Here is a 130,244-nt window from a genome sequence, read left to right as displayed (position 1 = left end):
CTGGCTTTTGGATTGGACATACACACTCATCATTGCAAATTCTGAGGAATTAAAACTAAATTCTAGATTGGCCAAGACACATTACCTTTTGTGTACCACATATATTTGTAAATTATGACTCAAGAACAGTCAGGTTATATTCCCTAGTGTCTGTCTCAAGAATTAATCCACAAAAACATTCCATTACTGGATCTGTATTCAATAAATATACTGTAGAAAAATGCACACTTTTTGATAAATTTATTTTGTGGGCAATAAAAACAGGTTGTTTGCACTTGCTATGAGCAAAATGCCATGACAAGATTATATTTTATTTGCTATTTTTTTTTATTTCTGATACTTTGACCTTCACAAAACTATTATATTTATGAACCTGAGATGAAATTTTAAAATTGGCCTCTTATCCCTAATGTATGTGCCTTGGAACAATGGATAAGGTAAATTCCATAACTGATATGTCTTAATCACCAGCAGAGAGAGAGAGAGAGAGAGAGAGAGAGTGAGAGAGAGAGAGAGAGAAATTCATAAGTTAATTTCCTCACAGAATAATAGAAACCATGGGCCATTTTCTGACTGCAGATTTGTAAGATATCTGAGCAGAAAGTAACAGCTACTTTATAAGCATGCAAGCCATTTTAATGAGTTATAGGCCCCCAAGTGCTATTATTCCTCAGAGAAGACACAAGACTGGGTTTTAAAAATTAAAGCCACACAAGTACCAGTTTGTTACTTTGTGAAAAATGGGTTAATTATGAGAAAATGTAGACACCTCTTGTACCTGCAGGTGATGAGTGGTCAGTGAGCAATCAAATTGTTGTTCCCAAGTCATATAGACAGGAAATGCATAGTCTAACCCATAAAACTCCTTAAGCTGGTCATTTTGGTGTCAATAAGACTTATCACAAGATCTTGAATCATTTTTTATTTACCAAAAATTAAAAGTGACGTTTATAAGTACTATAGATCTTCACACTTGTCATATGGTATGAAATCCCAAAAAGAATATATCTAAGGCACATCTGCAACTTATTCCTGCATTTGACCATTTGACAAGCTATTTAGCAGAAAAATGGCAGACTGTTGGTTATTTACTTAATACCAGGTCAAGCAACTTTTTGACCATAATGTGTGCATCCTCAAGATTTCCAAAGCCTATTCCTTTGAAGAATATTAAAGCAAAAACTGTTCTAAAAGTTTAGGCAATGTTTTAACACTTGTTTGCCACCCCAAATCAGTCCTGCAAATTTTATGTTTGATTATTTCCAACAACTTATGTGTGATGGGGCAAATTTCTGGCAATCTAACAAGAATACATTAGTTGAGAACCATTAATTAGATCTATGGAGGCATGCGCGTATCATATCGCCATACGACCATGTTTGGTGATGTCCTTTAGAGGGAGAATTTGGTTCCTAATTAAGCATTTGTTTATACAGCAGCAAAACAGACTATTAGGGACACTGTAAACTTCATTTTCATGGTAAAGTTGTCAAAATTGAGAAATCGCAGAAACACTGTTACTCAAACTAACAGGTCAAGCTGACCCCGAATTTGGCATCTCTGAAGAAAAGGGTGGCAGTGATATTTGATTATGATTGGTTATGTTAAATAAGGTGGCGTGTTTCCCACACAAAATTTCATAGGTTTCAATATCACCTACATCGAAATTTTAATCAGTCTAAGCTTTTCTGGAAGAGAAATTAGAGTAGGCTCTGGGGGATTTGCAAGAAATTCCTCGTAAAATGGGACTGTTGTCGAAAGGGACCGACAAAATAATTTTGGCTATTAGAAGGAGGAACGCTGAAAGCAAAGGTGGTGTGACAATTCCATATAATTTGTTGATGCCTTATATACTGCTTTGATGAATTTATTTACTTGTATTAACATGAATCCTTTTTCCTACATTTGTATAATAATTTGCTTTATGAAATATAACTGTTGAGTTTATGCATAGAAAGTCATATATTAATGTTCACCGAATTTAGAAGATTTCACGTATGATTAAGAATTAGGTTCTAAGAATTTAATGCATTACATTAGTTAATATGATTATGAGAATCCATGTGAATTCACTAAATTTAGAAGATTTCACATATGATTAAGAGTAAGTGTGATTGACTGAAATGATATAGTAATTGATGTAATAATGTATTCCATTTATTTGCTGTGTAAATTGAGGCTGGCTCAGAACGCCAAGCCTTGCGTAGGGTGCATTAAGGTCAAGGCGTAATGAATTAGCCATTTGACTAACTAGGGTCATTATACAACATATGCAGTCAATTGACAGCCTTAGCATCTGTCTAGCACTGATAGAAAAATCTGATAATGAGGGAGAATAATTTAAAATCCCCTGTATCATAAATAACAGGAAATTAAGGTTGTCTCTATTTGTATTTATTTAAAAGGGAGAAAATAGCTCCTGGGACGAATGATGTGATGTTACCCTGAGACGTATACTGAGAAGGATAGAGAGAAGTGCAGTGAGACATATAATCCTGTGATGCAATCCTGCCTGGTATTAATTTCTAAACGTATTCTGAGAGTATCCAGAGATGGATGGTAGAAAGTATCATCCTGAGATCCAAGGTTCTGAACAACTACAGTCGAAGCAGAAGAAGCTGGGGACTAGCAGGTTATCCAATTGTACAAGCCGTTGACTTCAATTGTTCACTTGACCCTATGATGAACTAAATCTGTCAGTGAACAGATCAGCTATTTTTGTTCTATATATCTGCTCAGATCTCTATCTATTTCACCTATAAGTTTCACCACTTCATATTTACTCGAACAGGGTAATAACATCGAGGATGGTCAACCCGTAGATAACGAAAAGCCAAAATTAAGTGGGACACAGCAAAAGTCACCACCAGAAAACATTCATACCCTCCCCGCTTTACATTATGCATGAATTAGACAACCAAAAGTTTAATTTTTCGGTCACCCTGAAAGTAATGGGGCTAGCTCAAGACTGTGTGAAAACACACTCACCTACCCAGGATACATGTATACAATTATATTGAATCAGACCTTAAAAAGGATAGTGATCAGTAAATTCCTGCATTGTTTTTTTCTCCCATATTGATATTTATCACCAAATCAAAGACCCTATGATTACCCTAAAACAAAAAAAGGCTGTCCCAAAACACCCTCAACTACCCAGGATACGTGTGGGCAATAAAATAGAATAAAACCAAATAAAAAGACAGAGATATGCAAAATTCTACGCTGTATAAATATCAAGTATGATCAGTAGAATTTATTCTTTTGTTGATACTTGCTGAAGACTATCCCAAAACACACTCATCAACCCAAGATACGTCTATACAATTGCAATGACTTAATAAAATATACAGTTTTGGTGCATTTTCTCTCTCTGTCTCTTTCTTTGCTCATGGATAGTTCACTAAACTACATTCATATTGCAAAAAGCAGCACAATTAATAAGTCAGAAGCATGCATCACTACATTCATATTTCAAATATTTTTTAAAGCATTTTTTTTATTTTTAATATGACAATGAGCAGCTGAATAATTAGAACCCAAGAGTGCTATATTTATATTTTTAAAATTCTTGAACCAAATTAAGAATTACAATAAATAAAATTAGTCTCCTGTAAAATCTTTTGCCTCTGATTATTTCCACTTTTAGAGACAAAAGTTTTAATGGATGCAAACCAGTCTTAAAGCTGATTTTGGGGGTTCTGTATATTACCAATGCAAATTAAGTATTGGAAAACAATTGTACACTAAATCTAATCTTTCTAATTGCAAATAAGCATTTTTATCATGATACGATCAAGATTTTCCAGTTTGATTTTTTCAGATTTTGTAGCAAATTATGTCCCAAAATGAAGATCATGATAACAATAAGAACACCTTTAAGGATTGCTTAATTTTTGTACTGTCAATTTTACCTATAAACTTTTTTTAATGTGCTATTGATGTTGCTCTGAAATATTTTATTTTCATAGGAGCTTATGTACAGTAGTATCACAGGAAAGACAGACGTCTGTGAGGTGAGTCAAAATGGGTGATATACAATAAAATCCTTACAGCCAGGGTTTGTCTGATGAAAACTCATTAAGAAGAGTACGAATATATCATTGTCATTTCTGATCCTTAGTAAAATAACTAATGTTTCCAAAGTAATGAAAGATATCACTAAGAAATAGATTTTTTAAACGGTGAAGGTAAATATTTAAATGCGTCAAAACTGCGGTTGAAAGTAAAGGACCACCCTGCTGTACTGCACAGGGGCTTGTTACAAAGAAAATTTGGAGTATCCGTCCTCGAATCAAGGGATGGGGGTTCTAACCACGTTTTACCACAAATTTTTCATTTGGATGGTTTATCTCCAGTATGTATCCTCATGTGTGTCTTCAAACTAGAACTCTGTCTGAACATTTTATCACACACTTCACATTTGAATGATTTATCTCCTGTATGTATCCTCATGTGTTTCTTCAAATAACTACTTAGTGCAAACATTTTGTCACAAACTTCACATTTGAATGGTTTGTCTCCAGTATGAATCAACAAGTGAGTCTTCAAATGTTCAAGGCGCCTAAACATTTGATCACAAACTTCACATTTGAAAGGCTGATCTCCAGTATGTATTCTCATGTGGACCTTCAAAGAACTACTTAGTCCAAACATTTTGTCACAAACTTCACATTTGAATGGTTTGTCTCCAGTATGAATCAACATGTGAGTCTTCAAATGTTCAAGGCGCCTAAACCTTTTATCACAAACTTCACATTTGAATGGCTTATCTCCAGTATGTATCATCATGTGCCACTTCAAATGGCTAAGGCAACTGAACATTTTATTACAAACTTCACATTTGACTGTTTTACCTCCAGTATGCATCCTCATGTGGGACTTCAAATAACTATTGATTGGAAACATTTTGTCACAAATTTCACATTTGAATGGCTTATCTCCAGTATGAATCACCATGTGGACCTTCAATTCGTTACGGTTCCTGAACATTTTATCACAAACTTCACATTTGAATGGTTTAACTCCAGTATGAATCATCATGTGGTCCTTCAAATGATCAAGGCGCGAAAACATTTTATCACAAACTTCACATTTGAATGGCTTATCTCCCGTATGAGTTATCACATGGACCTTCAAATGGCTAAGCCTTTTGAACATTTTATCGCAAACTTCACATTTGAATGGTTTATCTACAGCATGTATCATCGTGTGACGCTTCAAAATCCAACTACTACTAAATGTTTTCTCACAAACTTCACATTTGAATGGTTTATCCCCACTATACGTCTTCAAATGAATACTTCGTCCAGTCATAGTATCAAAATTAGGCCGGCACTAGAGGACCTGGAGTGGCGGTAGGTCTACAGGGACAGGGAGATGGAGTACGTATTAATATTTATGAGTTTGGGCTGGGCGATCTTGACTGTAACACTAACGTTTTACTGGCCGATTGTCAGAACCTAAACTTCATCCCGCAAACCGCATTCGATGTCTGGTTCAAATATTTTGTTAATGTGGTTACGGGTCAAAACGGACATGTACCAAACAGTCCCACGATCAGTGCTTAAAAGGACCGGTCCGAAAAGGCCCGATCCAAAAAGGTCCATTTATATATTAATTACCAGCTACTAGTATCGTATCTAATAAAAGTAACTAAAACATAAAATATAAAATCCTTGTTTTACTGGTAAATGTCTATAAATATGTGCAGTAGAGAAACATTGTGCCGTATGTCACAATTGTACGTCCAGTGATCATGAAAATAATTGCGACACGCTACTACATGTGCTATGTAAAATGAACAAATAAGGCAAATAATAATTGTCTTAGAAAACATTGTATGTAAAGCGAATCAATAATATCATTGTCATATCATATGAAGACTGAATACGAGTTAGTGGTACCCACGTGTTGTTTGTGCATGTCAACTTTGTCATGCTAATGCCGTAACTAAGTAATGGCGATTTCGTTTATGATGGATGGATGAATATTTTAATTTGCGAAGACTATTGACTGTTCCTGTTTCATATACATTCAATATCGCTAATACGTGTATGCGTATTTTATCTGCGTTGATTATAATTTATGCTTTCAATAGACATTTGTTATATTCTGTGCCTAGTAGGCACCGTTTTTGCGTTGTGGTTGCAATCAAAGTCAAGTCACAATTGGAAAAGATTTAAGAGGTTATTTATATATAAAAATATTTACAACATAATTTTGATGATAGGTTAGAAAGAGACAAAGAAGAAAAGATATCATATCTAACTAGTACAAGTACAAAAAAGACAAACGCTAATGCCATTTCAGATTTATTAATATGTCAATAATAACAATCATTATCGATAATACATGAATATTAATATCTAATATCAAATGCTACAACAATATTGCTCATAATGGCTGTCAAATAAATTTAACAGCAACATATATTAAATAATTCTACAATAACAGCAATAAATAATCATCGAACTATAAAAACATGCATACGTAGATAATCACTTAAAAACTTAACAAATTTGCACTACAGTGGCTGCCGACGTTAATATGACAATATAGGATTCAATTCTAGAATAACAGAGGGATATAGTAATGTTGTTCACGGTTATTCAGCTTTTCTAAAGATAAATTTCCATGTCATTTCCCGGGTTTTTCCAGGATCAAATTACTTTCTCAACGTTCACATATGACCATTACTGAATAGAATTAAAGAACATTTTAGATTATAAAACATGCATTTTCTAAATCTAAAAATGTTCTCTTGCTAGTCTCTCGAAAAACATCAAAGTCAGAAACGATGATCATGCACAAAACCACAAAATGTATCACACGAAGCAAGTTTGATTATATTCCTAATTGGCATATAAAGTCATTTTAATGTACAAAATAAAAATTCAAACTTCCTATTACAGTATGAAAGAAATAAACGCAAATAATATGAATCTTGTCTTGTAACAAAAGAGTTTTACCATGAATATATGTGGAATGGTAGTCGCTTACCAGTGGGCCTAGAAATTTAAACTTTGTTATATCGACTCATATCGGCATGAAATCGATAGGAAAATTATTTATTTCCTCAGAAATGGCAAGTATTATAATCATTATGTCGTTAATCGGGTGACACTATGGCGTAGATGAAACGTGACCCAGTACTCGTCATTTGTATTAATAGTCACATGACTTCACAAATCTCAAATGACGACATTTGCATTTACTTTTTTTAATTTTTTCTCAATATCATTTAAAAGTGTGGGTTGTTAGATTTTTATCCTCATGCGACTAGCATTGCAAATCGCAATTATCAGGTCACATTTCATCAACGACGTAGTTTAATCATGTCTTTTGGCAGAATAAAGACTTAACGATTTTAATACTCACAACTCGATAAATTTAACTCAAGGTCAGTTTAATTGCGACTCAATTATGTGATTATTTATACTTACACTCTGAGACCATACAGCTCGCCGACGGAGCTCAAAAACTTAGAGGTTTTTATCTTGTGCTGCATGTACTGGTTCCAAAGTGTATTTAATGATTTTTCAAATCTGTAGCTTCGTCTCTCACGTCCTAGGTAGTTACACTGGACGGCCAAGCGCATGAGATCGGCCTCCCTCCGCAGTAGTGGCACTAACTGGGAGAAGCCTAGTAACATGTGTACTGCCCTTGAATTTATACGATGGTGCATGCCTGAAAATGTAAAACAGATAACGAACAATTGAATTGTATACGTAATACGTTTTTATATATCAACATGTATACATATTAATATGATACGGATAATTATGTCATGCATATTAACACACTAATGTCTTTATACTGATATGCTTTATTTTTGCTGTGCTTACCTTCAACGTCGTTGTTTGTTCGTACTTTCTGGCGGTATACAAACCAGGCCTCAACTGGAAACACTGGATTATCCATCCACTGCCTGCGAAGGTACCCGATAAGGGTCCGTGTAGCATTTGTTGTATCCTTCATTTGCAGCATCTGCACAGCTTGATGTATGTGCGCGCTGGGCAGGAACTGAAGGGCCAGCACTTGACGAACGAAGGAGTGAAGGCCTTCTCGTCGCATTGTACGTTTCAGCCAATCCAACAGACTGCACGTATCGCCACACGGCCTGGGACCAGTGGAAGGCACAGCCCTTAAGTTCGACGCTGGGAAAGGCCTCTCTGATGGTGAGCAATGCAGCTGAAAATATGCATATGCAAATAAAATTCCCGATATGATATTGTTTGTGTATGAAGCAATTCCATGTGAAAGGTAATACGGTGTCCTCATGATATTGCACGATGTCATTAATTTTTCCAGACATGCACTGTTAGCGTTGTTGAGTAATGTTCAATTTCAAATATACATTAATGTTATTAGTAAACAGCTTACCTTTTTCGAAGTCCAGTACGAATCCTTCTAATGATACATGTCCCAACCTTGACTGCAGAGAACGAAACACCTGTAATCCAAAGAATCGAAATGAGGTCAGTATTCGTAGTGCTGTTACCATAATCAATTCCACAGCGATTACATAACGTCATTTACCTAACATTCAAAAATGACTCATCATTTAATTCTTGGAAAGAAATACAAATGCTGGAAACACTGTACAACATTCAAGAGACATATGTTTCATTTTTGAGATATCACGACATAGTCTCATCACATGGTGTATTCATTTTGTTACTGTTTCTTCTATCTATCCTATATCTATCCAATAAACATGCTGGAAATGTCAGTAATTTTTGTAACAGGCAGGGAGAAAGAAAGCTTTAACATAATGGCTTACAGCCTGATAGTCTGACTTCGTCTTCCGGCTCATTAAACCGAACACATGCTGTGCGCCATTTCTTTCGATGAAAGCATGGATGGACATGAGTTGACCCTGTTGTCGGAAAGGCTCACCAACGACCTGGAAGTTATAATCACATTTATTAAACAATTGGACATGAAGGCTATTATTGCGTGCTATTATAAATTAAAAACAGACAATATCTGCAGCTCAGCAATAACTGGCAGTCGAACAGCATACAATAATGAATGCAACATAATGATTTACCTTAAATGTTCCATCCATATACCACCGTTTTGCTTCTCGCAAAACTCCTAACAGATATTCAGTTGCCAGCAAGAAGTGTCGTTATCTATCCATTCTGATGTCTGCCACCAAGAAGTCAGGAGCGTTGATGAAGTCCTCATTCAACTGTAAAATTCAGAACAAATATACAATTGTTGTCAATATCATTCATGTCTTAAAATATTCACACTTTAAACTATCAATATTTAACTACAAACTATATATAATATATTTTAACTTCAAAGTATAATTGAGAGCAGATATTAAGAATAATGAGCAAACATTATAAAAAAGAAAAAATAAATTAGTTTAAATTTTATAGTCAATTAATATCGAACTGTAGATTTGTCTGATTTCTATATAAACTACAAAGTCCAACGTTCTTGGCTTTTCTGGACGTAGTTTCGCTCTGGTTTTATTGGCAACTCTTTTCAAAAGCGTCTTCTTTAGGAGAGAGACTGTATCTGGTCCAGAACTCTCCAGAATAGCGTCTTCTGCAATCTTCAACGTCTAGTGTGAATATCTGCTCTCTAGCAGCACGTCTCGCCTTTGATAAGGAGAAAATCTTGTTATGTCAAAGGAGGTAATCATAAGCGTATAATTAAGCACTAAACATGTATGAAAATTTATTGCCTTTACCACGGAATCCACTAAAATTATGAAAAGCATACTAAAAAAACATTTAACGAATATTGCCTTTAGTATCACCACTGTGTTAGGATTGAATATTTAAATAATTATAGTTACATGTAATTTTTGTTCTTATAATTATAATTTTTATTTCTTTATGTACAAATTGTACAATTAGCTGACAATGTAACATGCTATGCTGACAAAAAATTACCTTGGCGTACACCTGTGCCTTTAGCTGACGGTCAGGGACAGCGGTGTGTGTGTGCTGAGCATAGCTTTGAACAAACAAGTTCCCTTGCTGGTGTATTGTCGCTTTGCACTTCACGTTGACACTTCTAAAAGTGCAGCGCCACAAAGTAGAATTTACGTTATCTCGCTGCAAGGACAAAAATGCATTATGTATGTCCTTGAACAGTCTTGGCCAATGAGGAAATTTAATACAATTAAAAATTTTATATCAAACACACACACACACACACACACACACAGCAATTTTATTTTTTACAAATTAAGGTCGAGAAAGATGTATTTTACTACTCATTTAATATATACATGTCATTTGTAATTGATATGTGATTAATTTCCTAGAAACAACAGTAGTCAGTGTTATAAATTATACAATCAATTAGGGGACATTCGAGAAGTATGTATTTTGATTCTAAATAAGGATAAATTCAATCTAAATACTGCAGTAATCTAACCTGATGTACACAAGTTCACATCCATATTAATAAACTAAATCGAAATTATCATGTGGAATTTGTTTGTCGATATAAGTAAACATGTTTGTCCAGGATTTTGAAGAAATTGAATTGTCAGAATTGAAAATAAATCATATGTATTTGTCTACGTTTACAATAAATGATGGAAATACTGTTAATATCCACACATTTTCACACACCTTTACCCCATATAAATATCCAAGTCTGGACACCAATAGTCTGGTCTGGTATGTTTCTGTGAAGATCCCTCTAGGATTGAATACGTTATACCACGGTATTCGACTATCGTCTTAGTCAAAACATCGTGCACTGACCTGAAATAAACAATGTTATGCAAGCAATCATACAAATTTTAAGCATTTATGATCAACGGAAGTATTGCGGTTGCACATGTTTTATGTTTGTATATGATTACCAAGGAGTTCAAAATCATGTTTATAATAACGTGTCTCAGACTCTTTGCAAATATTACTATTATTACTTGCGTATACGTACTCTTCTTCAATAATATTCACTGGATCAATGTTTCTGTCACTTATATCGAAAGAAGTGTCTGAGTCGGTGATGTCGGGAATCGTAATCGCCCCATATGGATCCACTTCAATTTCCGTCAACTCGGCCACCGGAATATCAGTCGACAAATTGCCTAAACTATGGATCTATGAAATAAATGAAACAATAAAAAACATTACATTTTCAATTTTTCTTCGCACCAGATAATGATTTTTCATTTAGTTTCATCATATGTAAAACGGCAAATTGTGACTTATGGAAATATAAATATTAAGGCAGTCGAAAACCGACTGGTTTAATTCATTGCCTTACAAACAAAAATCCTCGTATCGCCTTATGAATTTTAAACACTTACACTTAACTTCAAAAAGGCGGGTCTTCTGGCTCATCTTGGTCTTGATCGGATATACCTATGGTCACTGGAACCTGTTGTAAACGATTAAGGATTTATTTAATTAATACAAAATTTGCCTCGATAAACGCTCATCATGAACAAAATAGTGTTACTAATTGTCAGCAGCATCTCTTGAATAACCACCCTGAATTGTATGAGAAATTAATCAACTATAGATTTACTTGTTTATATATACAACATAAATATTTAAATATCTTTTAAATATCTTAAATATCTTTTATTATTATTATTATTATTATTATTATCATTATTATTAATCATTCTTGTAAACGGTCCTTGTTAACCCGGGCCTTTTCCGTCTAGGTCCTTTCTGACCCGTTATTGGCCTTTCTGGACCGGGCCTTTTTAACCCGGATCGTTTTGGTACTGGGCCTTTCTGGCCCGTTACTGGCCCGTCTGGACTGAGTCTTTTTAACCCAGGCCGTTTTGGTACTGGACCTTTCTGACCCGTTACCGTTAATATTGGTACTACCCTAATTCGTGGACGTGGATACTAAAATGAGTCTTTGTGCATCAACGGACCAGCCAAGCGTGCTTCACACCCGGCAGATTTTCAGCGCACTGTGCAAACATTTGAACATTATTAGGTCTTTAAGTTTGTTCTTGTTCTATTATTTTAAAATATATGCGTAATATTATATCGTCCCTATTTTAGATCTATATAAACTTGACAATAAAGCAATTTTTAAATGCTTTTATTACTTTCCAAAGCACAAGATTAATTAATAATAAATATAACGATACCATTATATACACGCGATATTCAATGTATAGCATATGAAAAACAAGAATGAATAAGAAACTTTCTTTATAACTTGTAATACAAGGTACTGCTTAGTCTTTGTGAAGAATGTCACTGAAGCTTCATCAGTATCGGCCACATTTTTTCCCCAGACAATTTCTTAAATGCCTTCCTGAAATCAAAATTCTCAACATTGGACCCATCAAGTGACATTCTCAATAAATGTTTCAGAGTAGATATGAAATTTGACTATATTCTGGCGGCTGTTCCACCTCACAGTCTGCAGTAGAAACAATGCAACAAGACACGTGTTAGCTGTCTCAGATACTGCTAGATATAATTCTTTGTATTTCAGAGCTAGATCAACCATATTTGTTGTGCATGATACAGTCCTGTTGTATAAGTAAATTTTAAATTTTTTCACTGATGTCACTTAAGTGACCCAACCTTTAACAGTCGACGGCTGGCATCCTTGTATCGGCATCAATTGTTACTCAGTTAAGTTCAGACCACACAATCGTGTTATCTCAGCAAATGATCCCTAAAACACTAAGCAGCCTCAAGTGCGTATCATGCTCAGGATTCAAATAACATGTTAGCAACACGTGCAAATGACGCTAAATCTGGGGTCAATTTGAGCTTCTACGTTGTAACTACTGGGTAATGGAAATTCTCAGTTTGTGACAGTTTTACTATGAAATCAGAGTTTACCATGCCCCTAATAGTCTGTCTGGCTGCTGTATAAACAAATGCCTAATTAGGAATAAAATTCTCCCCTCGAAAAGTATGGAGGGGGATTACCGCCATAATTCTATGCATGTATTTTCTAATCTTCCTTGATGATCCATTGTAAATGGCTCTTTGCAATTGCTACTTTCATAATTCTATAAATGTATATTGCATTCTTCATTGATGCAGATTGTACGTGGCACTTTGAAAGTGCTACTTTCCTTCTGCAATATTGTCAATAGCTGCTAGCAAGTGCTACATTCATAATTCTAGTCATGAATTTTCTATTCTTCATTGATGCAAGCTGTAAATGGCTGCTTGAAAGTACCTAGATCTACTTTCACTCTGCGTCCTTGTATCTTGCAATTTAAAAACAACTGAATTAATTCTATAGTTTGTCAGTTATTACAAGTTTTAACATTACATTTATAAACTTGCTGTATCACAAGTTTCACAAATTGCACCTTCCAAAATCATGCCTATAATGTAGTTTCAAGCACATTGCAAGTTAGAATCATATTTTTGCCTGTAACCTGAGTCAGCCTTAATAGAAGTTGACTTGGGAGTATTGAATAAAAAATACTTACTAGACAAGTGTAATGGCTGAAAACTATAGGGATGGTGTAAGATTTATATGACTAAGACATGCCATGTTAATGACCGTAATCTTAGGACACTGTAAGTCTAGTGACACCCTTAATTATTTTCATGACAGTCTGAACATTCAATATCAAAACTGTCTTCAATGACAACACTCTTCATTCACATGCTTAGTACACCTTTTTCGTAAGGTAACTCAGAAATCTTTTCAATATGAGAGAGGATGGATTTTATATTTCTTTTCCCACACTTAATTGGTCGGTCTTCAGCATAATAATTAAATATAAGATAAAGCAGCTTTGTGAATGAAATAACTTTTCATTTCTTTTCAGCTCAACATCTAATCATGAGAAGATTGTTCTTTCCTGTTGAAATTTGCTTCATATGTCATTTGCCAGAAGTCGTTGCAGAGCAAATAAATTGTAAACATATATTAAAGTATTATTGTTGTTTACCAGACTTTTTTGATATTTACTATAATCCATGGGCAGTGTCCATTGGGAAGAATATCTGTAATTCGATGTTAAAAGGGATAATTCCATTGTAATCAGGGCCTCCCTTGGAAATCTTTTTCTTTGCGCTATGAAATTAACCAAATTCAAAGACTTGGAAGCACTTTTCACCCAAAAGGAGCCATTTTATGCCATAATGTAGGGACTTAAAAATAATAATAAAAATAATAATAATAGCAATAATAATAATAATGAGGATTTTGTATAGCGCCTAATCTTTAGAAGCTCTAAGTGCTTTACAACATTAGACAACACTGACAAGATAAAAAAACATATATAATGATATGATTACAAAAACAAACACCATGAAATTAAAAAACATAAAAACATGTTGAGAATATTTAAGGTACGAAACATTATTAGGTCTTTAAGTTTGTTCTTGTTCTATTATTTTAAAATATATGCGTAATATTATATCGTCCCTATTTTAGATCTATATAAACTTGACAATAAAGCAATTTTTAAATGCTTTTATTACTTTCCAAAGCACAAGATTAATTAATAATAAATATAACAATACCATTATATACACGTGATGTTCAATGTATAGCATATGAAAAACAAGAATGAATAAGAAACTTTCTTTATAACTTGTAATACAAGGTACTGCTTAGTCTTTGTGAAGAATGTCACTGAAACTTCATCAGTATCGGCCACATTTTTTCCCCAGACAATTTCTTAAATGCCTTCCTGAAATCAAAATTCTCAACATTGGACCCATCAAGTGACATTCTCAATAAATGTTTCAGAGTAGATATGAAATTTGACTATATTCTGGCGGCTGTTCCACCTCACAGTCTGCAGTAGAAACAATGCAACAAGTCACGTATTAGCTGTCTCAGATACTGCTAGATATAATTCTTTGTATTTCAGAGCTAGATCAACCATATTTGTTGTGCACGATACAGTCCTGTTGTATAAGTAAATTTTAAATTTTATCACTGATGTCACTTAAGTGACCCAACCTTTAACAGTCGACGACTGGCATCCTTGTATCGGCATCAATTGTTACTCAGTTAAGTTCAGACAACACAATCGTGTTATCTCAGCAAATGATCCCTAAAACACTAAGCAGCCTCAAGTGCGTATCATGCTCAGGATTCAAATAACATGTTAGCAACACGTGCAAATGACGCTAAATCTGGGGTCAATTTGAGCTTCTACGTTGTAACTACTGGGTAATGGAAATTCTCAATTTGTGACAGTTTTACTATGAAATCAGAGTTTACCATGCCCCTAATAGTCTGTCTGGCTGCTGTATAAACCAATGCCTAATTAGGAATAAAATTCTCCCCTCGAAAAGTATGGAGGGGGATTACCGCCATAATTCTATGCATGTATTTTCTAATCTTCCTTGATGATCCATTGTAAATGGCTCTTTGCAATTGCTACTTTCATAATTCTATAAATGTATATTGCATTCTTCATTGATGCAGATTGTACGTGGCACTTTGCAAGTGCTACTTTCCTTCTGCAATATTGTCAATAGCTGCTAGCAAGTGCTACATTCATAATTCTAGTCATGAATTTTCTATTCTTCATTGATGCAAGCTGTAAATGGCTGCTTGAAAGTACCTAGATCTACTTTCACTCTGCGTCCTTGTATCTTGCAATTTAAAAACAACTGAATTAATTCTATAGTTTGTCAGTTATTACAAGTTTTAACATTACATTTATAAACTTGCTGTATCACAAGTTTCACAAATTGCACCTTCCAAAATCATGCCTATAATGTAGTTTCAAGCACATTGCAAGTTAGAATCATATTTTTGCCTGTAACCTGAGTCAGCCTTAATAGAAGTTGACTTGGGAGTATTGAATAAAAAATACTTACTAGACAAGTGTAATGGCTGAAAACTATAGGGATGGTGTAAGATTTACATGACTAAGACATGCCATGTTAATGACCGTAATCTTAGGACACTGTAAGTCTAGTGACACCCTTAATTATTTTCATGAGAGTCTGAACATTCAATATCAAAACTGTCTTCAATGACAACACTCTTCATTCACATGCTTAGTACACCTTTTCCGTAAGGTAACTCAGAAATCTTTTCAATATGAGAGAGGATGGATTTTATATTTCTTTTCCCACACTTAATTGGTCGGTCTTCAGCATAATAATTAAATATAAGATAAAGCAGCTTTGTGAATGAAATAACTTTTCATTTCTTTTCAGCTCATCATCTAATCATGAGAAGATTGTTCTTTCCTGTTGAAATTTGCTTCATATGTCATTTGCCAGAAGTCGTTGCAGAGCAAATAAATTGTAAACATATATTAAAGTATTATTGTTGTTTACCAGACTTTTGTGATATTTACTATAATCCATGGGCAGTGTCCATTGGGAAGAATATCTGTAATTCGATGCTAAAAGGGATAATTCCATTGTAATCAGGGCCTCCCTTGGAAATCTTTTTCTTTGCGCTATGAAATTAACCAAATTCAAAGACTTGGAAGAACTTTTCACCCAAAAGGAGCCATTTTATGCCATAATGTAGGGACTTAAAAATAATAATAATAATAATAATAATAATAATAATAATAATGAGGATTTTGTATAGCGCCTAATCTTTAGAAGCTCTAAGTGCTTTACAACATTAGACAACACTGACAAGATAAAAAAACATATATAATGATATGATTACAAAAACAAACACCATGAAATTGAAAAACATAAAAACACGTTGAGAATATTTAAGGTACGAAACATTATTAGGTATTTAAGTTTGTTCTTGTTCTCTTATTTTAAAATATATGCGTAATATTATATCGTCCCTATTTTAGATCTATATAAACTTGACAATAAAGCAATTTTTAAATGCTTTTATTACTTTCCAAAGCACAAGATTAATTAATAATAAATATAACAATACCATTATATACACATGAAGTTCAATGTATAGCATGTGAAAAACAAGAATGAATAAGAAACTTTCTTTATAACTTGTAATACAAGGTACTGCTTAGTCTTTGTGAACAATGTCACTGAAACTTCATCAGTATCGGCCACATTTTTTCCCCAGACAATTTCTTAAATGCCTTCCTGAAATCAAAATTCTCAACATTGGACCCATCAAGTGACATTCTCAATAAATGTTTCAGAGTAGATATGAAATTTGATTATATTCTGGCGGCTGTTCCACCTCTCAGTCTGCAGTAGAAACAATGCAACAAGTCACGTGTTAGCTGTCTCAGATACTGCTAGATATAATTCTTTGTATTTCAGAGCTAGATCAACCATATTTGTTGTGCATGATACAGTCCTGTTGTATAAGTAAATTTTAAATTTTTTCACTGATGTCACTTAAGTGACCCAACCTTTAACAGTCGACGACTGGCATCCTTGTATCGGCATCAATTGTTACTCAGTTAAGTTCAGACAACACAATCGTGTTATCTCAGCAAATGATCCCTAAAACACTAAGCAGCCTCAAGTGCGTATCATGCTCAGGATTCAAATAACATGTTAGCAACACGTGCAAATGACGCTAAATCTGGGGTCAATTTGAGCTTCTACGTTGTAACTACTCGTTAATGGAAATTCTCAGTTTGTGACAGTTTTACTATTTAATCAGAGTTTACCATGCCCCTAATAGTCTGTCTGGCTGCTGTATAAACAAATGCTTAATTAAGAATAAAATTCTCCCCTCGAAACGTATGGAAGGGGATCACCGCCATAATTCTATGCATGTATTTTCTAATCTTTCTTGATGATCCATTGTAAATGGCTCTTTGCAATTGCTACTTTCATAATTCTTTAAATGTATACTGCATTCTTCATTGATGCAGATTGTACGTGGCACTTTGCAAGTGCTACTTTCCTTCTGCAATATTGTCAATAGCTGCTAGCAAGTGCTACATTCATAATTCTAGTCATGAATTTTCTATTCTTCATTGATGCAAGCTGTAAATGGCTGCTTGAAAGTACCTAGATCTACTTTCACTCTGCGTCCTTGTATCTTGCAATTTAAAAACAACTGAATTAATTCTATAGTTTGTCAGTTATTACAAGTTTTAACATTACATTTATAAACTTGTTGTATACAAGTTTCACAAATTGCACCTTCCAAAATCATGCCTATAATGTAGCTTCAAGCACATTGCAAGTTAGAATCATATTTTTGCCTGTAACCTGAGTCAGCCTTAATAGAAGTTGACTTGGGAGTATTGAATAAAAAATACTTACTAGACAAGTGTAATGGCTGAAAACTATAGGGATGGTGTAAGATTTACATGACTAAGACATGCCATGTTAATGGCCGTAATCTTAGGACACTGTAAGTCTAGTGACACCCTTAATTATTTTCATGACAGTCTGAACATTCAATATCAAAACTGTCTTCAATGACAACACTCTTCATTCACATGCTTAGTACACCTTTTCCGTAAGGTAACTCAGAAATCTTTTCAATATGAGAGAGGATGGATTTTATATTTCTTTTCCCACACTTAATTGGTCGGTCTTCAGCATAATAATTAAATATAAGATAAAGCAGCTTTGTGAATGAAATAACTTTTCATTTCTTTTCAGCTCAACATCTAATCATGAGAAGATTGTTCTTTCCTGTTGAAATTTGCTTCATATGTCATTTGCCAGAAGTCGTTGCAGAGCAAATAAATTGTAAACATATATTAAAGTATTATTGATGTTTACCAGACTTTTGTGATATTTACTATAATCCATGGGAAGTGTCCATTGGGAAGAATATCTGTAATTCGATGTTAAAAGGGATAATTCCATTGTAATCAGGGCCTCCCTTGGAAATCTTTTTCTTTGCGCCATGAAATTAACCAAATTCAAAGAATTGGAAGCACTTTTCACCCAAAAGGAGCCATTTTATGCCATAATGTAGGGACTTAAAAATAATAATAATAATAATAATAATAATGAGAATTTTGTATAGCGCCTAATCTTTAGAAGCTCTAAGTGCTTTACAACATTAGACAACATCGACAAGATAAAAAAACATATATAATGATATGATTACAAAAACAAACACCATGAAATTAAAAAACATACAAAACATGCTGAGAATATTTAAGGTACGAAACATTATTAGGTCTTTAAGTTTGTTCTTGTTCTATTATTTTAAAATATATGCGTAATATTATATCGTCCCTATTTTAGATCTATATAAACTTGACAATAAAGCAATTTTTAAATGCTTTTATTACTTTCCAAAGCACAAGATTAATTAATAATAAATATAACAATACCATTATATACATGTGATGTTCAATGTATAGCATATGAAAAACAAGAATGAATAAGACACTTTCTTTATAACTTGTAATACAAGGTACTGCTTAGTCTTTGTGAACAATGTCACTGAAACTTCATCAGTATCGGCCACATTTTTTCCCCAGACCATGCCTTCCTGAAAATAAAATTCTCAACATTGGACCCATCAAATGACATTCTCATTAAATGTTTCAGAGTAGATATGATATTTGATTAGATTCTGGCGGCTGTTCCACCTCTCACAGTCTGCAGTAGAAACAATGCAACAAGTCACGTGTTAGCTGTCTCAGATACTGCTAGATATAATTCTTTGTATTTCAGAGCTAGATCAACCATATTTGTTGTGCATGATACAGTCCTGTTGTATAAGTAAATTTTAAATTTTTCACTGATGTCACTTAAGTGACCCAGCCTTTAACAGTCGACGACTTGCATCCTTGTATCGGCATCAGTTGTTACCCAGTTAAGTTAAGACCACACAATCGTGTTATCTCAGTAAATGATCCCTAAAACACTAAGCAGTCCCAAGTGCGTATCATGCTCAGGATTCAATTAACATGTTAGCAACACGTGCACATGACGCTAAATCTGGGGTTAATTTGAGCTTCTACGTTGTGACTACTGGTTAATGGAAATTCTCAGTTTGTGACAGTTTAACTATGAAATCAGAGTTTACCATGCCCCTAATAGTCTGTCTGGCTGCTGTATAAACAAATGCTTAATTAAGAATAAAATTCTCCCCTCGAAAAGTATGGAGGGGGATTACCGCCATAATTAGAATGCAGTGCAAATTCTGCTTTTTGTAGCAGTAAAGACCTCATCAGGTTTGAGCAAAGTGCAGATAATAGCTCCTACAGGCCACACTTTCATTTCTTTATTCAAGAGAGAGTACATTACAGAGATGAGGATTCTGTTTATTCACTCAACCCTATGTAATGAAACTTTACTGTTGATCTGCAGTTTATAGTGGCAGTTGAATTATATATATATATATATATATATATATATATATATATATATATATATATATATATATATATATATAATTATATATATATATATATATATATATATAACATGAAGTAAAGTAAATAGTCAAATTATACAGAATTCTTATATATATATGGCAGATATATATGGCATGGATGATTATGCAATAGCCAGCAAGTATTGTCACTAATTGCCTGTGACAAGTATGTCATTTCTCCAATTTCATTTTAAATCTCCAATTCCAATACAACAGCAAGAGGCAATGACATGAAACAAGGAAATCACAGGCAAAGCATACATGCTACAAAAATATGAACTTATTTCATTATATAAGAAAAGAAATTCTAAGAGTAGGAAATATATTTTCTATATGTAAATATAAGATCACTTCCATTCAATTATGAGATACTTTGTTTTGACATATATCAAACTGGAAACTACATTTTTTTATTATTTGAAACCATATTCATCCATATATAAAGCAATATATATATATATATATATATATATATATATATATATATATATATATATATATATATATATATATAGTACAGATAAGATTACTAATTGTATGGTACCTTACTCATAAAACATCAAACTCCTTTGGTAGCAATTATAAAAATATAATATATTGAATATAAATAGCATTGCTACTACTACCAGTAACGAGCTCAATTTGTTTGCATTATTACTGCTACAATACAGTACTAAAAGTGCTTGATACATTTGGATATGAAATTAATGTAGTAGTTAAAAAGATTAGTACAAATTTTTACATGTATCTTCTACAGAGGTGATTGTTTTCTGTTAGAAGAATAAGACACCCCCCCCCCACATACTTTTCTAAAACAACTTGTAAAGTTTTTAAGGCAAGTCACAGTTCTGGCCATTGTACCATCCATCACCCCTACCACCCCACATAAACATCTTCATTTGTCTCTAATTTTATCGTTATTTTATCCTGTTTAAAATATAAGCTAATATTGTCTTAACACAAAAAATATCAGGACAATACAACAAAGCAATAAGGCAAAATAAATAAAAACAATATACAGTCCTATGTTTAACTTTTCATAGAAAATGTAAGAGAAAAAAAAGTTTAATTGAAACCAGCATTCATAAAATCAATATTGTTAGAAGAATTAGTCTGAAACAAAAGTTATCATACAGGTAGGCAATTATAAGGAACAAATACTTGGATTGTCTTGTTACATGGTTCTTATAGATTTATTTGCCAATCCCTTTTCTTTTTCACTTTCACATGAACAAAACATGAAGGAAAACAAACTTTTCACACAATCTGGCTTTTGGATTGGACATACACTCATCATTACAAATTATGAGGAATTAAAACTAAATTCTAGATTGGCCAAGACACATTACCTTTTGTTTACCACATACATTTGCAAATTATGACTCAAGAACAGTCAGGTTATATTCCCTAGTGTCTGTTTCAAGAATTAATCCCCAAAAACATTCCATTACTGGATCTGTATTCAATAAATATACTGTACAAAAATGCTCACTTTTTGATGAATTTATTTTGTGGGCAATAAAAACAAGTTGTTTGCACTTGCTATGAGCAAAAACCCATGACAAGATTATATTTTATTTGCTAATGTTTTATTTCTGATACTTTGACCTTCACAAAACTATTATATTTATGAACCTGAGATGAAATTTTAAATTTGACCTCATATCCCTAATGTATGTGCCGTGGAACAATGGATAAGGTAAATTCCATAATTTATATGTCTTAATCACTCAGCAGAGAGAGAGAGAGATTCATAAGTTAATTTCCTCACAGAATAATAGAAACCATGAGCCAATTTCTGACTGCAGATTTGTAAGATATCTGAGCAGAAAGTAACAGCTACTTTATAAGCATGCAAGTCATTTTAATGTGAGTTATAGGCCCCCAAGTACTATTATTCCTCAGAGAAGACACAAGACTGGGTTTTAAAAATTAAAGCCACACAAGTACCAGTTTGTTACTTTGTGAAAAGTGCGGTCATTATGAGAAAATGTAGACACCTGATGTACCTGCTGGCGATGAGTGGTCAGTGTGCAATCAAATTGTTGTTCCTAAGTCATATAGGCAGGAAATGCATAGTCTAGCCCATAAAACTCCTTAAGCTGGTCATTTTGGTATCAATAAGACTTATCACATGATCTTGAATCATTTTTAGTTCCCAAAAATTAAAAGTGACGTTTATAAGTACTATAGATCTTGTCACACTTGTCAATTGGTAGGAAATCCCAATCAGAATATATCTAAGGCACATCTGCAACTTATTCCTGCATTTGACCATTTGACAAGCTATATAACAGAAAAATGGGCAGACTTTTGGTTATTTACTTAATACCAAGTCAAGCAACTTGCTGACCATAATGTGTGCATCCTCAAGATTTCCAAAGCCTATTCCTTTGAAGAATATTAAAGCAAAAACTGTTCTAAAGGTTTAGGCAATGTTTTAACACTTGTTTGCCACCCCAAATCTGTCCTGCAAATTTTATGTTTGATTATTTCCAACAACTTATGCGTGAAGGGGCAAATTTCTGGCAATCTAACAAGAATACGTTAGTTGAGAACCATTAATTAGATTTATGGAGACATGCGCGTATCATATCGCCATACTACCATGTTCGGTAATGTCCTTTACAGGGAGAATTTTGTTCCTAATTAAGCATTTGTTTATACAGCAGCCAAACGGACTATTAGGGACACTGTAAACTTCATTTTCATGGTAAAGTTGTCAAAATTGAGAAATTGCAGAAACACTGTTACTCAAACTACAAGGTCAAGCTGACCCCGAATTTGGCATCTCTGAAGAAAAGGGCAGCAGTGATATTTGATTATGATTGGTTATGTTAAATAAGGGGGCGTGTTTCCCACACAAAATTTCATAGGTTTTAATATCACCCTCATCGAAATTTTAATCAGTCTAAGCTTTTCTGGAAGAGAAATTAGAGCAGACTCTGGGGGATTTGCAAGAAATTCCTTGTAAAATGGGACTGTTGTCAAAAGGAACCGACAAAATAATTTTGGCGATTAGAAGGAGGAACGCTGAAAGCAAAGGTAGTGTGACAATTCCATGTAATTTGTTGATGCCTTATATACTGCTTTGATGAATTTATTTACTTGTACTAACACGATTCCTTTTTCCTACATTTGTATAATAATTTGTTTTATGAAATATAATTGTTGAGTTTATGCAGAGGAAGTCATACATTAAGTTCTTTAGATAAATTTGACGAATTGTTTGAATTTGTTGTCTTTGTTTGCATAAGAATTAGGTTCTAAGAATTTAATGCATTACATTAGTTAATATGATTACGAGAATCCATGTGAATTCACCAAATTTAAAAGATTTCACATATGATTAAGAGTAAGTGTGATTGACTGAAATGATACAGTAATTGATGTAATAATGTATTCCATTTATTCGCTGTGTAAATTGAGGTTGGCTCAGAATGCCAAGCCTTGCGTAGGGTGCATTAAGGTCAAGGCGTAACGAATTAGCCATTTGACTAACTAGGGTCCTTATACGACATGTGCAGTCGATTGATAGCCTTAGCATCTGTCTAGCACTGATAGAAAAATCTGTTAATGAGGGAGAATAATTTAAAATCTCCTATATCATAAATAACAGGAAATTTAGGTTGTCTCTATTTATATTTATTTAAAAGGGAGAAAATAGCTCATAGCATGTATGATGTGACGTTACCCTCAGACATATACTGAGAAGGATACAGAGCGCAGTGAGACGTATTATCCTGTGACGCAATCCTGCCTCGTGTTAATTTCTAAACGTATTCAGAGAGTATCCAGAGATGGATGGTGGAAAGTATCATCCTGAGACCCAAGGTTCTGAACAGCTACAGTGGAAGCAGAAGAAACTGGGGACTAGCAAGTTATGCAATCGTACAAGCCGTTGACTTCAATTGTTCACTTGATCCTATGATGAACTAAATCTATCAGTAAACAGATTGGCTATTTTTGTTCTATATATCTGCTCAGATCTATATCAATTTCACCTATAAGTTTCACCAGTTATATTTATATTTACTCGAACCGGGCAATAAGATCGAGGGTGGTCAACCCGTAGATAACGAAAAGCCAAAATTAAGTGGGACACCAAGCAAAACATTCATACCCTCCCCGCTTTACATTATGCATGAATTAGACATCCAAAAGTTTAATTTTTCTGTCACCCTGAATGTAATGGGGTAAGCTCAAGACTTTGTGAAAACACTCTCACCTACCCAGGATACACGTATACAATTATATTGAATCAAACCTTAAAAAGGACAGTGATCAGAAAATTCCTGCATTGTATGATTATCGAGTAAGATCAGGAGATTTTTTTCCCCCATATTGGTATTTATCACCAAATGAAAGACCCTACGATTACCCTAAAATAAAAGACTCTTAAAACACCCTCAACTACCCAGGATACATGTAGGCAATTAAATAGAATAAAAACAAATAAAAAGACAGTGATATGCAAAATTCTACCCTGTATAAATATCAAGTATGATCAGTAGAATTTATTCTTTTGTTGATACTTGCTGAAGACTATCCCAAAACACACTCATCAACCCAGGATACATGTATACAATTACAATGACTTAATGAAATATGCAGTTCTGGTGCATTTTCTCTCTCTCTCTCTCTCTCTCTCTCTCTGATCATGGATAGTTCACTAATCTACTTTCAAATTGCAAACAGCAGCACAATTAATAAGTCAGAAGCATGCATCACTACATTAATATATCAAATATTCTTTCAAGCGTTTCATTTAAATCATTAATGTGACAAAGAGCAGCTGAATAATTAGAACCCAAGGGTGCTATATTTATATTTTTAAAATTCTTGAACCAAATTAAGAATTACAATAAATAAAAGTAAAATCTCCTGTAACATCTTTTGTCTCTGATTATTTCCACTTTTAGAGACAAAAGTTTTAAAGGATGCAAACCAGTTTTAAAGCTGGTTTTGGGGGTTCTGTATACTACAAATGCAAATTAGGTATTGGAAAACAATTGTACACTAAATCGAATCTTTCGAATCGCAAATAAGCATGTTTATCATGATACGATCATGATTTTCCAGTTTGATTTTTCAAATTTTGCAGCAAAAAATGTTCAAAATGAAGATCGTGATGAGAATAAGAACACCTTCAAGGAATGCTTAAGTTTTGTAATGTCATTTTACCTATAAACTTTTTTAAATGTGCTGTTGATGTTGCTCTGAAATATTTTATTTTTGCAGGAGCTTATGTACAATAGTATCACAGGAAAGACAGACGTCTGTGAGGTGCTTCAAAATGGGTGACATACAATACAATCATTATAACCAGGGTTTGTCTGATGAAAACTCATCAAGAAGAGTACGAATATATCATTGTCATTTCTGATCCTTAGTAAAATAACTAATGTTTCCAAAGTAATGAAAGATATCACTAAGAAATAGATTTCTGAAACGGTGAAGGTAAATACTTAAATGCGTCAAAACTGGGGTTGAAAAAAAAAAGGACCACCCTGCTGTACTGCACGGGGGCTTGTTACAAAGAAAGTTTGGAGTATCCATCCTTGAATCAAGGGATGGGGGTTCTAACCTGAAACAAAATAATTCAATGCACAACTCTGCCTGAAAATTTTGTTGCAAACTTCACTTATCTCCAGAATGTATTCTCACGTGTCTCTTCAAATTCCTACTATCACTAAATGTTTTATGACAAATTTTACATTTGAATGGTTTATCTCCAGTATGTATTCTCGTGTGTGTCTTCAAATTAGGACTCTGTCTGAACATTTTATCACACACTTCACATTTGAATGGTTTATCTCCTGTATGTATCCTCATGTGACTATTCAAATGACTACTGCGTCCAAACATTTTGTCACAAACTTTACATTTGAATGGTTTATCTCCAGTATGTATCCTCATGTGGACCTTCAAATTATGTCTCTGGATAAACACTTTATCACATATTTCACATTTGAAAGGCTTATCTCCAGTATGTATCCTCATGTGGACCCTCAAATAACTACTACATCCAAACATTTTGTCACAACCTTCACATTTGAATGGTTTGTCTCCAGTATGAATCAACATGTGGGTCTTCAAATGATCAAGCTGCCTAAACATTTGATCACAAACTTCACATTTGAATGGCTTATCGCCGGTATGAATCATCATGTGGACCTTCAAATGGCTAAGTCTTTTGAACATTTTATCACAAACTTCACATTTGATTGTTTTACCTCCAGTATGCATCTTCATGTGGCACTTCAAATAACTACTGCTTGGAAACATTTTGTCACAAACCTCACATTTGAATGGCTTATCCCCGGTATGAATCATCATGTGGACCTTCAACTGGGTATGAAACCTAAACATTTTATCACAAACTTCACATTTCAATGGTTTAACTCCACTATGAATCATCATGTGGCCCTTCAAATGATCAAGGCGCGGAAACATGTTGTTACAAACTTCACATTTGAATGGCTTATCTCCCGTATGAATCATCATGTGATGCTTCAAATGGTTTAGGCTACTGAACATTTTATCACAAACTTCACATTTGAATGGTTTATCTACAGCATGTATCATCGTGTGACGCTTCTAAATCCAACTGCTACTAAAAGTTTTCTCACAAACTTCACATTTGAATGGTTTATCCCCACTATACGTCTTCAAATGAATACTTCGTCCAGTCATAGTATCAAAATTAGGTCGGCACTAGAGGACCTGGAGTGGCGGTAGGTCTACATGGATAGGGAGATGGATAGTCCTACATGTAAGACATAGCACATTTTGATTTTGTTAAGGTGACGCCAACAACATAAATATCAGCGTCAGGTCGTACAGGTAGGACTAGGAGATGGAGTACGTATTACTATTTATTTCTTTGGGGTTTTTTTTTTTGTTTTTTTTGGGGAGGCACCAGACAGATGCCCCTCCACCCCTACTTAATCAAAGAGAAAGTAGTTTTATGTGTTTATGTTTCCCCCAATGATTTGTTGTATCTGTTGTTTTTATTAAAAGAATTTTACAAAGCAAGTTTTATTTAGAATCTTGTCGGGGTATTCCAAATGACCCTAGTGTGTATAAAGGGTTGTTTTCCGAAATAGATTTCCATCACCTAATTTCGGTTTTGCTTCCCTTTGTTCTTTTGGTGACCTTGCTAGTGGTCTCTTACGTCCCGTGTGTGTTATATGTTGGTGCTATGTGTTGTGTTTGCTATATATTGTTTCTATGTAGGGACTTCAGCGGTGTTCAAATCTCAGCCCAGTTGTCTATCACCTCTCTCGGAGGCTATATAATTTTGATTTTGGACGAGATAGCGTTGCGTTGTTGTGAAATTAAAACCCTAGTGGTTTATATGTTTGCTATATGGTGTCAGTAGTAAATGGGGGCACCCTAGCGACAATGGGAATTAGCATTACAAGACCCCTTGGGCAACTCTAGCGACAATGGAAAATTAACATGGAGAAAAATCATGGGACAATCTGGCGACAAGGGAAATTAACATGGAGAAAAATCGTGGGTCACTCTAGCGACAAGGGGAATTTAACATGGAACTATAGTGTGGGTCTATCTAGCGACAAGGGGAAATTAACATGGGAATAGAGTTTGGGTTTGTCTAGGGACAAGGGGAATTGAATATGGGATTTTTTTTTTTCAAATTTAAATTTAAATTTAAAAGAAAGGGGTAGGCAATGGAAAAGCTATCTCTTTTCGAGAAATATGGCTGGCCCTGAAAAGGGCCTTTGGGTTTATGTTAATATTAATATTAACATAGATGGCATCTGTCACATCTTCTTCTTCTTCTTCTTAAACTCCTTCTAACTGCCGGTCCATACACAAGTACCCTCTTGAGACATCCTTGTCTTTCTATGTAAACTCTCCTCATCCATTGACTAGTATCTGTCCTATCAACAACAGTCCACTTGGACCTGACATACATGAGCATGTCCGTCCTAAACATCATGGAAGACACAAGGGTGGATGACTCAACTGTGGTCCACATCTTGAAGCGACGAGAATAGGTGAATCAATGCAGTGAAATGCGCTTATTTATAGGTACAGGAAGGATTGAAACGGATTGAATTCATTCACCAATCCGAACACGCGTTACAAAATTCAGTCAGCTCGCATCCAATCCGAAGAGAGCAGTCTGTGACGTCACGTGGTCTATATAGATTCGTTAGCGCTTGTGTGCAGTCAATCTATGCGACAGTGATTCAACATGACGGAAACTCAGAAAACGATCCATTGGGGTGCACCAGCAGGGGAGACTGCCCAAGGGAACCCGGACTTACTTTCAGAAGAGGTACATTGGGATTTTGTGGATTTTCTTACCTCGCAAGAATTTGTTCCGGAACCTTCGTTACCTTCTTCATTACCGCAAGTGGAGAATTTTAGACAGAGACAGAAAGAAGAATTGGAGAAATTTATGCAACGACAAAAGGAAGCGGAACAAGCTTTTCTCCTACAGCAACAGCAACAGCAACAAGAAGAGGTAAGAAAAAAACAACAGCAACAACAGCAAGAAGAAGTAGCAGCAAAGAAACAAGAGGGTGAAAATCAAACGGCTACGGTACTGTTGGACATTTTAGCGGAGTTAAGAAGTCTGAAACAAATGTATCAGACTTCTTTATCACGACCGAAGAGAATACGACCTTCCCGAACTAAACACGCCAACCCTGTGACTAAGCCTATCGTACCACCCTTAGTGATTTCAACCCAATCATCAGAAGTAGGCCTTGGCCGTGGCAAAGGCTTAAGGCAGTTAAAGTTGATTGGTTAAACTCACCCCTACACCAAAATAAAAAGGCCCTTTTCAGGGCCACCCACATTTCTCGAAAAGAAATACAATTTCAATTTGCCAATAACTCAAAAATAAACCCCACCCATTTTACCCTTATAGTACGTGTCTGTGTATGAGTGCGTGAGTGTAGCTTCTTATTTTAAAATCAAAAATCAAAGACACTTCCCTTATATCATTCATGTATTCTTTTATCCATTTTTTACAATCCAATTCACAGCACAACACTTTAATTAAAAGTTCATTGACTTCTTCTGTCTCCTTGTTTAGTCTTTCTGTTTTTTGAATTTCTTCACCGTTTTTTCCTCATTTTCTTCCCTTCTTCTTTTCTTCTCCTGTTTCTTTGCTTCTTTTAAATAGAATTGTCTTCTTTCTTCCTCTGAAGAATCCCTCTCTTCTTTCGAAGAATCCCTCTCTTCTTCCGAAGAATCCCTCTCTTCTTCTGAAGAATCCTTCTTTTTTTCTGACTCCTCTTGTTTCTTTTTTGGGCAATCTGGAGACCAATGTCCTTTTTCTTTACAATAATAACAGGTATCTTGACTTTTGTCTTTTTTAGCCCCTGTTTTTTTTTTCTTTTTTGACGGTCTGGACACTCTGAAGACCAATGCCCTTTCTTCTGACAGATATAGCAAGTATCCTGCCTCTTATCTCGAAAGGAAGGAGAGTAGTCTGTCGGCTGGTCTGAAGAGAATTTTCTAATGACCCCTCGCAAATCTCTGACGAAACGTTCGATTTGGCTAGTCTCTTCCATCGTTCTCCTCGGTTTGAGAGTGAAATGAATAGTGAAAGGACAAGACACACCCTTTTTATATACGCTGGTTTGCCATGACTATAAATTAGTCTATGGTGTTTGAACTTGAGTCATTTGACGTTTTGCACTCAAGATGAAACGATCCTATTCATTCGAGAAGAAAGAAGAAGAAGAAAGTAAGAGGCAGAAACGTGATCTATCGCCTCGTACCAGGGCTGAAATCTTGGCACAAATTCATGCCAGTGATTTTGAAGAGGACATGAGTGAATCAGAATCCGAACCCTCTAAACCAAGTTCACCACCCTTAGTCAACCCTGAAAAGTACTATTCCATTCGAGAGACGGAAAAGCGCTCCTCTAGAAAATTTAGAACCACGGCTTACACCTACACGGTGAAGTTTAAAGATTTCAAGGCCGACGTACCCTTGGAGAGAGCAGAAGGGTTTATCACCGAGATGTGGGATTCTTTGCTCACCGCACTCAAGCGACAATGTCAACCCAAAGAAGACGATCGCTTGACACTATCCATAGATCACGACGGTTTGAAATCCCCTGTTTGGATCGAGTTTAGCAGACCCGCAGAACTAACCCCTTCCAAAATCATGGACAAGATTCAACACGTACAACAATCTAATGACCAGTTTGACATCACCGATGGTAAAGCCACACTGAAAATGGCCCACGTCTCTCTTCCTCAAGGGACAGGACGCAAAAAGATGTTATTGGTGGACAACCTTCGCAACACCAAAACAAGTCTCGTCCGAATTCACAACCCTCAAGACCAGATGTGTTTAGCCCGTGCCATCGTGGTGGGACGAACCTATGCCAACAAGAACGACACGGTAGAATGGAAAAGAACCTGGAAAACTATTCAACGATCCGATCGAGCCAAACAAAGAAATGAAGCAGAACTCCTGTTACAACAAGCCGGACTGTCCAAAGACACACCCTGTGGCATTCCTGAGATGCAAAAATTGCAAGAAGCCCTAGCTCCACGCTACACCTTGAAAGTGCACCCTCAAGAAATGCGTGGAACTCTGTTGTTTCGAGGCCAAGATTTTAAGGACGGAAAATACATTCATGTCTATTATCACGATGAACATTTCGATACCATTACCAGTATCACTGGATTCCTGGGATACAGTTATTATTGTGAGAAATGTGATTATGGTTATAACAATCGAGAGCAACACAAGTCTTGTGGATGGAAATGCCCAGGATGTTTGGCCTCTCCACCCTGTCTGAGCGAAGAACCAGTGCCTTGTTCAACTTGTCTGCGCACGTTTGTCAGCCCTACCTGTTACCAGCAACATTTGAAAACACAAGGTTCACAGAAGAAATGTGCTTGTCAACTCCTGAGATTGTGCCCTACGTGTGGACAAGGCATACTTACCAATAGTACCAAGGCACACGTATGTCGAGGAAAGAAAAAATGTCACATTTGTCACCACATCGTGGACTTGCAACACGAATGTTACGTGCAAAAATACCAACCCCCACCAGAGGAAGAGGACGGTCACAAGAAGAAAGGCAATTTCATCTTTTTCGATTTCGAATGCATGCAAGAGACCGGCATTCACATTCCTAATTTCTGCGTGGCTCATCGAGCGTGCGAGAAGTGCATTCAAGAACCTATCTTCAGTCATTGCCCTCACTGCAGCAAGATTCCTGGAGGACGTGAAAAAATCTTTCGGGGACCAAACACGTTAGCCGATTTTGCCCAATGGGTCTTAGACCCCATCGACAAGACATGGAGCAAAGAGGACATCGAACGTTACGGAGATTGTCATCCTCATGCCACGGTGATGGCTCACAATTTCTCCGGATACGATAGACAGTTTCTTCTCAGATACTATACGGAACAAGGCACCGAACGTCCTAAAGTCACTTTGAACGGAGCCAAAATCATTTCATGCAAGTGGGACAAGTACAGTTTAAAGATTCGATGAGTTACTTGGCCATGCCTTTGAGTCGAATGCCTAAAACGTTTGGATTGACAGAAATGGCTAAAGGGTACTTTCCACACTTTTTCAATACGGAAGCCAATCAACATGCCGTTCTACCCCATTTACCTGAGGCTCACTATTACGACCCCGACAACATGCGTACCGAACAACGAGAAGCTTTCTACGCTTGGTACCAGGCTCATGCCTCTGACCCCTTCGACTTTCAGGAAGAAATGTTAAAGTATTTTCGTTCCGACGTGGACATTTTACGACGTTGCTGTGGAAAATTTCGAGAACTGTTCATGGAACACGGAGGGGTCGATCCTTTGAAAGAAGCTTGCACCATTGCCAAAGCGTGTTCCTTAGTGTACCGCCAACGATTCATGCCTGAAAACACCGTGGCTGTCATCAGTCCTCAAACGACCCACTATGTCAAGCGTCAATACTCAGTCAAAGCCCTACGTTGGTTACATTACTTGTGCGACAAGGAAGACAAATGGATTCAGCATGTCCGCAACGGAGGAGGCGAAAAGACCATCGGAACGTATTCGGTAGATGGCTGGGACTTAGAAAACCCCAAGATCGTGTACGAGTTTAACGGTTGCTTATTTCACGGATGTCCCATCTGTTACCCTGACCGTGACACTAAAAATCAGTTTTTGCAACGAACCATGGAAGACTTGTACCAGGACACTTGTCAGCGACGCCAAAAGTTAGAACAGCAAGGATACCAAGTGGTGGAAATGTGGGAACACGAGTACGATCACCGTTTGAAAACCGATCCCGAGTTTAAACGCCTCGTGGAAAGTTACCAGTTCATGGACCCGCTGAACTCGAGGGACAGTTTGTACGGAGGAAGGACCAATGCCACCTGTTTGCTGTACCAAGCCGACGAAGAGAAAGGAGAAGAAATCAAATACTTGGACGTGTGTTCGCTGTATCCCTACGTGTGCAAATATTGTCGCTTTCCTGTAGGGCACCCGCAATTGTTCACGGAACACATCGACCTGAAAAACATTCGACAATACGAAGGCTTGATCAAGTGTAAAGTTTTGCCTCCCACGAACCTATACCATCCCGTCTTACCTCACCATTGTCAAGGCAAACTGATGTTTCCCTTGTGCCGTACTTGTGCCGAAACGTGCAACCAGGACCAACCTTACCATCACAGCCATGAATAACGTGCCTTGACGGGAACCTGGGTCAGCATGGAATTGTTCAAAGCTCTGGACATGGGATACCAACTGTTAGAAGTGTACGAAATTTGCCACTTTCCCAAGACACAACAGTACCACAAGGGTGACCCTACTCAGAAAGGCATTTTCGCCGACTACGTGGATGCCTTTTTGAAACTGAAACAAGAAGCCAGCGGCTATCCTTCCTGGTGTCACACTCCCGAAGACCAAATACAATTCAAAGAGAAATACTACGCACAAGAAGGCATCTCTTTAGACCACATCGAAAAACCTTCCCGCTACTTCCAGATGATTCACGACAAAACCAAATACATGAAACACGTGGACGTGGTTCGAGAGGATTTGATCTTGGTCAATTACGAAGAAGATCTGGACTTTGTACAAGACGACCCTTTTGGAAATGTCATCATTGCGGCTTACGTGACAGCTCATGCTCGCTTAAAATTGTACGAAGCTTTAGAACTGTTAGAAGAACGCATCCTGTACTTTGACACGGACAGTTGCATTTACATCCATCACCCGATTCAACAGCACCCTGACATCGAAGGAGACCGTTTAGGAGCCTGGACAGACGAGCATCCCGACGACAAGATTCTAAGTTTCGTCAGTGGTGGTCCCAAAAATTACGGCTACGAATAACGGGACAAACAAGGAGAAGTGCACACGACGTGCAAAGTGAAAGGACTGACTCTGAATCATTGTACCAGTCGAGTGGTCAACTTTGGGGTATTGAAAGAAGCCTTGCAATCGGGAGAGGATGGAAACTTTAAAGTGACCACTTATCAACCGAACAAGATTGTACGTTTACCCACTCACCACATCGTCAGTCGGCCCCTGGAAAAAATCTATCAAATCGTGTACCAGAAGCGAGTGAGACTTCCCAATCACTTTACGTTGCCGTACGGTCACATCGATATTGGTCAGCATATAAAAAGGGACAACGTCCAAGACCAATAGTTCATTGTTCATTGAAGTAACTTACCATGTAGTTGACGAAGAAGAAACCAGATTGGTTAGGAGTCAAATGTTGGACATCACCGAGATCAGGGTTTTGAGGCTTGGACACAAGAGGTGGCCTAGCATGCACGAGAGTTATTCAAGGAAAAAAGTTACTTTTCAACCTGTGTTAGTGACGGTGCCAGAAGAACCCGTCACCCAGGACAGGACTGTCGTGGACAGGCCTGAAAGACCCTTTCGGGAGGACACTTGTGTGACCTTACCCCCTACTATAGAACTGGTTAGAACTTTACCCAAAACATGTGGTTGTTGTACAGACACTTGTTTTTTATTCCACGTTCATGTGCCTTTTATTCTTGTACTTAAGCCTTTGGCTTTTATGTATTTTTGTCTTTCGTATTCATGTTTGAAAAAAACATTCAACAAACGTGTTCTGAAAAAGTATATAAACTCTTGTCTTGTTTGTTTTTTCGTGTCACAAGTGACATTCCTCACACCATGGCTACCTCTACTGTCTCTGCTCCCTCTTCCTCTACTGTCAAAGTCATCGACGAACACTCAGATCGTGCCAGTTGGGAGGCTTTGTATCTTCGCCATCCCTTTAACATGCTCATTGCTGGACCTAGCGGTTCTGGCAAAACTGAATTCGTCAAACGTTTGATCGAACATAAACATCATTTGATCGATCGGCCCCTTCAACGGATCGTGTGGTGTTACAAAGAGTGGCAATCGGCGTACAGCCTCTTGCGAGAAAGTCAAGGCGATTCCATCGTGTTTGTGGCATTCCTAAAGAAGACGACGGCATCGTCTCTGACTCCCGTCAAACCCATTTGGTCATTTTCGACGACATGTTAGGAGAAGACGAAGAAGAAATTAAACTGTGGTTCACGCGCAAAGGGCATCACCGTAATGCCAGTGTCGTTTACATCACCCAAAATTTGTTTCAACAAAGTAAAGCTCATCGCACCATCAGTCTCAATGCGCATTACGTGGTCTTGTTTAAAAGCCCTCGAGATAAATCGCAAGTGCAAGTCTTAGCCAAACAGTTAGGAACGCCTTGGCTGACTCAGGCGTACGACGATGCCACTCAAACGCCACACGCCTATTTACTCGTCGATTTGAAACCTACGACTCCCGAGGATTTGCGATTTCGTACCCACTTGTTTCACCACTGGTGCCAAGACGGAGAACCTGTCCTGTACACGTCTCCGTCCTCGACTTCATTTCACTCCCCATAAAAAAAAATCTATAAAAACCTCAGACCCTTTTTCGTCTGTGTCACACAGTGCGAACATGACGTCCCTTCAGTCGCATCTTCCCGTCAAATTGATTCGTGCCTTGTATGGCATCAGTCGAGAAAAAAATCCACAAACACGAGCTCGTGTCTTAGAAGCTAGTCTCAAAGAAGTCTTACGATGGTTCACGGTGACGGCACGTCAATTACTCCAAGGAATCATTCAGATTCCTCATCAAACCAAACGCTTTTTTGATCGAAACAAAGTCGCTTTGGTCCAACTGGCCGATCCCCGCATCGACACTCAAACCAAAAAACAAATCTTTTTGAAACCTGGAGGGAGCGGTACTCTAGGAGGGGTCATCATTCGCTCACTCTTAAGATGGGATCCTAATGCCCCCAAAGTTATACCCAAGACAAAAGTCCAACGAAGCCCCAAGAAGAAAAAGACCAGGGCCCCAAGGAGAACTTCTCCAGTGGCAGGACCCTCCTCTGACCAGACACCACCACCACCCCGGAAAAAGAAAAGAAGCCCCCAGAAAAAGAAAAGTCCACAGAAAACTAGTCGCAAGAGAGGCACTTCGGCCAGGACGCAACCTTACACTCGCAAACCACGACCTGCCACGGCGGTGACTGCGTCTCCGGCAGCCTCACGTTTGTCCACTTCTCCGTTAATGACACCCAGAACTGAAGAGTACTTGGAGACGTTGATCACACCAAGAACTTCTCCGTTGATGACCCCCAAAAGAACTTCCCCAGTGGCAGGACCTTCCAATTTAGTGGCAGTGGCTGCTGCTCACAAAGTACCTTCTCCCAAAATCAAAGTTCAAGAAAGATCGGGCATGTTACAAAGTTTACTGGATTTCTCCAAGCAAGAACTGGCTCGATTTAGTCCGTTACGTACCCCTGCACGACGTGTCATGCCTGTCCTCAAACTAATACGACGTAAAGACAATCAGTGGCGACGCGTTCCAGTATAAAAAAGGCCTGTGACCAAGTCGGGTATCAGTGTTTTTTCGGTGCTCCTGAAGACTCAAAGATGTCACCCTCCAGAAAACCCCAAGGAAAGAAAAGGAAAGGACTGCCACCACGTTTAGCCAAACATGGGGACATGTTATCTGTCCTGTCCAAAGCTTCTCCACCCCTACGAAAAAAACTCATTCAAACAGCCTCCAAAGAGGTCATCGATACCGTGTGCGAATGTTGTTTGAACGTTTTGAAAGGCACGATCCCTTTGTCCAAACACCAGAAACAATGCTTAGGCAAACATCGTCACGTTCTTCGCCAAATGGTTCAAAAGAAAATTCCCATTCGTCAAAAAAAGAAGATGTTAGTGCAACGTGGAGGTATTTTACCTCTCTTGTTAGGCCCCATACTGAAAGGAGTCTTGGGAACCATGTTGGGAGGACTGGTGGGAGCAAGATAAAAAGGCCTCGGAAGTTCCAAGATCTCAGAATCGACCCCTGACAACCCCATGGAAGGACGAAAACTAGCTTTAGTGCCTTACAAACGATGGATGGAATACCATCGGTGGCAAGAACAACACACCCCGCATTTACCTCCCAATCCCCATTTGAGCGAGATGTCCCAGTTACAACACGAATTGCAGTCCTTGATGGATCGCCAAGATTTGTCCGAAACAGAAAAATCGCAAAAGTACGGTCAACTCTTGCAACGACTGCAACTCTTTCACCAGAAAGCTTTAGACGAAACAGCTCTACCCACTCTGAAAGATTTTAAGACCTTGATGAAAAGTCCAGCACCATCACCAGTACCAGTACCAGTACCACCAGTACCCGTGACCAAGACAGAAAAAGGAGAAGAAGAGGAAGGGTTTCAAACTCCACCAGAAAAAGTACGCAAGTTAACAACACCACCTACCTCCAGAATTGGATGGATTAAAAAGATGATGGCCACCCCTTCTTCCTCACAAGAGAAAAAGAAAGTGAAGACAGAAGTGAAGGCAGAAGTGAAACAAGAACCAATATCGGCCGCTCAGACATCCTTCTCCTCTTCGACACCTATTGCTGGCCGCACACGCAAAGCATTGCAATCCAAGAAAATACCCCAAGAGAAAAAGAGTAGCATCCTCCAAGAGTGGGTGTCTTATTAACACATCAACCAACACAAAAAAATGGAAAAAGTCTTAGCCAGCATTTACTACGATCCCTCCCATCCTGCAGGTTACGCAGGAGTTCAAAAATTGTATCGTGCTGCCAAAACGCGACTGAAAAGTCTCCGTTTACCTCAAGTGCAACGATGGTTACAAGAACAAGCTACCTACACTTTACACAAACCCATTCGAGGCAAGTTTGCCAGAAGTCGCACCCGAGTGGAAGGCATCGATCATCAATGGCAAGCCGATTTAGCCGATGTCTCTCATTTGGCCAACTACAATCGTGGCTACAAATATTTGTTTTGTGTCATCGACGTCTTTTCCAAATTTGCCTGGGTCGTGCCCTTGACTTCCAAATCGAGCAGCGAGTTAGTGCGAGCCCTGCAACGGGTGTTGAAACAAAGCGGTCGTCACCCTCTTCGATGGCAAACGGACAAAGGCACCGAATTTCTGAACCAAGCTTTCCAAAAAGAATTAAAGAAACGTGACATTCATTTTTTTACCACCGAGAATCCCGAAACCAAAGCCAGCATCGTGGAACGTTTTCAACGCACTTTGAAAGAACGCATGTGGAAATATTTTACGCATCACCACACTCTGAAGTACATCGACATCTTACCGCACCTGGTGCAAGCGTACAACCAATCTTACCATCGAAGCATCGGACGTGCCCCGCAAGACGTGACTCCCGACAACGAAGTGTTGGTGTTTGAGCGCCTGTTTGGTACGTCCCCGACGAGGGCTGTCCCCAAGAAAAGTGGAGAGTTGGCCGTAGGAGATTGGGTGCGCATTGGCAAAACCAAACGCACTTTCGACAAAGGTTACTTACCTAACTGGACGACCGAATTGTTTCGCGTCACTGGACGAGTGCATGGCCGTCATCCTGCCGTCTATAAATTGGAAGACATGAACGGAGAAGTGCTCAAAGGAACGTTTTATTTGCCCGAGTTACAACGTGTCACCAAAAAAGAAGACGACGTGTACGACATCGAAAGCATTCTCGAACGCAGAACCGTAAAGTGGGCAAACGACGTGTCAAAGAAGTCAAAGTACGTTGGAAAGGATATCCACCCAGTTTTGATTCTTGGATCGACGCTTCGCAAGTCATCGACTATAAAAAGAAGTGACCATCATGCCCTTTCACACAGCAGACGCAGCTACGTCGACCACTCCTCCTTCACCTAGTTCTTCTGTGCAAGATTTACAAAAACAACCCTTGTGGGTGTGGTGTGGAGAACGTGTGCCTAAAACGCAAATCGTCTTTTTCTGCCAAATCTTCGTGGTGTATTGTGTCATCGGGGCAGCCATCGCCAATTTGAGTTTGCAACAAGGAGACAAACAATTGTGGACCATTTTATTGAGCAGTTGCATCGGTTACCTGCTTCCTAATCCCTCCCTGAAATTCACCTCGAACGGGAACCCCGGGAACCTTGTGTCCAGTGCCAGTGCCAGTCACCACTTCAATCACAACCAGAACCCCATTTTAGACGGAGACACACCTCTGACGTCCAGTAACCCCTCGGACAGCCACAGAACTCTGGAATTATGAGTCACCAAAACCAATTTTACTTAACTTTACCCAGTGACAGTTCCATGGAGGTGTTTCCCAAGAACACGTTGTGCTGTTACACGGCCAAATTACCTCAGGCCATCCAGTTAGATCACGAAGCCCATTGGGAAGTGGCTTTAGTAAAAATGATTCACCCGACCCAAGTCCTCAATGTCCTTCCCAATCAAAATTTTTTTGATGTGGAAGTTCATGACGAGCAAATGCAACAGTGGATGGATAGCAATGTCAAATATGACAAGAAAACCCGTACACAAAAGTACACCACCTATCACTTGTTCATTCCCCCAGGCTATTATTTTAGTGGTCAACATTTGGTCAGCACCATAACCTCCAGGTTTAATGTCGTGTTTCTGAAAGCTTTGGAGCATGTCAACAAAAATGTCACCATGGAGTACCACAAAGCAGCTCGTCGCTTCTTGATGAAATTTGAACGGAGTAAAATCCTGTCCATTTTATTTTGTCCTGAATTGTATGACATGTTGGGCGGAGACATGGACATGAGAAAGACCATGATGAAGAAAAGCGAACTACCCATCGTTTACGACAACGAGTCTTTTAGCAAGTTATTTCGTGCCCCGGTAGAACTGAACCAAGGACTGAATTTGATGTTCGTGTATTCCGATGTGGTGGAGTACAACGTGGTGGGACACACCTCCGTACCGTCACTGCGTGTCATTCCTTTCAAAGTGGATTCTGCCACGAACACTGACGAGGAAGGTGGAAACACTTACCACGTCCACCGCGAATTTGTCCATCCTCACTATTTGCCTGTCAGTAAGTCGTATTTGGACACGGTCAACATTGCTATAAAAGGAGATCTGGGACAAAATATTCCATTCACCAAAGGAAAAGTCACGGTGAAACTCCATTTTCGAAAACGGTTCTCTCACGACTCTTAAGTCATGTATCCAGTGTACCGAGGGGTTGCTCAACAGCGAGGACACGGCTTAGGAGATATGTTAAAATCGGCCTTTCGTTCGGTGGCCCCGGTGTTGAAACCGATGGTGACACGCGGATTGCACGCCTTGAAAGATGTGGCACTGACGCAAGGCAAAGAATTTCTCCAAAATGTCATCATCGACAAACAAAACCCTAAAGAAGCCTTCATGAGGGCAGGCAAAAATGTCTTGCTGCAAACGGGCAAAGACATTTTAGGCCAACGAGAAACACCTATAAATGCCCTGCACGCTACCGAGTCAGGCATTCAGCAAGGGCAAGGCAGAAAGAGACGACGAAGAAAACACCCTTTCACCAGACTTCAAGCGAGAAAGGCCAGGAAAAGAAGAAGCGTTCGAGACTTAGACGTTTTCGATTATTGAGAAAAGAGACAAAAAAATGATGCACCGAGAATCTTGCGCTTGTTCCAAGACGGAACTGGATCTGTTTGCCATGCCCCCCACGATGATGACGATGCAAGAATCCCAGTGGGTGGAATTTCACCCCGTCTCCTCACTGACCGATTCCGCTCCCATCGAGTTTGAAATCAAAGGACAGCCCGAAGATTACATCGATCTGAATAGCAGTTACTTGTACCTGAAAGTCAAAATTCTAGATAAGACTGGAGGTGCTATAGACGATGAAGCAGTAGCTCCCGTCAACAATTTCATGCATTCCTTGTTCAGTGGAGTGGACTTGTATTTGAATAACAAACTGGTCAGTAGCAGCATGGATACTTACCCTTATCGTGCCTACCTGGAAAATCTCTTGACATACGGAATAGATGCCAAGAACACTCATCTCAATGCCTGTGTGGTATGGGAAGCTGACGAACCTACCAAGTTTGAAATATTGGAAACTGATGAAAAGAAAGACAACAATGATGGATTTGTAGAACGAAGAAAGAGAATCACGGGAGCCGACATAAGTTTAGAACTGATGGATCGTTTGCATTTGGACATGTGGTTGCAAGAAAAGTATTTGCTGAACGGGGTGGATGTCCGCCTGAGACTGAATCTTAGCAGTGCCGCTTTCCATTTGATGGCTGATAGTGACGGTTACAAAACCAAAATCCTAGAAGCCAGACTCTACGTACGCCGTGTGGAAGTGTTACCTAAAGTGGGAAACGACATCAGTCAGACGTTGAGCAGAACGACCGCCAAGTATCCCATACGACGCGTGGAAGTGAAAACCTTCACCATTCCCAAGGGACAGCGATCCATGATCGAAGATCATCTGTTCCAAGGACAGTTATCCAAACATTTGATCGTTGATATCGTCGAGAATACAGCCTTCAACGGAGCTGCCGAAAAAAATCCTTTCTACTTTCAACACTTTGGCGTGTCCAAAATCGAAGTCAGTCGCGATGGCAAGACCTTGTGTATCCGACCTTTCGAACCTGACTTTAAAAAGAAGAATTACTTGAGATCGTACTTGTCCTTGTACGAAGCCACCGGACAGTTAGGAACCAATACCAGTCACGGTATTACGTACGAGGATTATGCAGGAGGCTACGCTTTGTGGGCTTTCGATTTCACTCCAGACCAAGGCAGCGACGAGGGACATTTCCACCCTATAAAATCCGGCCAGATTCGTGTGGAAATTCAGTTTAAAGACCGAGACCCTGATGAAACGGTGAACGTCATCCTGTATGCAGAATTCGACAATACCATAGAAATCAACAGTTTGAGAGAAGTCATCCTAGATTACTAGAAACCATGGAAGACTGTTATCCCTCTTTACCTAGTGGAGAAACTTTTAGTGTTGCATTGTTGTTAAAAAATGTTAGAGTTGTTGTTGTTTAGTGTTAAGTGATTTTTGAATAAAAAATGTTGTGTTTTGAAAAAATTGTTTGATGTTATATTGTTGGATTATTGTTAAAAATATTAGAGTTGTTGTTTAGTGTTAAGTGATTTTTGAATAAAAAATGTTGTGTTTTGAAAAAATGCCTTTGTCTTTTGTTTAGCTATAAGAATGTTGGATTGATGCTCTTTCATTTCTTACTATCCCTCTCATGACACTCACTGAACGTTGCGACTCAAAAACCGTGTGGGGGATGTTTTCCTTCACGTCCGCGCTTTGACTTTAAGAACCGGGTTGTTTCCAGTCTAACCATCCATTGTCGACTCATCCTCCTAAGAAGATGTGCTCCAAACTCAACGAAGCCTACGTGAATTTGCATAGGGTCAGACACAGTCTGATACCGAAGCCAGAAGAAATAGAGAATGTGAGAATGTTAAAAATCACTGAAGACCTGATAGAAGAGCTCTTCAGAGAAGAAATGAACAGGGAAAAAGAAGAATGGACAGAGAAGTACAGACTTCAGAGACAGCAGCAACAACAACAACAAGAGCAGCAGCAGCAACCTAAAGCTGACAGAGGCTTTGTCGATTGTCGTATCGACACCAAAGAGTTCTTCTTCTCTTTCCGAAGAAGCAGACCTATCGCCAGAAAGTCTATCCTCAGAGGACATCGCATTCTTAGAAACTAAAAAGAATGCCATAGCAAACAAAAAAAAAAAAAAAACAGCCCTTTTCAGGGCTACCCAATACTCTAGAAAAGAAATAACAATCGATTTGCCAATGTGTGTAGGTAGAGTAGTGTGAAAATAAACACTAACTCTTTTTTAAAAAAAAATGTGAGGGTATGTGTTTGTGTGTTTGTGTTTGTAAGTGGTTAAGTAAGTTGGTATGGATAGTAGATTAAAATGATGTCTTTTTTTTTTTTTTGGTGTTTGAGGTGTAAATTTGGGGTTAGATTGGATTGCTTTGCGTATGTGGATAGTCTATTGAAGTGATTTATAAAAAATTTTAAAATAGTGATGGGTAGCATAAAAAGTGAGTGAGTGTTTCTTTTAGGTCCGCGCGTTGTTGTTTTTTGGTCATGATGTAGGTAAGATCAATTTTATGTTTTTAGGGGATGTTTTCCTTCACGTCCGCGCTTTCACTATAAATTGAAACTCGTTCGGCAGTCCAGCTACCCTTGTTGATTGATCAACACCAAAAATGAACACGAGACTGGAGAAACTGTTGGAACTTCATGTGCATCTGGAATATGCCAGGCGCATATTAAATGAACTGGCCGCGGAAGCCATTGTGGAGGAGGGAAGGATAAGAGAGGAGGAGGAAAGAAGAAACAAAGAAGAGGAGGAGAGAAGATATAAAGAAGAAGAGGAAAGAAGATACAAAGAGGAGGAGAGAAGATACAAAGAAGAGGAGGAGGAGGAAAAGGAGAGAAGAAGAAGAAATTTCAGAATCCCAGAGAGCGAAAACTGGGATTCTGAAGCGACATATCCTGCCTCTGCTCTCTCCCCCCAAAAGGTAAAAAGTAACTGGGGGACAAGATGTGTATGTGGCGCTAGGCCTGGAAGGTGCCACCATTAACCAGGTGTCCATGAAGTTAAAAAAAAAAAAAAAACAGCCCTTTTCAGGGCTACCCATTACTCTAGAAAAGAAATAACGATCGATTTGCCAATGTGTGTAGGTAGAGTAGTGTGATTATAAACACTAACTCTTTTTTAAGATAGTGTGAGGGTATGTGTTTGTGTGTTGGTGCTTGTAAGAGCTCAGGTATGTTTGTGGGAATAGTAGATTATGGGTTTCTTTATTGTTTCTTAGCGTAGGTGAAGAGTATAGTTAGGGTTCTGTAAGCGCTCACGTACGATTGTGTGGATAGTAGATTATGGATTAGTTTATTGTTCTTAGCGTATGTGTTTGTGTGTTTGTGTTTGTGTGTTTGTGTTTGTGTGTTTGTGTTTGTGTGTTTGTGTTTGTGTTTGTACCCGCTCACGTACGATTGTGTGAATAGTAGATTATGGATTTGTTTATTGTTCTTAGCGTATGTGAAGAGTATAGTTTGGGTTTTGTAAGCGCTCACGTAAGATTGTGTGGATAGTAGATCATGGATTAGTTTATTGTTCTTAGCGTATGTGCTTGTGTGTTTGTGTTTGTGTGTTTGTGTTTGTGTGTTTGTGTTTGTGTTTGTACCCGCTCACGTACGATTGTGTGAATAGTAGATTATGGATTTGTTTATTGTTCTTAGCGTATGTGAAGAGTATAGTTTGGGTTTTGTAAGCGCTCACGTAAGATTGTGTGGATAGTAGATTATGGATTTTGTTTATTGTTTCTTAGCGTATGTGGAGAGTATAGTTTGGGTTTTTATTATATGAAATGAGAAAGTATAGTTTGGGTTTTATTATATGAAATGAAAATGTAGGGGGATGTTTTCCTTCACGTTCGCGCGTTGTTTGGTCATGATCTAGGTAAGATCAATTTTACGTTTTAGGGGGATGTTTTCCTTCACGTACGCGCTTTAAGTATAAGAACCCATAGTATTCGTCGTTCAAACCATTCTGCAAAGAATAAAAAAAGAAGATGGCTTCTAACCAAATGGACAAAATACAAACATTACAAGACGTTTTAGACAACTTAGGAATGATGGAGCAGATGTTAATAAGACTGGTTGAAGACCATTATTCCTATAGTCCCCATCGTGCAAAGATGGAAATTAATAACTTAAAAAAGGTAAAGGACAAGATTAGTGGTGTCATGAAAGAGATAAAGGAGGAGAAGGAGGATGAAGAGGAAAGAATAAGAATAAGCAAATGGAACGAAAAGATTGAAAAAGAAGAAGAAAATGAGAAGAGGAAGAAAGAAGAGGAGGAAGAGAAGAAGAAAGAAGGAAGAGCAGGAGAAAAAGAAAGAGAAGAAGAGAAAGAGTGTTGGAGATAAAATAAGAACTTGGTGGAGAAAAAGAAGAAATTAGAAGCAGAAGAAGAAGAAAACCCAAAGGCCCTTTTCAGGGCCAGCCATATTTCTCGAAAAGAGATAGCCTTTCCATTGCCTACCCCTTTTTTTTAAATTTAAATTTAAATTTAAATTTTAAAAAAAATCCCATATTCAATTCCCCTTGTCCCTAGACAAACCCAAACTCTATTCCCATGTTAATTTCCCCTTGTCGCTAGATAGACCCACACTATAGTTCCATGTTAAATTCCCCTTGTCGCTAGAGTGACCCACGATTTTTCTCCATGTTAATTTCCCTTGTCGCCAGATTGTCCCACGATTTTTCTCCATGTTAATTTTCCATTGTCGCTAGAGTTGCCCAAGGGGTCTTGTAATGCTAATTCCCATTGTCGCTGGGGTGCCCCCATTTACTACTGGTGTCGCTGTCGTATTTTTCAATTAAGACAACTGTGCTCGAGGTGGGTTCAGTATTTTATTTATTTATTGTACTTCTCCCCTCTTGAGCAGGTTGTCTTCTAGTTATTTATTTCCAAAATTTCTAAAGTTTATTTTTGTTCTAAATTTTGTATAGAAATAGAAAAGTGAGAATATAGTAGGCACGGAAAAAGAAGTAAGACTAAATGTTAAGAGTCAGCTTTTGTGTTATGTTGTATTATTGTAATTCCCTTTATGGGCTTTTTCCATTCTCTTCCACAGACCTGCTCACTTCGCGTGGCGCCTTGTGATATAGCCCTGTGGTTCATTGATAGTACTTGCTCCATAAAGGGCCCTGTCCCTCCCCCTACTTCCCCTAAATGGGAGGTTTGCGATTTGCAGAGGGTTGTCCGTCAGTCTCTTCCAATTTTTATAATTTGTCCACATTTCATCATGGTGTCTACTATGTAATTTGTCACTGTGTACAAGGTTTTCTTGTCAAAATTACCGTCGAGATATAGTAGATTCTGCGTCTTGTATGTAGTCTTCTCATTAATTTCATCAATTATCTTCTGTCTTAGAGTCTGTCTTGTTTCACATTGTATTATAGTATGTGTTTTAGTAAAATTGTATTTTTTGCACAGTGGGCATTTCGGCGATACTCTGATCATGTGCCGCCTCACTGCGACTTCTCCGGTCAACCATGCATTATGCATGTATTTGAAACAGAGGCTTTACATTTTTAAGGACCCTAATTTCACCCAGTTTCCCCATGCTTTATCCCAGTTTACATATATATTTTCTAGCTCTACTTTACTCTTAGTTTTCCCGGTTATATCTTCCCTAATCCAATTGTATGTCTTGTCTTTTTCTAATTCCCACTGTTCTGTTCTGTCTCTATATTTCATAAGTATTTCTCTAATTTCCCTGAACTTTTTGGGTGTTTCCAGTAGTCTGCTTAGTTTATTATTATTGTATATGTCTTTTCTATGCCGCATTAAAAAACCAAACCAATATATGTAAAGTCCTTCCCATGCCATATCTGGTATGGGTTTTAAATCTTTAAACCTATTTATTATATTTGACTGTTTTAGTATAGTTGGACTAGTAAGTGCTAAACCCCCCTTTTCCCTTGCTTTGTAAAGTATTTCTTTTTTAATATAGTGAGTTTTAAAATCCCAGGTATAGTCAATAATTTGGTTATCTATTATTTTTAGCCTATCATTTTTAAAGTCAATTGATTTAGTTATATAGTTGATATTTGAATGCATATATGTCTTTGCTACTTGTGCCCGTTCCATGAGACATAATGGCGTTAGAGCCCAGATGTTCACACTTTTGGTTATTTTGTTCTTAATAAGGTTATAATTTTCTTTATCTTCATTATTGCCAAAGTATATTCCTAATGCTTTGACCGTACCTTTTATTAAATTGGGGGTTATCCCAAAGTGTTCTCCCCTCCAGTTGCCTATTTTTAAAATTTCGGTCTTTCCGTGGTTGATTTGGGAACCTGATGCTTTACCGAATTTATCATATTCACTCATAAGGTACTTGAATGAATTGGCATCCCTTATAAAGTTAGTGCAATCATCTGCGTGCTGAAACATTTTAATTTCTTCTTTTATGTTCGGGACTCGAATTCCTTTAATTTGGTTGTTCTCACGTATTTTTATACTTAGTATTTCAATCGCTATCACGTATAATAGCATCGACAGGGGGCATCCTTGCCTCACCGATCTTTTTATGTCAATTTTATCTGTGCTGGCTCCGTTAACCTGTACTGTTGAAGTAATTCCATTATACAGGATTTTAGTCCAATTTCGGAAGTTTTTCCCAAATCCAAATTTCTTTAAAACTTTCTGTATATAGTTTTGTTCTAATCTGTCGAAGGCTTTCTCCTGGTCGAGTAGTACCATAGCACCCCTCTGACCCGAAGTATTTATATAATCAATGATAGTTCTGATATTTAGAATATTATTTTGTATGTCTCGTCGTTTGGTTCCGCATGTTTGATTTTTATTTATTATTTTCCCCATATCTTGTTTTACCCGCTCGGCTAGTATCCTACTAAGAATTTTATAGTCTGTGTTAAGGAGGGAGATGGGCCTCCAGTTTTTGATATCTTCCCTTTCTCCCTTTCCCTTATAAATTAATGTAATCGTGCCCTCCCTCATACTTTCAGTCATTTTGTCATTTCTTAATAGTATTTTGTTATACAACCATTCTAAAATTGGCGACAACTCACTACTGAATTTCTGATAGAATTCTGCAGTGTGTCCATCTCTCCCTGGTGCTTTCCCTAGTGATAGATTTTGTATTGCTGTCTTAATTTCATTTAGCGAAATGAAATCGTCACATAAGATTTTATGATGTGGCGTTATCGTTTCGCATTTTACTCCTTCCAAATAGTCATCAAAATGATTTTCCCTTCTATTGCTTGTGAGTTGTATAGATCGCTATAATAATTATGTATGTGATTTAATATTTCGTTTTTATCGGTAGTTATTTTATTCCCTATTTTAATTCTGTCTAAAATTTTCTCTCCCCCCACTCCTGATTTCCTCTCTTTTGAATAGTCCCTCCGCTTTTATATATATATTTATATATTTACCCGCCCGTATTTCTCTCCCTTTAATTTCTTCTTCCTTTATTTTGTTTAGTTTTTTTGTTAGAGTTTCTTCTGTTTCTTTCGTGATATTGTTTTTATGTTTATCTTTAAGTGTATATAAAATGGCTTCCTTTTCCTTTTTATTCCTGTATGCCCTTATTTGTCAATGTCTTATCGATATATTTTTAAAGTTTTTTTTTTAGTTCTTCCCATTCCTTGATTATGTCATTGTTCCCCTTGTATTTAAAATTAAGTATTTCTTCCTGAATTTCTTTTGTTAGGTCTTGTGAGTCCAGGATTTTACAATTTAGTTTCCATGTTCCTGTGCCCCATCTGGATGAATTTTTTATTTTTATTTCTAAATATATTAATTTGTGATCTGATATTTTAAAATCCTCAATTCCTGTTTCTTTGTACATGTTTTTATTAAAAATTGTTCCATAAAATTTATCTATCCTACTGCCTTCACTTATTTTGTATTAATATGTATATTCAGTTTTTAAAATATTTAAATGTCTATAAATATCTACCAATTTATGGTTATTAACGAAGGTTTCTATTTCTGGTTTGAATCTTAAATCATTAGTTGTTAGAATTCCACTCTTTCTATCTATTACATCTCCCACCCAGTTAAAATCCCCTCCTATTATAAGTTTTTCCATGTTATATTTTTCAATATATTTATTAAGATTATTCAAAAATTCTTGTTTCTTATATTTATTTGCTGGTGCATATACGTTTATTAGTTGTAATTCTCCAATCATAATATGTAATAATCTGCCTTTAAAAAAATTCCCTTCCTCCTTCCTTTCCCATTGTATCCCCCTTTTATTTTTTATAATTACTGCCACTCCTCCTCTAATATCATTTTCTACATAGTTATTTAAAATTAAAATCCCATCCATTTGTTCTTCACATAATTTGGTTAATTCTTTAGTGAACCCATTGTGTGTTTCTTGTATAAATAAGATATCATAATTTGTTATTGTACTTAATTTAGTAATTTTTTCCTTGTTAATCCCATTTGTATTAATAGACAGAATCCGGAAGTTCTTTTCCTCCATTTTTGTTTTCCCAGGTTGCCGCTGGTTGTAATTTTTAATAATATTCAAAGTATGTTCGTTTAATATTGATAATATTAATAGTTATATTAATTCTTTAAGTTATAGTAATGTATTGTGGGGGAAACTGGGTACCCCCTGAACTATTCTCAATTATTGTTTGTGACTTTTCCGTAAATTCTGTCCCATCTGTCGTGTTTTCCGTTTCCGTTTCCATGCTTTCCGTCGTGTTCTGGTATATCCATGTATCCGTATTTGTCTCTGTGTTCGTGTCCTTTGTCGAGTCCTCGGTCTGTCTCCTCGTCTTCATTATCCCCTCCGCTATCGCTCTCCTCCTCATTTCCTCGTTCCATTTGGTCCCTCTTTTTTTTTCAATGTTTTTTCTGGTGATGTGTCTATAAATGTTCCCTCTTCTTGTGAGGGCGGTGTGGGCGTCCTTGCCTTCCTTTTGTGAATTCTTTTGTGTGTCAGTGGTGTCGAGCAATCCAAGGTGGTCATTCCAGAGATATTTGTATCTTCTTCCTCCCCACTTGTTATTTCTTCTTCTCCCTCTTCTATTCCTTGTAGAGCACCATATTTATTGCTGAGAGTTACCCCCTCCTTAGTTGGTATTATGGCTGGTCCAGTTTTATAGGGGCTTAAAAATTTGTCCCACTGGCGGTTTGTCACTTCTATTTGCGCTGTTTCCGGTTTCTGGACATTTTCTTTTTCTGTTTGTAGTCCCTCCGTATTCTCTCTTGCCTTTTCTATCATTTGTACTATTTCTGTCGGTAATGGTGTTATTATTTTATTTGTGGCCACTTTGCTTGCATATGTGCCAGTGTTGTCCGGTCTTATGTTTCCATTTATGCAGTTTTTGGGTGCATGTCCCACTTGTTTGCACATGGGGCACACCCTGTCCATCTCACTCCCTCTATACCACGTTTTTATCTTGAAACCCATGACGTAGAAAAATGGTGGTATCTTCTTTGCCTCTTCTCTTTCCATCACTAGGATTCTAGTGCCCGATTTTATGGGTCCAAATCCCCAGATAGTAGCCATCTTGTGTGCTTTAACATTTGCCTTGAATTTTCTGGCGATTTTGTTAGTTATCTCCGTGGTTTCTATTTCCATGGGGAGTCCCATTGCGTGTACTTCTACTGCACGTTGTTCTATTTGTCTTGTGAAAGGGGGGGGGGGGCATCTTCTATCGTTGCCACTATCCCCTTTACTTCTAGGGTGCCAGCTTCTATTAATTTCTTTCCACTTTCTTTCGGATATACGCAAAATCTATTGAAGCCCGCATTCTGCAGCGCATCTACTTTCCCAATATCAATTATGTTGTTTAGAGCTGCAAGTATCTCCCCTTGTCTTGGGATTTCCTTTGCCATTCCAAAGTCAATTATTTGACATCCTTCTGCATGTCGAGCGTATAATTGTCCTTCTTCTATATATGTGTTGAAATATACACTCAGTTTGGTGCCTTGGGGCTCACCAACAATTTTTTCACCGATTCTGGCCATTCTAATTCTAATCCTATGTTTTGAATTGTGTTCACTTTGCAGGTCTCACACCACTAATTATCCAGTGCACATGAAGTGTGTCACTGTATAGTCTAACCATATCGGTCAAGATATTGTATATGCAGTTACAAACAATAACAGCAGTTATTAACCTCACACATTTAGGTATTCACAGTATATATGTATTGCGTCACAATAGAAAATCAAATGTTAATGTATCAAGCTAATTGTTATGTAGTGTTGCTACTAATTGTTCTCCCCTATGAAACGAGGAAAATACAAAAAGATACAAGGAAAAAAATTGATAGAAACGTAGATAGAAGAGAGAAAAAAAACAAAAAATAAAGAGATAGAAAATGTGAAATAGAATAAAGGTGAGTAAAAAGATATGGAGAATAAATGAAATATGAAAAATGTAGCTTACGATACAATGACCTATGAAATTTCCAAGCAGTCGACTCAGTAACGATCCAACGGCATTAATATCAGGCTAGTTTAGTGGATAAAGTGCCAAAACTATATCCAAGTTTGCTTTAGAGCGCACAAAAAGTACGTCTGCTCTCCACGACGACCTCTAGATATATGGAATGTCGAGGTACCAGTCCGGGCATCTTGGCAAGCACTAGTCTGGTTCCCTCAGGTAATGGGCTATTTCACTGAGGCACGACAAGCATTTGTCAGAAAGTCACGAGTATGGGTTGAGCATAGACGAGTTTGGGCTGGGCGATCTTGACTGCAACACTAACATTTTACTGGCCGCTTGTCGGAACCTAAACTTCATCCCGCAAACCGCATTCAATGTCTGGTTCAAATATAGTGTTAATGTGGTTACGGGTCAAAAAGGACCGGTACCAAAAAGGCCCACGACCAAAACGGACCAGTGCTTAAAAGGGCCGGTCCGAAAAGGCCCGACCAAAAAAAGGTCCATTTATATATTAATTACCAACTACTAGTATCGTGTCTAATAAAAGTAACTAAAAGATAAAATATCAAATTCTTGTTTTACTGGTAAATGTCTATAAATATGTGCAGTAGAGAATCATTGTGCCGTATGTCACAATCGTACGTCAAATGATCATGAAAATAATTGCGACACGCTACTACATGTGCTATGTAAAATGAACAAATAAGGCAAATAATAATTGTGTTAGAAAACATTGTATGTAAAGCGAATCAGTAATATCTTTGTTATAACATATCAAGACTGAATACAACTTAATGTTACCCACGTGGGGTTTGTGCATGCCAACTTTGTCATGGTAATGCCGTAACTAAGTAATGGCGATTTTGTTTATGATGGATGGATGAATATTTTAATTTGCGAAGACTATTGACTCTTCCTGTTTCATATACATTCAATATCGTTAATACGTGTATCGTATTTTATCTGCGTTGATTATAATTTATACTTTCAATAGACATTTATTATATTCTGTGCCTAGTAGGCACCGTTGTTGCGTTGTGGTTGCAATCAAAGTCAAGTCACAATTGGAAAAGATTTAAGAGGTTATTTATATATAAAAAATTAACAACATCAATTTGTATGATAGGTTAGAAAGAGACAAAGAAGAAAAGATATCATATCTAACTAGTACAAGTACAAAAAAGACAAACGCTATGCCATTTCAGATTTATTAATATGTCAATAATGTCAATCATTATCGATAATACATGAATATTAATATCTAATATCAAATACTACAACAATATTGCTCATAATGGCTGTCAAATAAATTTAACAGCAACATATTTTAAATAATTCTACAATAACAGCAACAAAAAAATCATCGAGCTATAAAAGCATGCATGCGTAGATAATCACTTAAAAACTTAACAAATTTGCACTACAGTGGCTGCCGACGTTAATATGACAATATAGGATTCAATTCTAGAATAACAGAGGGATATAGTAACGTTGTTCACGGTTATTCAGCTTTTCTAAAGATAAATTTCCATGTCATTTCCCGGGTTTTTCCAAGATGAAAGTACTTTTTCAACGTTCACATATGACCATTACTGAAAAAAATTATAGAACATTTTAGATTATAAAACATGCATTTTCTAAATCTAAAAATGTTCTCTTGCTAGTCTCTCCAAAAACATCAAAGTCAGAAACGATGATCATGCACAAAACCACAAAATGTATCACACGAAGCAAGTTTGATTGTATTCCTAAATGGCATATAAAGTCAATTCAATGTACAAAATAAAAATTCTAACTTCCTATTACATTATAAAAGAAATAAATGCAAATAGTATGAATCTTGTCTTGTAAGAAAAAGAGTTTAACCATGAACATATGTGGTATGGTAGTCGCTTACCAGCGGGCCTATAAATTTAAACTTTGTTATATCGATTCATATCGGCATGAAATCGATAGGAAAATTATTTATTTCCTCAGAAATGGCAAGTATTATAATCATTATGTCGTTAATCGGGTGACAGACAAGACGAAACTATGGCGTACATGAAACATTAAACAGTACTCGCCATTTGTATTAATAGTCACATGACTTCACAAATCTCAAATGACGACATTTGCATTTATTATTTTAAATTTTTTCTCAATAACATTTGAAAGTGTGGGTTGTTAGCTTTTTGTACTTATGCGACTAGCATTGCAAATCGCAATTAAAAGGTCACGACGTAGTTTAATCATGTCTTTCGGCAGCATAAAGACATAACGATTTGAATACTCACAACTCGATAAATTTAACTCGAGGTCAGTAGTGAAGGGGGCCACCCTAGGGACAATAGGAATTAGCATTACAGACACACACCCCCCGGGCCACTCTAGGGACAATGGAAATTTAACATGGGGAAAATTGCTGGGCCACTCTAGGGACAATGGGAATTTAACATAGGGAATAGAGTTTGGGCTTGTCTAGGGACAAGGGGAATTGAACATGGGGAATAGAGTTTGGGCTTCTCTAGGGACAAGGGGAATTATGAGTCACCAAAACCAATTTTACTTAACCTTACCCAGTGACAGTTCCATGGAGGTGTTTCCCCACAACACGTTGTGCTGTTACACGGCCAAATTACCTCAGGCCATCCCATTAGATCACGAAGCCCATTGGGAAGTGGCTTAGTAGAAATCATTCACCCGACCCAAGTCCTCAATGTCCTTCCCAATCAAAATTTTTTTGATGTGGAAGTTCATGACGAACCATTGCAACAGTACTTGGATACCTATGGCAAATATGACAAGAAAACCCCTGGCACAAAAAATCAAAAGTACACCACCTATCACTTGTTCATTCCCGCAGGCTATTATTTTAGTGGTCAACATTTGGTCAGCACCAGAGCCTCCAGGTTTAATGTCGTGTTTCTTAAAGCTTTGGAAAGTGTCAAAAAAAGTGTCACCATGGAATACCACAAAGCAGCTCGTCGCTTCTTGGTGAAATTTGACGGGAGTAAAATCCTGTCCATTTTATTTTGTCCTGAATTGTTTGACATGTTGGGCGGAGACATGGACATGAGAATGGCCATGATCAAGAAAAAGGAATTACCAATCATTTACGACAATGAGTCTTTTAGCAAGTTATTTCGTGCCCCGGTAGAACTGAACCAAGGACTGAATTTGATGTTCGTGTATTCCGATGTGGTGGAGTACAGCGTGGTGGGACACACCTCTGTGCCGTTACTGCGTGTCATTCCTTTCAAAGTGGATTCTGCCACGAACGCTGACGAGGAAGGTGGAAACACTTATCACGTCCACCGCGAATTTGTATATCCTCACTATTTGCCTGTCAGTAAGTCGTATTTGGACACGGTCAACAATGCTATAAAAGGAGATCTGGGACAAAATATTTCATTCACCAAAGGAAAAGTCACGGTGAAACTCCATTTTCGAAAACGGTTCTCTCACGAATCGTAAGTCATGTATCCAGTGTACCGAGGGGTTGCTCGACAGCGAGGACACGGTTTAGGAGATATGTTAAAATCGGCCTTTCGTTCGGTGGCCCCGGTGTTGAAACCGATGGTGACACGCGGATTGCACGCCTTGAAAGATGCGGCACTGACGCAAGGCAAAGAATTTCTCCAAAATGTCATCATCGATAAACAAAACCCTAAAGAAGCCTTCATGAGGGCTGGCAAAAATGTCTTGCTGAAAACGGGCAAAGACCTTTTGAGCCGCCAGGAAACACCTATAAATGCCCTGCACGCTACCGAGTCAGGCATTCAGCAAGGACAAGGCAGAAAGAGACGACGAAGAAAACACCCTTTCACCAGACTTCACACGTCTAAAGCTACAAAGGCAAAGAAAAGAAGAACCGTTCGAGACTTAGACGTTTTCGATTATTGAGAAAGAGAAAAAATGATGCACCGAGAATCTTGCGCTTGTTCCAAGACGGAACTGGATCTGTTTGCCATGCCACCCACCATGATGACGATGCAAGAATCACAGTGGGTGAAATTTCATCCCGCCTCCTCATTGACCGATTCCGCTCCCATCGAGTTTGAAAGCAAAGGACAGCCCGAAGATTACATCGATCTGAATAGCAGTTACCTGTACTTGAAAGTGAAAGTGATCGAACCACCCAAAGCTAACCTAGACAATGATGATGCAGTAGCTCCCGTCAACAATTTCATGCATTCCTTGTTTAGCGAAGTGGACTTGTACTTGAATAACAAACTGGTCAGCAGCAGCATGGATACTTACCCTTATCGAGCGTACGTGGAAACCTGACAAAGCGACTAAGTTCAACAGCCTTACACTTGCTGGGGATGCTCAAAATACAACGGGATTTGTAGAACGACGAACGAAAATTCATCTAAGTCGTAGTTTAGAACTGATGGATCGCTTGCATCTAGACATGTGGTTACAAGAAAAGAATTTGCTAAACGGGGTGGATGTCCTCTTGAGACTGAACCGCAGCAGTGCCGCTTTCCATTTGATGGCTGCTGATGGTTCCACTTACAAAACCATCATTCAAGAAGCCAGACTCTACGTGCCTCATGTGGAAGTGTTACCTAAAGTGGGAAACGACGTCAGTCAGACGTTGAGCAGAACGACCGCCAAGTATCCGATCCGACGCGTGGAAGTGAAAACCTTCACCATTCCTGCTGGACAGCGATCCATGATCGAAGATCATCTGTTCCAAGGACAGTTACCCAAGCGTTTGATTGTTGGTATCGTCAAGAATTCAGCCTTCAACGGAGCCTACCATGAAAATCCTTTCAACTTTCATCATTACAATGTGTTAAAGATTGAAGTCAGTCGCGATGGAAAGACCTTGTGTACCCGACCCTTTGAGCCTAACTTTGGTGACAGAAATTATCTGAGATCGTACTTGTCGCTGTACGAAGCCACGGGACAGTTAGGGACCAACACCAGTCACGGTATTACGTACGAGGATTATGCAGGAGGCTATGCTTTGTGGGCTTTTGATTTCACTCCAGACCAAGGCAGAGACGAGGGACATTTCCACCCTATAAAATCCGGTCAAATTCATGTGGAAATTCAGTTTGCGAGTCCACTGGATGCAGGGAACACAGTGAACGTCATCCTGTATGCAGAATTCGATAATACGATAGAAATAAACAGTTTGAGAGAAGTCATTCTAGATTATTAGAAGCTATGGAAGACTGTTATCCCTCTTTACCTAATGGAGAAACTTTAGACATGGAATGTGAGGAGACTGTGAAAGAAGAAGAATCCCAAGACGAAGAAGTGATCATGATGAAGTCAAGATGGCCAGAACAAGAAGCCCATTTAGTCTCCTGTTTTGCTACATTCCTGACAGACGTAATGAAAGAATTGATCAAGGAAGAGTGCTATGGATGTCACAACGATCATCCCAGTCAAATTCAACACGACAAATGTCTGATGTTGAGCCAAGAAGAAAAATTGGACGAATATCTGGACAAAGCTTGGGGTGTCATCGAGATAGAATTCGTGTTGAACGAGTGGTATAAAGGCTTGGATAAACATTCGTCTCCTCCATTAACGTCTCTGGAGCGCCGTCGCATCGAATCTCTCTTTGACCAGAATAAGAAGTCGGAGCCAAACGCCTTTTACTTGTCAGACATCTTCAAGCAAAAGGTCAGGATCAAATTGATGACTTATCATTACCTGTGGAGAAGAAAAAACACACAAGTCAATGGATATTTGGGAACTTTATTACCTTTTGAACCACAGTTCGTATACGGCTTCTTGGAATCCTGTCGTCTGTGCTAAAGATGAACTGCCTCATCGCAAACCTCAAGACCATCTAGCTTACGTGATCAACACGGATGACAGTCATCTCCCAGGAACCCACTGGGTAGCCGTCTACTTTCCTCAAGAAGGATGTGTGGAATATTTCGATTCTTACGGATTGCCCCCTTTGGAAGACGATATCATTGACTTTATGAGAAGAAATGCTCAGACCACCCGATTCAATAATGTGAAATTACAAGGCACAGATTCCTTGGTGTGTGGACAGTACTGTGTGTATTTTCTGCATCATCGCAGCCTGGGCTATTCCATAGAACATTTAGTGACTCATTTTGATCCTCGTTCTTCTTCAAGAAACGATGTGAAAGTAGATCGATGGTTTTGTGACCATTATGCTTATCTTTTGTCTCAAGCTAGGAAACGTAGTGTCCATCAATGGCCTAATGACTTCCAACAGTGGAAATCACAATTTCATTCACAACGTTGTCAGCCCTGTTTAAAGTAGAGTGTAAATTGAAAAAAAATGTTTGATGTTATATTGTTGGATTATTGTTAAAAATGTTAGAGTTGTTTGTTAGTGTTAAGTGATGTTTGAATAAAAAATGTTGTGTTTTGAAAAAAATGCCTTTGTCTTTTGTTTGGCTATAAAAATCTTGATTCATGCTCTTTGACTTCTCTCTATCCCTTTCATGACACTCATTGAACGTTGCGGCTCGAAAACCGTAGAGGGATGTTTTCCTTCACGTCCGCGCTTTGACTTTAAGAACCGGGGAAGTTTCAAGTCTAACCATCCATTGTCGACTCATCCTCCTACGAAGATGTGCTCCAAACTAGCTAAGCTAAACGAAGCCTACGTGAATTTGCATAGGGTCAGACACAGTCTGATACCGAAGCCAGAAGAGATAGAGAATGTGAGAATGTTAAAAGTCACTGAAGACCTGATAGAAGAGCTCTTCAGAGAAGAAGTGAACAGGGAGAAAGAAGAATGGACAGAGAAGTACAGACTTCAGAGACAGCAGCAACAGCAACAACAGCAGCAGCAGCAACAGCAGCAGGAACCTGAACCTGACAGAGGCTTTGTCGATTGTCGTATCGACACCAAAGAGTTCTTCTTCTCTTTCCGAAGAAGCAGACCTATCGTCAGAAAGTCTATCCTCAGACGACGTCGCATTCTTAGAAACTAAAAAGATTGCCATAGCAAACAAAAAACAGCCCTTTTCAGGGCTACCCAATACTCTACAAAAGAAATAACAATCGATTTGCCAATGTGTGTAGGTAGAGTAGTGTGAATATAAACACTGACTCTTTTTTATAGTGTGAAGGTATGTGTTTGTGTATAGGATTGTGTGTTTGTAAGTGTTCACGTACGTTGGTGAGGATAGTAGATTAAGATCATGGTTTTTTTTGGTGTTAGAGGTGTGGGGAGAGTAGATTTGGAGTTTGATTGGATTGCTTTGCTTATGTGGATAGTATATTGAAGTGATTAATGAAAATTTTTAGAATAGTGATGGGTAGTATAAAAAAGTGAGTGAGTGCTTCTTTTAGGTCCGCTCGTTGTTTGGTCATGATCTAGGTAAAATCAATTTTGTTTTAGGGGGATGTTTTCCATCACGTCCGCGCTTTCAGTATAAATTGAAACTCGTTCGGCAGTCTAGCTACCCTTGTTGATTGATGAAGAGAATGAATACCAGAATTGTAAAGCTTCTAGAACTCCAGATGCACCTGGAATATGCCAGGCGCATACTAAATGAACTGGCCGCGGAGGCCATTCTCGAAGAGGGAAGGATGAGAGAGGAGGAGGAGGAAAGAAGAAAAAAGAAGAGGAGGAAAAGGAGAGAAGAAATTTCAGAATCCCAGAGACAGAAAATTGGGATTCTGAAGCCACTTATCCCGCCTCTGCTCTTCCCCCAAAACGAGTGAAAAGAGACTGGGGAAGAAGATGTGTGTGTGGCGCCAGGCTAGCAAGGTGCCAGCATTAGATAGGTGCATCTGGAGTTAAAAACAAACAGCCCTTTCAGGGCTACCCAATACTCTAGAAAAGAAATAACAATCGATTTGCCAATGTGTGTAGGTAGAGTAGTGTGAATATAAACACTGACTCTTTTTTCTATAGTGTGAGTGTATGTGTTTGTGTTTGTGTGTTTGTGTTTGTAAGCGCTCACGTACGTTTGTGTGAATAGTAGATTATGGGTTTTTTTATTGTTTCTTAGCGTATGTGGAGAGTATAGTTTGGGTTTTGTAACCTTTCACGTACGATTGTGTGGATAGTAGATTATGGATTTTGTTTTAATGATTTGCGTGTGTAAATAGTAGATTTGGGGTTTGTTAATTGTTGCTTCACTTATGTGGATAGTATATTATATGAAATGAGAAAGTAGGGGATGTTTTCCTTCACGTCCGCGCGTTCTAAGTGATAATCGAGGTAATATCAATTTTGTTTTAGGGGGATGTTTTCCTTCACGTACGCGCTTTAACTATGAGAACCCACAAGGTTTGATGTTCGAACCATTCTACGGAATAATAAAAACGAAGATGGTGGTTGCAAGTGAGTTGTTCAACAACTTGGTACATATATACAATTGGATAATGGATGGTATCTATGTAGTGGAGAGACTAGAAAAAGAATGGAAGATAACAGAGTATCTGGACTACGCTAAATGCCTAAACGTAGCAAACGAAGTGATAGCAGAAATGATAGAAGAGGAGGAAAAGAGATTGAGAGGTATGATAAATCCCACCTATGTCAGAGTGGGAAGCCTAAAGGAAGCACTTGACAATGCAAGCAAAGTCAGGTGCTTTCTTGAAAATATGTCACATGGGACAGAGTGCTCTTTTGTGGAGAGAGGTCAGGAGAGACTGAGGAAAGGAGAGGAGTTGATGAGAAAAGTGATGGAGGTAGAGGTAAAGAAGATTAAAGAGAGATGGAATAAAGAAAGAAAAGATCAGGAAAACAAAAAGAAACAGGATGATTTTGAAAGGCTCAATCAGAATTGGATCAAAGTCCATGAAAAGTTTAGAGCCTTGGGCCATCCAGACTGGATGCCAGAGGAGAAAAAGAAGAAGAAAGGAATAATGGAAAAAGTGAGGACTTGGTGGAAGAAGTGGAGGAGTTAGAAGAAGAAGAAACCGAAAGGCCCTTTTCAGGGCCACTCATAGGTCTCGAAAAGAGATTGACTTTCGATTGCCTATCCTTTTTTTTAAATTTAAAAAAAAAAAATCCCATGTTAAATTCCCCTTGTCCCTAAAGTAGTAGTTTTTTTCTCCCATGTTCAATTCCCTTGTCCCTAGACAAGCCCAAACTCTATTCCCCATGTTAAATTCCCCTTGTCCCTAGACAAGCCCAAACTCTATTCCCCATGTTCAATACCCCTTGTCCCTAGACAAGCCCAAACTCTATTCCCCATGTTAAATTCCCATTGTCCCTAGAGTGGCCCAGCAATTTTCCCCATGTTAAATTTCCATTGTCGCTAGAGTGGCCCGGGGGGGGGGTCTGTAATGCTAATTCCCATTGTCCCTAGGGTGGCCCCCATCACTACTGACGTCAGTTTAATTACGACTCAATTACGTGATTATTTATACTTACACTCTGAGACCATACCTCTCACCGACGGAGCTCAAAAACTTAGAGGTTTTGATCTCGTGATGCATGTACTGGTTCCAAAGTGTATTTAATGATTTTTCAAATCTGTAGCTTCGTCTCTCACGTCCTAGGTCGTTACACTGGACGGCTAAGCGCACGAGATCGGCCTCCCTCAGCAGGGGTGGCAATAACTGGTAGAAGCCTAGTCCCATGTGTACTGCCCTTGAATTTATACGATGGTGCCAGCCTGAAAATGTAAAACAGATAACGAACAATTGAATTGTATACGTAATACATTTTTATTAATATATCAACATGTATACATATTAATATGATACGGATAATTATGTCATGCATATTAACACACTAATGTCTTTATACTGATATGCTTTATTTTTGCTGTGCTTACCTTCAACGTCGTTGTTTTTTCGTACTTTCTGGCGGTATACATACCAGGCCTCAACTGAAAATACTGGATTATCCATCCACTGCCTGCGAAGGTACCCGATAAGGGTCCGTGTAGCATTTGTTGCAGCCTTCATTTGCAGCATCGGCGCTGCTTGATGTATGTGCGCACTGGGCAGGTACTGAAGGGCCAGCACTTGACGAACGAAGGAGTGAAGGCCTTCTCGTCGCATGTACGTTTCAGCCAATCTAACAGACCGCACGTGTCACCACAAGGCCTGGGACCAGTGGAAGGCACAGCCCTTAAGTTCGACGCTGGGAAAGGCCTCTCTGATGGCGAGCCATGCAGCTGAAAATATGCATATGCAAATAAAATTCCTGATATGATATTGTTTGTATATGAAGCAATTCTATGTGAAAGGTAATACGGTGTCCTCATGATACTGAGCGATGTCATTAATTTTTGCAGACATGCACTGTTAGCGTTGTTGAGTAATGTTCAATTTCAAATTTACATTAATGTTATTAGTAAACAGCTTACCTTTTTCGAAGTCCAGTACGAATCCTTCTAATGATACATGTCCCAACCTTGACTGCAGAGAACGAAACACCTGTAATCCAAAGAATCGAAATGAGGTCAGTGTTCGTAGTGCTGTGACCATAATCAATTCTACAGCGATTACATAACGTCATTTACCTAACATTCAAAAATGACTCATCATTTAATTCTTGGAAAGAAATACAAATGCTGGAAACACTGTAGAACATTCAAGAGACATATGTTTCATTTTTGAGATATCACGACATAGTCTCATCACAGGGTGTATTCATTTTGTTACTGTTTCTTCTATCTATCCTATATCTATCCAATAAACATGCTGGAAATGTCAGTGATTTTTGTAACAGGTAGAGAGAAAGAAAGCCTTAACATAATGGCTTACAGCCAGATAGTCTGACTTCGTCGTCCGGCTCATTAGACAGAACACAAGCGACAACTGCTTCTGTGCGCCATTTCTTTCGATGAAAGCATGGATGAACTTGAGTTGACCCTGTTGTCGGAAAGGCTCACCAACGACCTGGAATTTATAATCACATTTATTAAACAATTGGACATGAAGGCTATTATTGCGTGCTATTATAAATTTAAAACAGACGATATCTGCCGCTCAGCAATAACTGGTAGTCGTACAGCATAAAATAATGAATACAACATAATGATTTACCTTAAATGTTCCATCCATATACCACCGTTTCGCTTCTTGCAAAAGTCCCAACTGATATTCATTTGCCAGCAGGAAGTGTCGCTCCCCATCCATTCTGATGTCTGCCACCAAGAAGTTAGGAGCGTTGATGAAGTCCTCATTCAACTGTAAAAATCAGAACAAATAGATAATTGTTGTCAATATCATTCATGTCTTAAAATATTCACACTTTAAACTATCAAAATTTAATTACAAACTATATATAATACATTTTATCTTCAAAATATAATTGACAGCAGATATTAAGAATAATGAGCAAACATTATAAAAAAGAAAAAATAAATTAGTTTAAATTTTATAGTCAATTAATATCGAACTGTAGATTTGTCTGATTTCTATATAAACCACAAACTTCAAAGTCCAACATTCTTGGTTCTTCTGGACGTAGTTTCGCTCTAGTTCTTTTGGCAACTCTTTTCAAAAGCGTCTTCTTTGGGAGAGAGACTGTATCTGGTCCATAACTCTCCAAAATAGCGTCTTCTGCAATTTTCAACGTCTGTTGTGAATATCTGCTCTCTAGCAGCACGTCTCACCTTTGATAAGGAGGAAATCTTGTTATGCTAATCACAAGCGTATAATAAAACACTAAACATGTATGAAAATATCTTGTCTTTACCACGAAATCCACTAAAATTATGAAAAGCATATTAAAAAAACATTTAACGACTATTGCTTTTAGTATCAACACTGTTAGGATTGAATATTTAAAAAATTATAGTTACATGTAAGTTTTGTTCTTATAATTATAATTTTTATTTGTTTATATACAAAAGGTACAATTAGCTGACAATGTAACATGCTATGCTGACAAAAATTTACCTTGGCGTACACCTGTGCCTTTAGCTGACGATTAGGGACAGCGGTGTGTGTGTGTGATGAGCATAGCTTTGAACAAACAAGTTTTCTTGCTGGCGTATTGTTACTTTGCACTTCACATTGACACTTCTAGAAGTGCAGCGCCACAAAGTAGAATTTACGTTATCTCGCAGCAAAGACAAAAATGCATCATGTATGTCCTTGAACAGTCTTGCCTAATGAGGAAATTTAATACAATTAAAGATTTGATATCACACACACACACACACACACACACACACACACACTCACACAAACCAATTTTATTTTTTTACAAATTAAGGTCGATAAAGATGTATTTTACTACGCGTTTGATACAAACATGTCATTTGTAATTGATATGTGATTAATTTCCTAGAAACAACAGTATTCAGTGTTATAAATTATACAATCAATTAGGGGGTATTCAAAAAGTATGTATTTTGATTCTAAATCAGGATAAATTAAATCTAAATACTGCAGTAACCAAACCTCATGCACACAAGTTCACATCCATATTAACAAACTAAATTGAAATTCTCACGTGGACTTTGTTTGTCGATATAAGTAAAAATGTTTGTCCAGGATTTTGAAGAAATTGAATTGTCAGAATTGAAAATAAATCATATGTATTTGTTTACGTTTACAATAAATGATGGAAATACTGTTAATATCGACACATTTTCACACACCTTTACCCCATATGAATATCCAAGACTGGACACCAATAGTCTGGTCTGGTATGTTTCTGTGAAGATCCCTCTAGGACTGAATACGTTATACCACGATATTCGACCATCGTCTCAGTCAAAACATCGTGCACTGACCTGAAATAAACAATGTTATGCAAGCAATCATACAAATTTTAAGCATTTATGTTGTAAGGAAGTATTGCGGTTGCACATGTTTCATGTTTGTATATGATTACCAAGGAATTCAAAATCATGTTTATAATAACGTGTCTCAGACTCTTTGCAAATATTACTAGTATTACTTGCGTATACGTACTCTTCTACAATAATATTCACTGGATCAATGTTTCTGTCACTTATATCGAATGAAGTGTCTGCGTCGTGGATGTCGGGAATCGTAATCGCCCCATATGGATCCACTTCAATTTCCGTTGACTCGGCCACCGGAATATCAGTCGACAAATCGCCAATACTAGGGATCGATGAAATAAATGAAACAATGAAACATATTACATTTTCAATTTTTCTTTGCACCAGATAATGATTTTTAATTTAGTTTCATCATATGTAAAACGGCAAATTATGGAAATATAAATATTAAGGCAGTCGAAAACCGAGTGGTTTAATTCATCGCCTAATAAAACAAAAATCCTCGTGTCGCCCTATGAATTTTAAACACTTACACTTAACTTCAAAAATGGCGGGTCTTCTGGCTCATCTTGGTCTTGATTGGATATACTTATGGTCACTGGAACCTGTTGTAAACGATTAAGGATTTATCTAATTAATACAAAGTTTGCCTCATTAAACGCTCATCATGAACAAAATAGTGTTACTAATTGTCTGCAGCATTTCTTAAATAACCGCCTTGAATTGTATGAGAAATTAATCAACTATATTTTTACTTGTTTATATATACAACATAAATACGACATGAACACGATTGTACTGTTATTTAACTTATTACAAGTTTTCTTAAAATTCCTCTTGTCGCCTTATGAATTTTAAACAAAGTTGGATTCATCGGCTCGTCTTTGTCTTCACCTTCCACCACCATGGTCATAAGTGGTAGACATAGTTTATTAATATTTAGTTGCTTTATATCATACCTGATTCAATTCTCTGCATGGCCTGCATGTAAAACTGATTTCCCCTCTGCTATTTACAGCCTCCCTGTACGCCAGCAAGGATATTCCTAGAATAAATAATTTAATATATAATCTTCTCAGATAAATATTTTCGATTCATACTCTGTAGGATGTACAATTAAAACATGCAAAAGATACAAAATTCATACGTGATTTAATCGAACACATGAAGCGAAATGTCGCCATCATTTGCAGAGTAGTGTCTTAATTGTCGTAAATAAAGAGAATTTTCTTAACTAAAGAATTTTCTTATGTTTTGTACCTTGTGTTGCAAAAGTCCGCAATAGGCTAAACTCTCATTGATAATTTTATTATCAAGGACCTGCACCGTCATCTTTATATGTTTCATTGTAGTTCTTGTGACTTCAAGGAAAGGTAGAGTACGTAAGAATAATAAATGTCTTTGCTCGTGTTCCCCTATTTCCAGTTAAATAGAAGTGAATATGAAGATTTTCACAACTAGGAATATCTTTAAAAGTGTACCTACCAGTGCTGCACGTGCGATGTTGCCAAAATTCACACACGTCACAAACAATCGCATGATGTCGTGGCCTAACTTCCCGAGCACAAAGAATACAGTGAACATACGCCATTATACATAGTTCTTATCCTTTTTATAACTAATAATAAATTGGTAGACGAGTATGGAAAACAATTAAGATGAAACAAGACGAATCAATAAGTACTAAAAACTTAGAAAAACAATGCCAAAATTAAAATAAATAGACTGTAATAAAGCTGGCACACAAATAAATCCATAAGCACCATAATCAGTGATCACCAGTAAAGACTTTGCTATTTACGTAGATATTACATCCTGTAATTATCTTATTATTTGTTGCTGCGCGTGCTCATATACCTTATGGGAGTAGATGTTTTCTGGTCCCATAGGAAGTTTACAGATAATCGCCTAGGGTAGTTCCGTAAGTATTGTCTCAGTAATCGTGACAAAAACTGTTAAAATCATATGACATATCAAGCGCTGCTGAGACTAGAGGCATAGAAAAACAGGTGAAGGAAGTGTGAAAAGTACAATGCGATCGCTGATTCTTTCGTAATATCGGTACTACAATCTGCGCAATCGGTAAAGGTCTGCTGTTTGCTATCCGTTCTTTATTTTTGTCTAGGTGTTAATCCTCACTAACCAGTGTTTCAGTTTTGGCAGCTCAGTGTTTTAGCAATATATGTAAAAATATCATTGACTTAGAAGTGAATAGATATGGGTATTGTAGAAAAACTGACTTTTTTCATCTTCTTTTATTATTATTGTTATTATTATTATTATTATTATTATTATTATTAAGCAATCTTGTAAACGGTCCTTATAAACCCGGGCCTTTTCCGTCCAGGTCCTTTCTGACCCGTTACTGGCCTTTCTGGACCGGGCCTTTTTAACCCGGGCCGTTTTGGTACTGGGCCTTTCTGACCCGTTACTGGCCTTTCTGGACCGGGCCTTTTTAACCCGGGCCGTTTTGGTACTGGGCCTTTCTGACCCGTTACTGGCCCGTCTGGACTGAGCCTTTTTAACCCGGGCCGTTTTGGTACTGGACCTTTCTGACCGTTACCGTTAATATTGGTACTACTCTAATTCGTGGACGTGGATACTAAAATGAGCCTTTGTGCATCAACGGAGCAGCCTAGCGTGCTTCACACCTGGCAGATTTTCAGCCCACGGTCCACACATTTGAACATGTTCGTATTCTGAAGAATTTTTTTTAGTAGTCATCTAATTTAATACGACCATTACAGATTTTCGTAGAAACTGGTAACATTGTGTTTATATTTTCATAAGATTTTTCTGATGACTCGTCTGCCTTATTGGTCCATTTCAGGACTACTTCCGTTCTCAGCTTTTTATTTCGGATAAAATAAGGATATATCCTTTGCTGGAAACGTAAACAGATCACAGTAAATATGGCGCGTTTTAAATCAGAGATGCTGCGCATTAAAAGTAAATACTGTTTAACGGTAGCATGGAAATTCCAACAAGAAGCCATTATTCCCAATTGATGAAAAGATGTACCCCACCCCACAGGGGCTCGTTGCAAAGAAAATGTGGAGTATCCGTCCTTGAATCAAGGGATGGGGGCACTAACATGTCATTGTTACAAGTTAGAACCCCCATCCATTGATTCAAGGATTCAAGGACGGATACTCCAAATTTTCTTTGTAACGAACCCCTGTATTATATTGTTACAGGTTAGAACACCCATCCCTTTATTCAAGGACGGATATTCCGAATTTTCTTTGTAACGATCCCCTGTGCTGTACTGTATGCGTTTTTGCTTTCGTTAGGTGCTATAAATCACTTAGATCTTCGGGAAAGCATATGGTTTTAGAGACGATTACAAGTTTATTGCTAGCGTACACCTTAAAAAAGAAACTGAAAGTGTTATCGAAACAAAAAGAATGTCCGTGGGGAGCATTAATTTTTCTGGTAAAGAAAAACTTTATGAAAACAGTAGTTGGAATGATGTACTTGTAAAGTTTTTAAACAGAATACACAAAACTTGTAGAAACTGACATGGCGTTTGTCATACGAAAAGTTTATAAACAGAATATACAAAACATGTAATAACTGGCATAGCCTTTGTCATACGACAAACTACAGAATCAATTCAGTAGTTGTCAAAATCGCTTGATACAATGACGCTGAAGGAAAACAGATCGTAAAACTGGCAAGCAACCAATTACAGCTTGGATCAATGAAATATAAAAAAGTCATGACTAGAATTATGAATGTAGCACTTGCAAACAGTCATTTACAATAATCCAGGAGGAAAGTAGCACTTGCAAACTGCCACGTTCGATTTGCACCAATGAAAATACAATATACATTGATAGAATTATGAAAGTAGCACTTGCAAGCAGCCATTTACAATAATGCATCAAGGAAGATTAGGAAATACACGCATATAATTATGGCGGTAATACCCCTCCATAGAAAAGACATTACCAAACATGGCATTGTGGCGATTTGATACGCGCCTTTCCCCATAAATCTAATTCATTATTCTGTGGTCTCAACTAATGTGTTCTTCATAGATCGCCAGAAATTTGCCCCTTCACAACGTAAAATTCTAACTTTCTTTCAAAAAGGGACAAAGTACAAAGTACTCAAAAGATTAGTCTCCCTTGATAAGAGTCGATAAAAACAACAATGTCCAACTTTCAGTGATAAATGATAAAGTCCAAATGTGTTAGAAAATTACCAAGTCCAACTGTCTCAAACAATCGTATGCCCTGATATTTGTAAAGAAAATTACGGTCCACCTTTCTCTGATAAATGACTAATGCCAAATCTGTACAAAAATGAGTCATACCTTTTCAAATAATAGTGTGTCTGTATGTGTCTGTCTGTCTGTCTGTATGTACTGACCTATCTGCTTCAAGTATAAGTCGATCTGCTGTTTTAACAAGAAATTTATGTCCAACTGTCTGTGATAAACGACCAAGTCCACATTTTTAGTCAAATGACAAAGACAACTTTCTCAAAAATGTGTTTCCCTTGCAATTACGTTTCAACACAACTTTTACCAACCCAATAGGTATTAATTGCATGACTTAAGGTGGCAAGGTACGGTTTCGTAAATTGACCCCTGGCAAATTTCTTAACGTAAGGGTACGGTGTGACTTTTATCAGCCATTTTTGTTTACTAATTAAATTTATGACTATTTTTGTGAACTAGGTATTTCGGGGCTTGTGTTTTTCTTGAAATTGATGTCAGGCATGTACACCTTCCATAGTTACTCTGCAGTATGTTGATAATGAAATACCAATAGTCAGCTAGGAAGAAGACCTAGCCTCCCATAGCAGTGAAGACATGGCTTTGGGGCAAGTAGAATATCTCAAAAACCGGCTTGGATGACAACTATTTCCAATTGCATCAGCCTGGTTAGTACACAGTGTTTTGCAGAATTATCATCTAGGAAAAGGGCTTGTGTTTGCTCTGTGAGCATCACATGGTGTCGAAAATGACCTTCGAACATGAAAACTGCAGGTATAAATTTGGGATTCGTGTGCATAAACGTCTTCTGCTATGAACTGCCATTGACTTCTCTGGTCAAGTGGATAGCATTCTTATGATTTGCTAGATCCCCCTGATCATCTTCTCCAATATAAAATTAGTTATTTTAATAACTTGTCGACAAGATAACATTGTTTTTTATGATGTAATCGTCTTTTTAAAAAATTACATTAGTATCAAAATTTACATATATATGCAATATTTTATTGCTATGATATTCGTATTTCCTACAAATTTCCATAATCAAAAGTAGCCTACTATTTCTTTGTTTTCTCACATTGAGGTATCGTATATAGTTTAATGATATTTGCTGCTTTGCATAAAGGACACTTTGGCATTAATCTAATCATATGTCGTCTAATTGCTTCTTCACCTGCAAGCCAGACGTTGTGTAAATATTTGAAAATTATGCTTTGCATCTTTACTGACTTTATCTTTTCTCAATTTGACTAAGTTTTGTCCCAGTTTACCCCTTCCCCAGCTATCCTTTTCAACTCTTATCACTTTTTGGGGATTGTTATATCTTCCCGTGTCCATTCATACGGTTTTTGGTGTCCAATTGGTGTCCAATTGCTATAATTCATTTTGTCTCTAAATATTTCAATAAGGTTTCTTTTATATATCTAAATTTCCTTGGTACTTCTAGCTTTTTTTGTGAAATTGTTATTCCTGCATATTTCAGGTCCTTTTCTCAGAGACAAAGCGAACCAATATATGTATCGAGATTCCCAAGCTGTTCTGGGTTCTGGTTGTATTCTTTTTTTTTTTTTTTTTTTTTTTTGTTCTGTTATTAATATTAGACACTTTTCGCAGTATGAGACTCGGGAATCCTAGCACCCTCCCTACTTTTTGCTCTATATACTATTTCTTTAATAAGTTGATGAGCTTAATAGTTCCACATTCAATTTATTATGACCTTATCAAGATTTTATTTAAATTTTTATTATCCTTATCAATAGATTTGAGAGTGTAATTTATATTACAGTAAAGATATGTTTTGACTGCTTGGACCCGCTCCATTACGCAAAGTGGCGTTAAAGCCGAGATATTTGCGTTTTCTCTAATCTTTTAGATTAGGTGCTTATAGTTTTCTACATCTTTTCCTCCAACAAAAAAAAAAATCCCTAAAGCTTTCACTTTATCAGGCAGAAGAAACTGTGGTAGACCAAAATGGTTACCACGCCAGTTTACCAAATTTTTTTAATTTCAATCTTGTCATGGTTTATTTTAGATCCCGATGCTTTACCAAAGTTATCAAATTCTTTCTCTAAATGACGATAGGATTTTGCATCCTTTACAGAGTTTGTACAATCATTCGCCTGTTGGAGCATTTTAATTTCCTCTTTAAGGTTTGGAATAATTCTGGGATGTTTCTTATTTTGTGACTTAGAATTTCAATTGCTATTACTTATTATAACATCGATAGTAAGCAGCCTTGCCTCACTGATCTTTGTATATCAAATTATTTTATACATTTTCCATTTACATGCACACCTGAACTTATTCCAGCGTATAGTATTTCAGTCCATTGTCGGAAATCTGTCCCGAAACCGAATTTTTAAAATACTTTTTGAATGTATTTGTGTTCTAAGCTGTTTAAAGCTTTTACTTCGTCGAAAAGTACCATGACACTTTTCGTTCCTGTTTGGTTAAAGTTTATTATTTATATAAAATATAATATAACTGTTGAGTTTATGCACAGGAAGTCATACATTAATGTTCTTTAGATAAGTTTGACGAATTGTTTGAATTTGTTGTCTTGTTTGCATAAGAATTAGGTTCTAAGAATTTAATGCATTACATTAGTTAATATGATTACGAGAATCCGTGTAATTTCACCGAATTTAGAAGATTTCGCATGTGATTAAAAGTAAGTGGGGGCCCCGAGTGGCCGAGTGGTCTAAAGCGCTTTCCGTTACGGATCACTGCCATCCCACCTCTGTCTGCGTAGGTTCGAGTCTCGGTTTCGGCCAATGTGGGTATGTGAGAAAGCTTGCCAGTAGCTTCTCGAGGGTCGGTGGTTCTTTCCAGGGATTTCCCTGGTTCTTCCTCCACTAATAATACTGGCCGCCATGTATAAGCCTATCTTGTGCTAAAAAATGGCGTTAAACCCTACAACAACAACAACAAGATTAAGTGTGATTGACTGAAATGATATAGTAATTGATGTAATAATATATTCCATTTATTTGCTGTGTAAATTGAGGTTGGCTCAGAACACCAAGCCTTACGTAGGGTGCATTAAGGTCAAGGCGTAACGAATTAGCCATTTGACTAACTAGGGTCATTATATACGACATGTGCAGTCGATTGATAGCCTTAGCATCTGAATAGCACTGATAGTAAAATCTGATAACGAGGGAGAATAATGCAAAATCCCTGTATCATAAATAACAGGAAATTTCGGTTTTCTCTTTACATTTATTGAAATGGGAGAAAATAGTTCTTGGGACGTATGATGTGACGTTACCCTGAGACGTATACTGAGAAGGATAGAGAGAAGTGCAGTGAAACGTATAATCCTGTGATGCAATTCTGCCTCGTATTAATTTCTAAACGTATCCTGAGAGTATCCAGAGATAGATGGTGGAAAGTATCATCCTGAGATCCAAGGTTCTGAACAGCTACAGTAGAAGCAGAAGAAACTGGGGACTAGCAGGTTATCCAATTGTACAAGCCGTTGACTTCAATTGCTCACTCGCTCCTATGATGAACTAAATCTATCAGTAAGCAGATCGGCTATTTTTGTTCTATATATCTGCTCAGATCTCTATCTATTTCACCTATAAGTTTCACCATTTATATTTATATTTACTCGAACCGGGCAATAACATCGAGGGTGGTCAACCCGTAGATAACGAAAAGCCAAAATCGAAATTAAGTGGGACAGCAAGCAAAAGTCACCACCAGAAAACATTCATACCCTCCCCACTTTACATTATGCATGAATTAGACATCCAAAAGTTTAATTTTTCTGTCACCCTGAATATAATGGGGCTAGCTCAAGACTGTGTGAAAACACTCACCTACCCAGGATACACGTATACAATTATATTGAATCAAACCTTAAAAAGGACAGTGATCAGTAAATTCCTGCATTGTATAATTATCGAGTAAGATCAGGAGTTTTTTCCCCCCCCCATATTGGTATTTATCACCAAATAAAAGACCCTATAATTACCCTAAAAGAAAAAAAAAACTGTCCCAAAACACCCTCAACTACCCAGGATACATGTAGGCAATTAAATAGAATAAAACCAAATAAAAAGTATAAATATCAAGTAAGATCAGTAGAACTTGTTCTTTTGTTGATACTTGCTGAAGACTATCCGAAAACACACTCATCAACCCAGGATACATTCATACAATTACAATGACTTAATGAAATATGCAGTTCTGGTGCATTGTCTCTCTCTCTCTTTGATCATGGATAGTTCACTAATCTACTTTCATATTGCAAACAGCAGCACAATTAATATGTCAGAAGCATGTGTCACTACATTCATATTTCAAATATTCTTTAAAGCGTTTTTTTTTAAATTTTTAATATGACAAAGAACAGCTGAATACTTAGAACCCAAGGGTGCTATATTTATATTTTTAAATTTTTGAACCAAATTAAGAATTACAATAAATAAAAGTAAAGTCTCCTGTAACATCTTTTGTCTCTGATTATTTCCACTTTTAGAGACAAAAGTTTTAAAGGATGCAAACCAGTTTTAAAGCTGGTTTTGGGGGTTCTGTATATTATCAATGCAAATTAAGTATTGGAAAACAATTGTACACTAAATCTAATCTTTCTAATCACAAATAAGTATTTTTATCATGACTCAATCATGATTTTCCAGTTTGATTATTTCAGATTTTGTGGCAAAATATGTTCCAAAATGAAGATCGTGATAAGAATAAGAACACCTTTAAGGATTGCTTAATTTTTGTAATGTTATTTTACCTATAAACTTTTTTAAATGTGCTATTGATGTTGCTCTGAAATATTTTATTTTCGCAGGAGCTTATGTACAATAATATCACAGGAAAAATAGATGTCTGTGAGGTGCTTCAAAATGGGTGACATACAACACAATCCTTACAACCAGGGTTTATCCGATGAAAACTCATTAAGAAGACTACGATTACATCATTGTCATTTCTGATCCTTAGTAAAATGACTAATGTTTCCAAAGTAATGAGAGATATCACTAAGAAATAGATTTCTGAAACAGTGAAGGTAAATACTTAAATGCATCAAAACTGGGGTTGAAAAAAAAGGACCACCCTGCTGTACTGCACAGGGGCTTGTTACAAAGAAAATTTGGAGTATCCATCTTTGAATCAAGGGATGGGGGTTCTAACCTGTAACAAAATAATTCAGGGGTTTGTTGCCAAGAAAATTTAATGCACAACTCTGGCTGAAAATTTTGTTGCAAACTTCACTTATCTCCAGAATGTATTCTCACGTGTCTCTTCAAACTCCTACTATCACTAAACGTTTTACCACAAATTTTACATTTGAATGGTTTATCTCCAGTATGTATCCTCATGTGTGTCTTCAAACTAGGACTCAGTCTGAACATTTTATCACACACTTCACATTTGAATGGTTTCTCTTCTGTATGTATCCTCATGTGACTATTCAAATGTCTACTGCGTCCAAACATTTTGTCACAAACTTTACATTTGAATGGTTTATCTCTGGTATGAATCATCATGTGGACCTTCAAATGGCTAAGTCTCTTGAACATTTTATCACAAACGTCACATTTGATTGTTTTACCTACAGTATGCATCCTCATGTGGCACTTCAAATAACTACTGCTTGGAAACATTTTGTCACAAACTTCACATTTGAATGGTTTATCTCCAGTATGTATCCTCATGTGGACCTTCAAATTATGTTTCTAGATAAACATTTTATCACATATTTCACATTTGAAAGGCTTTATCTCCAGTATGTATCCTCATGTGGACCTTCAAATAACTACTACATCCCAACATTTTGTCACAATCTTCACATTTGAATGGCTTGTCTCCAGTATGAATCAACATGTGGGTCTTCAAATGAGCAAGGCGCCTAAACATTTAATCACAAACTTCACATTTGAATGGCTTATCTCCAGTATGAATCATCATGTGGACCTTCAACTGGTTATGCAGCCAAAACATGTTATCACAAACTTCACATTTGAATGGTTTAACTCCACTATGAATCATCATGTGACCCTTCAATTGATCAAGGCGCGGAAACATTGTCACAAACTTCACATTTGAGTGGCTTATCTCCGGTATGACTCATCACATGGACCTTCAAATGGCTAAGCCTTTTGAACATTTTATTGCAAACTTCACATTTGAATGGTTTATCAACAGCATGTATCATCGTGTTACACTTCAAAATCTTAACTACTTCTAAATGTTTTCTCACAAACTTCACATTTGAATGGTTTATCCCCACTATATGTCTTCAAAAGAATACTTCGTCCAGTCATAGTATCAAAATTAGGTTGGCACTAGAGGACCTGGAGTGGCGGAAGGTCTACAGGGACAGGGAGATGGAGTACGTATTAATATTTATGAGTTTGGGCTGGGCGATCTTGACTGCAACACTAACGTTTTACTGGCCGATTGTCGGAACCTAAACTTCATCTGGCAAACCGCATTCAATGTCTGGCTCAAATATAGTGTTAATGTGGTCACGGGTCAAAACGGACCGGTACCAAAACGGTCTATCTAAACACCCCAACACACCCCAGGACAACCCAGGACTCTCCAAGAACACCTCATTATTACATATATTGGCACCAAAGCTCTCAGAAACGTACTAAGAAGCGAGAAAGAAAAAAAGCAAACACACATAGTAGACATTGTTGCCATCAGTGTTGAATAGTATTGGTTGATGTCCCTATTTCCAATAACCTAAGGAAACTAACTCTTATGCATCAAATCTCTTTAATTTTATAATATTATTAAACAATTTCCTTATTTAATGGCTATGCACCATACTTTTATGCACCATACTTTCCTCATTTATTTTGTTATAAACTGTTTATATACAAATTTTCATTTTAAATCGTGCATCAACATTTTTGATAGAGACGTTTAGAATACATGACCAAAGAGTGTTACAAGCTCCACGCGAGTGATTTCCCTTGATTTTAAGTAGCCGTGAAGGAAAGTCGCTCTGTAATTCCTTTCGATTTTACATTAATGTCATGCTTGATATATCAGATGTAATTTATCTATACTTTCTGATTATACAGACCGTTTAATGATTGGTACAGTCACATAGACAAGTAATTATCAACAATAACTCACAAACCACCAAGCCGTTTAATTCTCTCTACGAATTACTCTGTCTCAATAGCGAATCGAGAGGACATGCCAATAATATCACCCAAATTACATTGACGATTAAAAGAAGAAAAACGATGAAACATACACAACCCGTTTATTTTATTAGCTATTAATGTTTTCGCAAGTATAGTAATAGAATATAAAAGGTAGATTTTCATTGTTTTAAATTTATTTAATATAGCAAGTTTCTATCTGAAATCATAAAAAATACGAGCTATCGCATTTACATTTATTTTTACCAAAATAACTTTACAATGTTTCCATAAAGAAAATATAAGATTAACTTTTAGTAAATCAGGCCATTATCAAGACTATCAAACAGCAATGCATATTTATTGATTATTGAGCTATCTAGCAAATCGTGCTTTCTTCGCATTATATTTACAAAACAAATTGCTTAAAGAGTTATTGATGAGTAAAACGATCAATATAACGTATCAAAGAGTTAATGGAAACAGTGCAAACGAACATCCGATATGTATTGATCCTGCACTTCTGTGCACAGACGCTTCTTACAGAACTTACAAGAGCTTTCTGGAGCATATTGCTACAGAACTAGATAGAGTTGTTTAGTCCGTGGAAGTAAGAGTGCCTGAAATGATGGAATTTGGAAGTGATGACGAGAAGAGTATAACCAAGCCAATAGAGCCTGTATTTCCCTCGGCTACACGCTATATGTGCACGAAACATCTGAAGGATAATGTCAGGCACTGCCTTCCACATAAAATACGGGAGGAAAAGGGTGAACGTGATATAATAATGACTCAAATATTTGATACCGGTGTCATCACAGACGAAAATACTGCAATAGATTTTGAAAGTCGATCGGAACTTTTGGAACCAATCATCAATGAACAGCATCAGACATTTGCACCATACTTTATAAATAACTTGAAACCAAGACTACATAGATATTTTTTCAAAACGATATCTGCAAAAATGCTGAACACGTGAATTTGACTAATGACAATGCAGAGTCCATCAATAACATTCTACAACTTTCCGTTGACTGGAAACCACGACACGCTCAAGATTTAATACATAAACTTCTTAGCGTGACACAGCTCTACTTCATAGATGATAGAAGCGATCTTTACGACAGCGGGAATTATCAGTTAACGAAAAAAGAACACCTTTGACACATGCAAGACAGCGTCTGGAGGTGCAAATTCGAAAAGCAAAAAACAGATTTTCGCAAACGTCCTCAAGGACATTAAACGTATACAGAAATTAAAGTACATGAAATCACAAAATGGAAAATACACCGTAATTAATAAAGCTATTATTATTATATACTACTAATTATATATATATATATATATATATATATATATATATATATATATATATATATATATATATATATATATATAGTGTTTTGGAAAGCTAAATATTATTAAGAATTTACATGTATCTGTAACCCTAGCATTGATTTATTGTACAGAAGATTTCGCTACTAACTTCATGCTCAGTACTTATTAATTTAGAAATAAAATAAATTTAAAACTACAGAACATTTAAAGTCAAACAACTAATACTTCGCAATTACTGCAAACAGTGTTGGAGTCAGCCTGAAATATTGAAATTAGTAAGATGTTTTTGCTAATCGTTAATTGATTCAATATTTAAATATTTACAGTATGTTTTAAAAATAAAGAAATTCTATAACTGTATGAAGTTGGGAAGCTTGAAGGAATATATATATATATATATATATATATATATATATATATATATATATATATATATATATATATATATATATATAATGTATGAATATACAAGCATCAGAAAAAAATAGATAAATAAATAAATAAATATTTAAGAGAGGAAGACTGACAGAAGAAAAAAGGATAATAAATCATTACACTAACCTGTATCGCAAATGCGATGATGTCATTTCCCGCTTCTGTTACAAGACAAAGCAAGCTCGCGAGGACTGATGCGTTTAATTTTCAAACCTTTTCTTTTCATTCAAATTAGCGTGTATTGATTAAATTAATAAAAGTGACTTTAATTATAATTGACTGTTTTCATCTTGTTTAAAAATTGCACACAACAATGAATGTGATTAGTGGAAATGACCATTAGCAGTGTGTTAATTATTGTTTCTAATACAAAATCGGATTTTTTATGCAAATTTCTAGTGTGCAGTAAATGTGATTTCTTTTCATTCAGACTAGCGTGCATTCAATAACTTAATAAACCTGACTTTAATTATAAATAATTGCAATACCAGTAGCTGGTACAGGAAAGTAACATTTCCATTGGTCAGAATGTTACCACGTGATCAAAACGAATTGCGTTCATTTCTGTATGAACTGTAAGGAGAACTACTTTTCCACTTCTATAAATAGAGTCACGTGTACAGCATAAAATAAACACCGCCAGTTAAGGCAGATATGAAGTAAGCATTAAAGAAAAACAACATTCTAACAAACAAACATAAAATAATTGAAAAAATTGGCTTCCATTGGTTTAAGGACTGGTATTATGATGACGTTATTGCAATCAAGCTGGACATCCCAAGTGCTATAAATAGATACGTAACAGAAAAACCACAAACATGTATTACTACGCTCAATTAAGATTTATGTTTTTTAATGATGCAAACAAAATAACATAACAAATAATTAAAATTTCAATTATAAGAGTTTAACGTTGTTTTTTCTGAGTTCATCGTGGTATAAACTGTCAGTTGCCGACTCACACAGCTTACATAACGCCCTTCGGGCGTTATTTGCCGTGTGAGTCGGCAACTGACAGTTTATACCACGGTGAACTCAGAAAACACAGCATTAAGTTCTTACTTAACTGTTGACATTTTCTCGGCGACTTAGAGATGTGTTCGTATCTTCTTTAATTGCAGACGTCAATGAATAATGGCATGATTAGTGGAAATTAATATTAGTGTTAATAATTGTTTTAAATATGCATGAATTAGGGGCGATATGTCCCTTCACTGGAGTTGAAGAGTCTTGGGATCGAAATGTCTTAGGAACTTTCTTGGTATCGAAATGTATTACTCCCATGAAGTATTGCTACTTATTTATAAATGTTGATAAATATTCACGTTACTGCACCCGAAAAACTCTTCGTCGAAATGGGAGTTATTTCCCTTGGCAACTCTTTGACCTCGCTACTTTTTCCGTTACATAAACAATCGCTAAATATTCACACTTTTTGTTTCTATGCTTGTTTGTATTGTTGTTGAAATTTAAAGTAAGTAATTTATTGAGTCTTGATGTGTTCTTTGAGAGTCTTGGAGTGCCCTGGGGTGTATTGAGGTGTCTTGGGATGTCCTGAGGTGTCTTGGGGTGTTTAGTTTGACCCGTACCAAAAAGGCCCACGACCAAAACGGACCAGTGCTTAAAAGGCCCGGTCCAAAAAAACCCGATCCCAAAAGGCCCATTTATATTAATTACCAAACACTAGCATCGTGTCTAATAAAAGTAACTAAAACATAAAATATAAAATCCTTGTTTTACTGGTAAATGTCTATAAATATGTGCAGTAGAGAAACATTGTGCCGTATGTCACAATCGTACGTCCAGTGATCATGAAAATAATTGCGACACGCTACTACATGTGCTATGTAAAATGAACAAATAAGGCAAATAATAATCGTGTTACAAAACACTGTATGTAAAGCGAATCAATAATATCTTTGTTATAACATATCAAGACTGAATACGAGTTAGTGGTACCCACGTGTGGTTTGTGTATGCCAACTTTGTCACGCTAATGCCTTAACCAAGTAATGGCGATTTCATTTATGATGGATGGATGAATATTTTAATTTGCGAAGACTATTGACTCTTCCTGTTTCACATACATTCAATATCGTTAATACGTGTATGCGTATTTTATCTGCGTTGATTATGATTTATGCTTTCAATAGACATTTGTTATATTCTGTGCCAAGTAGGCACCGTTATTGCGTTGTGGTTGCAATGAAAGTCAAGTCACAATTGGAAAAGATTTAAGAGGTTATTTATACATAACAAAATAACAACATAAATTTGTATGATAGGTTAGAAAGAGACAAAGAAGAAAAGATATCATATCTAACTAGTACAAGTACAAAAAAGACAAACGCTAATGCCATTTCAGATTTATTAATATGTCAATAATATCAATCATTATCGATAATAAATGAATATTAATATCTAATATCAAATACTACAACAATATTGCTCATAATGGCTGTCAAATAAATTTAACAGCAACATATATTAAATAATTCTACAATAACAGCAATAAATAATCATCGAACTATAAAAACATGGATACGTAGATAATCAATTAAAAACTTAACAAATTTGCACTACAGTGGCTGCCGATGTTAATATGACAATATAGGATTCAATTCTAGAATAACATAGGGATATAGTAATGTTGTTCACGGTTACTCAGCTTTTCTAAAGATAAATTTCCATGTCATTTCCCGGGGTTTTCCAGGATGAAACAACTTTTTCAATGCTTACATATGACCATTACTGAAGGGAATTAAAGAACATTTTAGATTATAAAACATGCATTTTCTAAATCTAAAAATGTTCTCTTGCTAGTCTCTCCAAAAAATATCAGTCAGAAACGATGATGATGCACAAAACCACAAAATGTATCACACGAAGCTAGTTTGATTGTATTCCTAAATGGCATATAAAGTCATTTCAATGTACAAAAAAATATTTCTAACTTTCTATTACAGGATTAATGAAACAAACGCAAATAATATGAATCTTGTCTTGTAACAAAAAGAGTTTAACCATGAACATATGTGGTATGGTAGTCGCTTACCAGTGGGCCTAGAAATTTAAACTTTGTTATATCGACTCATATCGGCATGAAATCGATAGGAAAATTATCTATTTCCTCAGAAATGGCAAGTATTATAATCATTATGTCGTTAATCGGGTGACACTATGGCGTAGATGAAACATGACCCAGTACTCGTCATTTGTATTAATAGTCACATGACTTCACAAATCTCAAATGACGACATTTGCATTTACTTTTTTTAATTTTTTCTCAATATCATTTAAAAGTGTGGGTTGTTAGATTTTTATGCTCATGCGACTAGCATTGCAAATCGCAATTATCAGGTCACATTTCTTCAACGACGTAGTTTAATCATGTCTTTTGGCAGAATAAAGACTTAACGATTTTAATACTCACAACTCGATAAATTTAACTCAAGGTCAGTTTAATTGCGACTCAATTATGTGATTATTTATACTTACACTCTGAGACCATACAGCTCGCCGACGGAGCTCAAAAACTTAGAGGTTTTTATCTCGTGATGCATGTACTGGTTCCAAAGTGTATTTAATAATTTTTCAAATCTGTAGCTTCGTCTCTCACTTCCTAGGTCGTTACACTGGACGGCTAAGCGCACGAGATCGGCCTCCCTCTTCAGCAGTGGCACTAACTGGTAGAAGGCTAGTCCCATGTGTACTGCCCTTGAATTTATACGATGGTGCCAGCCTGAAAATGTAAGACAGATAACGAACAGTTCAATTGTATACGTAATACGTTTTTATATATCAACATGTATACATATTAATATGATACGGATAATTATGTCATGCATATTAACACACTAATGTCTTTATACTGATATGCTTTATTTTTGCTGTGCTTACCTTCAACGTCGTTGTTTGTTCGTACTTTCTGGCGGTATACAAACCAGGCCTCAACTGGAAACACTGGATTATCCATCCACTGCCTGCGAAGGTACCCGATAAGGGTCCGTGTAGCATTTGTTGTAGCCTTCATTTGCAGCATCTGCACTGCTTTGATGTATGTGCGCACTGGGCAGGAACTGAAGGGCCAGCACTTGACGAACGAAGGAGTGAAGGCCTTCTCGTCGCATTGTACGTTTCAGCCAATCTAACAGACCGCACGTGTCGCAACACGGCCTGGGACCAGTGGAAGGCATAGCCCTTAACTTCGACGCCTGGAAAGGCCTCTCTGATGGTGAGCAATGCAGCTGAAAATATGCATATGCAAATAAAATTCCCGATATGATATTGTTTGTGTATGAAGCAATTCCATGTGAAATGTGATACGGTGTCCTCATGATATTGCACGATGTCATTAATTTTTCCAGACATGCACTGTTAGCGTTGTTGAGTAATGTTCAATTTCAAATATACATTAATGTTATTAGTAAACAGCTTACCTTTTTCGAAGTCCAGTACGAATCCTTCTAATGATACATGTCCCAACCTTGACTGCAAAGAACGAAACACCTGTAATCCAAAGAATCGAAATGAGGTCAGTATTCGTAGTGCTGTTACCATAATCAATTCCACAGCGATTACATAACGTCATTTACCTAACATTCAAAAATGACTCATCATTTAATTCTTGGAAAGAAATACAAATGCTGGAAACACTGTAGAACATTCAAGAGACATATGTTTCATTTTTGAGATATCACGACATAGTCTCATCACAGGGTGTATTCATTTTGTTACTGTTTCTTCTATCTATCCTATATCTATCCAATAAACATGCTGGAAATGTCAGTAATTTTTGTAACAGGCAGAGAGAAAGAAAGCTTTAACATAATGGCTTACAGCCTGATAGCCTGACTTCTTCTTCCGAATAATTACACAGAACACATGCTGTGCGCCATTTCTTTCGATGAAAGCATGGATGGACATGAGTTGACCCTGTTGTCGGAAAGGCTCACCAACGACCTGGAAGTTATAATCACATTTATTAAACAATTGGACATGAAGGCTATTATTGCGTGCTATTATAAATTTAAAACAGACAATATCTGCAGCTCAGCAATAACTGGCAGTCGAACAGCATACAATAATGAATACAACATAATGATTTACCTTAAATGTTCCATCCATATACCACCGTTTTGCTTCTCGCAAAACTCCTAACAGATATTCAGTTGCCAGCAAGAAGTGTCACTATCTATCCATTCTGATGTCTGCCACCAAGAAGTCAGGAGCGTTGATGAAGTCCTCATTCAACTGTAAAATTCAGAACAAATATATAATTGTTGTCAATATCATTCATGTCTTAAAATATTCACACTTTAAACTATCAATATTTAACTACAAACTATATATAATATATTTTATCTTCAAAGTATAATTGAGAGCAGATATTAAGAATAATGAGCAAACATTATAAAAAAGAAAAAATAAATTAGTTTAAATTTTATAGTCAATTAATATCGAACTGTAGATTTGTCTGATTTCTATATAAACTACAAAGTCCAACGTTCTTGGCTTTTCTGGACGTAGTTTCGCTCTGGTTCTATTGGCAACTCTTTTCAAAAGCGTCTTCTTTAGGAGAGAGACTGTATCTGGTCCAGAACTCTCCAGAATAGCGTCTTCTGCAATCTTCAACGTCTAGTGTGAATATTTGCTCTCTAGCAGGACGTCTCGGCTTTGATAAGGAGAAAATCTTGTTATGTCAAAGGAGGTAATCATAAGTGTATAATTAAGCACTAAACATGTATGAAAATTTATTGCCTTTACCACGGAATCCACTAAAATTATGAAAAGCATACTAAAAAAACATTTAACGAATATTGCCTTTAGTATCACCACTGTGTTAGGATTGAATATTTAAATAATTATAGTTACATGTAATTTTTGTCCTTGCAGCGAGATAACGTAAATTCTACTTTGTGGCGCTGCACTTCTAGAAGTGTCAACGTGAAGTGCAAAGCAACAATACGCCAGGAAGGGAACTTGTTTGTTCAAAGCTATGCTCAGCACACACACACCGCTGTCCCTGACCGTCAGCTAAAGACACAGGTGTACGCCAAGGTAATTTTTTGTCAGCATAGCATGTTACATTGTCAGCTAAGTGTACAATTTGCACATAAACAAATAAAAATTATAATTATAAGAACAAAAATACATTATGTATGTCCTTGAACAGTCTTGGCCAATGAGGAAATTTAATACAATTAAAATTTTTATATCAAACACACACACACACACCAATTTTATTTATACAAATTAAGGTCGAGAAGGATGTATTTTACTACTCATTTGATATATACATGTCATTTGTAATTGATATGTGATTAATTACCTAGAAACAACAGTATTCAGTGTTATAAATTATACAATCAATTAAGGGACATTCGAGAAGTATGTATTTTGATTCTAAATAAGGATAAATTCAGTCTAAATACTGCAGTAATCTAACCTGATGTACACAAGTTCACATCCATATTAACAAACTAAATCGAAATTATCATGTGGAATTTGTTTGTCGATATAAGTAAACATGTTTGTCCAGGATTTTGAAGAAATTGAATTGTCAGAATTGAAAATAAATCATATGTATTTGTCTACGTTTACAATAAATGATGCAAATACTGTTAATATCGACACATTTTCACACACCTTTACCCCATGTAAATATCCAAGTCTGGACACCAATAATCTGGTCTGGTATGTTTCTGTGAAGATCCCTCTAGGATTGAATACGTTATACCACGGTATTCGACTATCGTCTCAGTCAAAACATCGTGCACTGACCTGAAATAAACAATGTTATGCAAGCAATCATACAAATTTTAAGCATTTATGATCAACGGAAGTATTGCGGTTGCACATGTTTTATGTTTGTATATGATTATCAAGGAGTTCAAAATCATATTTATAACAACGTGTCTCAGACTCTTTGGAAATATTACTAGTATTACTTGCGTATACGTACTCTTCTTCAATAATATTCACTGGATCAATGTTTCTGTCACTTATATCGAAAGAAGTGTCTGCATCGGTGATGTCGGGAATCGTAATCGCCCCATATGGATCCACTTCAATTTCCGTCAACTCGGCCACCGGAATATCAGTCGACAAATTGCCTATACTATGGATCTATGAAATAAATGAAACAATAAAAAGCATTACATTTTCAATTTTTCCTCGCACCAGATAATGATTTTTCATTTAGTTTCATCATATGTAAAACGGCAAATTGTGACTTATGGAAATATAAATATTAAGGCAGTCGAAAACCGACTGGTTTAATTCATTGCCTTACAAACAAAAATCCTCGTATCGCCTTATGAATTTTAAACACTTACACTTAACTTCAAAAAGGCGGGTCTTCTGGCTCATCTTGGTCTTGATCGGATATACCTATGGTCACTGGAACCTGTTGTAAACGATTAAGGATTTATTTAATACAAAATTTGCCTCGATAAACGCTCATCATGAACAAAATAGTGTTACTAATTGTCAGCAGCATCTCTTGAACAACCACCTTGAATTGTATGAGAAATTAATCAACTATAGTGTTACTTGTTTATATATACAACATAAATACGACATGAACACGATTGTACTGTTATTTAACTTATTGCAAGTTTTCTTAAAATTCCTCGTGTCGCCTTATGAATTTTAAACAAAGTTGGGTTCATCGGCTCGTCTTTGTCTTGATCTTCCACCACCATGGTCATATGTGGTAGAAATATTTTCTTAATATTTAGTTGTTTTATATCATACCTGATTCAATTCTCTGCATGGCCTGCATGTAAAACTGATTTCCCCTCTGCTATTTACAGCCTCCCTGTACGCCAGCAAGGGTATTCCTAGAATAAATAATTTAATATATAATCTTCTTAGATAAATATTTCGATCCATACTCTGTAGGATGTACAATTAAAACATGCAAAAGATAAAAATTTCATAGGTGATTTAATTGAACACATGAAGCGAGCTATCGCCATCATTTTCAGAGTAGTGTCTTAATTGTCGTAAATAAAGAGAATATTCTTAACTAAAGAATGTTCTTATGTTTTGTACCCTGTGTTGCAAAAGTCGGCAATAGGCAAGACTCTCATTGATAATTTTATTATCAATGACCTGCACCGTCATCTTTATATGTTTCATTGTAGTTCTAGTGACTTCAAGAAAAGGTGGAGTACGTAAGAATAATAAATGTTTGCTCGTGCTTCCCTATTTCCAATTGAATAGAAGTGAATATGAAGATTTTCACAACTTTAGGAATATATTTAAAAGTGTACCTACCAGTGTTGCACGTGCGATGTTTCCAAAATCTGCACACGTAATCGGTAAAGGTCTGCTGTTTGCAATCCGTTCTTTATATTTGTCTAGGTGTTAATTCTCACTAACCAGTATTTCAGTTAAGGCAGCTCAGTGTTTTAGCAATATATGTAAAAATATCATTGACTTAGAAGTGAATAGATATGGGTATTGTAGAAAAACTGACTTTTTTCTTCTTTTATTATTATTATTATTTTTATTATTATTATTATTAATAATCATTCTTGTAAACGGTCCATTTTAACCCGGGCCTTTTCCGTCTAGGTCCTTTCTGACCCGTTATTGGCCTTTCTGGACCGGGCCTTTTTAACCCGGGCCGTTTTGATACTGGGTCTTTCTGACCCGTTACTGGCCTTTCTGGACCGGGCATTTTTAACCCGGGCCGTTTTGGCACTGGGCCTTTCTGGCCCGTTACCGTTAATATTGGTACTACCCTAATTCGTGGACGTGCATACTAAAATGAGTCTTTGTGCATCAACGGAGCAGCCTAGCGTGCTTCACACCCGGCAGATTTTCAGCAGACTGTGCATACATTTGAACATTATTAGGTCTTTAAGTTTGTTCTTGTTCTATTATTTTAAAATATATGCGTAAAATTATATCGTCCCTATTTTAGATCTATATAAACTTGACAAAAAAGCAATTTTTAGATGCTTTTATTTCTTTCCAAAGCACAAGACTAACTAATAATAAATATAACAATACCATTATATACACATGAAGTTCAATGTATAGCATATGAAAAGCAAGAATGAATAAGAAACTTTCTTTATAACTTGTAATACAAGGTACTGCTTAGTCTTTGTGAAGAATGTCACTGAAACTTCATCAGTATCGGCCACATTTTTTCCCCAGACAATTTCTTAAATGCCTTCCTGAAATCAAAATTCTCAACATTGGACCCATCAAGTGACATTCTCAATAAATGTTTCATAGTAGATATGATATTTGATTATATTCTGGCGGCTGTTCCACCTCTCACAGTCTGCAGTAGAAACAATGCAACAAGTCACGTGTTAGCTGTCTCAGATACTGCTAGATATAATTCTTTGTATTTCAGAACTAGATCAACCATATTTGTTGTGCATGATACAGTCCTGTTATATAAGTAAATTTTAATTTTTTCACTGATGTCACTTAAGTGACCCAGCCTTTAACAGTCGACGACTGGCATCCTTGTATCGGCATCAATTGTTACTCAGTTAAGTTCAGACAACACAATCGTGTTATCTCAGCAAATGATCCCTAAAACACTAAGCAGCCTCAAGTGCGTATCATGCTCAGGATTCAAATAACATGTTAGCAACACGTGCAAATGACGCTAAATCTGGGGTCAATTTGAGCTTCTACGTTGTAACTACTCGTTAATGGAAATTCTCAGTTTGTGACAGTTTTACTATTTAATCAGAGTTTACCATGCCCCTAATAGTCTGTCTGGCTGCTGTATAAACAAATGCTTAATTAAGAATAAAATTCTCCCCTCGAAAAGTATGGAGGGGATTACCGCCATAATTCTATGCATGTATTTTCTAATCTTTCTTGATGATCCATTGTAAATGGCTCCTTGCAATTGCTACTTTCATAATTCTATAAATGTATATTGTATTCTTCATTGATGCAGATTGTACGTGGCACTTTGCAACTGCTACTTTCCTTCTGCAATATTGTCAGTAGCTGCTAGCAAGTGCTACATTCATAATTCTAGTCATGAATTTTCTATTCTTCATTGATGCAAGCTGTAAATGGTTGCTTAAAAGTACCTAGATCTACTTTCACTCTGCGTCCTTGTATCTTGCAATTTAAAAACAACTGAATTAATTCTATAGTTTGTCAGTTATTACAAGTTTTAACATTACATTTATAAACTTGCTGTATCACAAGTTTCACAAATTGCACCTTCCAAAATCATGCCTATAATGTAGCTTCAAGCACATTGCAAGTTAGAATCAAGGAGGTAAGCATAAAATAATGCCTCATTATGACAACAGATGGCATTATGACACAACAATTTTTTACAATGGGACTACTCCCCTGACCCTAGCAACAAGAGGCTATACCACTTTATGGCATGTTTGGGTGTCTTATTTCAAATATCATTCGAATTAAATTACATCACCTGATGTCAGGGTATTAACATTTGGAAGAGAGCTGGCCTGCAAGAAGCACAAAACAAATTAAATATAACAAATTCTATACAATTATCATTTTAGAGCATATTTATTATTTTAGAGTGCAGTGCAAATTCTGCTTTTTGTAGCAGTAAAAACCTCATAAGGTTTGAGCAAAGTGCAGATAATAGCACCTAGAGGCCATACTTTCATTTCTTTATTGAAGAGAGAGAGAGAGAGTACATTACTGAGATGAGGATTCTGTTTATTCACTCAACCCTATGTAATTAAACTTTACTGTTAATCTGCAGTTCACAGTGGCAGTTGAATTATATATATATATAACAAGAAGTAAGGTAAATAGTCAAATTATACAGAATTCTTATCTAGGTATGGCATGCATGATTATGCAATAGCCAGCAAGTATTGTCGCTAGTTGTCTGTGACAAGCATGTCAAATCTCCAATTTCATTTTAAATTTCCAGTTCCAATACAACAGAAAGAGGCAATGACTTGAAACAAGGACATCACATACAAAGCATATATGCTACAAAAAATATGAACTTATTTCATTATATAAGAAAAGAAATTCTAAGAGTAGGAAATATATTTTCTGTATGTAAACATAAGATCACTTCCATTCAATTATGAGATGCTTTATTTTGACATATATCAAACTGGAAACTACATTGTTTTATTATTTGAAACCATATTCATCCATATATAAAGCAATATATATATATATATATATATATATATATATATATATATATATATATATATATATATATATATAGTACAGATAAGATTACTAATTGTATGGTACCTTACTCATAAAACATCAAACTCCTTTGGTAGCAATTATAAAAATATAATATATTGAATATAAATAACATTGCTACCACTACCAGTAACCAGCTCAATTTGTTTGTATTATTACTGCTACAATACAGTACTAAAAGTGCTTGATACATTTGGATATGAAATTAATGTATTAGTTCAAAAGATTAGTATACATTTTTACATGTATCTTCTACAGAGGTGATTGTTTTCTGTTAGAAGAATAAGACAACCCCCACATAATTTTCTAAAACAACTTGTAAAGTTTTTAAGGCAAGTCACAGTTCTGGCCATTGTACCATCCATCACCCCTACCACCCCACATAAACATCTTCATTTGTCTGTGGTTTTATCATTATTTTGTCCTGCTTCAAATATAAGCTAATATTGTCTTAACACAAAAAATATCAGAACAATAAAACTATGTAATAAGGCAAAATAAATAAAAGAAATATACAGTCCTATGTTTAACTTTTCATAGGAAATGTAAGAGAAAAAAAAAGTTTAATTTAAACCAGCATTCATAAAATCAATATTGTTAGAAGAATTAGTCTGAAACAAAAGTTACCATACAGGTAGGCAATTATACGGAACAAATACCTGGATTGTCTTGTTACATGGTTGTTATATTTTCATTTGCCAATCCCTTTTCTTTTTCACTTTCACATGAATAAAACATGAAGGAAAACAAACTTTTCACACATTCTGGCTTTTGGATTGGACATACACACTCATCATTGCAAATTCTGAGGAATTAAAACTAAATTCTAGATTGGCCAAGACACATTACCTTTTGTGTACCACATACATTTGTAAATTATGACTCAAGAACAGTCAGGTTATATTCCCTAGTGTCTGTCTCAAGAATTAATCCACAAAAACATTCCATTACTGGATCTGTATTCAATAAATATACTGTAGAAAAATACACACTTTTTGATAAATTTATTTTGTGGGCAATAAAAACAGGTTGTTTGCACTTGCTATGAGCAAAATGCCATGACAAGATTATATTTTATTTGCTATTTTATCATTTCTCATACTTTGACCTTTACAAAACTATTATATTTATGAATCTGAGATGAAATTTTAAAATTGGCTTCTTATCCCTAATGTATGTGCCTTGGAACAATGGATAAGGTAAATTCCATAACTGATATGTCTTAATCACCAGCAGAGAGAGAGAGAGAGAGAGATTCATAAGTTAATTTCCTCACAGAATAATAGAAACCATGGGCCATTTTCTGACTGCAGATTTGTAAGATACCTGAGCAGAAAGTAACAGCTACTTTATAAGCATGCAAGCCATTTTAATATGAGTTATAGGCCCCCAAGTGCTATTATTCCTCAGAGAAGACACAAGACTGGGTTTTAAAAATTAAAGCCACACATGTACCAGTTCGTTACTTTGTGAAAAATGGGTTAATTATGAGAAAATGTAGACACCGCTTGTACCTGCTGGTGATGAGTGGTTAGTGGGCAATCAAATTGTTGTTCCCAAGTCATATAGACTGGAAATGCATAGTCTAACCCATAAAACTCCTTAAGCTGGTCATTTTGGTGTCAATAAGACTTATCAAAAGATCTTGAATAATTTTTATTTGCCAAAAATTAAAAGTGACGTTTATAAGTACTATAGATCTTCACACTTGTCATATGGTAGGAAATCCCAATCAGAATATTGTAAGGCACATCTGCAACTTATTCCTGCATTTGACCATTTGACAAGCTATTTAACAGAAAAATGGCAGACTGTTGGTTATTTACTTAACACCAAGTCAAGCAACTTTTTGACCATAATGTGTGCATCCTCAAGATTTCCAAAGCCTATTCCTTTGAAGAATATTAAAGCAAAAACTGTTCTAAAAGTTTAGGCAATGTTTTAACACTTGTTTGCCACCCCAAATCTGTCCTGCAAATTTTATGTTTGATTATTTCCAACAACTTATGTGTGAAGGGGCAAATTTCTGGCAATCTAACAAGAATACATTAGTTGAGAACCATTAATTAGCTCTATGGAGACATGCGCGTATCATATCGCCATACGACCATGTTTGGTGATGTCCTTTAGAGGGAGAATTTGGTTCCTAATTAAGCATTTGTTTATACAGCAGCAAAACGGACTATTATGGACACTGTAAACTTCATTTTCATTGTAAAGTTGTCAAAATTGAGAAATCGCAGAAACACTGTTACTCAAACTACCAGGTCAAGCTGACCCCGAATTTGGCATCTCTGAAGAAAAGGGTGGCAGTGATATTTGATTATGATTGGTTATGTTAAATAAGGTGGCGTGTTTCCCACACAAAATTTCATAGGTTTCAATATCACCTACATCGAAATTTTAATCAGTCTAAGCTTTTCTGGAAGAGAAATTATTGTAGGCTCTGGGGGATTTGCAAGAAATTCCTCGTAAAATGGGACTGTTGTCGAAAGGGACCGACAAAATAATTTTGGCGATCAGAAGGAGGAACACTGAAAGCAAAGGTAGTGTGACAATTCCATGTAATTTTTTGATGCCTTATATACTGCTTTGATGAATTTATTTACTTGTATTAACATGAATCCTTTTTCCTACATTTGTATAATAATTTGCTTTATGAAATATAACTCTTGAGTTTATGCATAGGCAGTCATACATTAATGTTCACCGAATTTAGAAGATTTCACGTATGATTAAGAATTAGGTTCTAAGAATTTAATGCATTACATTAGTTAATATGATTACGAGAATCCGTGTGAATTCACCAAATTTAGAAGATTTCACATATGATTAAGAGTAAGTGTGATTGACTGAAATGATATAGTAATTGATGTAATAATGTATTCCATTTATTTGCTGTGTAAATTGAGGCTGGCTCAGAACGCCAAGCCTTGCATAGGGTGCATTAAGGTCAAGGCGTAACGAATTAGCCATTTGACTAACTAGGGTCATTATACGACATATGCAGTCAATTGACAGCCTTAGCATCTGTCTAGCACTGATAGAAAAATCTGATAATAAGGGAGAATAATTTGAAATCCCCTGTATCATAAATAACAGGAAATTTAGGTTGTCTCTATTTGTATTTATTTAAAAGGGAGAAAATAGCTCCTGGGACGAATGATATGATGTTACCGTGAGACGTATACTGAGAAGGATAGAGAGCAGTGCAGTGAGACATATAATCCTGTGGCGCAATCCTGCCTGGTATTAATTTCTAAACGTATTCTGAGAGTATCCAGAGATGGATGGTGGAAAGTATCATCCTGAGATCCAAGGTTCTGAACAGCTACAGTCGAAGCAGAAGAAACTGGGGACTAGCAGGTTATCCAATTGTACAAGCCGTTAACTTCAATTGTTCACTTGACCCTATGATGAACTAAATCTGTCAGTAAACAGATCAGATATTTTCCTTCTATATATCTGCTCAGATCTCTATCTACTTCACCTATAAGTTTCACCACTTCATATTTACTCGAACCGGGCAATAACATCGAGGATGGTCAACCCGTAGATAACAAAAAACCAAAATTAAGTGAGACACAGCAAAAGTCACCACCAGAAAACATTCATACCCTCCCCGCTTTACATTATGCATGAATTAGACAACCAAAAGTTTAATTTTTTGGTCACCCTGAAAGTAATGGGGCTAGCTCAAGACTGTGTGAAAACACACTCACCTACCCAGGATACACGTATACAATTATATTGAATCAAACCTTAAAAAGGACAGTGATCAGTAAATTTCTGCATTGTTTTTTTCTCCCATATTGATATTTGTCACCAAATGAAAGACCCTATGATTACCCTAAAACAATAAGACTGTCCCAAAACACCCTCAACTACCCAGGATACATGTGGGCAATAAAATAGAATAAAACCAAATTAAAAGACAGAGATATGCAAAATTCTACACTGTATAAATATCAAGTATGATCAATAGAATTTATTCTTTTGTTGATACTTGCTGAAGACTATCCCAAAACACACTCATCAACCCAAGATACGTCTATACAATTACAATGACTTAATAAAATATACAGTTTTGGTGCATTTTCTCTCTCTGTCTCTTTCTTTGATCATGGATAGTTCACTAAACTACATTCATATTGCAAAAAGCAGCACAATTAATAAGTCAGAAGTATGCATCACTACATTCATCTTTCAAATATTTTTTAAAGCATTTTTTTTAATTTTTAATATCACAATGAGCAGCTGAATAATTAGAACCCAAGGGTGCTATATTTATATTTTTAAAATTCTTGAACCAAATTAAGAATTACAATAAATAAAATTAGTCTCCTGTAACATCTTTTGTCTCTGATTATTTCCACTTTTAGAGACAAAAGTTTTAAAGGATGTAAACCAGTCTTAAAGCTGGTTTTGGGGATTCTGTATATTACCAATGCAAATTAAGTATTGGAAAACAATTGTACACTAAATCCAATCTTTCTAATTGCAAATAAGCATTTTTATCATGATACGATCATGATTTTCCAGTTTGATTTTTTCAGATTTTGTAGCAAATTATGTCCCAAAATGAAGATCATGATAACAATAAGAACACCTTTAAGGATTGCTTAATTTTTGTAATGTCAATTTTACCTATAAACTTTATTTAATGTGCTATTGATATTGCCCTGAAATATTTTATTTTCACAGGAGCTTATGTACAGTAGTATCACAGGAAAGACAGACGTCTGTGAGGTGCTTCAAAATGGGTGATATACAATACAATCGTTACAAGCAGGGTTTGTCTGATGAAAACTCATTAAGAAGAGTACAAATATATCATTGTCATTTCTGATCCTTAGTAAAATAACTAATGTTTCCAAAGTAATGAAAGATATCACTAAGAAATAGATTTTTTTAAATGGTGAAGGTAAATATTTAAATGCGTCAAAACTGGGGTTGAAAGAAAAGGACCACCCTGCTGTACTGTACAGGAGCTTGTTACAAAGAAAATTTGGAGTATCCGTCCTTGAATCAAGGGATGGGGGTTCTAACCACGTTTTACCACAAATTTTTCATTTGGATGGTTTATCTCCAGTATGTATCCTCATGTGCGTCTTCAAACTAGAACTCTCTCTGAACATTTTATCACACACTTCACATTTGAATGATTTATCTCCTGTATGTATCCTCATGTGTCTCTTCAAATAACTACTTAGTGCAAACATTTTGTCACAAACTTCACATTTGAATGGTTTGTCTCCAGTATGAATCAACATGTGGGTCTTCAAATGTTCAAGGCACCTAAACATTTGATCACAAACTTCACATTTGAAAGGCTGATCTCCAGTATGTATCCTCATGTGGACCTTCAAAGAACTACTTAATCTAAATATTTTGTCACAAACTTCACATTTGAATGGTTTGTCTCCAGTATGAATCAACATGTGAGTCTTCAAATGTTCAAGGCGCCTAAACATTTTATCACAAACTTCACATTTGAATGGCTTATCTCCAGTATGTATCATCATGTGACGCTTCAAATGGCTAAGGCTCCTGAACATTTTATTACAAACTTCACATTTGACTGTTTTACCTCCAGTATGCATCCTCATGTGGGACTTCAAATAACTATTGATTGGAAACATTTTGTCACAAATTTCACATTTGAATGGCTTATCTCCAGTATGAATCATCATGTGGACCTTCAAGTCGTTATGGAGCCTGAACATTTTATCACAAACTTCACATTTGAATGGTTTAACTCCAGTATGAATCATCATGTGGCCCTTCAAATGATCAAGGCGCGGAAACATTTTATCACAAACTTCACATTTGAATGGCTTATCTCCCGTATGAGTTATCACATGGACCTTCAAATGGCTAAACCATTTGAACATTTTATCGCAAACTTCACATTTGAATGGTTTATCTACAGCATGTATCATCGTGTGACGCTGCAAAATCCAACTACTACTAAATGTTTTCTCACAAACTTCACATTTGAATGGTTTATCCCCACTATACGTCTTCAAATGAATACTTCGTCCAGTCATAGTATCAAAATTAGGTCGGCACTAGAGGACCTGGAGTGGCGGTAGGTCTACATGGACAGGGAGATGGAGTACGTATTAATATTTATGAGTTTGGGCTGGGCGATCTTGACTGTAACACTAACATTTTACTGGCCGATTGTCAGAACCTAAACTTCATCCCGCAAACCGCATTCAATGTCTGGTTCAAACATAGTGTTAATGTGGTTACGGGTCAAAACGGACCGGTACCGAAAAGGCCCACGGCCAAAACGGACCAGTGCTTAAAAGGACCGGTCCGAAAAAAACCGGACCCAAAAAGGCCCATTTATATATTAATTACCAGCTACTAGTATCGTGTCTAATAAAAGTAACTAAAACGTAAAATATAAAGTCCTTGTTTTACTGGTAAATGTCTATAAATATGTGCAGTAGAGAAACATTGTGCCGTATGTCACAATCGTACGTCCAGTGATCATGAAAATAATTGCGACACGCTACTACATGTGCTATGTAAAATGAACAAATAAGACAAATAATAATTGTCTTAGAAAACACTGTATGTAAAGCGAATCAATAATATCTTTGTTATAACATGTCAAGACTGAATACGAGTTAGTGGTACCCACGTGTGGTTTGTGTATGCCAACTTTGTCATGCTAATGCCGTAACTAAGTAATGGCGATTTCATTTATGATGGATGGATGAATATTTTAAATTGCGAAGACTACTGACTCTTCCTGTTTCATATACATTCAATATCGTTAATACGTGTATGCGTATTTTATCTGCGTTGATTATATTTTATGCTTTCAATAGACATTTGTTATATTCTGTGCCAAGTAGGCACCGTTATTGCGTTGTGGTTGCAATGAAAGTCAAGTCACAATTGGAAAAGATTTAAGAGGTTATTTATACATAACAACATAAATTTGTATGATAGGTTAGAAAGAGACAAAGAAGAAAACATATCATATCTAACTAGTACAAGTACAAAAAAGACAAACGCTAATGCCATTTCAGATTTATTAATATGTCAATAATATCAATCATTATCGATAATACATGAATATTAATATCTAATATCAAATGCTACAACAATATTGCTCATAATGGCTGTCAAATAAATTTAACAGCAACATATATTAAATAATTCTACAATAACAGCAATAAATAATCATCGAACTATAAAAACATGCATACGTAGATAATCACTTAAAAACTTAACAAATTTGCACTACAGTGGCTGCCGATGTTAATATGACAATATAGGATTCAATTCTAGAATAACAGAGGGATATAGTAATGTTGTTCACGGTTATTCAGCTTTTCTAAAGATAAATTTCCATGTCATTTCCCGGGGTTTTCCAAGATGAAACAACTTTTTCAATGCTTACATATGACCATTACTGAAAGGAATTAAAGAACATTTTAGATTATAAAACATGCATTTTCTAAATCTAAAAATGTTCTCTTGCTAGTCTCTCCAAAAAATATCAGTCAGAAACGATGATGATGCACAAAACCACAAAATGTATCACACGAAGCTAGTTTGATTGTATTCCTAAATGGCATATAAAGTCATTTCAATGTACAAAAAAAATATTTCTAACCTCCTATTACAGGATTAATGAAACAAACGCAAATAATATGAATCTTGTCTTGTAACAAAAGGAGCTTAACCATGAACATATGTGGTATGGTAGTCGCTTACCAGTGGGCCTAGAAATTTAAACTTTGTTATATCGACTCATATCGGCATGAAATCGATAGGAAAATTATTTATTTCCTCAGAAATGGCAAGTATTATAATCATTATGTCGTTAATCGGGTGACACTATGGCGTAGATGAAACGTGACCCAGTACTCGTCATTTGTATTAATAGTCACATGACTTCACAAATCTCAAATGACGACATTTGCATTTACTTTTTTTAATTTTTTCTCAATATCATTTAAAAGTGTGGGTTGTTAGATTTTTATCCTCATGCGACTAGCATTGCAAATCGCAATTATCAGGTCACATTTCATCAACGACGTAGTTTAATCATGTCTTTTGGCAGAATAAAGACTTAACGATTTTAATACTCACAACTCGATAAATTTAACTCAAGGTCAGTTTAATTACGACTCAATTACGTGATTATTTATACTTACACTCTGAGACCATACCTCTCACCGACGGAGCTCAAAAACTTAGAGGTTTTTATCTTGTGCTGCATGTACTGGTTCCAAAGTGTATTTAATGATTTTTCAAATCTGTAGCTTCGTCTCTCACGTCCTAGGTAGTTACACTGGACGGCCAAGCGCATGAGATCGGCCTCCCTCCGCAGTAGTGGCACTAACTGGGAGAAGCCTAGTAACATGTGTACTGCCCTTGAATTTATACGATGGTGCATGCCTGAAAATGTAAAACAGATAACGAACAATTGAATTGTATACGTAATACGTTTTTATATATCAACATGTATACATATTAATATGATACGGATAATTATGTCATGCATATTAACAGACTAATGTCTTTATACTGATATGCTTTATTTTTGCTGTGCTTACCTTCAACGTCGTTGTTTGTTCGTACTTTCTGGCGGTATACAAACCAGGCCTCAACTGGAAACACTGGATTATCCATCCACTGCCTGCGAAGGTACCCGATAAGGGTCCGTGTAGCATTTGTTGTAGCCTTCATTTGCAGCATCTGCACGGCTTGATGTATGTGCGCGCTGGGCAGGAACTGAAGGGCCAGCACTTGACGAACGAAGGAGTGAAGGCCTTCTCGTCGCATTGTACGTTTCAGCCAATCCAACAGACTGCACGTATCGCCACACGGCCTGGGACCAGTGGAAGGCACAGCCCTTAAGTTCGACGCCGGGAAAGGCCTCTCTGATGGTGAGCAATGCAGCTGAAAATATGCATATGCAAATAAAATTCCCGATATGATATTGTTTGTGTATGAAGCAATTCCATGTGAAAGGTAATACGGTGTCCTCATGATATTGCACGATGTCATTAATTTTTCCAGACATGCACTGTTAGCGTTGTTGAGTAATGTTCAATTTCAAATATACATTAATGTTATTAGTAAACAGCTTACCTTTTTCGAAGTCCAGTACGAATCCTTCTAATGATACATGTCCCAACCTTGACTGCAGAGAACGAAACACCTGTAATCCAAAGAATCGAAATGAGGTCAGTATTCGTAGTGCTGTTACCATAATCAATTCCACAGCGATTACATAACGTCATTTACCTAACATTCAAAAATGACTCATCATTTAATTCTTGGAAAGAAATACAAATGCTGGAAACACTGTACAACATTCAAGAGACATATGTTTCATTTTTGAGATATCACGACATAGTCTCATCACATGGTGTATTCATTTTGTTACTGTTTCTTCTATCTATCCTATATCTATCCAATAAACATGCTGGAAATGTCAGTAATTTTTGTAACAGGCAGAGAGAAAGAAAGCTTTAACATAATGGCTTACAGCCTGATAGTCTGACTTCGTCTTCCGGCTCATTAAACCGAACACATGCTGTGCGCCATTTCTTTCGATGAAAGCATGGATGGACATGAGTTGACCCTGTTGTCGGAAAGGCTCACCAACGACCTGGAAGTTATAATCACATTTATTAAACAATTGGACATGAAGGTTATTATTGCGTGCTATTATAAATTTAAAACAGACAATATCTGCAGCTCAGCAATAGCTGGCAGTCGAACAGCATACAATAATGAATACAACATAATGATTTACCTTAAATGTTCCATCCATATACCACCGTTTTGCTTCTCGCAAAACTCCTAACAGATATTCAGTTGCCAGCAAGAAGTGTCGCTATCTATCCATTCTGATGTCTGCCACCAAGAAGTCAGGAGCGTTGATGAAGTCCTCATTCAACTGTAAAATTCAGAACAAATATATAATTGTTGTCAATATCATTCATGTCTTAAAATATTCACACTTTAAACTATCAATATTTAACTACAAACTATATATAATATATTTTAACTTCAAAGTATAATTGAGAGCAGATATTAAGAATAATGAGCAAACATTATAAAAAAGAAAAAATAAATTAGTTTAAATTTTATAGTCAATTAATATCGAACTGTAGATTTGTCTGATTTCTATATAAACTACAAAGTCCAACGTTCTTGTCTTTTCTGGACGTAGTTTCGCTCTGGTTCTATTGGCAACTCTTTTCAAAAGCGTCTTCTTTAGGAGAGAGACTGTATCTGGTCCAGAACTCTCCAGAATAGCGTCTTCTGCAATCTTCAACGTCTAGTGTGAATATCTGCTCTCTAGCAGCACGTCTCACCTTTGATAAGGAGAAAATCTTGTTATGTCAAAGGAGGTAATCATAAGCGTATAATTAAGCACTAAACATGTATGAAAATTTATTGCCTTTACCACGGAATCCACTAAAATTATGAAAAGCATATTAAAAAAACATTTAACGAATATTGCCTTTAGTATCACCACTGTGTTAGGATTGAATATTTAAATAATTATAGTTACATGTAATTTTTGTTCTTATAATACTTATATTGCGTTGATTATGTACAAAAGGTACAATTAGCTGACAATTTAACATGCTATGCTGACAAAAATTTACCTTGGCGTACACCTGTGGCTTTAGCTGAATGTCATGGATAGCGGTGTGCGTGTGCTGAGCATAGCTTTGAACAAATAAGTTCCCTTGCTGGCGTATTGTCACTTTGCACTTCATGTTGACACTTCTAGAAATGCAACGCCACAAAGTAGAATTTACGTTATCTCGCTGCAAGAACAGAAATGCATTATGTATGTCCTTGAACAGTCTTGGCCAATGAGGAAATTTAATACAATTAAAGATTTGATAACACACACACACACACACACACCAATTTTATTGTAACAAATTAAGGTCGAGAAAGATGTATTTTACTACGCATTTGATATATACATGTCATTTGTAATTGATATGTGATTAATTTCCTAGAAACAACAGTATTCAGTGTTATAAATTATACAATCAATTAGGGGACATTCGAGAAGTATGTATTTTGATTCTAAATAAGGATAAATTCAATCTAAATACTGCAGTAATCTAACCTGATGTACACAAGTTCACATCCATAGTAACAAACTAAATCGAAATTATCATGTGGAATTTGTTTGTCGATATAAATAAACATGTTTGTCCAGGATTTTGAAGAAATTGAATTGTCAGAATTGAAAATAAATCATATGTATTTGTCTACGTTTACAATAAATGATGTAAATACTGTTAATATCCACACATTTTCACACACCTTTACCCCATATAAATATCCAAGTCTGGACACCAATAGTCTGGTCTGGTATGTTTCTGTGAAGATCCCTCTAGGATTGAATACGTTATACCACGGTATTCGACTATCGTCTCAGTCAAAACATCGTGCACTGACCTGAAATAAACAATGTTATGCAAGCAATCATACAAATTTTAAGCATTTATGATGAACGGAAGTATTGCGGTTGCACATGTTTTATGTTTGTATATGATTACCAAGGAGTTCAAAATCATGTTTATAATAACGTGTCTCAGACTCTTTGCAAATATTACTATTATTACTTGTGTATACGTACTCTTCTTCAATAATATTCACTGGATCAATGTTTCTGTCACTTATATCGAAAGAAGTGTCTGCATCGGTGATGTCAGGAATCGTAATCGCCCCATATGGATCCATTTCAATTTCCGTCAACTCGGCCACCGGAATATCAGTCGACAAATTGCCTATACTATGGATCTATGAAATAAATGAAACAATAAAAAGCATTACATTTTCAATTTTTCTTCGCACCAGATAATGATTTTTCATTTAGTTTCATCATATGTAAAACGGCAAATTGTGACTTCTGGAAATATAAATATTAAGGCAGTCGAAAACTGACTGGTTTAATTCATTGCCTTACAAACAAAAATCCTCGTATCGCCTTATGAATTTTAAACACTTACACTTAACTTCAAAAAAGGCGGGTCTTCTGGCTCATCTTGGTCTTGATCGGATACACTTATGGTCACTGGAACCTGTTGTAAACGATTAAGGATTTATTTAGTTAATACAAAATTTGCCTCGATAAACGCTCATCATGAACAAAATAGTGTTACTAATTGTCAGCAGCATCTCTTGAATAACCACCTTGAATTGTATGAGAAATTAATCAACTATAGTTTTACTTGTTTATATATGCAACATAAATATTTAAATATCTTTTAAATATCTTAAATATCTTTTATTATTATTATTATTATTATTATTATTATTATCATTAATCATTCTTGTAAACGGTCCTTTTTAACCCGGGCCTTTTCCGTCTAGGTCCTTTCTGACCCGTTATTGGCCTTTCTGGACCGGGCCTTTTTAATCCGGATCGTTTTGGTACTGCGCCTTTCTGGCCCGTTACTGGCCCGTCTGGACTGAGTCTTTTTAACCCAGGCCGTTTTGGTACTGGACCTTTCTGACCCGTCACCGTTAATATTGGTACTACCCTAATTCGTGGACGTGGATACTAAAATGAGTCTTTGTGCATCAACGGACCAGCCAAGCGTGCTTCACACCCGGCAGATTTTCAGCCCACTGTGCAAACATTTGAACATTATTAGGTCTTTAAGTTTGTTCTTGTTCTATTATTTTAAAATATATGCGTAATATTATATCGTCCCTATTTTAGATCTATATAAACTTGACAATAAAGTAATTTTTAAATGCTTTTATTACTTTCCAAAGCACAAGATTAATTAATAATAAATATAACAATACCATTATATACACGTGATGTTCAATGCATAGCATATGAAAAAGAAGAATGAATAAGAAACTTTCTTTATAACTTGTAATACAAGGTACTGCTTAGTCTTTGTGAACAATGTCACTGAAACTTCATCAGTATCGGCCACATTTTTTCCCCAGACAATTTCTTAAATGCCTTCCTGAAATCAAAATTCTCAACATTGGACCCATCAAGTGACATTCTCAATAAATGTTTCAGAGTAGATATGAAATTTGATTATATTCTGGCGGCTGTTCCACCTCTCAGTCTGCAGTAGAAACAATGCAACAAGTCACGTGTTAGCTGTCTCAGATACTGCTAGATATAATTCTTTGTATTTCAGAGCTAGATCAACCATATTTGTTGTGCATGATACAGTCCTGTTGTATAAGTAAATTTTAAATTTTTTCACTGATGTCACTTAAGTGACCCAACCTTTAACAGTCGACGACTGGCATCCTTGTATCGGCATCAATTGTTACTCAGTTAAGTTCAGACCACACAATCGTGTTATCTCAGCAAATGATCCCTAAAACACTAAGCAGCCTCAAGTGCGTATCATGCTCAGGATTCAAATAACATGTTAGCAACACGTGCAAATGACGCTAAATCTGGGGTCAATTTGAGCTTCTACGTTGTAACTACTCGTTAATGGAAATTCTCAGTTTGTGACAGTTTTACTATTTAATCAGAGTTTACCATGCCCCTAATAGTCTGTATGGCTGCTGTATAAACAAATGCTTAATTAAGAATAAAATTCTCCCCTCGAAAAGTATGGAAGGGGATCACCGCCATAATTCTATGCATGTATTTTCTAATCTTCCTTGATGATCCATTGTAAATGGCTCCTTGCAATTGCTACTTAAATAATTCTATAAATGTATACTGCATTCTTCATTGATGCAGATTGTACGTGGCACTTTGCAAGTGCTACTTTCCTTCTGCAATATTGTCAATAGCTGCTAGCAAGTGCTACATTCATAATTCTAGTCATGAATTTTCTATTCTTCATTGATGCAAGCTGTAAATGGCTGCTTGAAAGTACCTAGATCTACTTTCACTCTGCATCCTTGTATCTTGCAATTTAAAAACAACTGAATTAATTCTATAGTTTGTCAGTTATTACAAGTTTTAACATTACATTTATAAACTTGCTATATCACAAGTTTCACAAATTGCACCTTCCAAAATCATGCCTATAATGTAGCTTCAAGCACATTGCAGGTTAGAATCAAGGAGGTAAGCATAAAATAATGCCTCATTATGACAACAGATGGCATTATGACACAACAATTTTTTACAATGGGACTACTCCCCTGACCCTAGCAACAAGAGGCTATACCACTTTATGGCATGTTTGGGTGTCTTATTTCAAATATCATTCGAATTAAATTACATCACCTGATGTCTCAGGGTATTAACATTTGGAAGAGAGCTGGCCTGCAAGAAGCACAAAACAAATTAAATATAACAAATTCTATACAATTATCATTTTAGAGCATATTTATTATTTTAGAGTGCAGTGCAAATTCTGCTTTTTGTAGCAGTAAAAACCTCATAAGGTTTGAGCAAAGTGCAGATAATAGCACCTAGAGGCCATACTTTCATTTCTTTATTGAAGAGAGAAAGAGAGTACATTACTGAGATGAGGATTCTGTTTATTCACTCAACCCTATGTAATTAAACTTTACTGTTAATCTGCAGTTCACAGTGGCAGTTGAATTATATATATATATATATATATATATATATATATATATATATATATATATATATATATATATATATATAACAAGAAGTAAGGTAAATAGTCAAATTATACAGAATTCTTATCAAGGTATGGCATGCATGATTATGCAATAGCCAGCAAGTATTGTCACTAGTTGTCTGTGACAAGTATGTCAAATCTCCAATTTCATTTTAAATTTCCAGTTCCAATACAACAGAAAGAGGCAATGACTTGAAACAAGGACATCACATACAAAGAATATATGCTGCAAAAAATATGAACTTATTTCATTATATAAGAAAAGAGATTCTAAGAGTAGGAAATATATTTTCTGTATGTAAACATAAGATCACCTCCATTCAATTATGAGATGCTTTATTTTGACATATATCAAACTGGAAACTGCATTTTTTTATTATTTGAAACCATATTCATCCATACATAAAGCAATATATATATATATATATATATATATATATATATATATATATATATATATAGTACAGATAAGATGACTGATTGTATGGTACCTTACTGATAAAACATCAAACTCCTTTGGTAGCAGTTATAAAAATATAATATATTGAATATAAATAACATTGCTACCACTACCAGTAACCAGCTCAATTTGTTTGTATTATTACTGCTACAATACGGTACTAAAAGTGCTTGATACATTTGGATATGAAATTAATGTATTAGTTCAAAAGATTAGTATACATTTTTACATGTATCTTCTACAGAGGTGATTGTTTTCTGTTAGAAGAATAAGACAACCCCCACATAATTTTCTAAAACAACTTGTAAAGTTTTTAAGGCAAGTCACAGTTCTGGCCATTGTACCATCCATCACCCCTACCACCCCAAATGAACATCTTCATTTGTCTGTGGTTTTATCATTATTTTATCCTGCTTCAAATATAAGCTAATATTGTCTTAACACAAAAAATATCAGAACAATACAACTATGTAATAAGGCAAAATAAATAAAAGAAATATACAGTCCTATGTTTAACTTTTCATAGGAAATGTAAGAGAAAAAAAAGTTTAATTTAAACCAGCATTCATAAAATCAATATTGTTAGAAGAATTAGTCTGAAACAAAAGTTACCATACAGGTAGGCAATTATACTGAACAAATACCTGGATTGTATTGTTACATGGTTGTTATATTTTCATTTGCCAATCCCTTTTCTTTTTCACTTTCACATGAATAAAACATGAAGGAAAACAAACTTTTCACACATTCTGGCTTTTGGATTGGACATACACACTCATCATTGCAAATTCTGAGGAATTAAAACTAAATTCTAGATTGGCCAAGACACATTACCTTTTGTGTACCACATACATTTGTAAATTATGACTCAAGAACAGTCAGGTTATATTCCCTAGTGTCTGTCTCAAGAATTAATCCACAAAAACATTCCATTACTGGATCTGTATTCAATAAATATACTGTAGAAAAATGCACACTTTTTGATAAATTTATTTTGTGGGCAATAAAAACAGGTTGTTTGCACTTGCTATGAGCAAAATGCCATGACAAGATTATATTTTATTTGCTATTTTTTTTTATTTCTGATACTTTGACCTTCACAAAACTATTATATTTATGAACCTGAGATGAAATTTTAAAATTGGCCTCTTATTCCTAATGTATGTGCCTTGGAACAATGGATAAGGTAAATTCCATAACTGATATGTCTTAATCACCAGCAGAGAGAGAGAGAGAGAGAGAGAGAGTCAGAGAGAGAGAGAGAGAGAGAAATTCATAAGTTAATTTCCTCACAGAATAATAGAAACCATGGGCCATTTTCTGACTGCAGATTTGTAAGATATCTGAGCAGAAAGTAACAGCTACTTTATAAGCATGCAAGCCATTTTAATGAGTTATAGGCCCCCAAGTGCTATTATTCCTCAGAGAAGACACAAGACTGGGTTTTAAAAATTAAAGCCACACAAGTACCAGTTTGTTACTTTGTGAAAAATGGGTTAATTATGAGAAAATGTAGACACCTCTTGTACCTGCAGGTGATGAGTGGTCAGTGAGCAATCAAATTGTTGTTCCCAAGTCATATAGACAGGAAATGCATAGTCTAACCCATAAAACTCCTTAAGCTGGTCATTTTGGTGTCAATAAGACTTATCACAAGATCTTGAATCATTTTTTATTTACCAAAAATTAAAAGTGACGTTTATAAGTACTATAGATCTTCACACTTGTCATATGGTATGAAATCCCAAAAAGAATATATCTAAGGCACATCTGCAACTTATTCCTGCATTTGACCATTTGACAAGCTATTTAGCAGAAAAATGGCAGACTGTTGGTTATTTACTTAATACCAGGTCAAGCAACTTTTTGACCATAATGTGTGCATCCTCAAGATTTCCAAAGCCTATTCCTTTGAAGAATATTAAAGCAAAAACTGTTCTAAAAGTTTAGGCAATGTTTTAACACTTGTTTGCCACCCCAAATCAGTCCTGCAAATTTTATGTTTGATTATTTCCAACAACTTATGTGTGATGGGGCAAATTTCTGGCAATCTAACAAGAATACATTAGTTGAGAACCATTAATTAGATCTATGGAGGCATGCGCGTATCATATCGCCATACGACCATGTTTGGTGATGTCCTTTAGAGGGAGAATTTGGTTCCTAATTAAGCATTTGTTTATACAGCAGCAAAACAGACTATTAGGGACACTGTAAACTTCATTTTCATGGTAAAGTTGTCAAAATTGAGAAATCGCAGAAACACTGTTACTCAAACTAACAGGTCAAGCTGACCCCGAATTTGGCATCTCTGAAGAAAAGGGCGGCAGTGATATTTGATTATGATTGGTTATGTTAAATAAGGTGGCGTGTTTCCCACACAAAATTTCATAGGTTTCAATATCACCTACATCGAAATTTTAATCAGTCTAAGCTTTTCTGGAAGAGAAATTAGAGTAGGCTCTGGGGGATTTGCAAGAAATTCCTCGTAAAATGGGACTGTTGTCGAAAGGGACCGACAAAATAATTTTGGCTATTAGAAGGAGGAACGCTGAAAGCAAAGGTGGTGTGACAATTCCATATAATTTGTTGATGCCTTATATACTGCTTTGATGAATTTATTTACTTGTATTAACATGAATCCTTTTTCCTACATTTGTATAATAATTTGCTTTATGAAATATAACTGTTGAGTTTATGCATAGAAAGTCATATATTAATGTTCACCGAATTTAGAAGATTTCACGTATGATTAAGAATTAGGTTCTAAGAATTTAATGCATTACATTAGTTAATATGATTATGAGAATCCATGTGAATTCACTAAATTTAGAAGATTTCACATATGATTAAGAGTAAGTGTGATTGACTGAAATGATATAGTAATTGATGTAATAATGTATTCCATTTATTTGCTGTGTAAATTGAGGCTGGCTCAGAACGCCAAGCCTTGCGTAGGGTGCATTAAGGTCAAGGCGTAATGAATTAGCCATTTGACTAACTAGGGTCATTATACAACATATGCAGTCAATTGACAGCCTTAGCATCTGTCTAGCACTGATAGAAAAATCTGATAATGAGGGAGAATAATTTAAAATCCCCTGTATCATAAATAACAGGAAATTAAGGTTGTCTCTATTTGTATTTATTTAAAAGGGAGAAAATAGCTCCTGGGACGAATGATGTGATGTTACCCTGAGACGTATACTGAGAAGGATAGAGAGAAGTGCAGTGAGACATATAATCCTGTGATGCAATCCTGCCTGGTATTAATTTCTAAACGTATTCTGAGAGTATCCAGAGATGGATGGTAGAAAGTATCATCCTGAGATCCAAGGTTCTGAACAACTACAGTCGAAGCAGAAGAAGCTGGGGACTAGCAGGTTATCCAATTGTACAAGCCGTTGACTTCAATTGTTCACTTGACCCTATGATGAACTAAATCTGTCAGTGAACAGATCAGCTATTTTTGTTCTATATATCTGCTCAGATCTCTATCTATTTCACCTATAAGTTTCACCACTTCATATTTACTCGAACAGGGTAATAACATCGAGGATGGTCAACCCGTAGATAACGAAAAGCCAAAATTAAGTGGGACACAGCAAAAGTCACCACCAGAAAACATTCATACCCTCCCCGCTTTACATTATGCATGAATTAGACAACCAAAAGTTTAATTTTTCGGTCACCCTGAAAGTAATGGGGCTAGCTCAAGACTGTGTGAAAACACACTCACCTACCCAGGATACATGTATACAATTATATTGAATCAGACCTTAAAAAGGATAGTGATCAGTAAATTCCTGCATTGTTTTTTTCTCCCATATTGATATTTATCACCAAATCAAAGACCCTATGATTACCCTAAAACAAAAAAAGGCTGTCCCAAAACACCCTCAACTACCCAGGATACGTGTGGGCAATAAAATAGAATAAAACCAAATAAAAAGACAGAGATATGCAAAATTCTACGCTGTATAAATATCAAGTATGATCAGTAGAATTTATTCTTTTGTTGATACTTGCTGAAGACTATCCCAAAACACACTCATCAACCCAAGATACGTCTATACAATTACAATGACTTAATAAAATATACAGTTTTGGTGCATTTTCTCTCTCTGTCTCTTTCTTTGCTCATGGATAGTTCACTAAACTACATTCATATTGCAAAAAGCAGCACAATTAATAAGTCAGAAGCATGCATCACTACATTCATATTTCAAATATTTTTTAAAGCATTTTTTTAATTTTTAATATGACAATGAGCAGCTGAATAATTAGAACCCAAGAGTGCTATATTTATATTTTTAAAATTCTTGAACCAAATTAAGAATTACAATAAATAAAATTAGTCTCCTGTAAAATCTTTTGCCTCTGATTATTTCCACTTTTAGAGACAAAAGTTTTAATGGATGCAAACCAGTCTTAAAGCTGATTTTGGGGGTTCTGTATATTACCAATGCAAATTAAGTATTGGAAAACAATTGTACACTAAATCTAATCTTTCTAATTGCAAATAAGCATTTTTATCATGATACGATCAAGATTTTCCAGTTTGATTTTTTCAGATTTTGTAGCAAATTATGTCCCAAAATGAAGATCATGATAACAATAAGAACACCTTTAAGGATTGCTTAATTTTTGTACTGTCAATTTTACCTATAAACTTTTTTTAATGTGCTATTGATGTTGCTCTGAAATATTTTATTTTCATAGGAGCTTATGTACAGTAGTATCACAGGAAAGACAGACGTCTGTGAGGTGAGTCAAAATGGGTGATATACAATAAAATCCTTACAGCCAGGGTTTGTCTGATGAAAACTCATTAAGAAGAGTACGAATATATCATTGTCATTTCTGATCCTTAGTAAAATAACTAATGTTTCCAAAGTAATGAAAGATATCACTAAGAAATAGATTTTTTAAACGGTGAAGGTAAATATTTAAATGCGTCAAAACTGCGGTTGAAAGTAAAGGACCACCCTGCTGTACTGCACAGGGGCTTGTTACAAAGAAAATTTGGAGTATCCGTCCTCGAATCAAGGGATGGGGGTTCTAACCACGTTTTACCACAAATTTTTCATTTGGATGGTTTATCTCCAGTATGTATCCTCATGTGTGTCTTCAAACTAGAACTCTGTCTGAACATTTTATCACACACTTCACATTTGAATGATTTATCTCCTGTATGTATCCTCATGTGTTTCTTCAAATAACTACTTAGTGCAAACATTTTGTCACAAACTTCACATTTGAATGGTTTGTCTCCAGTATGAATCAACAAGTGAGTCTTCAAATGTTCAAGGCGCCTAAACATTTGATCACAAACTTCACATTTGAAAGGCTGATCTCCAGTATGTATTCTCATGTGGACCTTCAAAGAACTACTTAGTCCAAACATTTTGTCACAAACTTCACATTTGAATGGTTTGTCTCCAGTATGAATCAACATGTGAGTCTTCAAATGTTCAAGGCGCCTAAACCTTTTATCACAAACTTCACATTTGAATGGCTTATCTCCAGTATGTATCATCATGTGCCACTTCAAATGGCTAAGGCAACTGAACATTTTATTACAAACTTCACATTTGACTGTTTTACCTCCAGTATGCATCCTCATGTGGGACTTCAAATAACTATTGATTGGAAACATTTTGTCACAAATTTCACATTTGAATGGCTTATCTCCAGTATGAATCACCATGTGGACCTTCAATTCGTTACGGTTCCTGAACATTTTATCACAAACTTCACATTTGAATGGTTTAACTCCAGTATGAATCATCATGTGGTCCTTCAAATGATCAAGGCGCGAAAACATTTTATCACAAACTTCACATTTGAATGGCTTATCTCCCGTATGAGTTATCACATGGACCTTCAAATGGCTAAGCCTTTTGAACATTTTATCGCAAACTTCACATTTGAATGGTTTATCTACAGCATGTATCATCGTGTGACGCTTCAAAATCCAACTACTACTAAATGTTTTCTCACAAACTTCACATTTGAATGGTTTATCCCCACTATACGTCTTCAAATGAATACTTCGTCCAGTCATAGTATCAAAATTAGGCCGGCACTAGAGGACCTGGAGTGGCGGTAGGTCTACAGGGACAGGGAGATGGAGTACGTATTAATATTTATGAGTTTGGGCTGGGCGATCTTGACTGTAACACTAACGTTTTACTGGCCGATTGTCAGAACCTAAACTTCATCCCGCAAACCGCATTCGATGTCTGGTTCAAATATTTTGTTAATGTGGTTACGGGTCAAAACGGACATGTACCAAACAGTCCCACGATCAGTGCTTAAAAGGACCGGTCCGAAAAGGCCCGATCCAAAAAGGTCCATTTATATATTAATTACCAGCTACTAGTATCGTATCTAATAAAAGTAACTAAAACATAAAATATAAAATCCTTGTTTTACTGGTAAATGTCTATAAATATGTGCAGTAGAGAAACATTGTGCCGTATGTCACAATCGTACGTCCAGTGATCATGAAAATAATTGCGACACGCTACTACATGTGCTATGTAAAATGAACAAATAAGGCAAATAATAATTGTCTTAGAAAACATTGTATGTAAAGCGAATCAATAATATCATTGTCATATCATATGAAGACTGAATACGAGTTAGTGGTACCCACGTGTTGTTTGTGCATGTCAACTTTGTCATGCTAATGCCGTAACTAAGTAATGGCGATTTCGTTTATGATGGATGGATGAATATTTTAATTTGCGAAGACTATTGACTGTTCCTGTTTCATATACATTCAATATCGCTAATACGTGTATGCGTATTTTATCTGCGTTGATTATAATTTATGCTTTCAATAGACATTTGTTATATTCTGTGCCTAGTAGGCACCGTTTTTGCGTTGTGGTCGCAATCAAAGTCAAGTCACAATTGGAAAAGATTTAAGAGGTTATTTATATATAAAAATATTTACAACATAATTTTGATGATAGGTTAGAAAGAGACAAAGAAGAAAAGATATCATATCTAACTAGTACAAGTACAAAAAAGACAAACGCTAATGCCATTTCAGATTTATTAATATGTCAATAATAACAATAATTATCGATAATACATGAATATTAATATCTAATATCAAATGCTACAACAATATTGCTCATAATGGCTGTCAAATAAATTTAACAGCAACATATATTAAATAATTCTACAATAACAGCAATAAATAATCATCGAACTATAAAAACATGCATACGTAGATAATCACTTAAAAACTTAACAAATTTGCACTACAGTGGCTGCCGACGTTAATATGACAATATAGGATTCAATTCTAGAATAACAGAGGGATATAGTAATGTTGTTCACGGTTATTCAGCTTTTCTAAAGATAAATTTCCATGTCATTTCCCGGGTTTTTCCAGGATCAAATTACTTTCTCAACGTTCACATATGACCATTACTGAATAGAATTAAAGAACATTTTAGATTATAAAACATGCATTTTCTAAATCTAAAAATGTTCTCTTGCTAGTCTCTCGAAAAACATCAAAGTCAGAAACGATGATCATGCACAAAACCACAAAATGTATCACACGAAGCAAGTTTGATTATATTCCTAATTGGCATATAAAGTCATTTTAATGTACAAAATAAAAATTCAAACTTCCTATTACAGTATGAAAGAAATAAACGCAAATAATATGAATCTTGTCTTGTAACAAAAGAGTTTTACCATGAATATATGTGGAATGGTAGTCGCTTACCAGTGGGCCTAGAAATTTAAACTTTGTTATATCGACTCATATCGGCATGAAATCGATAGGAAAATTATTTATTTCCTCAGAAATGGCAAGTATTATAATCATTATGTCGTTAATCGGGTGACACTATGGCGTAGATGAAACGTGACCCAGTACTCGTCATTTGTATTAATAGTCACATGACTTCACAAATCTCAAATGACGACATTTGCATTTACTTTTTTTAATTTTTTCTCAATATCATTTAAAAGTGTGGGTTGTTAGATTTTTATCCTCATGCGACTAGCATTGCAAATCGCAAGTAACAGGTCACATTTCATCAACGACGTAGTTTAATCATGTCTTTTGGCAGAATAAAGACTTAACGATTTTAATACTCACAACTCGATAAATTTAACTCAAGGTCAGTTTAATTACGACTCAATTACGTGATTATTTATACTTACACTCTGAGACCATACAGCTCGCCGACGGAGCTCAAAAACTTAGAGGTTTTGATCTCGTGCTGCATGTACTGGTCCCAAAGTGTATTTAATGATTTTTCAAACCTGTAACTTCGTCTCTCACGTCCTATGTCGTTACACTGGACGGCTAAGCGCACGAGATTGGCCTCCATCCGCAGTAGTGGCACCAGCTGGGAGAAGCCTAGTCCCATGTGTACTGCCCTTGAATTTATACGATGGTGCATGCCTGAAAATGTAAAACAGATAACGAACAATTGAATTGTATACGTAATACGTTTTTTTTTAATATATCAACATGTATACATATTAATATGATACGGATGATTATGTCATGCATAATAACAGACTAATGTCTTTATACTGATATGCTTTATTTTTGCTGTGCTTACCTTCAACGTTGTTGTTTGTTCGTACTTTCTGGCGGTATACAGACCAGGCTTCAACTGGAAACACTGGATTATCCATCCACTGCCTGCGAAGGTACCGGATAAGGGTCCGTGTAGCATTTGTCGTAGCCTTCATTTGCAGCATCTGCACGGCTTAATGTATCTGCACTCTGGGTAGGAACTGAAAGGCCAGCACTTGACGAACGAAGGAGTGAAGGCCTTCTAGTCGCATGTACGTTTCAGCCAATCCAACAGACTGCACGTGTCGCCACACGACCTGGGACCAGTGGAAGGCATAGCCCTTAAGTTCGACGCTGGGAAAGGCCTCTCTGATGGTGAGCAATGCAGCTGAAAATATGCATATGCAAATAAAATTCCCGATATGATATTGTTTGTGTATGAAGCAATTCTATCTGAAAGGTAATACGGTGTCCTCGTGATATTGCACGATGTCATTAATTTTTTCAGACATGCACTGTTAGCGTTGTTGAATAATGTTCAATTTCAAATTTACATTAATGTTATTAGTAAACAGCTTACCTTTTTCGAAGTTCAGCACGAATCCTTCTAATGATACATGTCCCAACCTTGACAGCAGAGAACGAAACACCTGTAATCCAAAGAATCAAAATGAGGTCAGTGTTCGTAGTGCTGTTACCATAATTAATTCTACAGCGATTACATAACGTCATTTACCTAACATTCAAAAATGACTCATCATTTAATTCTCGGAAAGAAATACAAATGCTGGAAACATTGCAGAACATTCAAGAGACATGTTTCATTTTTGAGACATCACGACATAGTCTCATCACAGGGTGTATTCATTTTGTTACTGTTTCTTCTATCTATCCTATATCTATGTAATAAACATATTGGAAATGTCAGTGATTTTTTAGCAGGTAGAGAGAAAGAAAGCTTTAACATAATGGCTTACAGCCAGATAGTCTGACTTCGTCTTCCGGCTCATTAGACAGAACACAAGCGGCAACTGCTTCTGTGCGCCATTTCTTTCGATGAAAGCATGGATGGACATGAGTTGACCCTGTTGTCGGAAAGGCTCACCAACGACCTGGAAGTTATAATCACATTTATTAAACAATTGGACATGAAGGTTATTATTGCGTGCTATTATAAATTTAAAACAGACAATATCTGCAGTTCAGCAATAACTGGTAGCCGTACATCATAAAATAATGAATACAACATAATGATTTACCTTAAATGTTCCATCCATATACCACCGTTTTGCTTCTCGCAAAACTCCTAACGGATATTCAGTTGCCTGCAAGAAATGTCGCTCCCCATCCATTCTGATGTCTGCCACCAAGAAGTCAGGAGCGTTGATGAAGTCCTCATTCAACTGTAAAATTCAGAACAAATATATAATTGTTGTCAATATCATTCATGTCTAAAAATATTCACACTTTAAACTATCAATATTTAATTACAAGCTATATATAATATATTTTATCTTCAAAATATAATTGAGAGCAGATATTAAGAATAATGAGCAAACATTATAAAAAGAAAAAATAAATTAGTTTAATTTTATAGTCAATTAATATCGAACTGTAGATTTGTCTGATTTATATATAAACTACAAACTTCAAAGTCCAACGTTCTTGGCTCTTCTGGACGTAGTTTCGCTCTGGTTCTATTGGCAACTCTTTTCAAAAGCGTCTTCTTTGGGAGAGAGACTGTATCTGGTCCAGAACTCTCCAGAATAGCGTCTTCTGCAATTTTCAACGTCTAGTGTGAATATCTGCTCTCTAGCAGCACGTCTCGCCTTTGATAAGGAGGAAATCTTGTTATGTCAAAGGAGGTAATCACAAGCGTATAATTAAGCACTAAACATGTATGAAAATTTCTTGCCTTTACCACGAAATCCACTAAAATTATGAAAAGCATATTAAAAAAACATTTAACGACTATTGCCTTTAGTATCACCACTGTGCTAGGATTGAATATTTAAATAATTATAGTTACATGTAATTTTTGTTCTTATAATACTTATATTGCGTTGATTATGTACAAAGGTACAATTAGCTGACAATTTAACATGCTATGCTGACAAAAAGTTACCTTGGCGTACACCTGTGGCTTTAGCTGACGGTCAGGGATAGCGGTGTGCGTGTGCTGAGCATAGCTTTGAACAAACAAGTTCCCTTGCTGGCGTATTGTCACTTTGCACTTCATGTTGACACTTCTAGAAGTGCAGCGCCACAAAGTAGAATTTACGTTATCTCGCTGCAAGAACAGAAATGCATTATGTATGTCCTTGAACAGTCTTGGCCAATGAGGAAATTTAATACAATTAAAGATTTGATAACACACACACACACACACACACACACACCAATTTTATTGTAACAAATTAAGGTCGAGAAAGATGTATTTTACTACGCATTTGATATATACATGTCATTTGTAATTGATATGTGATTAATTTCCTAGAAACAACAGTATTCAGTGTTATAAATTATACTATCAATTAGGGGACATTCAAGAAGTATGTATTATGATTCTAAATAAAGATAAATTCAATCTAAATACTGAAGTAGTCTAACCTGATGTACACAAGTTCACATCCATATTAACAAACTAAATTGAAATTATAACGTGGAATTTGTTTGTCGATATAAGTAAAAATGTTTGTCCAGGATTCTGAAAAAATTGAATGGTCAGAATTGTAAATTAATCATATCTATTTGTCTACGTTTACAATAAATGATGCAAATACTGTTAATATCGACACATTTTCATACACCTTTACCCCATATGAATATCCAAGACTGGACACCAATAGTCTGGTCTGGTATGTTTCTATGAAGATCCCTCTAGGATTGAATACGTTATACCACGGTATTCGACTATCGTCTCAGTCAAAACATCGTGCACTGACCTGAAATAAACAATGTTATGCAAGCAATCATACAAATTTTAAGCATTTATGTTGTACGGAAGTATTACGATTGCACATGTTTTATGTTTGTATATGATTACCAAGGAGTTCAAAATCATGTTTATAATAACGTGTCTCAGACTCTTTGGAAATATTACTATCATTACTTGCGTATACGTACTCTTCTTCAATAATATTCACTGGATCAATGTTTCTCTCATTTATATTGAATGAAGTGTCTGCGTCGGGGATGTCGGGAATCGTAACCGCCTCATATGGATCAACTTCAATTTCCGTTGACTCGGCCACCGGAATATCAGTCGACAAATCTCCAATACTATGGATCTATGAAATAAATGAAACAATAAAAGACATTATATTTTCAATTTTTCCTCGCACCGGATATTGTTTTTTAATTGAGTTTCATCATATGTAAAACGGCGAATTGTGAGTTATGGAAATATAAATATTAAGGCAGTCGAAAACCGAGTCGTTTAATTCATCACCTTACAAACGTATTTTCTCGTGTCGCCTTATGAATTGTAAACACTTACACTTATCTCCGAAAATGGCGTTTCTTCTGGCTCATCTTGGTCTTGATCGGATATACCTATGGTCACTGGAACCTGTTGTAAACGATTAAGGATTTATTTAATTAATACAAAATTTGCTTGGATAAACGATCATCATGAACAAAATAGTGTTACTAATTGTCAGCAGCATTTCTTCAATAACCGCCTTGAATTGTATGAGAAATTAATCAACTATATTTTTCTTCTTTATATATACAACATAAATATTTCATGAACACGAGTATACTGTTATTTAACTTATTACAAGTTTTCTTAAAATTCCTCGTGTCACCTTATGAATTTTAAACAAAGTTGGGTTCATCGGCTCGTCTTTGTCTTCATCTTCCACCACCATGGTCATACGTGGTAGAAATATTTTCTGAATATTTAGTTGCTTTATATCATACCTGATTCAATTCTCTGCATGGCCTGCATGTAAAACTGATTTCCCCTCTGCTATTTACAGCCTCCCTGTACGCCAGCAAGGATATTCCTAGAATAAATAATTTATTATATAATCTTCTTAGATCAATATTTTAAATCCATACTCTGTAGGATGTACAATTAAAACATGCAAAGGATAAAAATGCATACGTGATTTAATTGACCACATGAAGCGAAATATCGTCATCATTTGCAGAGTAGTGTCTTAATTGTCGTAAATAAAGAGAATTTTCTTAACTAAAGAATGTTCTTATGTTTTGTACCCTGTGTTGCAAAAGTCCGCAATAGGCTAAACTCTCACTGATAATTTTATTATCAATGACCTGCACCGTCATCTTTATATGTTTCATTGTAGTTCTTGTGACTTCAAGAAAAGGTAAAGTACGTAAGAATAATAAATGTGTTTGCTCGTGCTCCTCTATTTGCAACTGAATAGAAGTGAATATGAAGATTTTCACAACTTTAGGAATATATTTTAAAGCGTACCTACCAGTGCTGCACGCGCGATGTTGCCAAAATCCACACACGTCACAAGCAATCGCATGATGTCGTGGCTTAACTTCCCGAGCACAATGAATACAGTGAACATACGCCATTATACATAGTGCTTATCCTTTTTATAAGTAATAATAAATTGATAGACGAGTATGGAAAACAGATTAAGGTGAAACAAGACGAAACAATAAGTACTAAAAACTTAGAAAAACAATGCTAAAATTAAAGTAAATAGATTGTAATAAAGCTGGCACACAAATAAATCCATAAGCACCAAAATCAGTGATCACCAGTAAAGACTTTGCTATTTATATAGATATTACATGCTGTAATTATCTTATTATTTGTTGCTGCGCATGCTCCTATACCTTATAGGAGTAGATGTTTTCTGGTCCCATAGGAAGTTTACAGATAATCGCCTACGGTAGTTCCGTAAGTATTGTCTCAGTAATCGTGACAAAAACTGTTAAAATCATATGACACATCAAGCGCTGTTGAGACTAGAGGCATAGGAAAACAGGTGAAGGAAGTTTGAAAAGTACAATGCGATCGCTGATTCTTTCGTAATATCGTTACTACAATCTGCGTAATCGGTAAAGGTCTGCTGTTTGCTATCCGATCTTTATTTTTGTCTAGGTGTTAATCCTCACTAACCAGTGTTTCAGTTTTGGCAGCTCAGTGTTTTAGCAATATATGTAAAAATATGATTGACTTAGAAGTGAATAGATGTGACGTGATGTGATGTGATTTTGATTTTTAACGTAGCTTTAACAATTTTTCAGTCATATCGCTACGATGTCTGCAGTGTGGCAGTTTATAGTGATGTCTAGCACTGGGGCATCATGCCGCAGACATGTAGCATGATGTCCCACCCAGTCACATTATCCTGACACAGGGCCGACTAGTCCTAACACTAATATCTTAATGCTCAGCGCCAAGCGAGGCAGCTGTTAGTATCATTTTTGCATGTCTTTGGCATGACTCGGCCGGATATCGAACCCACGACCTCCCGCATCCTTTTTAACCTGGGCCTTTTCCGTCCAGGTCCTTTCTGACCCGTTACTGGCCTTTCTGGACCGGGCCTTTTTAACCCGGCCGTTTTGGTGCTGGGCCTTTCTGACCTGTTACTGGCCTTTCTGGACCGGGCCTTTTTGGTATTGGGCCTTTCTGATCCGTTACTGGCCCTTCTGGACTGGGCCTTTTTAACCCGGGCCGTTTTGGTACTGGACCTTTTTGACCCGTTTCATTAATATTGGTACTACCCTAATTCGTGGACGTGGATATTAAAATGAGCCTTTGTGCATCAACGGAGCAGCCTAGCATGCTTCACACCCGGCAGATTTTCAGCCCGCTGTCCAAACATTTGAACATGTTCGTATTCTGAAGAAAAGTTTTTTAGTAGTCATCTAATTTAATACCACCATTACAGATTTTCGTAGAAACTGGTAACATTGTGTTTATATTTTCATAAGATTTGTCTGATGACTCGTCCACCTTCTAGGACCATTTCAGGGCTACTTCCGTTCTCAGCCTTTTCTTTCGGTGTGCCATACAAGAATATATCCTTTGCTGGAAACGTAAAGAGATCGCAGTAAATATGGCGCGTTTTAAATCAGAGATGCTGCGCATTAAAAGTAAATACTGTTTAACGGTAGCATGGAAATTCCAACAAGAATACATTATTCCCAATTAACGAAAAGATGTACCCCACCCCACAGAGGTTCGTTACAAAGAAAATTTGGAGTATCAATCCTAGAATCAAGGGATGGGGGCTCTAACCTGTAATTGTTACAGGTTAGAACCCACATCCCTTGATTCAAGGATTTAAGGACGGAAACTCCAAATTTTCTTGTAACGAACCCATGTGTTATATTGTTACAGGTTAGAACCCCCATCCCTTGATTCAAGGACGGATATTCCGAATTTTCTTTGTAGCGAACTCCTGTGCTGTACTGTATGCATTTTTGTTTTCGTTAGGTGCTATAAATCACTTAGATCTTCGAGAAAGCATATGGTTTTAGAGACGATTACAAGTTTATTGCTAACGTACACCTTAAAAAAGAAACTGAAAGAGTTATCGAAACAAAATGAATGTCGTAAAGCTCAGTGTGGAGCATTAATCTTTCTAGTTGGAACGATGTAATTGTAAAGTTTGTAAATAGAATACACAAAACTTGTAATAACTGACATAGCCTTTGTCATATGACAAACTACAGAATCATTTCAGTGTTTGTCATATCGCTTGATACAATGACGTTGAAGGAAAACAGATCGTAAAACTGGCAAGCAACCATTTACAGCTTGGATCTATGAAAAATAAACAAGTCATGACTAAAATTATGAATGTAGCGCTTTCAAGCAGTCATTTACAATAATCCAGGAGGAAAGTAGCACTTGCAAACTGCCACGTTTAATTTGCATCAATGAAAATACAATATACATTGATAGAATTAAGAAAGTAGCACTTGCAAGCAGCCATTTACAATAATGCTTCAAGGAAGATTAGGAAATACACGCATATAATTATGGCGGTAATCCCCCTCCATAGACAATACATTACCAAACATGGCAGTGTGGCGATTTGATACGCGCCTGTCCTCATAAATCTAATTTATTGTTCTGTGGTCTCAACTAATGTGTTTTTCAAAGATCGCCAGAAACTTGCCCCTTCACAACGTAAAGGTCTAACTTTCTTTCAAAAAATGACAAAGTACAACGTTCTCAAAAGATTAGTCTCCCTTGATAAGAGTCAAAAAAAGAAAATATGTCCAACTTCCAGTGATAAATGATGTGATGTGATTTGGATTTTTAACGTAGCTTTAACAATTTTTCAGTCATATCGCTACGATGTCTGCAACGTGGCAGTTTATAGTGATGTCTAGCACTGGAGCATCATGCCGCAGACATGTAGCATGATGTCCCACCCAGTCACATTATCCTGACACCGGGCCGACCAGTCCTAACACTAACCTCTTAATGTCCAGTGATAAATGATAAAGTCCAAATGTGTTAGAAAATTACCAAGTCCAAGTTTCTCAAACAATCGTATGCCCTGATATTTGTAAAGAAAATAACGGTCCACCTATCTGTGATTAATGACTAATGCCAAGTTTGTTACAAAAATGAGTCATACCTTTTCAAATAATAGCGTGTCTGCATGTGTCTGTCTGTCTGTCTGTCTGTGTGTGTATGCATGTATATATCAATGTACTTACCTATCTGCTTCAAGTATAAGTCGATCTGCTGTTTTACCAAGAAATTATGTCCAACTGTCTGTGATAAACGAGCAAGTCCACATTTTTAGTCAAATGACAAAGACAACTTTCTCAAAAATGTGTGTTCCCTTGCAATTATGTTTCAACACAACTTTTACCCAACCCAATAGGCATTAATTGCATGACTTAAGGTGGCAAGGTACGGTTTTGTAAATTGACCCCTTTCAAATTTCTTAACTTAAGGGTATCGTGTGACTTTTATCAGATATTTTTGTTTACTATATAAAGATACTAATATTTTTGTGAACTAGGTATTTCGGGCTTGTGTTTTTCTTGAAATTGATGTCAGGCATGTACACCTTTCATAGTTACTCTGCAGTATGTTGATAATGAAATACCAATTGTCAGCTAGGAAGAAGAGTTAGCCTCCCATAGCAGTAAAGACATGGGTTTGGAGAAAGTCGAATATCTCAAAAACGGCTTGGATGACAACTACTTCCAATTGCATGTGTTTTGCAGAATTGTCATCTAGGAAAAGGGCTTGTGCTTGCACTGTGAGCATCACATGGTGTCAAAAATGACCTTCGGACATGAAAACTACAGGCATAAATTTGGGATTCGTGTGCATAAACGTCTTCTGCTATGAACTGCCATTGACTTCTCTGGTCAAGTGGATAGCATTCTTATGATTTGCTAGATCCCTCTGATCATCTTCTCCAATATTAAATTATTTTATTTTAATAACTTGTCGACAAGGTAACATTGCTTTTTATGATGTAATAGTTTTTTTTTAAAATTACATTAGTATCACAATTTACATATATATGCAATATTTTATTGCTATGATATTCATGTTTCCTACATATTTCCATAATCAAAAGTTGCCTACTATTTCTTTGTTTTCTCACATTGAGGTATCGTATGTAGTTTAGTGAAATTTGCTGCTTTGCATAAAGGACACTTTGGCATTAATCTAATCATATGTCGTCTAACTACTTCTTCATCTGTAAGCCAGAGGTTGTGTAAATATTTGAAAATTATGCTTTGTATCTTTGCTGATTTTATCTTTTCCCAATTTGACTAAGTTTTGTCCCAGTTTACCCCCTCCCCAGCTATCCTTTTTAACTCTACATATTATATTTTGGGGGTTGTTATTTCTGCCCGTGTCCATTCATACGGATTTTGGTGTACAATTGCTATAATTCATTTTGTCTCTAAATATTTTAATAAAGTTTATTTTATATATCTAAATTTCCTTGGTACATCTAGCTTTTTTTTGTGAAATTGTTATTCCTGCATATTTCAGATCTGTTTCTCAGAGACAAACCGAACCAATATATGTATCGAGATTCCCAAGCTGTTCTGGGTTCTGGTTGTATTTTTTTAAAAATTTTACGTCTGTTAATAATATTAGACACTTTTAGCAGTATGAGACTAGGGAATCCTAGCCCCCTCCCTACATTTTCCTCTATATATTATTTCTTTAATAATTTGATGAGTTTAATAGTTCCACATACAATTTGTTATGTCCTTATCAAGATTTTATTTAAATCTGCATTATCCTTATCAATAGATTTGAGAGTGTAATTTATATTACAGTAAAGATATGTTTTGGCTGCTTGGGCCCGTTCCATTAAGTGGCGTTAAAGCCGAAATATTTGCGTTTTCTCTAATCTTTTTGATTAGGTGCTTATATTTTTCTACATCTTTTCCTCCAACAAAAAAAAATCCCTAAAGCTTTCACTTTATCACGCAGAAGGTGTTGTGGTAGATCAAAATGGTTACCACGCCAGTTAACAATTGTTTATAATTTCGTTCTTGTCATGGTTTATTTTAGATCCCGATGCTTTACCAAAGTTATCAAATTCTTTCTATAAATGTCGATAGGATTTTGCATCCTTTACAGAGTTTGCACAATCATTCGCCTGTTGGAGCATTTTAATTTGCTCTTTAGATTTGGAATAATTCTGGGATGTTTCTTATTTTGTGACTTAGAATTTAAATTGCTATTACGTATTATAACATCGATAGTAGGCAGCCTTGCCTCACTGATCTTTGTATATCAAATTCTTTCGTACATTTTCCATTTACCTGCACACGTGAAGTTATTCCAGCGTATAGTATTTCACTCAATCGTCATAAATCTGTCCCGAAACCGAATTTTTTAAAATACCTTTTGAATGTATTTGTGTTCTAAGCTGTTTAAAGCTTTTACTACGTCGAAAAGTACCATGACACTTTTCGTTCCTGTTTGGTTAACGTTTATTATTTTATCTAACCCATCCTTTACCCAATTAGTTAAAATCCTACTTAAATTGTTTTAGTCGGTGTTGAGAAGGGAGATTGGTCTTCAAGTATTAATATCTTCTCTGTCACCTTTCCCTTTATAAATTATCGACTTGACTCCTTTTCTCATTTATTTTGACGTTTGTTTTTTACTTAAAAAATATTATTGTATAATGCATTTAGGATCGGCTTTAGTTCACCGTGGAATCTTTTATAGAATTCTACGGTAAGTCCATCTTTTTCTGGTGGTTTTCTCTTTGTTAGTGTAGCAATGTTTTCCTTGATTTCTCTGTGTTCTGTTGATATCCTCTCACATTTGATACCTTTTAGATAGTTGTCAATTGTATTAAAATCAATGCTTTCTGATGTGTATAAGGCTTTACAACATCAATATATACTGCTATTTGTTTCTTTCTTGTAGGTTACATTATTTACTCTAATTTTATCTAATATTTTTTCTCTTCCCTTTCTTAATTCCTCACTTTTGTATACACCCTGAGATTTGTTGTAGATTTTTGTCAATTTCTCTGCTGTAATTATTCTCCCTTTAAATTATTCTTCTTCTATTTCTTTTATCCTTTTTAAGAATTGTTTTTTCTTCTCCTTTTCATCTATAGTTCCGTTTAAAATTATTTTTATTTGTTCTTTCTCCTTTTTTTAGTTTTTCTGCCCTCATGTTTGAGTATTGGATGGCTTTTCCTTTTATTGTGTTTTATGGTGTCCAGTTCTTTTATTATATCAAACTTTTCTTCCTTTCTAAAAGTTTTTAATTCTTCTTTTATTATATTATTATATTTATAAATTCTAATTCATTTTTTTTTTAAATTGTTTAGATTCCATTGTCCAGGTCCATATTTACATCTAGCCTTTATTTTAAGCTCATGTTATGGTTTGACAGTATAAAATCGGTTATTTTAACATTTATGTATACTAGTGGATTAATATTTGTTCTGCAAAAACGGTCACTTCAACTTGCTTGCCTTTGTTTATACTCATAGATGTATTCACGTCATAGTAAATTTAGTTTCCTATATATATCGCACAATTTTTTTTTTATTAGTAAAGTTACCATTTTGGTTTTATAAAGCTTATCTTTTATTGTGAAATCAATTGTGATATCCATTTCATCTTCTATCCAGTTAAAATCACCTCCTATAATTAAATTTTCCATTGAGTAATTTTGCAAGCATATATAAAAGTGTTCGATTAATAATTGTTTTATACCTCTATTTGTGGAATATATATGTTGATTAAATGCCAATTTTGTAATTTAATATGTAGTAATCTTCATTAAAAAAGTCCCCCTCATCATTTCTTTCCCAACTCATTCCCCGTTTATTCTTTATTATTGCTGCCACCCCATCCCCTATATATCATTGTTTATAAAGTGAATACAACTGACAATTGAATTCAGTTTATCTTCTAATAGATATATAAGTTCTAATTTGATTCCAATATGATTTTTCTTGTAACATAATTACATTAAAGTTCGTTTTCTTTGTTAGTTTGTCTGCTATTGCATTATCTGTTCCATTGCTGTTGAGCAAAATATATTTTTATGCAATTCCAATAATTTTCCTATGATTATAAACACAACTTTATCAATAAATTTTTACCTGTAGTTCGCTGACAAAATAAGCCATTGTGTCGTTAAAACAAGCCTAATGGCTGTCATCCAGCTAGGTAATGTATCCGCAATTATAGCCATAATTGTTTCTGACATGTTAACAATGGCTCTACTGATCATGTGTGTGTTTTGGGTGAGAGATTTATTAATTAAAGATCATTCGTTCATTCATTCTAACCCTAAACAACCACCGATTTGGACAAATTTGATATTAAATATGAATTCAAGCTATACAACTATATTTAATATGTGTAGGTAACTTATTTAGTACGACTTTATTTGACTGTCCATACGACAAACACCTTCAAACAACCACCGTTTTTGGATTGTCTCCACATAATTGGCTAAAGAAATTTGTAGATTATTATGAAGAAATAACCGATAATCATAGAGCACTCGATCCAGAATTAAAAGAGTTTAAAAAATTAATCAGATTGTAGTCTAATAAAGTTCAGTGTGAAATAATGCGTAAATTAATTTCAGAGACTCCTATGGGTGATTTTTGGGGTAAATGGAGACCTGATGATTTGATAGTTGCAAGTAGAAAGATAATTCGAGATACACTTCAACAGCGGTTGTTTCAGTTACATAAAGAAAAAGTCTCAAATTTACCCGTACCATTGTGTTATCACCCAGTAGATACGCTACGACAGAATGTTGACGATGATATACCGGGACAAACCGAGAAACAAAATCTTGTATTAAATGATATTGTTTTAGTTGATGTTAATGTTGTTGAAGATGCGTTAAAAACTAATAAATCTCCGTGGATGCTAGGATACACAATGACAATTCATTCATCTCAAGGATTAACTATTTCTGACATGCGAGTTTGGATCGTTGATGATCGTATCGCGTGGTCAAATTTAGTTTATCTTGCAGTGTCGCGAGTTAGAAAAATATCTCAGCTGCAGAGGGTTATTATAGACGTTACAGAAACCACTGGCAATGTTCTCGATAGTGATACAATCACAGAAAATTAACTGGTCATAAACAAAATGATAAAAAACTAAAGGCAACTTTGACCTTGATGTTGAATTTATAATGGTGTTAAACAACAGCAGAATCATCATTTTATAAGTTGCAATTGTATAATGTTGTGGCAGGATTTTAAAAAATGATTCAAGACAATTTTACTGTAGATAAAAAAGATAAACGTCTTGGCCATACGCAAGAAAATGTTATGCTAACCTATCTTGAGTGTAATCGGCGTAGAGGTGCTAGTTAAGTGATTGCGGTGGTAGTTGTGTATCCTCGGGAATTACTTGCAATTGTTCACGCATAAATCCACGTTGAGGAGCAGTTGAATCTAATCTGTAGATTGCTGGTCTACCAGCAGATCTTGCTATATTAGACGTCTTATGTATCGCAATACTCCAAATAGGATCAGTCGCTCTTTTGTTTACCACCTTCAAGTTTGCCAGGCTCATATAAATATCTTACAGTAACATTACCCAGTACTTTTTGCTTACAAAATCATTTCTTTGTACTGGTATATGTTTTTTTGTAATTGTTTTGATATGTTTCATGTTAATTGTTCAAGTAATTTCATTATTTAATGCAGTTATCACACTCGGTAATCTTGCAACCCATTTGTGAGCTCTCGTATCCTGATTTCCTTTGTGTATTGATACCCAAATAACTGCTCTGCGAGTGTTCGATTAAATTGCTTAACAATTGCCTGATTACGATGAATTGCAGTGTGTCCTTGTCTGATTTTGACATTATTTTTCTTCATCATTGTTGAAGCTTCACCTTGAAATTCTTTGCTGGGATCAACTTATAATAGTTGTGGCCATCGTAAGGGTCCTCGTTGATAAATTCGTTTAAACACAGAAGCAACTTCTGTAGCTGTCTTTGTCAATAATGGTTCTGCTTCTTTATATCTACTTGCAACATCAATGACTGCGCATATTTGTATGTTTCACGAGTATAGTATTGTGCGGTAAAAATAAAACATCTGCCTGGTGAACTATATTAGGAATACTATCATCAAAATGCGCGTACTGAATTTGTTTTGGTGGTGGTAGCTATTTTTGCCATATTGCCTGCTGTGGTAACCATTTTTTGGCAGTAGAATGAGCAAACATTTGCAGCATCAGTGAGTTCAGTATTCACTGTGTTACCTCTCCAATATCCCCTTGGACTATAATAAATTGATTCTATATATTATTTACCAGCTCCTAATACTAGTTTACTTTTCATCGCAGATCTTACAAACCAGTTTGCTATATTTTTTATAGAATTTAGCGCATGAATCAGTTTTACATCTGCAATATGTCTATCTTTAAGACTGCCACTTCTATAAAGTAACCCCCAAGATAGATTCTTGGGGAGAAAACTCTTGGTAAGTTGGAGGCTTCGGTTTAATGTTATTGACCTTTATTTTTCGTTTTCGTAGGAAGGTTTATTTTTAAACAAATGATGTTTCAGCAAAAGGTCTGTTCACCTCCTCTGCTGCTGATAGATGTCTGTGAGGTGCGTCAAAATGGGTGACGTACAATACAATCCTTACAACCAGGGTTTGTCTGATGAAAACACGTTAAGAGGAGTACGAATATATCATTGTCATTTCTGATCCTTAGTAAAATAACTAATGTTTCCAAAGTAATTAGATATCGCTATGAAATATGTTTACTTAAATGCGTCAAAACTGGGGTTGAAAAAGAATGACCACCCTGCTGTAATGCACAGGGGCTCATTACAAAGAAAATCTGAAGTATCCATTCTTGAATCAATGAATGGGGCTTCTAACCTGTAACAATATAACACAGGGGTTTGTTACAAAGACAATGTAATGCACAACTCAGTCTGAAAATTTTGTTGCAAACTTCACTTATCTCCAGAATGTATTCTCATGTGTCTCTTCAGACTACTAGTTTCATTAAACAGCTTACCACACACTTCACATTTGAATGGTTTATCTCCTGTATGTATCCTCATGTGCCTATTCAAATGACTACTGTCTCTAAACATTTTGTCACAAACTTTACATTTGAATGGTTTATCTCCAGTATGTATGCTCATGTGTCTCTTCAAAGAAGGTTTCTGAATAAACACTTTACCGCATACTTTACATTTGAAAGGCTGATCTCCAGTATGTATCCTCATGTGGACCTTCAAATAACTACTACATCCAAACATTTTGTTACAAACTTCACATTTGAATGGTTTGTCTCCAATATGAATCATCATGTGGGCCTTCAAATGGCCAAGGCGCCTAAACATTTGATCACAAACTTCACACTTGAATGGCTTCTCTCCCGTATGAGTCATCATGTGGACCTTCAACTGATTATGAAGCCTGAACATTTTATTACAAACGTCGCATTTGATTGTTTTACCTCCAGCATGCATTCTCATGTGATGCTTCAAATAACCACTGCATGCAAACATTTTGTCACAAACTTCACACCTGAATGGCTTATCTCCGGTATGGGTCATCATGTGGACCTTCAACTGATTATGGAGCCTGAACATTTTATTACAAATGTCGCATTTGATTGTTTTACCTTCAGCATGCATTCTCATGTGATGCTTCAAATAACTACTGCATGCAAACATTTTGTCACAAACTTCACATTTTAATGGCCTATCTCCCGTATGAATCATCATATGGACCTTCAAATAGCTAAGGCTTTTGAACATTTTATTACAAACTTCACATTTGAATGGTTTATCTACATCGTGTATAATCATGTGACGCTTCAAACTCGATCTTCTACTAAATATTTTCTCACAAACTTCACATTTGAATGGTTTATCTCCTGTATGAATGATCATGTGGCTCCTCAAAGTACCACTACTTCTAAATATTTTCTCACAAACTTCACATTCGAATGGTTTATCTCCTGTATGAATATTCAAGTGGCTCTTCAAATTACCACTACTACTTAACATTTTATTACAAACTTTACATTTGAATGGTTTATTTCCAGTATGACTTCTCATGTGGACTTTCAAACCATCAATGCGACTAAACCTTTTACCACATTCTTCACATTTGAATGCTTTATTTCCAGTATGAATTCTCATGTGTACTTCCAAACAATCAAGGCGACTTAACCTATTACCACATACTTCACATTTGAATGGCTTCTCTCTAGTATGAATATTCATGTGGCGCCTCAAATTACCACTACTACAAAATATTTTATCACAAACTTCACATCTGAATGGTTTATCTCTACTATACATCTTCCTGTTACTATTCAAATGAATACTTCGTCCTGTCATAGTATCAAACCTCGGTCGGCACAAGAGGACCTGCAGTGGGGGTAGGTCTGCATGGACAGGGAGCTGGAGTACGTTTTAATATTGATCAATTTGGGCTGGGTGATCTTGACTTGTACACTTCCGTTTATTCGCGGATAGTCAGAACCTAAACTTCATCCCGCAAACCGCTTCAACTTCAGGTTCAAATATAGTAATTAATATTGGTACTACCCTAATTCGTGGACGCGGTACTAAATTGAGCCTTTGTGTAATGTGCCTCACGTCCGGCCGCTTTTCAGCCCACTGCCCAAACATTTGAACATGTTCGTATTCTGAAGAAACAAAAAATTAAAACATTAATAGTCCTCTTATTTAATACCACCATTACAGATTTTCGTGGAAACTGGTAACATTGTTTTTATATTTTTATAAGATTTTTCTGATGACTCGTCTGCCTTATTGGTCCATTTCAGGACTACTTCCGTTCCCACCCATTTTTCGGTGTGCCATATAAGGACATACCCTTTGCTGAAAACATAAACAGATCGCAGTAAATAAGGCGCGTTTTGAATCAGAGATGCTGTGCACTAAAAGTAAATACTGTTTATCGGTAGCATGGAAATTCCGACAAGAAGCCATTATTCCCAATTGATAAAAGGACATAGCAGCAGAGAGGGTGAACCCACCACTTTTCTTAGACTTAAATAAACCTTCCTACAGAGGGTTAAAAAAAATACAAGTGTTCAAATACCGAAATGAACCTTCCCTCCGAGTGATGTCACACCCTCTCTGCTGCTATCAATTAAAAATTATGATATAAAATAATGGTTCATCCGGAATCTCATACTGCACGTCTAGCTCGAGAGCGATTAGAAGCAATTAAAAAAATTTATTCCTGTGAGAGATTCTCTTAGACAAAAATTTCAAGAAGCTCAAGTTAAATTTGCAGAAGATGCGGAATAATTATTTAAACCCGTCACAAAAGTTGCTGAAAGAGTTGCAACAGCTCCTGAAGGTCTTCTTCCATCAGGTAAACAAACTGAAAAAATAGCAGCGAGAACTAAACAAACATAAAAGATTTTACGAGAACTTCCAACTGAAATTGCTCCAGCTCAACCTCCATCTGTCGATGAAGAAATCCTTGAAGGCATTGGCAAAATTCGTACTGAAGAACTTGCACCTAAACCTAAACCAATAAGAGAAAAATATTAAATTAATTGAAAAATTTAAGGAAGATGTTATTGAGGATATTAAACATACTAAAGAACATGATTTACCTATTTAAAAAAATACTTGGTGTGTATAATAAATCTAAAATGTTAAAATCTGGTTATGAAACCGTAAATGATGATCATTTTATTAAATGGATATATCGTGTATATTACAACAAAAAACAAAAACAAATCAGACGTGATGATTTTAAATACGATACACTTCTTGAAAGAGTAAAAAGACTTGATAGAGAGCTTAATGATCAACAACCTCCTCGACCACAGCAAGAGCCTTTATATCAACTTACTACACCTCCGCCACAAATAGAAAAACGACAGCTTTCATGTCAATTTACTACACCTCTGCCACAAATAAAGACTTAGAGGTGCTAGTTAAGTGATTGCGGTAGTAATTCTGTTTCCTGTAAGCCCATGGCTCTAAATATCTCCTGGACTTTGATCCAGTTCTTGTTCAGTTGGTCAAAGTCCTCTTTTTTCTTTATATTCTCTTGTTCCTTTATTTCTTTGCTCCATTTTTCTTTGATATTTTTCACTTCTACATCCATCACCTTTCTCACCAGTTCTTCGGCTTTCTTGAGCTATTCACGATCCCTGACAAATGTCCACTCTAACCATTGCTCGATAATTTCCAAATAACATCTGACTTCTATAACCTTATCCATAGCCTCTTTTAGTGTACCCACTCTGACATGGAGGGGGGATTACTTATTCCTCTCAACATCTTCACTTCTTCCTCTATTATCCCTTCTATCATCTCCCTGGCTAATTTCAGTTGGTGAACATAGTCATGACTGTTTCGTAACATCCATTCTCTTTCAATTCTTTGAACGGCATATTCACCATCTGCCATCCAAAAGTAACTAGTTTTGAAATCATTGAATAAAGGTGACGCTGCTGCCATCTTCTTTGCGCTTTTTCTGTAGAATGTTGCGAACGACTTACTTAGTTGGATTAAAGTGATTTTCGCTCCAATGGAGCATGTATCACTGTTTTATGCACGCACAGCGTGCTATTTAATTACTTCTCGGGGATGGAAGGAAAGCAACATCCCCCAGCCTTTTATGTGTTCATGGAACACTTATTAATTAGGCCGTTAGATCGAGGTACTAAATAGTTCCTAGCGATCTGGATGTGTGGCCGGGGTAAGTGGGATTGGACCCAGCATGCACTCATTGCTTAGGTTGCATTGTTGTGTTGCTGATTAAGACGAGTGGGATTGGACCTAACGTGCACTCGTGTATACTGCTTTTTAGGGTCGAACGCTGCATGCGTGGTGTTTGATGTCCGGCCGTGGTAGAGGAGGCAAAGCCTTTTGGATCGGAAGGCGGTTCATGGCACATTTTGGCGTTTCTAGACTCCAGAGTATAGTTTATAAAAATTTCGTCCTGCATAATTTTGTGGATAACTCTGTGCTGTTTAGTGTTGGTTAAAGATAGATACCCAGGTTGACAGCCATATGTTTTGATGTTGCCACCTTGTCTGGCGGGCCCTGATGGTCTTTAGTATTTGAGACCACCTTGGTTGGTGTTGGATTTAGGGTCTTATGGTCGATTAGTGCTAGTTGTGTTGCAGCTTTGTGCTGCTGGGTCTGGTGGTCTTTGGGGTTTAGACCACCTTATGCGTGCTAATTTGGGATTATACTTCCTAAGTCAGAGACTTTGTTTTGCAGCCTTGTGCGGCGGGATCTGATGGTCTTTGGAGTTTATACCATCTTATATATTGATAATTTGGGGTCTTTTGTTCCTAATCTGTTTAAGTTGAGCCACTTATTGTGGTGGGTCCTGATGGTCTGGGTTTAAGACCACCTGATATGACCTAATTTGTTTTAGTCCTGTCGGTATTTCTAGGTATTCATTATTGATGTCACCGGGGTTGAGTGAGTGGATTCGTAGAGGTGTTAATTTTCATACGAGTCTGTTTAAGAGACAAGGAAAAAGTGATATATAGAAAGAAGGATAGGAGTAAAAATAAATCGGTAAGTATTTTTTTAAGAATAGTAATAGTCTTGTAGGTTTTGCTTTCTAATGTAGGATACTTTATTTAGATTCTAGTTAGTTTAATTGTGTTATTTGATTAGGGTTAGTGTTCAAGACCATATCTAGTTTTTGTACAGATA

At 36.1% G+C, this 130,244-nt stretch overlaps 6 protein-coding genes, 1 long non-coding RNA gene and 1 pseudogene across 10 annotated transcripts; all 8 read right to left on the bottom strand.

Moving 5' to 3' along the window:
* Positions 1 to 6,308: 6,308 nt before the first annotated feature.
* Positions 6,309 to 7,998, bottom strand: LOC149784118 (uncharacterized). Its single transcript, XM_089933203.1, has 2 exons — positions 7,848 to 7,998; positions 6,309 to 7,689 (listed from the first exon to the last, which is right to left on the bottom strand). The coding sequence occupies exons 1-2, from the start codon at positions 7,987 to 7,989 to the stop codon at positions 7,442 to 7,444; spliced, it is 390 nt and encodes a 129-aa protein (XP_089789329.1). The 5' UTR covers positions 7,990 to 7,998; the 3' UTR covers positions 6,309 to 7,441.
* A 43,682-nt stretch (positions 7,999 to 51,680) lies between these two features.
* LOC149784117 (uncharacterized) lies at positions 51,681 to 62,491 on the bottom strand. Of its 3 annotated transcripts, XM_089932212.1 has the most exons (8): positions 62,282 to 62,491; positions 61,815 to 61,995; positions 61,424 to 61,567; positions 61,142 to 61,276; positions 60,742 to 60,811; positions 60,249 to 60,549; positions 59,799 to 60,042; positions 51,681 to 52,068 (listed from the first exon to the last, which is right to left on the bottom strand). In XM_089932212.1, the coding sequence occupies exons 2-6, from the start codon at positions 61,827 to 61,829 to the stop codon at positions 60,467 to 60,469; spliced, it is 447 nt and encodes a 148-aa protein (XP_089788338.1). In that variant the 5' UTR covers positions 61,830 to 61,995; positions 62,282 to 62,491; the 3' UTR covers positions 51,681 to 52,068; positions 59,799 to 60,042; positions 60,249 to 60,466. The 3 variants fall into 3 exon arrangements, with proteins under 3 accessions (XP_089788338.1, XP_089788337.1, XP_089788336.1); XM_089932211.1 differs by having other exon boundaries at positions 59,799 to 60,549; XM_089932210.1 differs by lacking the exons at positions 60,742 to 60,811; positions 61,142 to 61,276; positions 61,424 to 61,567; positions 61,815 to 61,995; positions 62,282 to 62,491 and having other exon boundaries at positions 60,205 to 60,457.
* Positions 62,492 to 62,987: 496 nt separating this feature from the next.
* LOC149784116 (uncharacterized) lies at positions 62,988 to 80,295 on the bottom strand. Its single transcript, XM_089932214.1, has 6 exons — positions 80,164 to 80,295; positions 79,762 to 80,005; positions 64,098 to 64,183; positions 63,672 to 63,743; positions 63,305 to 63,460; positions 62,988 to 63,123 (listed from the first exon to the last, which is right to left on the bottom strand). The coding sequence occupies exons 1-3, from the start codon at positions 80,237 to 80,239 to the stop codon at positions 64,147 to 64,149; spliced, it is 357 nt and encodes a 118-aa protein (XP_089788340.1). The 5' UTR covers positions 80,240 to 80,295; the 3' UTR covers positions 62,988 to 63,123; positions 63,305 to 63,460; positions 63,672 to 63,743; positions 64,098 to 64,146.
* On the bottom strand, positions 80,293 to 81,956 carry LOC149784115 (uncharacterized). The gene is made up of 4 exons (XM_089932213.1): positions 81,373 to 81,956; positions 81,103 to 81,225; positions 80,703 to 80,772; positions 80,293 to 80,510 (listed from the first exon to the last, which is right to left on the bottom strand). The coding sequence occupies exons 1-4, from the start codon at positions 81,388 to 81,390 to the stop codon at positions 80,293 to 80,295; spliced, it is 429 nt and encodes a 142-aa protein (XP_089788339.1). The 5' UTR covers positions 81,391 to 81,956.
* Positions 81,957 to 82,911: 955 nt separating this feature from the next.
* LOC149784114 (uncharacterized) lies at positions 82,912 to 85,232 on the bottom strand. Its single transcript, XR_016414100.1, has 4 exons — positions 84,022 to 85,232; positions 83,601 to 83,671; positions 83,228 to 83,391; positions 82,912 to 83,046 (listed from the first exon to the last, which is right to left on the bottom strand). It is a non-coding gene; the product is annotated as an uncharacterized LOC149784114 (long non-coding RNA).
* Positions 85,233 to 94,515: 9,283 nt separating this feature from the next.
* On the bottom strand, positions 94,516 to 113,732 carry LOC149784113 (uncharacterized; annotated as a pseudogene). Its single transcript, XR_016413980.1, has 12 exons — positions 113,727 to 113,732; positions 113,223 to 113,387; positions 112,801 to 112,926; positions 112,357 to 112,500; positions 112,075 to 112,209; positions 111,678 to 111,747; positions 111,297 to 111,485; positions 110,855 to 110,977; positions 96,995 to 97,200; positions 96,595 to 96,664; positions 96,057 to 96,402; positions 94,516 to 95,898 (listed from the first exon to the last, which is right to left on the bottom strand). The product of XR_016413980.1 is annotated as an uncharacterized LOC149784113 (transcript).
* LOC149784112 (uncharacterized) lies at positions 113,287 to 125,408 on the bottom strand. The gene is made up of 7 exons (XM_089932948.1): positions 125,320 to 125,408; positions 123,873 to 123,934; positions 115,022 to 115,107; positions 114,597 to 114,668; positions 114,224 to 114,387; positions 113,908 to 114,042; positions 113,287 to 113,387 (listed from the first exon to the last, which is right to left on the bottom strand). Exons 1-6 carry the CDS (start codon positions 125,406 to 125,408, stop codon positions 113,964 to 113,966), a joined length of 552 nt encoding a protein of 183 aa, XP_089789074.1. The 3' UTR covers positions 113,287 to 113,387; positions 113,908 to 113,963.
* Positions 123,131 to 127,008, bottom strand: LOC149784111 (uncharacterized). Its single transcript, XM_089932209.1, has one exon. The coding sequence runs from the start codon at positions 126,915 to 126,917 to the stop codon at positions 125,514 to 125,516; it is 1,404 nt and encodes a 467-aa protein (XP_089788335.1). The 5' UTR covers positions 126,918 to 127,008; the 3' UTR covers positions 123,131 to 125,513.
* Between the last annotated feature and the right edge of the window lie 3,236 nt (positions 127,009 to 130,244).

Source organism: Sinohyriopsis cumingii, chromosome 14, assembly GCF_028554795.1.
Source record: "Sinohyriopsis cumingii isolate HCF-2022 chromosome 14, ASM2855479v2, whole genome shotgun sequence".
Lineage (NCBI taxonomy): Eukaryota > Metazoa > Mollusca > Bivalvia > Unionida > Unionidae > Sinohyriopsis > Sinohyriopsis cumingii.
This window is presented reverse-complemented; position numbering and strand designations above follow the sequence as displayed.

Coding starts and splice junctions, on each gene's coding strand:
- LOC149784117 (XM_089932210.1), bottom strand. CDS start 60,433: ATGCGACGAGAAGGCCTTCACTCCTTCGTTCGTCAAGTGCTGGCCCTT. Junction 60,043..60,204: donor AAAAAACAACGACGTTGAAG/GTAAGCACAGCA, acceptor TTACATTTTCAG/GCTGGCACCATCGTATAAAT.
- LOC149784112 (XM_089932948.1), bottom strand. CDS start 125,408: ATGGATACTTCAGATTTTCTTTGTAATGAGCCCCTGTGCATTACAGCA. Junction 123,935..125,319: donor CCCAGTTTTGACGCATTTAA/GTAAACATATTT, acceptor GTAATTCCCGAG/GATACACAACTACCACCGCA. Junction 114,043..114,223: donor GTGAATATTATTGAAGAAGA/GTACGTATACGC, acceptor TGTTTATTTCAG/GTCAGTGCACGATGTTTTGA.
- LOC149784115 (XM_089932213.1), bottom strand. Junction 80,773..81,102: donor AGAAGTCAGGCTATCAGGCT/GTAAGCCATTAT, acceptor TTTGGATTACAG/GTGTTTCGTTCTTTGCAGTC. Junction 80,511..80,702: donor CGTACTGGACTTCGAAAAAG/GTAAGCTGTTTA, acceptor GCATATTTTCAG/CTGCATTGCTCACCATCAGA.
- LOC149784116 (XM_089932214.1), bottom strand. CDS start 80,239: ATGGATAATCCAGTGTTTCCAGTTGAGGCCTGGTTTGTATACCGCCAG. Junction 80,006..80,163: donor AACAAACAACGACGTTGAAG/GTAAGCACAGCA, acceptor TTACATTTTCAG/GCTGGCACCATCGTATAAAT. Junction 64,184..79,761: donor GAGCTGTATGGTCTCAGAGT/GTAAGTATAAAT, acceptor TATTTATTCTAG/GAATATCCTTGCTGGCGTAC.
- LOC149784111 (XM_089932209.1), bottom strand. CDS start 126,917: ATGACAGGACGAAGTATTCATTTGAATAGTAACAGGAAGATGTATAGT.
- LOC149784118 (XM_089933203.1), bottom strand. CDS start 7,989: ATGCTGCAAATGAAGGATACAACAAATGCTACACGGACCCTTATCGGG. Junction 7,690..7,847: donor AACAAACAACGACGTTGAAG/GTAAGCACAGCA, acceptor TTACATTTTCAG/GCATGCACCATCGTATAAAT.